The sequence below is a fragment of the Hypanus sabinus genome, chromosome 26, assembly GCF_030144855.1.
Source record: "Hypanus sabinus isolate sHypSab1 chromosome 26, sHypSab1.hap1, whole genome shotgun sequence".
Taxonomy (NCBI): Eukaryota; Metazoa; Chordata; class Chondrichthyes; order Myliobatiformes; family Dasyatidae; genus Hypanus; species Hypanus sabinus.
In genome coordinates, this window is record NC_082731.1 from 46,355,405 (window position 1) to 46,482,668 (window position 127,264).

The following is a 127,264-nucleotide window of genomic DNA, read 5'->3' on the forward strand; positions in this document are numbered from 1 at the left end:
CTCTCCCCTCTTGCCTTACACCTGCCTACGCCTCTAGTTAATCCTCCAACCAAGGCAAAAGACTGTATGCATTCACCTCATCCATGACCCTCATGATTTTGCATCCTCTATAAGATCACCCTTCATCTTCCCAAACCCCAGCGATGGCGCCAGTGAAGACCAAGGGTAACATCCTCCAGATGGTTCACAAAACTACTTCTTTCCCTTCTTTTATGTCCTCTTTATCTTTCAGATGTGGTTCTGCTAGAGCCAGTGATCTACATTTTGGTGGTGTGAGTGAATTTGTGCTTTGCTGACTCCGAAGTCGATTTGAGTGAAGCGTGCATCCCTCAAGGCCGAGAAGCCTGGAGATGGGGCACGAGCCCACGACTGGCACCATTTCTCACTGATACCACCAATTAAAAGCTCCGAGGGAGATCAAAATCATCGAGGCAGGTGAGGAAGGCCGTCTGCCAGCCTCTGGCTTGCTACTCCTGGAGGAAGGTTCCTCTCTCTCCCTCAGTGCTGTCTGATGATTGTGCTGGAGCTCTGGGTCTTGGGCAGGGTTTAATCGATGCGGCTTGTGGCCTGGACTCTGTGGTTCACATTACGATGTGATCCTGGCTTCTGGTTGCTCCTTTTCTGTTGCTATTTTGGACGACTTTGAATACGAACGCTGATCTAAACTGAATTTGCCAGGACCCTTTCAATTTTGTGCTCTATAGTCTGTGCGCTTTGCTCATGTTGTTTAGTTGCTGTTTGCGAGATTTTTGTGTGTGTGGGGGGGGGGGGAGTGGGGTTGATGCTTGTTCTTTGAGTGGGTTCCATGGTTTTTCTGTTTCGTGGATGTCTGTGGGAAGACAAATCTCAGGGTTGTATTCTGTATACATACTTCGATAATAAATGTACTTTGAATCTACTCAACCTCTCTCCTTAACTCAATCTTTTGAACCCCAGCAAAATCCTTATAGATCTCCTCTGCACTCTTTCCAGTGCAAGAACATCTTTCCCAAGGATGAACGAAAGCGAATACAATATTCCACATGTGGTCTTGTACACATCCCAACCTTTATACTCAATGCCTTCTCTGATGAAGGCCAACGCTGAAAGTGTTCACCACTGTGTTTACCGGTGACACCACTTTCAGAGACCCACTTACTTGTAGCCCTCGACCCTCTGCTCCCCAGTTCCATTATTCACTGTGGAACTCTTACCTCAGTTGTCTACCCAAAATGCAAAACCTCCCACTTCATCATCATCATCATCATCATTATGTGCTTTGTCGCAGGACGAGGGTGACCATGGTCTTTGACCATGATTGCTCTTGGCAAATTTTTCTACAGAAGTAGTTTGCCATTGCCTTCTTCTGGGCAGTGTCTTTACAAGACGGGTGACCCCAGCCATTATCAATACTCTTCAGAGATTGTCTGCCTGGCGTCAGTGGTCACATAACCAGGACTTGTGATCAGCACCGGCTGCTCGTACAACCACCCACCACCTGCTCCCATGGCTTCACGTGACCCTGATCGGGGGCTAAGCAGGTGCTTAGGGTGCCCAAGGGTGACCTGCAGGTGAGTGGAGGGAAGGAGCACCTTACACCTCCTTTGGTAGAGACGTATCTCCACCCCACCACCCACCCACCCATGACTTATCTGAATTAAATCCCATTTGCCATTCCACTTACCCCACTGACCAAGATCCCTCCAGAGATCCTGATAACTGTTTCACTGTTTCAATGCTCTTTGCAAACTTACTAACCCTGCCTCATGCGTTCACATCCAAATCATTGATGTAGACGACAAGACCATATGATATAGGAGCAGAAATAGGCCATTTGGCCCATCAAGTCGACTCCACCATTTCATCATGGCTGATCCATTTCCCTCTCAGCCCCAGTCTCCTGCCTAACCCCCACCCCACCCTGTATTCCTCCATGCCGTGACCAATCGAGAACCTATCAACCTCTACCTTACGTATACCCAATGACTTGGCCTAGACAGCTACCTGTGGCAATAACCATATAACATATAACAATCACAGCACAGAAACAGGCCATCTTGGCCCTCCTAGTCCGTGCCGAACCCTTAATCTCACCTAGTCCCACCTACCCACACTCAGCCCATAACCCTCCACTCCTTTCCTGTCCATATACCTATCCAATTTTACCTTAAATGACACAACTGAACTGGCCTCTACTACTTCTACAGGAAGCTCATTCCACACAGCTATCACTGTTTGAGTAAAGAAATACCCCCTCGTGTTTCCCTTAAACTTCTGCCCCCTAACTCTCAAATCATGTCCTCTAGTTTGAATCTCCATGTCCTCTAGTTTGAATCTCCATGTCCTCTAGTTTGAATCTCCAGATTCCACAATGAATGCCACAGATTCACCACTCTCTGGTAAAAAAAAATCCTCCTCATCTCTGTTCTAAATGGACATCCCTCTATTCTGAGAATATGCCCCTGGTCCTAGACTCCCCAACTATGGGAAGCGTCCTCTCCACGTTCACTCTGTCCTTTCAATATTCAATAGGTTTCAATGAGATCCATCCCTCATTCTTCTGAATTCTGGGAGTGCAGGCCCAGAGCCATAGATTGGTCCTTATATGGTAACTCTTTCATCCTCAGAATCATTCTTGTGAATATCCTGGGTACCCACTCCAAAGTCAGCACATTCTTTTTATGATAAGGGGCCCAAAACTGCTCACAATACTCCAAGTGAGGCCTCACCAGTGCTTTATAAAGTCTCAACATTACATCTTGCTTTTATATTCTAGTCCTAGATTAATGGCAGTGGGAATAGCACTGACTCTTGAAGAGTACCACTTGCCATGAGCCTCCAGACTGAATAAACCTTCCACCATTACTCTATGCTTCCTACCATCAATCCAGTTGGTTACATCTCCCCAGTTTCCATAGCGGACTACCATGTGGAATCTTGGGATTGAGAGAGAATAATAAATCAGCCCTGATCAAATGCAGACTCGCTGGGTCAAATGGCCTAAATCTGCTCCTATGATTTAGGGTGTTTTCAAAGGCTTTGCTGAAGTCCATATAGAGTAGGGGTTCCCAAACTTTTTTATGCCATGGACTCCTACCATTAACCGAGGGGTCCGGGGAGCCAGGTCTGAGCTCCTGGGTAGAGTATGTTACAAGCACAACCACACCTGGGGCCCAGGTCTACAGCTCACTGAAAGCGGCCACACAGGGAGACAGGGTGCGATATAGTGTGCTGGGATAGGGACACGGAGTATACAAGTCGAGAAGTCATGTTTGAAGAGCTCGTTTATCATGATCGAGCACAATGAGAAACACAGTGCAACAGTTCACTGGGAAGCAACTCAGTCACAAACCGATGCAGCCCGTGATTGTTACTCACCCCGGTTACATTCAGAGTGACCCACAAACAAATAAGCAAGCCTGAGCTAAACTAAGTGAACTTGAACCTCTCACCATAATTCCTCTGAACCACACACACCATGAACACATTTCAAAACAAGAACAAAGAGTAGTGCTTGCCGCTGGGAATGTCAGGTCGCGCTGTCGACCGCACCCCGGGAGTGCCACAGTACATAACTTTAGTTAGGCCACAGCTGGAGTGCTGTCTGCGACCCTGTTGCAGGAAGTGTGTAGAAGCTTTGGAGAGAGTGCGGAAGAGGATCGCTAGGGTTAGAGAGCAGGAGCTACAAGCAGAGGCTGGACAAGCGTGGGATGGTTTTTCTGGAGCGTCAGGTGCTGAGGAGGGATCTGATAAAAGTTTATAAAGTTCGAGAGGTGTGAGTAGGGTACACGTTCAGGGTAGAAATGCTAAGTACTTGCGAGAGTAGATTTATTCAATCCGGGAAGAGTGAACTTTAAAGGAGATGTGTGGGGAATGTTTTTTATAAGAGAGTGGGCTAGGTGCCTGGTTCTTGCTGCCAGTGGTAAGAAAATACAATAGGGGTGTGAAAGACACAGACAGGAGATGGAGAGATATGATTAATGCTCAGCAAGAAGAGATTGCATTTGCAGCAGACAATATAAGCCAAAGGGCCTATTTCTATTCCAAACATATCCCACACCACCAGGTTCAGGAATACTTCTTCCCCTACAACCATCAGGCTTCTGAACCAGTGTGGATAACTTCACTCACCTCAACACTGAACTGATTCAACACATCAGACTCCTGAACCAGTGTGGATAACTTCACTCAGCACAACACTGAACTGATTCCACACCTCAGGCTTCTGAACCAGTGTGGATAACTTCACTCACCCCAACACTGAACTGATTCAACACATCAGGCTCCGGAACCAGTGTGGATAACTTCACTCACCCCAACACTGAACTGATTCAACACATCAGGCTCCTGAACCAGTGTGGATAACTTCACTCACCCCAACACTGAACTGATTCAACATATCAGGCTCCTGAACCAGTGTGGATAACTTCACTCACCCCAACACTGAACTGATTCAACACATCAGGCTCCTGAACCAGTGTGGATAACTTCACTCACCACAACACTGAACTGATTCCACACATCACACTCCTGAACCAGTGTGGATAACTTCACTCACCCCAACACTGAACTGATTCCAGAACCTACAGACTCACTTTCTGACTCTACAATTCATGTTCTCAGAATTATTTTTAAATTTGTTTTTAAAACTGCATGTTTATTTTTTCTCAACTCAAGCTGGTAAAACCTGAGCTACGGGCAGAGCCAAGCACACTCATTTCTCACTTGCTAGGAACATTCGGTCTATTCTAGTGCTGTCTAGTATTGTGGCTTTCTGGAGATTGACCTGGATATTGCTGTGTAGCCCTAGTTGTTTAATGCTATTGTGTAGTGACTTTGAGATGATTCTAGTTGTAGATGTTACTATTGGGTCAATATATACCTTGTTCATGTGGCAAAGTCTTTCACTTTCCTCTTTTCATTCAGCATATTCCTGGTGTTCTCCTCCTGTATCAGTAGCACCTGAACTTCTTTCTACAAAGTCATGTAATGACCTTAAATCCTTTTCTCACTGACAAAATTCAGAAGATTTGACACGCTGTTAGTGTCTCTGCATCGGGTCAGGTGCCAGTGCCATCTTTTCACTCACTTAGAACTAAATTAGTTAAGATGACACAATTTGAACCTGTAGACCATTTCTGAGGAAATGGTGCTGCAGCTGAAATCCTCCTCTTGTTCCCTTCGCATTTTACCAGCAACCGTTTTTTAAAATGTTTTCAGAAGCACGGTGCCAGACGTCCTGCAAATAGTCATCACTTCTCTTTTATCGGGCTGCTTCCCAAAAGCCCTGAAAACTGCAGTTATTGAGCCTCTTTTAAAAATGAACAATCCTAAGCCTCGACGATTAAAACTACAGGCCTGTATCAAACTGAGACTGCTCTGGTCAGCGTTTTAAATGATATGTACTTAAACTACGATGATAAAATTTCGGTTTTGGTTTTACTTGGAGTTTAGTGCTGCCTTTGACACAGTTGACCATAGGGTACTAGTGGACAAACCGGAAAACTGGGGGGGACTTTCCAGTACTGTCTTAAAGTGGTCTAAATCACACTTACAGTACAGGGACTATCTTACATCGATTGGTAGCAGCATATCTGAATGAACAAAAATGATTAAGCGTAGAAGTTTGAGGGGGGACTTGATAGAGGTATTTAAAATTATGATGGGGATAGATAGAGTTGACATGGATAGGCTGTTTCCATTGAGTGTAGGGGAGATTCAAACAAGAGGACACGAGTTGAGAGTTAGGGGTAACACGAGGGGGAAGTTCTTTACTCAGAGAGTGGTAGCTGTGTGGAACCAGCTTCCAGTAGAAGTGGTAGAGGCAGGTTCGGTATTGTCATTTAAAGTTAAATTGGATAGGTGTATGGACAGGAAAGGAATGAAGGGTTATGGGCTGAGTGCAGGTCGGTGGGACGAGATGAGAGTAAGTGTGGACTAGAAAGGTGGCACGGACTAGAAGGGCCGAGATGGCCTGTTTCCATGCTGTAATTGTTATATAGTTATATGGTTTACAGAGTGCCTCAACAGTGCATACTAGGCCCTCTTCTGTTTACATATACATGCTCCCTCTGGCTCAAACCATGGTGAGCAACAAAATCTCTTACTCTAATTGTGCAGATGACACGGGTTTATATAACAGCATCTTCAAGTGACTGCGGCCCCGTATAATCACTAAAAATCTGTATTGAACAACTGACTGAGTGGGTGAGCCAAAGCTTCCTCCATTTATACAAAGAGAAAACTGAAATAATTGCTTTTGGTGCCAAAAAAGAACATTTAAAAGTCGGTGTTCACTAAGAATCGCTGACGTTACCGACCACAAAGCAAGTCAGAAACCTTGGTGTTGTCATAGACTCCAACTTAGATTTTAACTGCCACATTAACACAATTACAAAGTCAGCCTACCACCACCTTAACAATATAGCAAGAGTTAAAGGGCTGATGTCTCAGAAAGATCTAGAAAAAACTCGTCTGTGCATTTACTTTTCGTAGGCTTGGCTACTGTAATGGCATTTTCACAGGTCTCTGTAAAAAAACGCTCGGAACGCTGCTGCAGGAATCCTCTCTAGGACCAAGACATCACGCCCGTTCTCAAATCACTACACTGGCTTCCTGTCTGTCTATATAACTACCGGTTTATAAAGCACTGAATGGTCAAGGGCCAAAATGCATCTCCCTTCTCTTGCTGCATTATGAACCTTCCCGAGCTCTCAGGTCGTCTGGGGCAAGTCTGCTTACCGTCCCCAGGGTCAAAACTAAACATGGTGAAGCAGCTTTTAGTTACCATGCTCCACATATCTGGAATAACCTTCTAGAGGATCTGAAGTCTGCCCCAACTTTACGTTCTTTTAAATCAAGCCTTAAAATATTTCTTTTCACTGTAGCTTTTAATTAGAATCTCCTGCACTGTAACTTCTATTTATCATTTTGTGAGATTTTATTCTCTTATATATTGTCTGAAATCTGATGTTTGATTTTTATATCTCGTTCTAAGTAAAGCATTGTGTTTGAAAACTGAAGATTTGCTTGCTTGCTTGCTTATTGATTTCTGTAAGTTATGTGTGTTGGAATGAATGTATCGATTAAGTAAGTTGTTCCTGCTTCTTTATCCTGTATTATTATATCTGTGTGGTAAGTATGGATTGTCCTATCAGTCATAACGGATCGGTTGTAATATAATTTGTGGGATTCTAAAGCTGGATCAGGCTTGTTATTACAGTGGTGTCTTTAGTGAGTTTGTATTATAAATCCAGATTTTGCTGAATGATGCTTGCCTTCTGATTATGCCTGTGTACGGAATCAGATTGAGTTAAACTGCTACAGGATCCTGTAATGTGTTGGATTGTTTCCGGTTTCTCTCAGCATTTTCTGCATTTATCTTGAACTTGTCTTTGATTATGCATTTTTGATATTTTTTGTGTGTTAACCATCTGGTCCTGTATTTGCCACAAGCAACCCTTCAGTTTCAAGAAGGACACCTCCAGCTCCGAGCCAGGCGTTCAACTCTTCCTTGTCGACATCTAGTCTGCTCAGACGTCTTCCATGGAAGGTCATGGTCCTCCATTTCTTCAGTAGTGATAATGCCTTCATTTTTCTGGGCTGTGTTCTCAATTAAGGTTAGTTGTGTGTATGTCTTATCTGAATAGCAAGAATATTATTATTATTACTTTCATTGTAATAATTATCAGTTTTTCGATTTGCGCTGTACGTCTTCTTTTGCACTCTGGTTGCTTGTCAGTCTTTGTGTGTGTGTAGTAGTTTTTCATTTACTCTACTGTACTTCTTTGTTCTGCTGTGAATGCCGGCAAGAAAATGAATCTCAGTAAAATGGTGATGTATTTACAGTATTTATTTGTTTACGTGTTTACTTGTTTTACCTACTTATCTCTCTGTCTCCATCTCTGGAGACACTCTGTCTACCGATATCTTCTATAAACCTAACGATTCCCATGGCTATCTTTATTATACCTCTCCCCACCCTGTGTAAAAATACTATTCCCCTTTCTCAGTTCCTTTATCTCTGCTGCACCTGTTACCAGGGCGAGGCTTTCCCTTCCAGGACATTAGAGATGTCCTCCTTCTTCAGAGAACAACGTTTTTTACCTTCCTCCACCATAAATGCTGCCCTCATCTGTACCTTCCCCATCTGCGCTCACCCCATCCTCCCGCTACTTTACCAGTGGCGGAGTTCCCCGCCTACCACCCCAGGAGCCTGCGCATCCAAAGTCAGAGTCGAACTACATTTATTATCAAAGTACGCGTACTGTAAGCAGCCTTCAGGCTCGTCTCCTTACAGGCATCCACGAAGGAAAAAGTCCATCGGAGCCCAATAAAAAGAAGAAGATTGTCACACACCCAATGTGCAAAAGATAAACTACAAGAGGAAGCAAGTAGCATATTATTCTCCACCACTTCTGCCACCTCCAAAAGGATCCTTCCACCAAACCCATCTTTCTCTGCTTTCCACAGGGATCGTTCTCTTTGTGATACCCATCCACCAGTCCGTCCTCATAGATCTGACCCAAGCAAGCAACAGAAATGCTGCATGTGCTTATTTGCCTCCTCCCTTGCCCAAACAGTCCTTCCGGGGAGGCAATACTTCACCTGCCGGTCGGTGACCAGGCAAAAACAACGTGGTTTTGTAGAGGAGCGTGGTAAACCATGTATATAGGTTGTAACTGGGCTATCTGTCTGACCGCTCCTGTGGCTCCTCCCACAGACCCCTGTATAAAGGCAATTGTGTCACTGCTCCTCCCACAGTCCAGAACAGACATACAGCATGGACGTGGATCCATTTTATTGTTAATAAAAGCCTTTCAGTATTTACTCTACTTCCAGTCTTTTGGAGCAATTGATAGTGCATCAAGGAGAATGGCGATTTTTACCTTTTGCAAAAGTTATTGCTGGAAGCACTCAACTGGTTGTACAGCATCTGTGAGGGAGGAAGAGAGAATGGAGGAGAAGAGAGAGAACGAGAGAGAGGGGAGAGAGATAGAAAGAGAGAGAGAGAAGAGGGAGAGGAAGGGGGAGAGAGAAGGAGAGAGAGAACAAGAGAGAGAGGAGAGAGAGAAAGAAGGAGGGGGATAAAGAGTGAGAGAGATATAGAGAGAGAGAACAAGAGATAGAAAAAGAGAAAGAAAGAGGAGGGGAGAGAGGGAGAGAAAGAAAGAGATAAAGCAAAAGAGATACAAATGGATAGTATCAGAGAAAGGCTGTTAATTTCTCTCTCTCAGAATGATCAGTGCAGGTTGGGTTATTAAGGAATGTAGAGCCACAGGGAGTGAGGCAGGATAGTCAAGTGTTTAAGTGGGTTCAAGTGATGTTTTTCTTTATAAACTGATGTTTAAGATATGAGCAGGGAGGTGATGATTGTAGAGAGCTAACTATTGTTCAGGTCACAGGGATACTGATTTGTAACACGCAGCATCCACCCAAACAAAATTTCTTAAGCTTGCCAGGCCAAGGGCTGTCTTCCCCTGGATTAAACCGCTAGCCGAACCAAGAGTTACATTAATAAAGCTGAATACAGAAGAATCGACACCTTTGAACTTGGATGCTGGAGGAAAGTGTTAAGAGTTCGCTGGACAGCAAGAAGATCCAACAAGTCAATTCTTGAAGAAACACAGTCAGACTGCTCATGAGGAGGTTTGATCATGAGACAAAAGCTCAAATTGTGGTATGCCCACAAGGAAATTAATTTCAGGGGTGACGTATATGTATTTTGAACTTCAAACTTTGAAATTCTGAATCCAGGAGTTTACTCCAGGTGCCCTGGTTGAAGACGTGCCAGTTTGTAGGTCAATTGTTCATTGTGAATTTTCTCATGCTCTGGTGATGGTTAAATTGGGGATTGGTGGGCAGTGCAGTCCCAAGGGCTGGAAGAGCCTGTTCTGCACTTTATCTCAATCAATAAATACAATAATCACTTTATCGCACTTCAGTTGCCTTGATGACCTGCTTTTATTTTTGCTGCCTATTTAAGTCCAATCCACCTTCCTGCTTTTACGTTCAAGTTCGATTGTAATTGTCATTCAACCATACATGAATACTCGTGTACACAGGCAAAGGAAACAGCGTTTCTCCGGGACCGAGCTACAAAACAGTCATACACAGCACACAGCACATACAGTACTACACATGTGATTATGTTTGCAGAAAAACATAGTTACAAGAAAAATTGAAAAATGATGTAGCCCAAGCCTCTGAGCGTCATGGCCTGTAGATTGATGGTGTTCTGCAGGAACAGCCCACTTCGCCCGCAGTTCCTCACTGTGTACCCACAATCCAGCTTGTTCTTCCACTGAGCGAACACTAGAGGGCAGCAGCTCCCAACCTAGTGCAGACCCAGGGGCACATAGCCCCCTCAGCAGCACAACAGGTAACATGAATGAGGCCCAGTCTGTGTCACAACCAAAGCCACACTTTCCCTTGCGTTGACTGGGTGAAATGTATTACTTTGGGGTAGAATGTTCAGTTCAGGTGCCATGCTTTTACAAGTATATGACAGGCTGATGTGGAGCTATTTCAGTTGTTATAGAGATTGGTCACAGTCCAGGATATCTTCAAAAGACGATGCTTCAAGAAGGCAGCATCCATGATTAAAAACATTTACCATCAGGCACATGTCTTCTTGTTACTACCGTCTTGGAAAAGTTCCAGGAGACTGAAGACTCAACGTTTTAGGAACAACTTCTTCCCCTCTAATTTCTCTAGGACTACAAATCCTTATGATTCCTTTTTTTTCACAATTACTCTTAGTCTAACTTACAGATTTTTATGTATTTTACTGTACTTGTGCTACCAAATACAAATTTCCCATCATATGTCAATAATAAGAAATCCTCCGCTATGTCTGTAATAGCGGGTATCTCTTCCCGCTATTACAGACATTTACACCACTCGCTGCACCCGCAAAGCTAACAGTATTGTGAAGGATCCTACGCACCCCTCATACAAACTCTTCTCCCTCCTGCCATCTGGCAAAAGGTACCGAAGCATTCGGGCTCTCACGACCAGATTATGTAACAGTTTCTTCCCCGAAGCCATCAGACTCCTCAATACCCAGAGTCTGGACTGGCATCTACATCGTTTATTATCATATTGTAATTTGTCCTCTACTATGCCTATTGTCTTGTTTATTAATTATTGTGCTGCCCTGCACTGTTTTTGTGCACTTAATGCAGTCCTGTAGGCTAGTGCAGTTTTTATGTTGTTTTATGTAGTCTAGCGTAGCCTTATGCTGTCTCACATAGTCTAGTGTAGTTTTGTCTTGTTTCATGTAGCACCAGGGTCCTTAAGGAACGTTGTTTTGCTTTTACTGTTAACTGTACCAACAGTTTATGGTCTAAATGACAATAAACTTGACTTGATATGATTCTGGCAGTACATTTAACTTCCAGTAGATGGCGCCTATTGTCCACAGTTTATCTCCGGACGGTCCCATTTTGGTTTGGATGTTGGGGTCAGTTTGGGAGCAGATTCATTCGCAGTCAGGAATGAAAGTGAGTGTGAACAGAATTGCAGTGTCTAAACTGAAACCTGCCTGGCTAGAGAAGTTGTGTTGCTTTTGTGGCAGGGGCTCACATACACCAGACCAATGCAGGCTTGAGGGCAAAACTTGCAGAAAATGCAACAAAGTAAGACAGATAGAGAGAGCATTGGCCTGAATAGGACAATTCAAACTTTACGATGCTGTAGATATGTATATAGTAGTTATATTGTACAGTATACTGAGCACATAGCAATATGCTACACTCTTAAGTTGAGATGCATTCTCTGTTGAGCTGGAGTTTATAGCTAAGCAGGGAGGAGTGTTGAGTATTCAGTATTTCTCAAATATTGAGTGATACTCTAAATATGTTGTTTGATTCAGCATTCTTGTTAGCTGCAACGTTCTATGTTGCAATTTAAAATAACTCTGGTTAGATCACATCTGGAGGACTGCGGACAGTTCTGGTCGCCGCACAATAGGAAGGATGTTAGAGAGGGTGCAGAAGGGGTTTACCAGGCTGCTCCCCGGTTCAGCGGGAATGTGCTATCACGAGAGGCTGGATAAACTTGGATTGTCTTCTTTGGAACGATGGAGGCTGAAGAGAGATCTGATAGAGGTTTACAAGAGTATGAGAGGCATAGAGAGAGTGGACAGGAAGTGTCTGTTTCCCCAGGGTTGAAATGTCTAATAGCAGAGGACATGTATTGGAGGTGAGAGGGGAGAGGTTCAAGGGAGATGTGAGGGGTAAGTTTTTTACCCAGAGAGTGGGGGTATGGTGGTAGAAGCAAATACATTAGGGGTTTTTAAGAGACGTTTGGATGTAAGGAAGATGGAGGGATAAGGACATGGTGTAGGTAGGAGGGATTAGTGCATGCTTTTTAAAATTTTTTAGCTGGTTCAGTACAACATTGTGGGCTGAATGGCCTGTTCCTGTGCTGTACGCTTCTCTGTTCTTTATTTTACCTCTTGTAGCTTTCTTGGTCTCCAGACCTGAATGTCTCTGATCTGGCTCTCAGCAGGTTGCAGACCTCATGGTTCATCCAGGGCTTCTGACTGGGAGACTCGGAAGGATTTTGTGCTTTTAGGCTTTGCCTGTCTGCAGCTAGGAGAGGGACAGCCAAGTGATCCAATTTTCCAAAATGCAGTCTGGACGAGGAACGATAAACATTCCTGACCGGAGTGTAGCAGTGGTGTTGTGTGCTGGAACCTCTGGTACAACTGGCGATAACTGGGCAGGGATTTCTTCAAACAGGCCCAGTTGAAGCCTCTGACTATAATTTGAATTGCATTGGGATGTTTTGTCGGCTGCAGACATCACAGTGCAGTGTCGCAACTGCTTGATTATAGTCCTCGCTGGTGGTAGATCAGCTGCCATCAGGATCACAGACAAGATCTCCTGAGCCTCTGTAAGTAGAATGGTCCGCATTTGACCGTTAGGTGTTCCAAGTCAAGGGGACACAAATTTGACACACGGTGGTACACCAACGAGAATTAACCACAAGCGCACCTGCTCCTTTTGCCTTACCTGAGTCTGCAGTGCAGCACCTTCTGTGAATGGTGGATCTTTCTGGTCTGAATGCTGCATCCAGAGTATCTGAGATAGCCAAGTTTCGATACAGCATACAACTGAGCACAATAATCTGTTACCAGTTCTATATAAAGGTATGTGAATTGCATACGTTATCACGGCACCACATCACATGTGCGGGCCTCGTTTAAAGTATAAACAGAAATAGGATCCGTTCTTGCTGCTTTCAATTAGTGTAATGTTTTGGAGTTACAAAGCGTAACAGGATGCACTTTGCTCTAACCCAGGCATGGGCAAACTACAGCCCGGGGGCCATATGCGGCCCGTTAAGCTTTTTAATCCGGCCCGCAGAACTTGATGAAATCATATTAATAAACCTTGTTAATGTTTTTTCCCCGCAATTCTGGCGTTTTCCCAATAGATGACGCACTCTATATACATTGACCTTTGTTGAGGTGCAGCGTATTACTCCACATTTGCGCTTTACTCTTTGTTTGGCTCGACCTATTTGTGTGAACAGGCGTTCAGCGTCATGAGCATCAACAAAGCCAGCCACAGATCCAAGTTAACTGACCAACACCTCAGATCCATCCTGAGAATCGCCACAACAAAACTAAATCCAGACTTTGATGCGCTGGCTAAAAAGGGAGACCAACAACACTGTTCCCACTGAAATTAAAAATAAGTTTCCTCGTTGTGTTATGTAAAAAATGCATTTGAAAATATTTTTTTCAATAAGCCTTACATGTTACATGTCATTTCTGTTAAGTGATGGACATGAGTAGTGCGCAGGTGCACGTATGTTCTCAAAATTAAAAATGCGCTCCAGATCAAATAACGCGCCCCGCATACTGGCGTGCTGTCACTGTTCTGTTCTTGTGCTGGTCGTTGTTGAGTTTTGGCACAGGGGACAATTGAATAAGAAGGAGCAGGACAAGTAGACCTGCATCTCCTACCGTTTTTGAAATAAAGACAGTCAGGAGGAGAGTGATGATGATAATATCTTGAAGGATAACAGAATTTTGAGTGCTTTAAAATAATAACTGTTACTATTAAAAAAAGCTGTATTTTATTCATTTAATTTTCAGTGTTTTAAAAGTCATTTCAATAAATAGCTAAATACTATGGGACTTCAAAGACAGATATTTTGTTGTAATGCATTTGTTCATTTTCAATTGAAATTAAAGCACATGTTTTCTACATATCCCATGATATTTTATTTTCTCTTATGAGGTGTATTACTAAAACACTCCGTCCATCTGCTCCTGGTCCGGCCCCCGTCAAATTTTAGAACCCTTTGTGGCCCTCAAGTCAAAAAGTTTGCCCACCCCTGCTCTGACCCCTAGGATCTGAGCACCATCTTTTAGAGATTTCTTGACTTAACCTAAAGTCTCACTGCCTCTTCACCTTCACCAGCTGTTCGAAGACATACAGATTAATCTGTCTTGTTAAAGGTTAATACAACAGCTTGAGAGATTTTGTCTCTGGGACTTCAAGTTGCTGCCCCTGTGAGTCTGTCTCTATAAATCCCTTTGTGTAATAAAACACATTCTATTTATATAACTGATGCACCATCAATAACTCACTCTGAGACGTAAAGGCGAGAGATTGGCTTTTATTGACTGGAAGAAGGAACCAGCAGTGAGTGACCACCATACTACATCCTGGAGACTGAGAGGCCGGGCTCAGGCCTCGATTGCCTTTATACAGGGGTCTGTAGGAGGAGCCACAGGAGCAGTCAGCAGGGGGCATGTCCAGACAGATAAATGTAGTTCACCACAATAACTATCATACTGGAAGAGAGTGGTAGGTAAACTAACAAAGTATTTATTAGGCAAAGGTATTTGCAGGCAGTAAGAGAGAGACTTACCAAGGCATTCATCTGATCCCTTAAACTCCTGATGCGGAGATAAAAACTCTCACGGCAATGACGCATTATCTGTATCAATGTAAATAAATTAAAGTTGTTCCTGTCTTGCCAGCTTTGAATGGGGTGGAACCGGTTTGGAGCAGAAGTGCAGAGAAAAATAGGTTCTCTCTCTTGCTGTGTCTCTAACTCTCTGTTTCTCAGTCTCTCATTCTGTCTCTGTCTCTCCCTCTCTCACTCACACTAACTCACTCTCTCACTTACACTCACTCACTCTCTCGTTCATTCACAAACTCACTCACTCATTCGCCCTCACTCACTCTCACTCACACACACTCACTCTCTCACACACTTACTCTCTCTCACTAGGTTGGTTCAAAGTTGAAAGTTCAAACGAAACTTATCATCAAACTGCCTAAATGTCACCATATACAACACTGAGATTCATTTGCTTGTGTAATGGAGAGAGAAGGTAGTAAGGAAGTATTCCGTAGGTTCCACGCTGGTAAAACGAGATAACAGTTGTCGAAGATTTTATCCATCAGGTCGTACAAAATCCACATATGAATTATCACCAGAAACGACCTGTCACAGGAATATCGTCTTCGAGTGGTTACCACACAACATACCCAGGCAAGGGGTCCCACAGGATATTCCAAAATCCACTCCTATGGATTATACGAATTGACAATCACTTTTCCGTTATGCTCTGCGTGTCGATGATCAACCCACCCTTGTGGGCAAGGAGAGTTGCAAGCCTTGGCTGCCACAAGCTGTAGCTCTCTCTCTCCCTCTCCCTCTCTCCCCCCTCTCTCTCCCACCTCCCACTCTCCCTCTCCCTCTACCTCTCTCCCCCCTCTCTCTCCCACCTCCCACTCTCTCTCTCCCCCTCTCTCTCTTTCGCTCTCTCTCTCTTTCCCCACACCCCCACAATCAGCACAGGTTCAAAACAAGCCCCATACCCTTTGTTGCCCTGGCTAATCAAGAACCTATCTATCTCTCTGCCTTAAATACACCCAATGCCTCCACAGATTTACCACCCTCTGACTAAAGTAATTTCTCTGCGCCTCAGTTCTAAATGGACGTCCTTCAATCCTGAAGTCGGGCCCTCTTGTCCTAGACTCCCCCACCATGGGAAATAACTTTGCCATATCTAGTCTGTTCAAGCCTTTTAACATTTCGAATGTTTCTATAAGATACCCCCTTATTCTCCTGAACTCCAGGGAATTCAGCTCGAGAGCTGCCAGATATTCCTCATACGGTAACACTTTCATTCCTGGAAACATTCTCATGAATCATCTCTGAACCCTCTCCAATGTTACTATATCCTTTCTAAAATAAGGAGCCCAAAACTGTACACAATACTCCAAGTGTGGTCTCACAAGTACCTTATAGAGCCTCAACATCACATCCCTGCTCTTATATTCTATACCTCTGGAAATGAATGCCAACATTGCATTCACCTTCTTCACCACCGAGTTGGTGAGTGGTCGTTGAGTCAACCTGGAGGTTTACCTTTGGGGTCTCCTGCACAAGGGACTCCCAAGTCTCTTTGCATCTCTGCATTTTCAAGTCAATTTGCTTTTTATTGTCATTTTGACCATAAACTGCTGGTACAGTACACAGTAAAGACGAAACAATGTTCCTCCAGGACTAACAACACAAAACTACACTAGACTACAGACCTACACAGGACTACATAAAGTGCCCGAAACAGTGCAGGGCAGTACAATAGTTAATTAATAAATTAATAATTAATAAATAAGACAATAGGCACAGTAGAAGACAAATTACAATATGATAATAAACGATGTAGATGTCAGTCTAGACTCTGGGTATCGAGGAGTCTGATGGCTTCGGGGAAGAAACTGTTGCACAGTCTGGTCGTGAGAGCCCGAATGCTTCGTTACCTTTTGCCAGATGGTCGGAGGGAGAAGGGCTTGTATGAGGGGTGTGTGGGGTCCTTCATAATGCTGTTTGCTTTGCGGATGGAGCGTGCGGTGTAAATGTCTGTAATGGCGGGAAGAGAGACCCTGATGATCTTCTCAGCTGACCTCACTATCTGCTGCAGGGTCTTGCGATCCGAGACGGATTCCCTCCCCATCTAAATAATAGTCTGCCTGTTTATTTCTTGCACCAAAGTGCATGACCATACACTTTCCAACATTGTATATATATCATTTGCCAATTCTTTGCCCATTCCCCTAAACTATCTAAGTCTCTCTGCAGGCTCTCTGTTCCCTCAACACTATCTGCTCCTCCACCTATCTTTGTATCATCAACAAATTTAGCCACAAATCCATTAATACCATAGTCCAAATCATTGGCACACATCGTTAAAAGCAGTGGTCCCAACACCGACCCTGTGGAGCTCCACTGGTAGCCGGCCGCCAGTCAGAATAGGATCCCTATATTCCTAATCTCTGTTTTCTGCTGACCAGCCACATGCTAATAGCTTCCCTGTAATTCCATGGGCTCTTATCTTGCCAAGCAGTCTCAGGTGCAGCACCTTGTCAAAGGCCTTCTGAAAATCCAAGTACGCCACATCTACTGCATCTCCTTTGTCTACCCTGCTTGTAATTTCCTCAAAGAATTGTGGTAGGTTTGTCAGGCAGGATTTTCCCTTCAGGAAACCATGCTGGCTTTGGCCTGTCTTGTCATGTGCCTCCAGCTTCTCCGTAATCTCATCCTTAACAATCAATTCCAACAACTTCCCAACCACTAATGTCAGGCTAACAGATCTATAGTTTCCTTTCTGCTGCCTTCCACCCTTATTAAATAGCGGAGTAACATTTCCAATCTTCCCGTCACCTGGTACAATGCCAGAATCTATTGATTCTTGAAAGATCACTGTTAATGCCTCCACAATCTCTCCAGCTACTTCCTTCAGAACCTGCTAGTGCATTCCATCAGGTCCAGGAGATGTATCCATCTGCAGACCATTAAGCTTCCTGAGCACATTCTCAGTTGTAATTTTCACTGCATAAACTTCACTCCCCTGACACTCTTGAATGTCCGGTGTACTGCAGATGTCTTCCACTGTGAAGGCTGATGCAAAATATGCATTCAGTTCCTCTGCCATCTCTGTGTCTCTCATTACAATATCTCCAGCGTCATTTTCTATTGGTCCTATATCTACCCTCAACTCTCTTTTACTCTTTATATACTTAAAAAAGCTTTTAGTAACTTATTTGATATTAGTTGCCAGCTTATTTTCCTAATTCAACTCTTCCTTCTGCAACTTTTTAAGAGCTTCCCAGTCCTCTATCTTCCCACCAGCTCTGGCTTCTTTTGCTTTTACTTTGGCTCTGACTTCACTTGTCAGCCACCATAGCTCCCTTGTTTCCTTTGAAAATTTCTTCCTATTTGGAATAGATCTGTCTTGCACTTCCCTCATATTTTGCAGAAACTCCAGCCATTGCTGCTCTGCTGTCCTTCCTGCAAATGTCCCTTTCCAGTCAACTTTGGCCAGTTCTCCTCGCAAGCCACTGTGATTTCCTTTATTCCACTGATATACCAACACACTGGATTTTACTTCTTCCCTCTCAAATTTCAATGTGAACTCGATCATATTGTGATCACTGTTCCCTAACGGTTCCTTAACCTTAAGCTCTCTTATCACCCCGGATCATTGCACAACACCCAATCTGGAGTATTGTGTGCAGTTTTGGTCTCCAAATTTGAGGAAGGACATTCTTGATATTGAGGGAGTGCAGCTTCAGTTCACAAGGTTAATTCCCGGAATGGCGGGACTGTCATATGTTGAAAGATTGGAGCGACTGGGCTTGTATACACTGGAATTTAGAAGGATGAGAGGGGATCTGATTGAAACATATAAGATTATTAAGGGATTGGACACACTGGAGGCAGGAAGCATGTTCCCACTGATGGGTGAGTCCAGAACTAGAGGCCACAGTTTAAGAATAAGGGGTAGGCCATTTAGAATAGAGATGCAGAAAAACTTTTTCACCCAAAGAGTGGTGGATACGTGGAATGCTCTGCCCCAGAAGGCAGTGGAGGCCAAGTCTCTGGATGCATTCAAGAGAGAGTTAGATAGAGCTCTTACAGATAGTGGGGTCAAGGGATATGAGGAGAGGGCAGGAACGGGGTACTGATTGTGTATGATCAGCCATGATCACAGTGAATGGCGGTGCTGGCTAGAAGGGCCAAATGGCCTACTCCTGCACCTACTGTCTATTGTCAATCCAGCACAGCTGATCCCCTAGAGGGCTCAACAACAAGCTGTTATAAAAAGCCATCCCTCAGACATTCTACAAATTCTCTCTCTTGAGGTCCAGTACTGGCCTAGTTTTCCCAATCCACTTTCCCGTTAAAATCCCCAACGATCACCATGACATTGCCCTTCTGACACACCTTTTCTATCTCCTGCTGTCATTTATAATCCACATCCCAGCTGCTGTTTGGAGGCCTGTATACAACTGCCATTAGGGTCCTTTTACCCTTGCCATTTCTTATCTCAACCCATAGAGAGTCTACACCTTCCGATCCCATGTCATTCCTTTCTAATGATTTACACAGGGCCACACCACCCCTCTGCCTACTAACCCATCTCTCCAGGACATCGTATGTACTTGGACGTTCAGCTCCATTCAGAGATCTGATGGTGGAGGAGTAGAAGCTGCTCTGAAACACTGAGCGTGTGGCTTCTGCACCCCCTCCCTGATGGCAGCAATGAGGGATGGCCTATCCTGAGTGATGGTGGTCCTTAGTGCTGAACGCTTCTGAGGCATTGCTTCTTCCGGATGTCCTTGGTGGTAGGGAGGCCGGTGCCCATGATGGGACTAACAGTGTTTACAACTTCCTGCAGCTTTTTCCGATCCTTTGCAGTGGCCCCGTCCACACCAGGTGGTGACGCTCTCCATGGTACACCTGTAGAAATTTGTGAGAGGCTTTGGTGACAGACCAGACCTCTGTGTAGCCGCCATTGTGCTTTCTTTGTATCTGCATTGATATGTTGGGCTCAGGGTAAACCCTCAGATGTTGACACTCAAGAACTCGAAATTGCTCACCCTTCCCACTGCTGGTCCCTCTGTTTCCCCTTCCTGAAGGCCACAATCAATTCCTCGCCTTCGAGTGCAAAGATGTTGCTCAACCAGCTGATTTCTCTCACTCCTACATGCCTCATCACCATCTGAAATCCTGCCAACAACACATAAATAAGTAACAACTAATACTGACAATTTAAGGTCTTGAAGGTGAGTCCATAGGTTGTGGAATCAGTCCAGTGTTGACGTGAGTGTAGTTACCCATGCCGGTTAAGGACCCTGATGGTTGAGGGGTAATAACTGTTCCTGAACCCGGTGGTGTGGGTCCTGAGGCTCCTGTACCTCACTCCTGATGGCAGCAGTGAGAAGAGAGCTTGTCCTGGGTGGTGGGGTCCCTGATGATGGGTGCTGCTTTCCTATCTTACTGTCACGAGGCTCTCTGTCTCCTTGTTATGCTCTGACATTGGCATTTGAGATACGTCCCACTAGACTGGTGCCATTTGCAAACTTGTAGGTGGAGTGGGAATGGAACTTGGCCATGCAGCTGTGAGCTACAGGGAGTACAATAAGGAGGCAGACTTGTGGGGCATCAGTGCTGAGGTTTATCATGGATGGTGTTGCTGCCTATCCTTACCGATGGAGGCATCTTTTCACAAAGTCAAGGATCCAATTGCAAAGAGAGACATTGAGTCCCAGGTCAAACAGCCTGGAGTTGAGTTTGCTTGCAATTACAGTATTGAAAGTGGATCCTTACTCAATAAACAACAGCCCGACAGGTATCTCCACTGTCCGGATGTTCAAGTGATGAATGCTGTGTTGTCATTGCCACCACCCGTTATGCCACTGGCAACGTAGGTCTCCATTTCTATCTGTGCGTACGGTCTCACACAGATTAAGAAGGATTCTTCATTACTGTTTCCATAACAATTCTTTTTGACCGGTCAGGGTTGTGAGCTCTGAGCTGAACCCCCGAACCTGGAGGACCAGTGGACCACTCTTAGCCTGGCCTTTACCCTTTGACCTGTTTGTCATGGGTGACCCGACCAAGAGCCAAAGCATAAACCCTGACTCCAGCCAACATCGCTCTCTGGGTCACTGAGGCACAAAAGCCTCCAAACCCTTCAATGAGGTTGTGGTCCTCTTGAGGATTGTTACCATCAGGGAGGAGGGACAGGAGCCTGACGACAGAAACAGCTTCTTCCCCTCGGCCATCTGAACTCTGAACCCATGAACACCATCTCACTACTTTTTAAAGTTGTTTTTTTTTTAATTTTTGCACTACTTATTTAACTGTTTTATATTTTTTTGCTGTAATGGACAGTTTTTTTTCTCTCTACGATCACGTATCGCATTGTTGCTGCAAAGACAGCTCGTTTCAGAGCATACGCACCTGATACGACAGCAGATGCTGAAAGAGATCGCGTCGTCACCGGCAAAGTTGCAGACGGAGTTGGAGCAGAAGTTAAGAACTGCTGCACTTGACCAGCTGCTCCCTGTGATTGCTTTGCAGCGGTGAGAAGCAGTCCAGACAACGCTGGCGGTTCCCTCGACACTTGGCTTATCAGGGTGACCTGGCGGGGAGGGTGCGGTAACCTCGGGCCAAAGGGTGCGAGGAGATACGGCTCTCCAAGTGGGTTTCCACACCACACCCAAGTGCTAGCTGTGAATTCCCTCCCTCAACCTCGCCACCTCCCATCCCTCACGGTTTCACTTGTGCCACAATGCCCGCAGCGCTCCCCGACATTCTGTTACTTACCTTGTTTATCTGCCGCGCTGAGTCCACGGTGCAGTTTTATTGCACAGACTTGTGCAACAGGACAATAAACTCGACCTTGACTTTTGAGTTTGAGATGCACTGAGGGAGTGTCAGAAAGACAGAAGGATTGGATTCCAACCGCTTAGAAAAGTGATCATTGCAGAGGGTGGAATTTTGAGAGAGTGGGATGAGATTTTGGCAGGATTTAAGAACAGCCCGGACTTTGCGTTCAGTCCCTGGAGTGGGACTTGAACCCATAACTGCTGGCTCAGAGCCGCAGAGCGGAGCCAAGCCTGAGAGGGAAATGGCTCGTGAGGGGGGAGCTTGCCCCTCTCTTCACGTTGCAGCCCCTGAATCCACTGGTGCCTGACATGTCCGCCTCACACAACCGGCTGAATGAAAAGGCAGGAGACAACTGTGAATGTGTTTGTTGTTTGGGAGAGGGGCTGGGTCAATGGAACAATGGTCAAGATTGTCAGTGCTGGGACGGCGCTTGAATCAGCTGCTGATCCCCCTCCCTCCCCCGTCCCCGACTGTCCAGGGCCGCCTTGCCATTGGTGCAGGAGGTGCCAATCATAAGGCAGCGCAGGTCAGGTGCTGAGCAGCGGTGCCCAAGCAAGAGCGGGGTGTGCAGGTCAGAGAAGCTGGTGCAAGAATGGGGCTCTACTCATCTCACCTCCACAAGATCGAGAACCTTCCGGAAATCATACAAGAGACAGGCTGTGAGTGCTTGGGGTATCCCAGCTGTAACTGTGGGTGGAATATTGTCTTGTGCGCTGTACGTGTTTTAAAAGGGGAATGTCTTCATTTCCAGCAATTGGTAAGGCACAGAGTCAGTAGAAGTTTAGTTTGTTATAGAGGAAATAATTCTTGGCAAACTGCTGCTTGATTATGTCTCTCTATGCTTCTTCATAATCCGGGGTGCGTTTCTTTGCGCAGAAACTGCTGTTTCAGAAGGCTGGATTTGGCCGGCATCGGGCTAAGGAAGGAGGGTGGAGAGTTGGCATGGGGATGTGGGGACGTTGGCAGCATCTTCTAAGCTGTCCTCTTCTGCTTCACAGCTATGAAAGCACCTTTGAGATATTGTGCATGAGCAAATAAAATGTACGGAGAGAGACCCTGGGAAAGAGCTGCGATGGTGACCTGACAATCCTTTTTGCAGTAACATTTGAGAGATAAATATGCTTAGGGAATTAACTCGGGTATTCTTCAGAACAGCATAGTGAAGTCCTTGGATTGTGGAAAATCAGTAAGTGTCTGGGTTAAAGTTCAAGTTCAACTTCCGTCGTTCAACTGTACACATGTATACCGCTAAACGAAAATTGAGAGGCAGTGTTTATGGGTTCAATATCCATTCAGAAATCTGATGAGAGGGAGAGAGAATCCAGTTTATTATCACTGTTGTGAAATTTGTTTGTTTTGTGGCAGCAGTACAATGCAATACACAAAACACTATAAATTCTGATCAAAAATACACAGAAAACAATAAATACATGTTTCAAAAAGAGAGCAAAAGTAGTGAAGTAGTATATAGGGACCATTCAGAAATCTTGGTGGACAGGAAGCAGCTGTTCCTAAAACGTTGAGTGTGGTCAAGTTCTTGTACCTCCTCTTTGATGGAGGCAATAAGAAGAGAGCATGACCTGGGGATCAGGGTCCTTAATGACGGATGCTGCCTTCCGGAAGTTTCCGGGATGCCGGGGAGGCTGAGCCTGCAACCCTGTGCTGCTACCTTTCAGTGAGATATGCAAGAAGTCTTGGGACACAAATCCCAGGGAGAAAAATGTCCCCTTGACCAACAGGATGTGATTTAAAATAAGATTAGCTTCGTATTATTGTCCTGCGATGTGGCCTGCTACTGCGCCCAGATCTGGTGAGTTTTCTGTATTTCAACAGTGAATGTTCATCAAGGTCCTCGGGACATCCTGAGGTTCTGGGACATCTCACTTGCCATCTAACCTGGTTCCTCAAGACCACCTCTCTGGTCAAGAAAGCACGTCCACTTTCTGAGAGATTGAGACAAGTGATCTCCCCGCAACAATCTAACCGGGAGTGTCCTGACATCCGATACGGGAATTGCAAGGGATCTGACCACAAGTCCCTACAAAGGATTGTGAGGATCACTGGGGTCTCTCTTCCACCCATTAGAGGTAGTTGTCAAGAACACTGCATACACAGGTTCCTTATCTTCGTCAATGATCCCTCCCATCCGTCCAACAATCTCTTTGACCCCCTACCATCAGGCAGAAGGTACTGTAGCACAAGGACAAGGACAGTTAGGATGAGAAACAGCTTCTTCCCCCAGGCTGTGAGACTACCAAACTCCCTGGCTGCACCCAGGTCTCATCACGTATGAAGTGCCAGTAGCATTATACTGTTTACTTTTTTACTTGAGTCGTATATGCACCTTATTATTTGTTAATTTATTGGTGATAATCTCACTTTATGTGTTATGTGTGTGAATTACAGTACTGTGCAAAAGTCTTAGGCACCCTAGATTTTTTATATGGTGTCAAATGGGAATGGCTTCCACAGAGCCCCGATCTCCACATCTCCACATCAGGCTGTCTGGGATTACCTGGACAGCCAAAGTCTGCAGAAGAACCGTGGCAAGTTCTCCAAGATATTTGGAACAACCTACCAGCCAACTTTCTTATAAAACTGCACCACAATGTACCGAAGACGTACAAAAAAGCTGGGTGAACTCAGCAGTGTACCGAAGAGAACTGATGCAGTTTTTAAGGCAATGAATGATCACACCAATATTGATTTGATTTGTTTTTTTTTACTGTTTATGCTCATTATAGTGATTCTTTTTGATATTTAGGAACTTTTCATTCCATTATCTTTGAAAGCATCTTCACTTTACAACTTTTTTTTAACATGTACTTTTGCCCAGTACTGTATACATACCTTTGTCCAGAGGAACATTGTTTTGTTTGGCGGTGTACACCACCGGTATACGGTTGAATGACAACAAACAGACCTTGAACTTAAACTTGAAATATCAGGAGTGAGCTCCCAGGAGCTAAATAAGGACTGATTGGCACAGCAGAATAGGAAGGAGGGATGTTCAGTGGGAAGGGCAGGGACCTGTGGCAATCTGAAATGGATTGATGTAGAGTCAGAAGGCACAGAGCTGTGGAGATCTGGGAAGGAGTGATGAAACGTGGGAAGAACAGAGACCTGTAGAGCTCCAGTTGAATCCAAGTGTAAATGGCCTTTTGTGGATTTGCCGATTAGAAAGAGTGTGGATTCCCCACTATTGGTCCACTGGGGCCAGTAATTGTAAGTTAACAAAATAGAGAGAGTACAGAGAAGATTCATTAGAATGTTACCTGGGTTTCAGCACCTAAGTTATAGAGAAAGGTTGAACAAGTTAGGTCTTTATTCTTTGGAGCGTAGAAGGTTGAGGGGGGACTTGATAGAGGTATTTAAAATAATGAGGGGGATAGATAGAGTTGACGTGAATAGGCTTTTTCCATTGAGAGTAGGGGAGATTCAAACAAGAGGACATGAGCTGAGAGTTAGGGAGCAAAAGTTTAAGGGTAACACCAGGGGGAATTTCTTTACTCAGAGTGGTAGCTGTGTGGAACGAGCTTCCAGTAGAAATGTTAGAGGCAGGTTCGGTATTGTCATTTAAAGTAAAATTGGATAGGTATATGGACAGGAAAGAAACGGAGGGTTATGGGCTGAGTGCAGGTCGGTGGGACTAGGTGAGGGTAAGTGTTCAGCACGGACCAGACTGTTTCCGTGCTGTAATTGTTATGTGGTTATAATGGGAGTGTCTTCCTCTTTTTGGGCCCTTGACTCCCAGTGGAGCACAAGGAATTGATAGTCTCCTGTCTCCATCGTCCAAGGTTAATGATATGGTTGGAGTTCATCAATGTTTCTGTAATCGGGATTGGCCTATACTGCTTCACCAGGCCAGCTTTACCCATTTCCACCTCTCGTGATGGGGACATTGTGTTGGACTTAGGGAGGCCAAGGAAGTGAGTCTATGTATCAGGTTGGGATCTAAAGGGATCGGTGGTTTCTTTGCAAGACTGCGAGTAGCTGGGATATCCCCGTTTAAATGGACAAGACCAGGTTGCTGTTTAGCAGGCGCACACCGATTACCTGAGAAACACACACCAAATGTTGGAGGAACCGAGCAGGTCCAGCAGCATCTGTAGAGGGGGATAAACTACATTTCAGACTAGAATCCTAATGAGAGGTTTCAGCACGAAATGTTACCTGCTTATCCCTCTCCATAGATCCTGCCTCACCAGCATCTTTTGTGTGTCTTGTTCAAGATTTCCAGCATCTGCTCAATCCCGTGTGTTTATGAACCTTCTCTGTTTAGTTTCCAAGTCGCACATCTGCCGTCTGTACGATCGTTTTGAGGCATTGGACCAGAGCAAGAGAGGGAAGCTGAGGTAAGCAGACGTGAAGTGTGGCTACCGAATGTACTGGCAGCGTGCATCCCACCCCCGAAAGAATCATTACCACCTCACCCAGAACTTGGGGAGCTTTTATTGGACCAACTACGGGCAGCACTGTGACTCAATACTGAACCAGCACAGGCAGGGGTTCAAATCTAATCAGATCAGCTGGCTCCTTAAATTCAAACAATGAAATAACACCTTGAAGTAAGAATCTTGTGTCAATAATAGACGGTCATAATGGTGGACAGATACCCTTTGGAAAATGAAATCCAGCGTTCTTTATATAGACCAGTTGAAATGTTTTGTAACTTCAAAACTTAAAGTAATTCAAGGAAGACATGGGAGTCTGAAATACGGGTCTGACTTCATCTTTATTTCAAGCGAGGCGTGATCGTATCACGTAGTATTACGAATGCCATTCATATACTTTTATAGCTAGCTGGTAACAAATTATTTAAACAAACAAGAATGCTTGGACGAAAAACATATATGCATGATTACTCAAATACTATCAAAGTATTAAACATACAACACTCCTCCCTGCTTACCTAAAAGCTCCAACTCAACAGAAGATGCATTTCAACTATATACACTGTATAATACAACTACTGTGCAGACATCCACGGCACAGAAAATCTGAAATTGTCCCATTCAGGCTTAAAGGTTTAATCGCAGTACAGGATTTCTTACTCTTGCGGGATAACGTCTTTCCAGACAAGGGGTGGGGGCACTCTACTGGGCAGGTGAGGCTTGTGGCTGCAAAACAGTCTCGGGTTCTGCAGCCTCCTCCATGGTGGATTTAGGAGCTGACTCTGGGACTGAGGGTTGTGGCTCTGACAGCAGTAGCCACCTACCCCATCCTTGTTAACGTTACGGCTTGTAACTTCTAAACTTTAAGGTAAGTCAAGAAAGACACGGGTGTCTGAAATACGGGTCTGACTTCATGTTTACTTGGTGAGGCTTGCACATATCATGTGGTAGTGTGATGACGTATGTATTTAGCGTATTTATATACAAGAGTACTCAAATACTATTGGAATATTAAATATACGACACTATAGCTTAGCCTATACCCAGATCAGGATAGCTCTCTGATATCTACCCTGTATTTCCTTCCAATCATCTTAAAATGATGCCCCTTCGTATGAGCCATTTCTGTCCAAGGTGAAAGACTCCGGCTGTTGACGTGATCTATGCCTCTTATCATCAGTCCATCCACTTGTGGAGTTATACAACATGGAAATAGTCCATCCATTTATGGAGTTATACAACATGGAAACAGCCTCTTTAGCCCAGCTTTCATAAGTTGTGAGGAAATATGGTTCAGAGAGGAACTCGGAAAGCAGGACAAAGTCCTTCTGTACCTGGCACACCCCACCCTGATGACCTTTGACATGAGATGTCACTAAATGCCTGTGAAACCATAGCGACTGGCAGCAGAAATCAATCAGTAACTGGGCTGCAAGAAGCTGATGATTGTTTTACAGCAGCTCAAGGAGCGGGGAACTCCGAGCTCTCAGCCAGGGTGCTCTGCAGCCTCTGGGAACGGGTCTCACTTGTTGTTGCTAAGGCCTCCTTGCCCCTAAGCTAGGGAGGCAGTTAAAGGCCCACCAGGGGGGTCACATTCAGGCCTGTCCAGATCCATCCATGGAAGATGTCAGCAAAGCTGATGGAAATCAGAGAAACTGCAGATGCTGGAGATCAGAGAGAAAAGAGCACGTTCTACATGCTCTCACTGACTTGGGTACTGTCCGTGGAAGGAGAAACAGGTAACGCTTAAGGTCCAGGACACAGCCAGTTCTGATGAAGGATTCCGTACACCTAAGTTGTAAACCGTCTCCTTACCGCAGATGCTGAAGGTTTCCAGAATGTGCTGCTTTCTTTTACACGGGTATTTCTGGCAGCCTGTTATAATCAAAGTTCAAGCTACATTTATTACTGAAGTATGTATACTTCATACAATCTCGAGATTCGTCTCCTAACAGGCAGCCACAAAACAAAGAAATGCAATAGAACCCATTAAATCCCCAGAGTGCAGAGAAAAAGAAAAGACAAATCATGCAAACAATACAAGTAAGCAAGTAACATTCAGGACTGAAGTTCTCAGTGAGTCACAAAACCAGGCATCACAGCATCCCGTTAGTGGCAGGCTGCAGCCTCAGTTCGATGCAGGGATAAGTAAACTTCCCAGAGTAGTGGGCTGACTGACCCGTCCCTTGCCTCTGGCCCGATCACTGGGTTTTAAAAAATTCCAGATTAATTTAATTACTTGTACTTAAATTCTCCAGCTACCCTGTTGGGATTTGAATTTGGCCTGATCCAGTCCAGTAACTTGCCACCACACTCCGTAACCAATGTAAGAGTACAGGGATTAAAACAGGCCAGAATTCATTCAACGATGCAGAAATACTTCGGATATTTTTGGCAGTGGTAAACCATTGTTGTAAATTGTCTGCCCCACATTGCTAATTAAATTTAAGTCACTAAAATTAAAAAATACTCCTTTATTCCATAAAAACACGCAACCACAAATCTCAATGGATCTGGGGTTGAGAGGGTGAACTGTTTTAAGTTCCTTGGCATAAACATCACCGAGGATCTCATGTGGTCTGTACATACTGGCTGTGTGATGTAAAAAGCACAACAGCATTTCTTTCACCTCAGATGGTTGAAGAAGTTTGATGTGAGCCCCCGAATCCTAAGGACTTTCTACAGGGGCACAATTGAGAGCATCCTGACTGGCTGCATCACTGCCTGGTCTGGGAACCGTACCTCCCTCAATCGCAGGACTCTGCAGAGAGTGGTGCGGACAGCCCAGCATATCTGTCGATGTGAACTTCCTACTAGGTGTGTAAAAAGGGCTCAAATGATCATTGAGGATCTGAGTCACCCCAACCACAATCTGTTCCAGCTGCTACCATCCAGGAAACGGTACCACAGCACAAAAGCCAGGACCAACAGACTCCAGAACAGCCTCTTCCACCAGGCCATCAGACTGATTAATTCACACTGATACAATTGTATTTCTATGTTATATTTACTGTCCTGTTGTATATAATATTTATTACAAATTACTATAAATTGCACACTGCACATTTAGATGGAGACGTGAAGATTTTTACTCCTCACAGATATGAAGGATGTAAGAAATAAAGTCAATTGAATTCACTACATCTGAAAGCATGACTACTTAAATGGTTTACCCAAAGGGCATTCGGGACATTGATTGGAGGAATGTCCGTTTAGTGAAAGTCAGCTTGGGATTGGTTGTCAGCTGACCAATAGTCACGTGGGGGTTAGTTTGCTTGACAGTCAAAAGCCTCTTCTACCATGCCAGTCATCGATTGGCTGTTCGAGGGATGCAGCAGCTCTTTAACACTGTTCCCTCTGTGTCACAACACCGGAGTCCTGTTTCAGGCCCCTTCCCTTGGTCTCTGGGCCCTCGTCTTCACACTGAGGTTCTGCCCAGAACGTATGCTGCAGGCGTGTGCTTTGCCAAGAGTCTGTTTGTTGAATTTTTAGTTTGTAGCTGTGTAACTTGGGTGGGGGTGGGGGAACAACTTAGATGTTTGGTGAAATGTTTTACAATTTGTAAATAAATGATTAATACACTTATTCACAATCAATGTCTTCTGTCTCACTTACCAAACCTGTGAACCTGTTTCCTAGTAAGGCCAATAGGCAGTGGTCTTTTCGGTACAGTTGGGACAGAACTTCCCCCACGGCTAAGCAGCTTGAGCCATACATACAAACTGCTGCAGGGACTCACCTTCGGAGAAACACGATGTTTCGGGCCGAGACTCTACATCAGGACTCCTGATACGTGGCTGTGGATCTACCAGCATCTGTAGAATCCCTCATGTTTATAAGTTTCTGTCTTCCCGAAAGTGGGACAAAGAACAATTTGCATTTGGGGCAACACGGTTAGCGTAACACAATTACAGCGCGAGCTGCCAGATTCCCGTCACTGTCTGAACATTTTCCCCATGACCACATTCACCTCCTGCAGGAGCTCTGGTTTCCTCCCAGTTTCCAAAGATGAATGGTTAGGGTTGCCGAGTTTTGGACATGACGATATTTGCGGGACGCCCCCCAGCACAATCCTCAGACTGCGTTGGTTGTTGGTACAACATTTCTCATTTCACTGTGAGTTTCGGTGAAAGTGTGACAAATGAAGCTGATCTTTACATGAAAAATTATGAAGTGTTGGAGTTGTAACGTGTTTATTTAGGGATACAGGCTCTTCCAGTCCAACAGCCCCGCCCCACCCAATTACACCCATGTGACCAATTAATCTACTTTTCCTCAGTCTTCGGACTGCCGGAGGAAACCCAGGCATTCCACGGGGAGAACGCACTAACTCCTTACAGACGATGGTAGGAATCGAACCCGGTTACTGTCACTGTAATAGCATTAACCACTGCCCTGCCATGCCATCACACACCTGTGAGGTGTTCAGACTGCCAATTTACCCTCTCCCTAAAACTTTGCTGCCCCCGGTTGTGAGCTGGGCTGTCTCTTTTCCTCCAAAGTCCTACCCCTACAGCCACTCTCATCCCAGCTTAGACAGAAGAACTTCAATAGATTGGACCTTTGAACCTAGTTTTCAGTATTGTTTATATAACTTGCACAATTCGTCTTCCGCTGCACATTGGATATCTGTCAGTCTTCGTTATTTATAGTTTTTCACATGATCTATTGTATCTCTTGATTTCCCCATCAATAACTGCAGGAAAGACCGTCTCAGGGTTGTACATACATACATTGATAATAAATTTACTTCGAACTTTGAACATTGTTTGGCACTGCAGTGACCGGTTTAACCACTAGAGGAGCTCCTGTGCTCCCTCCACCTTGCACCCAGGATGTTGCAGGAGGGTCCGACAGCTTTGCATTATTTAATAAAAAGATTTATGATCACGTTCCTATCTTCAATGCACAACCTTTGTGCTCCACACAAGATAGGTGTGAATAGCTTTGGCCGCGGAGACCATTGTTACAAGAAGAACTAAACTCCAGTGGCAGGTGTGGATCCTGACACTGGATGCATGAACTGCGAGGAAGTCCAGAGGAAGGGTCTCGACTCTTTATTCCTCTCCATAGATGCTGCCCGACCTGCTGAGTTCCTCTAACGTGTGCCTTTCAACAATACTTTTATTGGTTATATCCTGCCAATTAACGTAGAAGATAATAGAATCAGAATCCTGTTTATTAGCATTGAAATTTGTTGTTTTGTGGCAACATACAAAATATAGTATAAGTTACAATAATAATTATATATGTAAACATGAGAAGATCCGCAGATAGAAATCCGGATTAACACAGATAAAATGCTGCAGGAACACAGCAGGTCAGGAGCATCTATGGAAATGAATGAACAGTTGACACTTTGGGCTGAAACCTTTCCTCAGTATTGGAAAGGAAGCTAGAAGATGCCAAAATTTAAAAAAAAGCAGGGGAAGAGGGGAAGGGAAGGAGGGTAGTACAGTATAGTTAAATAAATAGCGCAAAAAAAGAGTGAAAATAGGGAGGTAGTATTCAGAAATCGGTGGTGGAGGGGAAGAATCCATTCCTGAAGTGGTAGTGTGTCCCTTCAGGCTCCTGCACCTTCTCCCTGACGGTAGCAATGACAAGAGGGCCAGTCCTGGGTGATGAGGTCTGGGACGATGGGTGTCATCCTTTTGAGGCGTCCTGGCCGCTGGGGTGTCTGGTGCTCAAGACAGAGCTGGCTGAGTTTACGAACTTCTGCAGCTTTTCCGACCCTGCGCAGTGGCCCCTCCGTACCAGATGCTGATAATCGGTGAAAGAAGGTTGTATTTCTTTGTGCCACCTTTCACAGAGCTCTGCTCTATATAATGCCAGGGTCTCTGTGACGCAGCTCTGAGTTGATGGTACCACAGGGTGTCAGAAAGAGCGATGCTGTGGGATCTCCTTCAGCACGGAGAGGGAGTGATGCCAGCTAACACAGCACCAAACCAAAACATTAAATATATTCCTGACTAGAAACTCAATTTGAGACTCTAGGGGACAATGTTGGAGGGAGTGCTACATCAACAGAATTATCAACGGTTCAGGCATTAAATCAGAATGGTATCAATAATAAAGATTCCTCCAGCATTTTGTGTGTATTGCTTGGATTTCCAGCATCTGCAGATTTTCTCTTGTCTGTGATAAAGATTCCAAATCCCTATTTGTAACAGATTAAGGATCTTTCTGTGCCCTGGGCCGCGTTTCGAGCCCAAACGCTAGTTGACGGCTGCACTCTGTGACACCTTTGAGCACAAACCAAGCCCCGTGGCCGAGTACACAGCAAAGGTCTTCACTTGGGAGAAATGAGTAGCTTTGCGGGCTGTGATAAGATGCCACACCAACGCAGATCCTGGTTGTTTCTGCTTTCCAGCCGAGCCGACTTCCAGCGCATCGGAGCGCTCGCGGTGAATCCTCTGGGAGAGCGAATCATCAACGCCTTCTTTGCTGATGGGTGAGTGACCGAGGCTGGGGCTTGTGGGGAAGGGAGATGGCGTTCCCTCTTTGGTTGAGGGGGTGATGAGAGGGAGGGGAGATGGATGAAGGATCCGGGAAGTTACTCTAAAGCTCCATAAAACACTGACCTCATCCCGGTAGTATGGTGTGGCCGACCCCTGGTATCCGGGAGCGTGAGAGGACTAGTCTAATATCACAAACAACCGGTTCAGATCCCTGTGGAACACCACTACCCACAGAGTTCCCATCAGGATAACACCCAGGGACCTCTATCAATTAGACCAGAAGAGCATAAGACACGGAAGTAGAATTAGGCCATTTGACCCACTGAGTCTGCTCCACCATCTCATCATGGCTGATCCATTATCCCTCTCAGTCCCGATCTCCTGCCTTCTTCCTGCATCCTTTCACGCCCTGACTAATCACGAATCTATCAACTTCTGCCTTAAATGTATACAATGACCTGGTTCCACAGCTGCCTGTGGCAACGAATTCCACAGATTCACCACTCTCAGGCTAAAGGAATTCCTCCTCAGCTCTATTCTGAAAGGGGCCCCTCTATTCTGAGGCCATGTCCTCTGGTCTCAGACTCCCCCACCATCGGAAACATCCTCTCCACATCCACTCTAGCTGTGTCCTCTGGTCTCAGACTCCCCCACCATCGGAAACATCCTCTCCACATCCACTCTAGCTGTGTCCTCTGGTCTCAGACTCCCCCACCTTAGGAAACAACCTCTCCACATCCACTCTATCTGTGTCCTCTGGTCCTATACTCCCCACTATAGTAAACAACCTCTCCACATCCACTCTATCTGTGTCCTCTGGTCCTAGACTCCCCCACTATAGGAAACATCCTCTCCACATCCACTCTATCTGTGTCCCCTGGTCCTAGACTCCCCCACTATAGGAAACAACCTCTCCACATCCACTCTATTTGTGTCCTCTGGTCTCAGACTCCCCCACCATAGGAAACAACCTCTCCACATGCACTCTATCTGTGTCCTCTGGTCCTAGACTCCCCCATTATAGGAAACATCCTCTCCACATCCACTCTATCTGTGTCCTCTGGTCCTGGACCCCCACTATAGGAAACAACCTCTCCACATCCACTCTATTTGTATCCTCTGGTCCTAGGCTCCCTCACTATAGGAAACATCCTCTCCACATCCACTCTATCTGTGTCCCCTGGTCTCAGACTCCCCCACCATAGGAAACAACCTCTCCACATCCACTCTAACAAGGCCTTTCACCATTCGTTAGATATCTTTGAGGTCACCCCTCATTCTTCTGAATTCCAATTCTAAATCTCTGTGGACTTTAACCGCCCCAGTTTGGGAAAATGTGTTACTTAATATTTTAAGTCTAGGATAGTCTTAATAGGAAGTCTAGGATCAGAGAACACAGCCTTAGAATAGAGGGGCATCCTTTTAGAATGAGGTGAGGAGGAATGTCTTTAGCCAGAGTGTGTTGAATCTGTGGAACTCTTCACCACAGGCAACAGTTGAGGCCAGTTCTTTGGGTATATTTAAGGCAGAAGTTAATAGATTCTTGACTAGTTAAGTTGTGAAGGGTGTAAGGAGAAGGCAGGAGATTGGGAGAGCAGACTTGCTGGGCTGAATAGCCTAATTCTGCTCCTATATCTGATTGTGTTATAGTCTAATATCTACTCCTTCTGTGCCTCTGTAAAGAAATTTGGCACGCTTCCGCCAACTCTTACCAATTTTCCTCCGCATCGAAAGCATTCTATTTCGATGAAGAACAGCTTATCATGACAAATCCTTTGTTTGTGACTGCAAAGAATTTGTGGACGCAACTCAGCACATCACAGGACCCAGCCCACCCCCGCCATGGACTCTGTCTACACTCCCCACTGCATGGGTAAAGCAGCCTGAATAATCAATGACCCCTCCCACCCCAGACAGTCTCTCTTCTCCCCTCTCCCATTGGGCAGAAGACACAAAAGCCTAAAAGCACGTCCCAAATCAGGATCAGGTTTAATATCACTGGTATATGTTGTGAAATGTGTTGTTTTACTACAGCAGTACTTTGTAATACATGATTAAACATGATAAATGGCAATAAGAAATAGATATATGAAAAAAATAAATAAGTAGTGCAAAAAAGCAAAAAGATAGTGAGCTAGTGCACATGGGTACCAGCAGACTCAATCCCACTGATGTCAGACTCCCAAACGGTCCTCTTGTATGATAAGATAGTCTCTTGGCTTCACAATCTACCTCGTTGCAATCTTGTGCCTTATTGTTAATCTACACTGCACTTTTTCAGTAACTGTTACATGTTATTCTGCATTCTGTTATTGTTTTACCTTGTTCTACCTCAGTGTGTAATGATCGGATCTGTATGAACAGTGCACAAGGCAAGCTTTTTACTGTAGATCTGTACATGTGATAATCATAAACTGATTCCGATTCCGATACCAATGTCCCTCACCCTCCTCTGCTCCAGGGAATACAGTCCCAGCCTTTCGAATCCTTCCCTGTAACGAAATCCAGGGCAACCTCCTGGTGAATCTCCTCCACACACTCCTGATTTCTGTCTGTGTAACAGAATCTGTATTTATGCACATTTTACTCCACATCAGCGTATTAACCACTAACTTTATTTGATAAAATTCTTTACTCTTTCTAACTGTTGAATGTTGTTCTGGTTGCGTGTCCCACCCTGACCAACACACCACAGCAAATTCCTCATACGTGTAAATCTATATGGTGAACAAAGTTGAACCTTGATTTGAAATTCAGTGATTCCATTCAGAAATCAATAGAGGGTGACCTGTTGGACTTTGGAGGTAAAGTTGGTGAATGGGGTGTTGGTTTGCCTTGTTTGGTAATAGCTGGGGAAGCTCTTTTAGAGAGAAGTGCTGTTGCACCATCTCCTCACCTGCTTTTCTGAACTCACCTTCCTCTATTTTCCCAGTAAAGAAACGCTGGACTTCCGTTCATTTGTCCGCATCCTGGCGTGCTTCCGACCCATCGGAAAGGTCAAGTCATCAGATCCTCAGGCCCCTGAACCAATTAACAGCCGAGACAACAAGCTGCGGTGTGAGTATAGCACCTAACGCATCTCGCCAAACCACCAGGGACAAGCCCGGAACTTCTACTGCGGTGGGACGCCAGATTAACTTCAGAACCTCAGTAGAGAGAACAAGGTCCAACTATCATCAGTGTCCTTCCTTCAAACCATAGGGCCATAGGGTCACGATTAGGCTATTCGGCCCATTGAATCTGCTGCACAATTCCATCATGGCTGATTTATTATCCCTCTCAATCCTAGTCTCCTGGCTTCCACTGCCATCAGCAACAATGAATTCACAGATCTTTTTTCTACAGAAGTGGTTTGCCATTGCCTTCTTCTGGGCAGTGTCTTTACAAGACGGGTGATCCCAGCCATTATCAATACTCTTCAGAGATTGTCTGCCTGAGACCACATCTGCTTGAGAGACTTACGAGGGGTGATTGATAAGTTCATGGCCTAAGGTAGAAGGAGTCAATCTTAGAAAACCTAGCACATTTATTTTTCAACATAGTCCCCTCCTACATGTACACACTTAGTCCAGCGGTCGTGGAGCGTACAGATCCTTCTTTGTAGAAGTTGGCATCTTAGACCTCCAGAAGTGGTCCACAGCATGGGGTGATTGATAAGTTTGTGGCCTAAGGTAGAAGGAGGTGAGTTATTAACTTCAAACTTTCTGCATTTTCATGCAGAGTTGAACTGCACGAGCACGTAATGAGAGCTCTATAACTCATCTCCTTCTACCTTAGGCCACAACCCTATTCTACAATTCCACAATCCACTTCGACAAAGAAGGGATCCAAATGCTCCACGACCGCTCAACTAAGTGTGTACATGTAGGAGGGGACTATGTTGAAAAATAAATGTGCTAGGTTTTCTAAAATTGACTCCTTCTACCTTAGGCCATGAAATTATCAATCACTCCTCGTAGTAGATCAAGTAGCAAGTGTAGTGGAGAGGTGGGAAGGGATGAGTTGGCAATGTCTCAGTCAGGACAGAGAGTGGAATGGCCAGTGTAGGAGAAAGGGGCGCTGGTGAGGCAGGACTGAGGGAGGGGGAGGGTTATTAAAGGATGATCAAGTAAGGAAGGGCAAGAGGTGGAGCAGTTTAAATCAAAAGGGTTAGTGACACACAGCTGAGATGATTGAATGCTTTCCTCTTTCATATTCCAGTTGCCTTTGAGCTGTACGACCAGGACAAGGACGGGAAAATCTCGAGAGACGAACTCTACCAGGTAAACGTGGGAGTGAGACAACTGTGACCTCCAACACTACAGAGAACACCCACAGCGTGTTAACAATAAAAAGGCTATTCCAACAATCTCTGTAAAGATTTCAGTGTGTATAGGACAGAAAGAGAGAGAGGAAGGGACAGAGAGACAGAGAGAGAGGGAGAAACAGAGACAGACAACGAGATAGAATGGGAGGGGAGAGAAAGAGAGACAGAGAGGGGGAGAGATAGAGAGACAAGAGGAAGATAGGAAGTGAGAGACAAAGGGGGACAGAGAGAGAGAGAGAGAGAGAGATTGTCATTGTTCATATTGCTCTGTTCACATTGCGGACACATGATGTTGGCGGTGGATACTTGCGGGCTGCCCCCAGCACATCCTTTGGTTGTGTTGGTTGTTAACACACACAACGCATTTCTCTGTATGTTTCGATGTACCTCTGAAAAGTAAAAGTGAACCTAAATCAGAATGGAGTTCCTGGGCCAGGATGAAAGCCGAGTGTCTCTCCTTCCCCCTCAGGTGCTCTTCATGATGATGGAAGCGGAGGTCACTGAGGACCAGCTGGACAGTATCATTGACCGCACCATCCAGGAAGCGGACCATGACGGCGATGACGCCATCTCCTTCGAAGAGTTCAGGAAGGTACTGCCCTCTCTCAGTCTCAGTGTGAAGTCAGGACCTGGGTGGGACTTTCCGTCGGCACAGTGTGGGTGGGAGGGAGGAGCTAGACTTGCGCGACTGGGTTGAGAGATGGTTCAAATCCATCCGCTAATCATGTTCCAGCAATTCCCATAGGATTCAGACGTCACTTTGACGCCCTTCCACCCTTCCAGCTGTTCCACTAGTCCGCAGGAGCTCAGTGCGTGGCCTAGAAGAGGGATCACTACAGTGATGAAGAAAATGGCTCACATTGAGCCCAGGTAACCAACAGGACTCAATAGATTTGAACTGGCCAAGGCCAGGCTGTGTTTGGATTGGCCGAAGTTGGGCTGGTTCAAGATTGGCCCTAGCAAAACCAGGTGTGTCAGGATTGGCTAGGTCTGGGGCCAGGCTGATTGAGGATTCGCCAAGGCTGGGCTTGTTCAGGATAGGCCAAGGCCAGGCCATGTGAGGTTCGGGATTGGTTGGACCTAGATCGAGAGTGAGCTGAGTTCTAAAGAGGAAGTTACTTAAAAATTAGATTTGTCACATGTGCATCAAAACATACTGTGAAATACGTTGTTTGCATTAATAACCAACACAATTCGAGGATGTGCTGGGGAGAGCCCACTAGGGTTACCATTCTCTGGTGCCAAATAGTGTGGCCACAGCTTACTGACCCTAATCTATACACCTTTGAAGTGTGGGAGGAAACCCATGTGGTCACTGGGAGAAGGTATAAACTCCTGACAGAAAACAGCACGAATTCAATTCTGATCCAGCACAGTAAAGTGTAATGTGAATCGCCATGTACGCTACTGTGCCATTCCTACTTTTACCCCGAAGAAGATTTCCTCCACCCTGAGCCATTAATACATGTTTGAGGAGAAGAAACACCGTAGAGTGAATCGGAGTAACGAAGGGGATCTCAGAACGCAAGCCTTTACATTCTGTTGGTCGAGAGCAAGATGTCATAATTTGTCCGAGCATTGGAACATAGGCTCAAAGTAAATTTTATTATCAGAGTACATTACGTCACCTTCAGAGTCATTTTCCTGTGGGCATACTCAACAAATCTATAGAATTGTAACTACAACAGAGTCAACGAAAGACCACCCAACTTGGGCGTTCACCCAGAGTGCAGAAGACAACAAACAGTGCAAATACGAAAAGAAAGAAATAATTATAAACAAATAAACAAACAAACAGCACCAGCAGTTCTCCAAAGGGAAGCTTGCAGAGCATTAAACTTAAATGTCCTTGGTAATGCAGGACAAACTTGAGGATCATAGACCATCGTGGTGTGTGGATTGGACGCTACCACGTAGAGCAGGTCGCACCAGCCAAGTCAGCTGAAGCGCCCTTCCATAGAAATGCCAATTTTTCCCAGTACGTGAATCATGCCCTATCACTATGGGAGCTCTTGGAGCCCCTGTTCACCCAATCAAACTCCACTTCCATCTTCATATACAGATACTCTGAGACCGAGCATCCACAAGATGAGTACAAGATCCCAAAGATTCCTAAGGAAGAACACCAAGTGTCTTGCCCCTTGTCTCCATTTTATATGGGCAGCCCTACATTGCAACCATTTCAGACTAGGACAGGAATGTCACCTCTACTCCATCAGTCCTTCTCTGACCCACACATCTTCACCTCTTTGTTTTAAGCTCTGGTAGTGTGTGTGTGAGCCAGCCCTTCTCAATCGCCTCTAATGCAGCGAGGGTTCATGCCAATAGCACTGAATCCAAGAAAACGGTTGGAGGGAGGGAACCACAGAACTCCAGATGAGGTCACCTCTAAGCTTGTACAGTAATAATTCAGTTATTCCTTAACAGATCTCCTGAATTTGTGCCCTAATTACCCCTGGAGTATAGGAGAAGAGAGAACGATTAGCTTTATTTGTCTCATGCACAGTGAAACATGAAAGCATGCAGTGAAATGTGCCGTTGGCATCAAGCACCATCACAGCCTGAGGGTGTGAAGGGGACAGACCGCCAGTGTCACCATGCAACATAGAATGCCCACAACTTACTAACCATATGACTTTGGGATGTGGGAGGAAACCAGAGCACCTGGAGGAAACCCACATGGCCACTGAAGGTGCAGACTCCTTAAGGACAATAGCAGGAATTGACCCTCCATCAGTGATCATTGGCGCTGTAAAGTGGTGCTAACTGCTATGCTACAATGCTACGTCAGCCATTTTGGTAGGAATGGAGCCATCGGCCATTACGGTTGCAGAATCCAGCTAGACTTCCTTCCTTTTGGAGCTTCACAACCCACGGCTCTACCACTATCTATGAATTTGCTGATGATGCCACTGTTGTTGGCTGGATCACAGATGGTGATGAGTTAGCATGCAAGAGTGAGATAGAACACGTCGCCGAGGGGTGTCATAGCAACCTCAGCTCTGTATCACTAAAAAGCAATGAGTTAACCACTGACCTCAGAGGAAGTTTTCAGCTCACATTCCAGTTCTTATTGATGGGGTCAGAGTAGAGAGTGTTAGCAGCTTCGTATTCCTGGGCAAAGCACAGAGATGTAATCATGAAGGCTTGCCAGTGATCCTAGTTTGATTAAAACTTACAGAGACTTCTACCGTGTTGGAGGTATCTTCCAGTCAGGACATGATGAAGGAAATCCAGAGTCTGGGCTCTCAGTTCAAAGACCAGCAACACTGACATATGACAAAGGACACCTGGGGATCAGATGTCCATGTGAGCAGGGGAGCACGAAGTCTGATGAGCTGGCAAGGTCAGAGTCTGAGGCCTGGAATTTGGGGTCCTGACATCAGCAAGTCCAGGATCAATACCAAAACTGAAGGCTTGGAGGCCTGCCCTGGGAAGACTGTCCATTTGTGTGGGTGGGAGGGAGGGAGGAATGGGATTTGTTCAGCTGTTGTTGTTTCGTTTCTTGTTCTGTTCTGTTTTGTTCCTCCATGCATTGTGGGCATGCTATATTGGCCCCGGAATGTGCAGCAACACTTGCGGGCTGCCCCCAGCACATCCTTGGGTTGTGTTGGTTGTTAACACAAGTGATACATCATTGTTTATTTCCAAGCCATCATTTTCATCATTATGTGCTGTGTTGTATGACATCATCATTATGTGCCTTGTCATATAACATCATCATTATGTGCCATGTTGTATGATGTGGGCGATCATGGTCTTTGACCATGACTGCTCTTGGCAAATTTTTCTACAGAAGTGGTTTGCCATTGCCTTCTGGGCAGTGTCTTTACAAGACGGGTGACCCCAGCCATTATCAATACTCTTCAGAGATTGCCTGGCATCAGTGGTCACATAACCAGGACTTGTGATCTGCACCAGCCATCTGTACGACCATCCACCACCTGCTCCCATGGCTTCACATGACCCTGACTGGGGGGAGGGGATGGTGAATTGCCCAGGCAGGTGCTACACCTTGTCCAAGGGTGACCTGCAGGCTAGTGGAAGGAAGAAGTGCCATACACCTCCTTTGGTAGAGACGTATCTCCACCCGGCAACCCAGGTATATGTGATGAATAAATGAATCTGTTCTGATCTGAATCCAACTTAGTGCTTCACGGTCTGATACATGACCTTCACCAGACTAGTACATTGACTTCAGTTTCGTTCTGAGCAGATGCCATGATGTCTCTCTGTTTCTCCCTCTGTCACAGAGCCTTGAGAATGTTAACCTGGAGCACAAGATGAGCATTCGATTCCTTCAGTGAGATCCAGAGGACTACGGCAAGGAACCCTGGGAGCTCCCTCCGTGATCCGCCCGCTGGGTTTTGGGTCTGGTGACTGGATTGGAAACATAAAGCGTCTGTTCTGTGTGTGATAGGCTGCCTCGTCAAAATTAATATCTGAAGGCTCGTTTCTTCCCCTCATCCCCACCCTTCCTTCATTTCCAGGATTTCTAAGTTCGAAGTAAATTTATTAACAAAGTACATACATGTTACCATATACGACCCTGAGATTTGTTCTTCTTTCGCCTTTTCTGAATTAGCAGTTTGGTCCATTCTGTAAACTGAGAACCCTTCTATCTGATCACTGGCGTGCTGGCAGAAAGCCATGTCCCACTCTGACACTGAGTACAGCAATCTCTCATATCCCTCTCATACAGCCATCTCACCCTCAGCTCCGCAATTTTGTTCTCCAGCGACTGCACATTGGCTGCAAGGTGCTGGGTAGAGGAGGCTTCGTTCCTCTGCATTTCAGCCCGGCTTGAAGTTGTTTGCTGCCCCCTCCCCCCCCATCCACTTCCAGCCATGGCGATGAACCTTCATCTGTTTACAGGGTCCGTTGATAGTGAAATCCGTAGATCATTAAGTAGATTTGAAACTACATGTCGCAGATTGGAGTGAGAGTAATTCAAAAGAGGTATATTTAAAAGTATTGTTCATAGCCTAGTGAACATCGTCATGGTTCATGACCTCAGGACCACTCAGGAGCTGGGAGATTTGGGAAGGTCAATTTGCTGCTCCCTCTGTCCACTGGTATTTGGGGGTCCCACATTTAACCACAATGCTACCGAGGATCTGCTTCTGTGTGTCTACCGAGGACAGAACCTCACGTCAGCAAGGAGGAAGAATCCACGTGTTTGAAAACTCATTGAGTTGGGTCAGCACCAGAGGGTGTCAGAAGTGGGGGGTGGTCTCCTGTAGGATCCTGCACCCAGTGAACCCACCTCCCTACAATGATGGTTATTCAGTGGGTTTATGACATCTAAACCCCAGGGAGGAATTCAGCCCATTGATTCTATACCATCCTAACTAGTCCCACCCTGTGATTGTAGAGTTCTCCTACCTTTTAAGTGTCTGGGTCTCTTCTAATCCCCCAACATTTGCTGTGCTTTGAAGAGAATGTTGGAATTGTATAAGGTGTCAGAGAGGCCTAATTTGGAGTTGTGTGTGCAGTTTTGGTTACCTGACCACAAATGCAAGCAGGCTTTTTCCACTGACACTGGGTGAGACCAGAACTAAAAGTCGTGGGTTAAGAGTGTGTCATGCTTTGTAACTCCAATACGTAAATCTAATTGCAAAAAAAAGATGGGAGCCCTGGAGAATGAGTCTTAGTTTCATATTTTAACTTGAGATGATGTATGACGTGGTGCCAAATAACGTATGCCATTTACATACTTTTACATATAACCCATTATGAATAATTTAAACAATAAAGATTGCTTAATCAAACAATATATCTGCAATTTTACTCCATTTTTACTGAAATAATAAGTACACAACAGGGTGTAAGGTGAAATGTTTAAGGGGACCATGAGGGGGTGGTGAGAGTGTGGGACAAGCTGCCAGTGTAAGTGATGGATGCGGGGTCAATTTCAATATTTAAAAGAAATTCTCTCTCTCTCTCTCTCTCTCTCTCTCTCCCCTCTCCCTCCCCCTGCCCCTGCCCCTCCCCTTTCCCCCTGTCCCTCCATCTCTTTCTCTCCCTCTCCCTGTCCCTCCTTCTCTTTCTGTCTCCCTCGCCCCCTCTCTCCTCGCCCCCTCTCTCTCCGTCTCTCCCTCTCCCTGCCTCTCTCTTTCTCTCTCCCTCGCCTTCTCTCTCTCTCTCTCTCTCTCTCTCTCTCTCTCTCTCTCTCTCTCTCTCTCTCTCTCTCTCTCTCTCTCTCTCTCTCTCTCTCTCTCCACCCCCCAATCACAGGACGATTTACAATAACTAATTACCTACTCACTGGTTTGTCTTTGGACTGTGGGAGGAAACCAGAGCACCCAGAGGAAACCCACAGGGATCACAGTGAGAATGTACAAACTTCTTTCAGAAGGTGCCGGAAATGCACTCTGAATTCTGAAGCCCCAAGCATTGCGCTAACCACTGTGTTACTGTGGCACCCAATCATGGAGTCATAGAAGACAATAGGCCCTTCAGCCCATCTAGTCTGTGCCAAACCTTTGCAACTGCCTAATCTCATTGACATGCACAACTGCATAGCCCGCCATACCCTTCCCATCCTTATCACCTGGGCAAGTATCTGCTGAGAATTTTGTAGTTGGTACAGGCAGCAGAACTCCATCATAGATGGTCCAAGCCCAGGCTGCAAAAGGAGAAGAGATAAAAACAAAGAGCTACAGAAGCTCCAGGGACCTTATCTCTGAGGAGGGGCTGTGCCTGGGGAGCAAAGACTGACTGACCCAGGACAGACGACTCTGGTGAGCTGCCCTCAGGGGCCTATGCCCAAGAAGAAGAAGACAGCAGCCACTGCACACAGTCAGAACGCTCTCCACGGTACATCTGTAGAAGTTTTTGAATGTGTTTGTTGACATGCCAAATCTCTTTAAACTCCTAATGAAGTATAGCCGCTGTCTTACCTTCTTTATGACTGCATCAATATGTTGGGACCAGGTTAGATCCTCAGAGATCTTGACACCCAGGAACTTGAAACTGCTCACTCTCTCCACTTTAAAATAAAATATTTTTTATTAATTTTGAACAAACATAAATGAAACATGAATACAGAGAGTTTGAAAGTACATAATTAATAGGCTAAGTATATATTCATATAGATGATAATCCATATATAATAACCTCCCAAACTCATAGTAATTATGAAAAAAGGGAGTAAGTAAGGAGGAAAAAAATCCCCAAAAAAGAAGAAAAGAAAAAAAAAACCAAACCAACTCGGGCCATTGCATTATGTCAAATATACACAGTAGCGTCAATAACTCCGCACCTCCATCCAAATAATTAAGGATAATAGAAGCAGGGTTTAGGAAAAGTCAGTTTAACTGATATGAAAATGTTGGATAAATGGTCTCCAAGTTTCTTCAAATTTAACTGAAGAATCAAAGACAACACTTCTAACTTTTTCTAAGCTCAAACAAGAGATAGTTTGAGAAAACCACTGAAGTATAGTTGGAGGATTAATTTCTTTCCAGTTCAATAGGATAGATCTTCTAGCCATTAATGTAACAAATGCAATCATCCGTCGAGCTGAGGGGGGATAAACAACTATTATCCACCAGTGGTAAACCAAAAATTGCAGTAATAGGATGCGGTTGCAATTTGATATTCAGAACTGTTGAAATAATACCAAAAATATCTTTCCACTAATTTTGCAAACAGGGGCAAGACCAAAACATGTGGGTCAATGAAGCTACTTCAGAATGACATCTGTCACAGGTTGGATTAACGTGAGAGTAAAATCGAGCAAGTTTATCCTTGGACATGTGAGCCCTATATACAATCTTAAATTGTATTAGGGCATGTTTAGTACAAATTGACGAATTGTAAAATTTTCTCCCACTGCTCAGTGGGTATAAGACAATGAAGTTCTTTTTCCCATTCCTTCTTCATTTTTTCTGATACTTTTGGCTGTATTTTCATGATCATATTATAAATGGTGGCTACTAAACCCTTCTGGCAAGGATTCAGAGCTAAAAAAATTTCCGTAATGTCCATTGGACATAATTTCGGAAAAGACTGTAACATATTATTCAAGAAATTTCTAACTTGCAAATATCTAAAAAAATGAGTTTTAGGTAAATTATATTTATTAGATAGCTGTTCAAAGGACATAAAACTATTATCTATAGATCACAAAAACATGTTATACCTTTTGTTTTCCATAATACAAAGGCTTGATCCATAAAAGACGGTCGAAAAAAAAAGTTAGATATAATAGGGCTTGATAAGATAAACTTATCCAAGCCAAAAAATTTATGAAATTGAAACCATATTTGCAATATATGTTTAACTGTAGGATTAGTTATTTGTTTATTCAATTTAGATAAAGAAAAAGGAAGCAAAGATCCTAAAATTGAAAACAATGAAAAGTCTTGTACAGATTTACATTCCAAATTTACCCATTGTGGGCAAGATGCTGTAATCAATTCTTGTGTCCAAAATATTAAATATCGAATATTGACTGCCCAATAGTAAAATCTCAGGTTTGGCAACGCCAAACCACTCTCCTTCTTAGGCTTCTGTAAATATTTTTTGCTTAGTCTAAGATTTTTATTCTGCCACAGATATGAAGATATTTTAGAATCAATAATATCAAAAAAAGATTTAGGAATAAAAATTGGTAGTGCTTGGAATAAATATAAAATTTTGGGTAACACTATCATCTTAATAGCATTAATTCGACCAACCAATGACAAAGATAATGGGGACCACCTGGTAACAAGTTGCTTAATTTGGTCAATTAAAGGTAAAAAAATTAACTTTAAACAAATCCTTATGTTCCTTGGAATTTTAATACCCAAATAAGTAAAATGATCTGTGACAACTTTAAATGGTAAATGTTTATAAATTGGAACTTGCATATTTAATGGAAATAATTCACTCTTATTAAAATTCAGTTTGTAACCAGAAAAGCTACTAAACTGAGCTAACAAGGACGAAATAGCAGGAATAGATCTCTCAGGGTTAGATATGTATAGTAACAAATCATCAGCATATAATGATAACTTATAAGTCCCTTCCACACGGGTAATACCCAAAATATTAGGTGATTCACGAATGGCGATAGCTAAAGGTTCCAAAACAATGTCAAATAGTAAAGGACTTAAAGGACAGCCTTGCCTTGTACCATGGAATAACTGAAGAAAAGATCTTTGATTACTAGTGAAAACCAAAGCCAAAGGTTTATAATATATTAACTTAATCCATGATATAAATTTCGAACTAAAATTAAAATGCTTCAATGTATTAAATAAATATGGCCATTCAACTCTCTCAAATGCTTTCTTAACATCTAAAGAAATGACATATTCTGGTATTTTGGATGAAAGAGTATAAATAATATTAATCAATTTTCTGATGTTAAAAGATGAATAATGATTTTTAATAAATCCAGTCTGATCTTCAGAGATAATTTGAGGTAATATATTTTCTAATCTAGTGGCCAAAATTTTACTAAAAATCTTAAAGTCCGTATTCAGCAAAGATATAGGCCGCTAGGATGCACATTTAGTGGGGTCTTTATCTTTTTTAAGAATTAAAGAAATAGAGGCATCATAAAAAGATTGTGGCAATTTACCTATGGTTAACGCATCTTTAAAAATTTTACAAAGCCAAGGAGAGAGTATAGAGGAAAAGGATTTAAAAAATTCTGCAGTATAACCATCCGGACCAGGGGCTTTACCTGAATTCATTGAAAAAATAGCCTCTTTTATTTCGGTTTCCGTAATAGGTGCATCTAGAAATACACTATTTTCTGTAGCTAATTTTGGGATATACAATTTTCTTAAAAATTCATCCATTACAGAAGAATCCTCAACAAATTCTGATTGTTATAAAGAATTATAAACATCTTGAAAGGCTTTATTTATCACTTTATGATCAATCGTCAAAGCACCATCTCATTTATGAATCTTAGTAATTTGTCGTTTAACCGAAGCAGTTTTCAATTGATTAGCCAATAATTTGACAGACTTATCTCCATGTACATAAAACTGGGTTCTAGATTTAATTAACTGATTTTCAATCGAAGAGGATAATTACAGACTTCAAACTTCCATTTGAACTCTTTCTTTATAAAGTTCTTTGCTGGGGGTCACTGAATAAATCTTACCAATTGTTTTAATTTTATCAACCAATGTTAATAATTCCGAATTAGTTCATTTCCTAACTCCAGCAGAGTATGAAATACTCTGTCCATGAATAAATGCTTTAAAAGTGTCCCATAATGTTCCACTAGAGATCTCTTCTGTAAAATTTGTTGAGAAAAACAAATCAATTTGTTGTTTAATAAAATTAAGAAAGTCTGGGTCCTGCAATAAAATAGAGTTGAACCTCCAAGATTTAGCATTAGAAGATGAATCCATTGTCTTAATAGATAGCTTCAAAGGTGCATGATCAGAAATGGTAATAGAATCATATTTACAATCAATAACATCTGTAAGTAAAGGGTGATCAATAAAAAAGTAATCAATTCTTGAATAATTATGATAAACATGAGAAAAGTATGAAAACTCTTTGTCATTGGGGTGTAAAAAAATGCCAAATTTTGGAGATTCCAGAATCAACCATAAAGGAATTAATAAGAGAGGCCGATTTATTCGGAAGAGCTTGGGTGGGCTTAGATCTATCCATCGAAGGGTTTAAACAACAGTTAAAATCCCCACCCATTGTCAGCATGTACTGATTCAAATTAGGAAAGGATGTAAATAAACACTTTAAAAATTCAGGACAATCAGTATTCGGAGCATAAACATTAACTAAAACAACTTTTTGATTAAAAAGTGAACCAGTAATAAGCAAAAATCTACCTTGTGGGTCTGAAATTGTTTCATAACACTCTCTCCACTTCTGATGCCTCTCTGAGGATTGGTATGTGTTCCTTCGACTTACCCTTCCTGAAGTCCACAATCAGCTCTTTCGTCTTACTGGCATTGAGTGCCAGGTTGTTGCTGCGGCACCACTCCACTAGTTGGCATATCTCACTCCTGTATGCACTCTTGTCACCACCTGAGATTTTACCAACAATGGCTGTATCATCAGCAAATTTACTGCATCGGCGAGGAGGATGTGTTATCACCAATCCGCACAGACTGTGGTCATCAAGTTGGGAAGTTGAGGACTGAGTTGCAGAGGGAGGTACAGAGGCCCGGGTTCTGCAACTTCTCAATCAAGATTGTGGGAATGATGGTATTAAATGCTGAGCTTTGGTCGATGAACAGCATCCTGACGATGGTGTTTATGTTATCTAGGTGATCTAAAGCCGTGTGAAGAGCCATTGAGATTGCGTCTGCCGTTGACCTATTGTGGTAACAGGCAAATTGCAATAGGTCCAGGTCCTTGCTGAGGCAGGAGTTCCATCTAGTCATGGCCAACCTCTCAAAGCATTTCTTCACTGTAAATGTGAGTGTTACTGGACGATAGTCATTAAGGCAGCTCACATTATTCTTCTTAGGTAAATTGTTGCTTTTTTGAAGTCAGTGAGAGCTTCCGCCCATAGCAATGAGAGGTTGAAAATACTCCATGAATACTCCTGCTAGTTGGTTGGCGCAGGTTTTCAGAGCCTTACTAGGTACTCCATCGGGACCTTCCGCCTTGCAAGGGTTCACTGTCTTTAAAGAACTCAGCAGGCCTGGGTTGTATATGGTACTTTGATAATAAATTGTCTTTGAAATCAGTCTTAGGAGCAGAATTGGGCTATTTGGCCCATCGAATCAGCTCTGCCGACAGCCCCATTCTCCTGCCTTCTGCCTGTCACTTTGACATCATTCACATCTTTAGACCACAAAGGAGTAGAACTAGGCCCTTCGGCCTAGCAAGTCTGCTCCACCACGGTGGATTTATTATTCCTCTCAACCCCACTCTTCTGCCTTCTCCCCATAACACTTGATGCCCTGACTAATCAGGAACCTATCAATCTCCACTCTGTGTACCCAATGACTTGGCCTCCACAGCTGCCTGTGCCAATGAATTCCACAGATTCACCACCCTCTGGCTAAAGAAATTCCTCCAGAAGAAATATTCTCTCTGTTCACATTTGGTCAAAAGCTGCCATGATGTCAAGGGTGGTCACCCTCAGCCCCAGCGCTGAGATTAAGCTTCTGGCTGCATGTTTCGACCAGGGCTGGGATGCTGTCCGTTGCCAAGTTATCCTGGGTCCCCAGCACTTGGAGAACACGTGTGACTGTCGATGGAAATTGGAGCAACAAACGATCTTCTGGAGTAGGGATTTCCAACCTGGGGGTCTGTGGCCCCCTTGCTGAATGATATTGCACCATAGCATAAAAAAAGGTTTGGAACCCCCGTTCCGGAGGAATTCAGACATGGGGTTGAGTGGGATCCGGGATCATCCATGATGCAATGGCGGAAGAGTGGGCTAATTCTGCTCTAGTGTCCTTCGGTCTTATGAACTCACTGAGAAAGGTTATGTGGAGAAGGCAGGAGAATGCGGTTGAGAAGGATAATAAATCAGCCATGATGGAATAGTGGAGCAGACTTGATGGGCTGAATGGCCTAATTCTGCTCTTATGTCTTATAGTCTTATGGTCTTCCACCCCCCCCATACAGATCCAGTACAAACTCCAGGATGCCATCAGCTGATTGACTGTGCTCCACTTCTGTTCTGGTTTCTCACTTAAGTTATTGAAGATGATCATTAGCTTAAAATCACAACATCAAATTCTCCTGCAAACATGTCATCCATTTGTGCAATGTACTGTGTTGGGTAAGTGTTACACATTGGTAGCATGTAAGTCCAATCCTCCCTCTCCCGGTGTAGAGTGTCCTCCTACTTCAAAACATCCACCATTGTTCCTGTACCTAACAGCCCAAGGTAACATGTCTGAACGACTGGCATCCTGTCCCACTCACCTCAATAATAAGCAAATGGTTTGTGTGGCTGGTCAAGGATTACGTCTGCAGCATGCTATCACCCACACTGGACCCCCTACATTTCGCCTACTAACACAACCAATTGATAGATGATGCAACTCTACACACTGTCCTTACACATCTGGAGAAGAGGGTTGCTAACCTGAGAATGCAGTTCAGCATTCAACACAATAATTCCCTCCAGGCTTGACAAGAAGCTCAGAGACCCTGGCCTTGACCCTGTCTTGTGCAGCTGCATACTGGACTTCCTGTCAGATCACCAGCAGGAGGCAAGAATGGGATACCTCATCTCTGCCCCTCAACACAGGTGCCCCTCAGGTCTGTGTACTAAGCCCCGCCTTTTCTTTCTGTATACCCCTGACTGTGTCGCTACCCACAGCTCCAATCAGCTAATTAATTTTGCTGACAAATAATAACGAGGCAGCCTACAGAGAAGAACTCATCACCCTGACACAGTGGTGTCAAGAAAACAACCTCTCCCTCATTGTGACAAAAACAAAGGAGCTGGTTGTGATTACAGGAGGAATGGAGACAAGCTAATCCCTATTGACATCAATGGATCTGGGGTTGAGAGGGTGAACAGCTTTAAGTTCCTTGGCATCTCGAATTTGAAGGTATCTGTAAAAACGTGTTTTTGGGAGTGCAAATTTAGTTGACAATTGGTCAAATGAAGCAAGAGATCCTGAGATAAACAGGTCCGAAAAACACTTAATACCTAGTTCATCCCAGTCTTTAAAGACTTTATCAGTCATGGAAGGGATAAAAAAATAATTAAGGAGAGTGGGAGATGATAATGAAAAATTCGCTAAACCAAAAAATTTTCTAAATTGAGACCAGATCCTTAAACTTTGCTTGACAATTATGTTGTCTGTTGTTTTATTTGCTGAAAAAGAAGAATATGATCCAAGAAGAGAGACAATAGAGGAATTTTTCACAGAATTAACTTCTAAGGAGACCCATGATGGGCAATCTTTACAATAAATATAATAAGATCAGAAAGTGATACTCCTTATATTGGCAGCCCAATAGTAAAACCTAAAATTGGGTAGGGGTAGTCCACCCATCTCTTTATTTCTTTGTAGGTAAACTTTACATAAACGAGCTTGTTTATTATTCCAAATATAAGATGTTAAAATTATATCTAAAGAATCAAAGTAGGTCTTAGGAATAATAATAGTTAAAGCCTGAAAAAGATATAAAAATTTAGGAAGAATCTTCATTTTAATCGAATTAATTCAGCCAATTAGGGATAAAGAAAGAGGGGACCATTTAGAAAGCATCTTTTTCACATAATTCAATAAGGGGTTTAAATTTTCTTTAAATAAATTCTTGAAGTTTTTAGTAATTGTTACACCTAGACATGTAAATTGACTTGTAACAACTTGGAACTGAAATATGGCATTTGATGACATTAGGTCATTTAAAGGAAATAGCTCACTTTTATGTAAGTTCAGCTTATATCCTGAAAAAAAAACTGGGAAATTAAAGAAAGAACCGAAGGTAAAGAAGTTTCAGTGTTAGAGATAAAAAGTAAAATATCATGACTACTTCTCCTATAGGTCCTGATAAAAATTTACTGGACGACCTTTTAAATTTAAAACCTTTTGTTAATGGTTCTACTACCGGTATCTATAACTTGTTGATTGATTCTAGACAAGACTTTTTAGATAAAATAAAAAAAGCTTGGGAGGATGACCTAAATTGTCAGATTTCTGATGAAAGATGGAATAAAATTCTTAAACGGGTTAATTAATCATCTTTCTGTGCTCGTCATTCTTTTCTATAATTTAAAGTGGTTCATAGAACTTACATTTCTAAACAGAAGCTCTCCAGATTTTATCTGAACATTTCTCCACTTTGTAATAAATGCAACTCTGCTGATGCCTCTTTAATTCATATGTTTTGGTTTTGCCCTAAAATTGAAAAGTTTTGGCGGGAAGTATTCCATACCTTCTCACAACTTTTTAGGGTCCAATTTGACCCAAATCCCCTTACTGCCTTGTTTGGTATTATTGCAAATGAAGATATAACTTTAAGTACTCCAAACCTACAGGTTTTAGTTTTTACCTCTCTTTTAGCAAGAAGAGCAATCTTGCTTGAATGGAAGGAGTTTACCCCTCCTACACATCTTCAATGGGTACGTGATATTATGTCTTATTTAAATTTAGAGAAGATCCGCTGCTCAGTCTTAAATTTGAAACAATCTTTTTATGATATCTGGGGACCTTTCCTAAATTACTTTTTGCAATTTATAAAGTTTAACAGTGCACAGACTTTTATGTATATTTCTATCTTCTCTTCTTATGCGAATATGTTTTTTTTTTCTAATTATCTACTATCATCCATCAGCTTTTTTCTTTGGTAGTTGGTAGGGGGTTGACTTTTTTTAATATAAAGAATTTCTTTTATGATGTATGACCAATCTTTAAATTTTTGATTACAGTGATATACCTTTATGCGATGTGCTATAACATTTTGATCAATTTTATTACAATATATTACACACTTTATGTTGAGATGTATCTATGTGTTGCACACTGTAAATCTTGTTTTTTCTTCTGAATAAAAATACTGTAAAAAGAAAGTTCCTCAGCATAAACATCACCGAGGACCTCACGTGGTCTGTACACATCAGCTATGTGGTGAAAAAGGCACAACAGCACCTCTTTCACGTCAGACAGTTGAGGAAGTTTGGTATGGGCCTCCAAATCCTAAAAACTTTCTGGGCACAACCGAGAGCATCCTGACTGGCTGCATCACTGCCTGGTATGGGAACTGTACCTCCCTCAATCGCAGGACTCTGCAGAGAGTGGTGCGGACAGCTCAGTGCATTTGTAGATGTGAACTTCCCATGATTCAGGACATTTACAAGGACAGGTGTGTAAAAAGGGCCCGAAGGATAATTGGGGACCCGAGTCACCCCAACTACAAACTGTTCCAGCTGCTACCATCCGGGAAACGGTACCACAGCATAAAAACCAGGACCAACAGGCTCCGGGACAGCTTCTTCCACCAGGCCATCAGACTGATGAACTCATGCTGATACAATTGTATTTCTATGTTATATTGACTGTTGTACATACTATTTATTATAAATTACTACAAATTGCTCATGGCACATTTAAATGGAGATGTAACGTAAAGATGTTTACTCCTCATGTATATGAAGGCTGTAAGTAATTAAGTCGATTCAGTTCAATTCCTGCAGGTGGTGCTACAGAGCGCATAACAACAAATTGGCCTCAGCGATGCCACCTGCTGGTATATTCTATCACTGCAGCACTTGAGAAGGGATAGAAGTGAATTTAAAAGATAAATTGATAAATCTGTTTACTATTGCCACACGTATAGTGACTCTGATTTGCATTTTATCCATGCAGATCATTTCACTACAACAAACCAGTAGAAGGGAAAGGCAATAGTAAAATGCAGATTGAACTGTCAGGAAAAGGACAGTGTGAACAGACAGATGCAAGGTCCCTAATGGTAGATCAAGAGATTAAGGGTCCATCTTAATGTTCTAGTAAACAAACCCCCCTCCACCCGACACAAGCGCTACCAAACCCTTCCTTTATTCCCAGCTCAGCCCTCTTACTTCTTCTCACCTGCCTGTTACTTACCCCTGGGTCCCCTCCTCCTTCCCTTTCTCCTATGGTCCACTCTCCTCTCCCACCTGATTCCTTCTTTTCTGGCCCTTGACCTTTCCCACCCACCTGGCTTCACCTATCACCTTCCAGCTAGTCTCCTTCCCCTCCACCCACCTTCTTAGTCGTGAGTCTTCCCACTTCCTTCTCAGTCCTGAAGAAGGGTCTCAGCCCAAAACATCATTTCCATAGGTGCTGGCATTCTGGTGTGTGTTGCTCTGGATTTCCAGCATCTGCAGACTTCCTCGTGGTTGATGTTCATCCAATAGACTTGAAACAGCTTGTTCCCCTTCGCCATCAGATTTCTGAATGGACAATGAACCAACCCATGAACAACACCACCTCATTAATTTTGCCACTGCTCTACTCTCTCTACACCCACAGCTAGGCACAGCTCAAACAGCATCTATAAATTCGCCAATGACACGACTACTGTTGGCAGAAGTTGGGATGGCGACGAGAAGGCATACAGGAGCAGGACCGATCAGCTGGTTGAGTGGCATTGCAACAACAACCTTGCTCTCAACAAGGAACTGATTGTGTACTTCAGGAAGGGGAAATCAAGGAAGCACACGTCAGTCCTCATCAAGGGATCAGCAGTGGAAATGAAGAGCAAGTTCCTGGGTGTCAACATCTCCAATGATCAAACCTGGGCCCAATATATTAATGCAGTTACAAAGAAGGCACGGCAGTGGCTCAGTGGTTTGAGGAGAATTGGCATGTCATCGAAGACATTCGCAAATTTCTATAGATGTATGGAAGAAGAGCAGTTGAACCAATAGGATCATCATTTGGCACGGAGGGACCACTGCACCGAGTTGGAAAAAGTGGTAAACTCAACCAGCTCCAGCACGGGCTTTAGCCCCACCAGCATCGAGGACACCTTCAAAATGTGATGCCTCAAAAATGTGGCGTCCATCATTAAAGATGTGCGCTCTTCCCATTGTTACGATCGAGGAGGAGGTACAGGAGCCTGAAGACACACACTCAGGAATAGCTTCTTCCATCAGATTTCTGAATGAACATTGAACCCATAAACACTACCTCACTATTTTTCCTTCTCTTTTTGCACTACTATTTGACTGAATAAAGTAAATATTATATTTATATTACAATATTTATAATACAATATTTCTTATTCTAATTTATAGTTTTTATTATTAAATTGTACTGCTGTCACAATACAGCAAATTTCACAACATCTGCCGATGATATTAAATGGATTCTGATTCTCTTTTTGCACTATTTATTTGATTTATATACTGTGTATGTTTTGATGCGCTCCGCTGGTCAGGGTCAACGGTGGTGTGTCAGCTGCCTATGTGTAACGCAGGCCAGTACACGAGCCTGGGCAGTGTGGTTTGGAGAATAAGCTGTTGCACATGTAACAGGCTCCCCCTCGCCACTCTGTTGATGAACCCAAAGGAACGGCAGAGACCGATACAGTTTAGAACCAGCAGCGTCGCGGGAGTTGCCAGTGTTGAACTCAATAGAGAAATACGTTATGGACTCCAGCTCCAGATGTTACCATCAGGGTTTTACTCCCAAAGCCTTCCCCATGAGCGGGTGTAGCCACACGACAGCACAGGTTTGAGATCAGAGTTCTCCCTCTCCTCGATGAGCTGCCAACCACGGCTGATGAGCCCCGTCTGACTAAAGCGACTGGTTTTAAGGCACCAGTAACCTGCCTTTACCCCTTCTCCTGTCAGTGGAAACAGTTCTGCTGGGCATAGTAGCTAAGCCACATATGAAGGCCAGGAGCTGGATTTGGTTGTCAGAGGCTATTTGAGATGCGCGGCACTGGGGGCCTTTAATAGGTGGTGAGAGCTTGTCCCCATTACCACCCCCGGCTTTAACAACCTGAAGGAAGTCCTGATGGAATATAATGTGGGAGAAATATGAAACTGGTAGAAGAAAGTAAAGGAGCAGCTTAAATAAGGGAAAGAAAGGGAGACCAGAATAAGAGGGTGAGGGAGAGGGGAAGTGGAGTACAAACTGGCAGTTGATAGTTGAGACCAGGTGAGGAGTATTGGTGGGTAGTGAGAAGCTGGGAGAAGGGCTGGAGAAGAAAGAATCTGACAAGAGAGGGATATGGACCATGAGAGAAAGACTTTACGTGTGGATTGTTGTGAGCAGTTTTGGGCTCCATATCTAAGAAAATTATGAGAGGTGCGTATAAAGTAGACAGTTTGTCTTACCCTTGACGTCATACATTCAAGGTGAGAGGTGTCACGGTGGCACAGTGATTAGCACAACGCCTTACGGTAACAGTGCTCCTGGTTCAATTCCCACAGCTGCTTGTAAGGAGTTGGTACGTTCTTCCCGTGACTGTGTGGGTTTCTTCCCACAGTCCAAAGACGTACCGGTCAGTAGGTTAATTGTAAATTGAGGGTTGCTGGGCTGTGCACCTCGAAGAGCCAGAATACCCATATTCCGTGTTGTTTGGAGGGTATACTTCAGGTGCGGTTGATGGGAGTAGGCAGATTAATGGTTCAGCACAGACTAGATGGGCAGAAGGGCCAGTTTCTGTGCCGCAGTGTTCTGTGACTCTATGAATCTACGGGAACCTGTTTCATCCTGTGTTCCGGAAACAATAAAAAACTTACCTCGCTACAACATTCTTCACACTCTTTTTTAGAACATCTCAAGAACTACATCTCAGCTGCTGAAACAGTGATTGTTGTGAAACTGGAAAGCTGGCTGTCAGTACTATACAACAACTGCTCCACGTTGTGAACGACAATGATGCGGTAAGAACCACTTCTGTAAGAAGGAAAAAGATTGAGCCAGGAAACAAATTTCAAGAGTTTCTTTAAGTTCAAGTTCAAGTTTAATTATCATTCAGCCAAATGAAGTAACGTTCCTCTGGGGCCAAGGCGTAGAACACAGAACCAACGACACACAGCATGTGTACAGTAGTTACAGAGCTGAAAAATAACTTAGTCACAGAAACTAAAAAATATAGCCAAGTCCCTGAGTGGCATGGCCCATAGATTGATGATGCACAGGATGTTGTCTTGGCCCAGTCTGTCCTCTGCTGAGTGAATACGAGAGCAGCACAAAAATGAAGACACACCATAAAGATATAATCATGTAGCAAATATTGTGCTTTTATTTAAAAAGAAAAAAACTTAGGAGTCATAAACATTGGGACTATAAAAAGATTCTGGTTAGTTGAGTCATCACTTAATAGGGGCAGTCATTTATTTGGGCCAACACTTAAAGGACAAAACCTAATCAAAAAAATAGACAGGATTCCCTTTGTTTACTTAGGACACTACGCCACTTAATTGGGGCTGGAGACCGCTGCCAAAGAGTTTTAACTAGCATCAGTCACAAGCACGTCATGTGGCTGTTAGATGTGAATGCTTTTTAAATAACATCAGTTGCATATATTTCTGTTCAAAAAGCAGTGATTTTTGTCACTGATGTTGGCGAGAAATAAGCAGCAGGACAATTCAGAACCGTTTTGTTCACCATAGTTTCAAGCATTCAGACTTGAGATGCAAGAAACATCAGGAGTGAAAATGAAATAACTTTACCTCTTCAACAAATTAGGAACTATGAAGAATTTGAAGGTGTTGACAATCATCTTGAATAATGAAAATTTGGAAGATTTGAAGATGCAGCCATTGCATTGTATGAAGGCAGTCCACTATCTACCATCTGCACTAGATATCTGCGCTGATTCTGTTCACTTACAGTCAATCAAAAGAACACGGCAATGTACACAGGATGAATTCTTCTGTTGATAACAGTTAGGAACTAATACACAGTTTTATAGTACTGTAGGAGTATTGATAATGTTCTAATTTTAAACAGTACTTTGTCTTTTAATACCTTTATAAACATTTTTATGAAAATTCATCTAATTGGGCAGCCGCTTAATTGGGCCAAAATGTACTGGTCCCAGTGTGTCCCAATTAAACAGAATCTACACCTGTGGTTGGTCAGTAAGTAGGAAGTTGATATGGACTTTGATAAGGTTCCAGATTATAGGCTGATCTGGAAGGGTAGGTGGCATGGGATGCAGGGACAGTTGGCTGAATGGATGAGGACACACAATCGGCTTGATGGTAGAAAGCCAAGGGTGATGGGCTCAGAATGGAAGACCAATGTACCTCAGGCACTGGTCAATGATTTGGATAAGAATGTACAAGAGCTGATTATCAAGTTTGCAGTCGATACTAAAATCGGTAATACAATGAACAATTTCGAGTATTTGCCAAAGATTGGCAAATGGAGTTTAATACAGATAAGTATTGGGTATTACAGTTTGGAAAGTCAAATCCAGGTCACACTTTCACAGTGAAAAGCAGGACTCTGGGGAGTGTTGTGGGACAGAGAAGCCCTGGAGTACAAACACTCGGGTCACCAAAACGGTAGTCACACATAGACAGGGTGTGAAGAAGAGTTAGTTACTCATAGTGTTCATTATTATGTGCTGTGCTGTATGATGTCATCATCATGTGCCATGTTGTATGACACCATCATTATGTGTTATGTCATATGACATCATCATTATGTGCTGTGTGGTATGACAAGGGCGATCGTGGTCTTCCATCTGTCTGTAGGCCCCCTTCACACTGTCGTTCTTATTCTTTTCTCTTTCCATGACCATGATTGTTCTTGGCAAATTTTTCTACAGAAGTGGTTTCCCATTGCCTTCTTCCGGGCAGTGTCTTTACAAGACGGATGAGCCCAGCCATTATCTTCAGAGATTGTCTGCCTGGTGTCAGTGGTAGCATAACTAGGGAACCAGCATCACCGGCTGTTCATACGACCATCCACCACCTGCTCCCGTGGTTTCGCGTGAACCTGATCGGGGTGGGGAGGGCAGGTGATACACCTCGCCCAAGGGTGACCTGCAGGCTCACGGAGGGAAGGAGCACCTATACCTCCTTTGGTAGAGATAAACCTCCAGCTGCCACCCAGACTCTACCTACCCAGAATGTAAATGCCATGAAAAGCTTTATAGAGCAGAAGCACTGAATAATTCTGTAATGATAAACATAAATTAACTTAAATTACACAAGTTCAAGTTCATCTTTATTGTCACTCAACCACACAAAGTACACAGTAAACAGTGTAACGCTACTGGCTCGTCATACATGACGAGACTGGGTGGTGACAGGGAGTTCATAGTCGCACAGTCTGGGGGGGGGGGGGGGGTGGGGGAGAAGCTGTTTCCTGTCCTAATACTACAGTACCTTCCCTTGATAGTTGTTGTCCTTCATCTCCGTGCCCTGTGGCTATCTGGCCAATTTTTAAGCATTTTTTTCTGTTTATTATGAGGCCCAGTTGCTAGCTCAACACTCTGCCCAGCACGGAAGAAAGCGTGCAAGGAGCTGGCCGGATTCGAACCCAGGACCACTCGCCTCAAAGCCCGGTGCTAATGCCACTCACTGCACCACTGGCCAGCAGCCTGATGGTAGGGTCAAAGAGATTGTTGGATGGATGGGAGGGGTCATTGACAATGCTCCTGATACATTTCTCGGACAGGTGGAAGAGAGACCCCAATGGTTGTGCTAAGATGCCATGTAATTCCTGTAAATACGGGTACATATAACAATATACACTGTTCCAAAATAAATTTTAAATATACCAACATTGGTGCACGTTGAAGGAGAGGGAAAAGGAATACAGACCGAGGTGCTGTTTGGGATTTTCCAGCAGTTCGAGAACCTACTGCTGGTGGGAAGAAACAGTGCTTCAACCTTGAAGTGTGGGATTTCGGGCCTCGTACTTCCTGCCTTAGGGAGGCATGGAAAAGAAGGCATGGCCTGGGTGGTAGGGGTCCCTGTTGGATGTCACTGTTCTCGGTCCATCAGCTCTTGTAGATGTCCCTGACAGTGGGGGGAGCTGTACCCATGATGTCTACTATCCTCTGCAGTCTCTGGCATTCCTGTGCATACCAGGCTGTGACACAACCAGTAGAAGTTTGTGCGAGTCTTCAGTGACGTGCTGAATCTCCTCAAGAATCTAAGAAAGCCGAGACACAGGCATGCCTTTTTGATGGCAATTGCAACACTTACTGAAGGGTAAGTAGTTGGGAAACTTCTTCCCTTGTATTACATAATTAATAACATCAGTTCTGCAAAATATGAGCAATTCCTTTTGGCTTTACCATGCCCATTGTTACTTTTTAAATGTTATTTTGTTTAGGGATTCAGCATGGTGCCAGTCTGCCTGGCCTGCTGAGCCTGTGCCAACCAGTCACACCGTGCAAGGATGTAACCAGATCATGCATGGTCTATTATGAACAGTTTCTGGGCCCCTAATCTAAGAAAGGGTTGTGCTGGCATTGGTCCAGAAGAGGTTCACGAGAATGGTACCGGGAATGAACAAGTTAACGTATGCAACACACACAAAACGCTGGATGAACTCAGCAGGCCAGGCAGCACCTATGGAAATGAGAATAGTCAACGCTTCAGGCTGAGACCCTTCACCAGGGAGTCCTGATGAAGGGTCTCAGCCTGAAACATCAACTGTACTCTTTTCCACAGCTGCTGCCTGGCCTGCTGAGTTCTTCCAGCGTTTTGAGTGTGTCGCTTGGATTTCCAGCACCTGGAGATTCTCTCTTGTTTGAGGTTAACATATGAGGAGTATTTGATGGCTCTGGGCCTGTACTCACTGGAATTTAGAAGAATTAGGGGGGATCTCATTGAAACCTATTGAAATTTCGAAGGCCTAGGTCGAGTGGATGTGGAGATGATGCTTCCTATAGTAGGGAAGTCTAGGATCAGAATGCACAGCCTCAGAATACAAGGACTTCCCTTTAAAATAAAAATGAGGAGGAGTTCCTTTATCCAAAAGGTGGTGAATCTGTGGAATTCATCACCACAAACGGTTGTGGAGGGCAAGTTACTGGGTATATTTAAAGCAGAGGTTGATGGGATTTTGATTAGTAAGTGTATCAAAGGTTACTGGGCAGGAGAATGGGGTTGAGAGGGATAGTAAATCAGTGGAACAAACTTGATAGCCTAAATGGCCTAATTCTGTTCCCATACACAGTTACACTAACCACTGAGCACCATTACACTGTGCCACCAGTACACTAACTGCTATACACGGTTACAGTAACCACTATACACAGTTACGCTAACTGCTATTCCACCATTACACTAACCGCTATGCCGTTACACTAACCAGTATACACCGTTACACAAACCACTAAACACAGTTACACTAATCACTATGCCACTGTGCCGCCCCTCATCAATGTTTTTGCCTTCTGCAAGCCAGCTCTCTCCTCTTTCAGTCTGAAAATCCAAACCAAATTCAGCAAATGCTGGAAACACTCAAAATGTCGGGCAATATCTGAGGAGGGAGCAACACCAAAGCATTTCAGATTGGAGATCCTTTGTCAGTTCCTCTGATCAATTGTACTTCCAGAATCCTCAGAACCTCAAATCCAGATGAAGGGTCTCGATCCATAGCCTTGACTGTTCATTTCTCTCCTTGGAGAAGAGAAATTCTACAGATGCTGCAAATCCACAGCAACACACTGGGATGCTGGAGGAACTCAGCAGGCTGGGCAGCGACTGTGGAAATGAACTAACAGTTGACGTTTCAGGGCGAGATCCTTCATCAGGACTGCAAAGGAACGGGGGGAAGACGCCAGAATAAAAAGGTGGTGGGGTGGGGAAGGAAGGTAGCAGGAAGGTGACAGGTGAAGCCAGGCGGGTGGGAAAGGTAACGGGCTGGAGAGGAAGGAATCTGATGGGAGAGGAGAGTGAGCCATAAGAGGAGGAGAGGAGGAAGGAGGAGGGGACCCAGGGGAAAGGAATAGGCAGGTGAGAAGGGGTAAATGTTCAGTGTGAGGAATACAAGAAGAGGGGAGGGGGAGGGAAAAAAAATCACCAGAAGGAGATATTAATATTCGTGCCATCGGGTTGGAAGCTATCCAGACGGAATACAAGGTGTTGTTCCTCCACCCTGAGAGTGGCCCCATCATGGAACAAGAGGAGGCCATGGGCCGACACGTTGGAGCCAGAATGGGAATCAGAATTAAAATGTTTGGCCACCAGGAAGTTCTGCTCTTGGCAGGTGGCCCCCAGTTTACGGCCGTTCTCGCTGAGGAGGCCGGATCAGGAGCTCCAGATCCAGAGGTGAAGTGTTGCCTCACACAGAAGGACTGTGTGTCCCCTGAATGGAGGTGAGGCAGGAGGTGCATGGGCAGGTGTAGCACTAAGGGCTCCTGCAGGGAGAAAAGTGCTAGAGGGGGATCAGTGGCGACAGACGAATGGACGAGGGAATTGTGGAAGGAGCAGAGAAGGGTCCCTCTATAGATGCTGCCTGACACACACCGAATTACTCCAGCTTTCTGCGCATTGTTCCTGCAAAACCTAAGGGTAAATGCGAAGCCTGTGAGGATCAGCAAAGTGGATCCTGCTAGTATGTGCAACCTGATCCCACCAACGCTCTTGGGAAGCCTGTGGTTTTCTTACCTCTGAACGTATCCTAGTCTGAAAGAGAGAAGATCTTAAACGGTCAGCTGTCAGGTTCCTGTTTAATATCTTCTAGTGGAGGTAAGGCATATTCTCAGAATTTCAAACAGTGCCCCTTGGCACAATGGAACCGGTTTAATGCTTTAGAGGTCAGAGGCCAAAGGATTCCACTCTGAGCTGAAACCTGACTGATCTGCACCCTGCCGTCAGAAGTTAGAAGACTTCAGTTAAGTAGCGTTCGTGTTGTTGGTGTAACATGAGGAGACAGATTTATGTCTGTCAGCTTCTTAATACCAACAAAGTCCACATCACGAGGTACAACAGTAATGCAGTTAACGTAATGAGTTTAACACAACAGTCACATGTGGCAGCGTAGAATAGAATCACTGAGTCCTACAGCACAGGACAGGCTCCATGGCTGAGTACACTTATCCCATTTATCATGGGCAGCCACAGTATCATTTCCCCCTTCCCATTATCAGTGTGAATATGAATATCCAAAATAAAACCAAAAATCGTTGGAATTCCCAGCAGGTCAGACAGCAGCTGCGGAGAGAGAAACGGTGTCAACATTGCGAGTTGACCACCCTTGCTCAGAACGTTTCAGTGTCCAACCTGAGTCCTCGCCCCTGTTTCCCAAACTACAATGGGGGCGCCGCAGTATCAGGATGTCAGAGTTCAGAGTTCAAACCCAGTGTCCTCCGTAAGGAGTTTGTACTTTCACCCTGTGGGATGAGTGGGTTTGCTCCGGGTGCTTCCGACATCCTCCCACATTCCAAAGACATACCAGCTGGTGGGTTAATTGATCTTTGTAAATTGTCCCGTGATTAGGCTGAGTGGTGTATCTCAGTGGGTCAGAAGGACCTATTCTGCACTCTATTTCTAAATAACTAAACAAACAAACAACTCATACTGCCTGACCTGCTGAGTGCTTTCAGCATTCTCTGGAAATGGCGATTGCTAAGGAAGCTCTCTCATCTCTGAGTCAGGAAGTGGTGGGGGGTGGGGTCAACTTCTGCTTCATAGACATGAGTTTATGATGCAGCAGACGCTCCGGTGGGTGCAGAGCAGCACTGAGGCCATGCTCCTCTGCTGCTGATACCTCTTCCTGAAGAAGGAAGAGATCCTTTCTGGCAGGAAGAGTCAGCAGAGAGTAAATAATAACCCAGCTTCGCCAAGCACCATCCACCAGGGTCTCCCAGTGGCCACTCATTTCAATTCTACTTCCCACTCACATTCCGACACGTCTACTGACATCCCCTACTGCCACGATGAGGCCAAAGTCAGGTTAGAGGAACAACAACTTCTATTCTGTCTGGATAGTCTCCCAGCTGATGGCATGAACATTGATTTCTTCAACTTCTAGTAATTGTTCCCTACTCTTCCCCATTCCCTTTTCCCTCTCTCACCTTACCTCCCTCTAGTACTCCTCCCGTTCCCTTTCTTCCAGGGCCTTCTGTCCTCTCCTATCAGATTCACCCTTCTCCAGTCCTGTATCTCTTTCACCAATCAGCTTCCCAGCTCCTTACTTCACCCCCTCCCACACTCCCGGTTTCACCTCTCACTTGTGCTTCTTCCTCCACTCCCCCCACCTTCTTACGCTAACTTCTCACCTCCTTTTTTCCAGTCCCGATGAAGGGTCTTGGACCGAGTTCCTCCAGCACTTCGTGTGTATTGTGCAATTGCGCAACAGTTTCTTCCCCCAAGCCATCAGACTCCTCAATACCTAGAGTCTAGGCTGACATCTAAATCATTTATTATTATATTGAAATTTGTCCTCTACTGTGCCTATTGTGTTGTTTATGAATTAAAGATTAATTAATTAATTATTGTACTGTTTTGTGCACTTTACACAGTCCTGTGCAGATCTGTAGTCTAGTGTAGCCTTGTGCTGTCTCAGATAGTCTAGTGTAGTTTTGTGTTGTTTCATGTAGCACCAGGGTCCTGGAGGAACGTTGTTTCGTTTTTACTGTGTACTGTACCAGCAGTTTATGGTCGAAATGACAATAAAAAGCGACTTGACTTGATTTGCATTATTTTGATTTCCAGCATCTGCAAATTTCCTCTTGTTTGTGAATAACTGATTCCCCAGCTTCATTTTGCAGATAACTTGAACTTCGCTCAGTACCCTGGCTTACGATTGTTCCTACGCCACTAGTGTGGCAGCGTGGTAACGTAGCGGTTAGCTTCTCCGAGGCTCGCCTGCTCGTCGTAGTAGGGAGGCTTGTGACCTCCTAAGATCCTGAGGGCGAAGCCGTTGGCTGTTTAGCAGTAAGGTCAACGGGGAGGCTTGAGTCAAAGAGCGATCCTACAGAAATCAGTGGAGCTAACAGAAGCCATTGGCGCATCACGACGGCAGTGAAGGCAGAGAAATGCTCTGCCACTGGACCCTGACCTCAAACTAACGAGGATCATGTGATGGCTGCTTGTGCATCAACCCCTCCATGTTCAACAAATTCACACACAGGTGTTTTCCTCTAGGGGAGTAACCTCGTACTCGACTCGAGTGATTGCACACACGATCACATACCAACCTCAGAACGAGTCAACTCAGACACACACACAAGCACTAAAACACACACACACACACTCACTAACACACTCATACGCAGACACACATGCACTAACGCACTCATACACACACACACTCACTCCTCCAACCTCAGAACAAGCCACCTCCAGATGTCCAACCTTCGGAAGATTTGCAGACTCATGGACTTGCTACTTATGGGGGCTTTTTGTGTCTGACTGTGTTAATAGTGGCTATAGCTCATGACATATGATCTGAAGGACATGGCTATTGGGAAAAGGAGCAGACCATTCTGGCCATTCGACCACCTCCAATGCACTGAATTCGTGGCTGAGGTGCATCAGTCTTGGTTCCCCTTGCACTACCCCATTCTATCATTCTAATGTCTTCATCTCCACAAAGCCAATCTCAATTTTGAATGAAATCAACAACTGAGTCTCTACAGCCTTCAAGGCTGAAGCAGTCAAAAGATTCACCAGCTTCGGAGAGAAGAAATAAGAATGAAATCAGGTTTAATATGTCATGAAGTTTGCTGTCTTTGCAGCAGCAGTACATTGCACCACATAATAATAGAGAAGAAACTGTGTATTACAAAGGTTCAAAGGTACATTTAATTTCGAAGTATGTAATATACAACCTGAAATTTGTCCTTGTCCCAGGTAATCATGAAACAAAGAAACCCCCAAAAATTATAGAATCATCAAAGCCCAAAGCCCCTCCCTTCACATAAGCAGCAGCAAAGACATCAACATCTCCCCTCCCACAACAGCAGAGGCACCAGCCTCCCCCACCCCATCATGCACACAACGGCAAAAGCCACAGGGAGAGCTTGATCTGTCGAACTGGAGTCCACAGAGCAGCTCAGAGGGGCTCTCTGTCCCAGCAAATTAAAATAAACATAAAAGGGTAGTGAGGTAGTATTCATGGGTTTAATGTCCATTCAGGAATCTAACGGTGGAGGGGAAGAAGCTGTTCTTGAATCACTGAGTGTGTGTCTTCACACTTCTGTACCTCCTCCCGGATGGTAGCGATGAGAAGAGGACATGTCCTGGGTGATGGGGTCCTTAATGATAGATGCCACCTTTTACTCCTTGAGGATGTCCTGGATGCTGGAGAGGCTGGTGCCCGTGATGGAGCTGGTCGAGTTTCAATCCTGTGCAGCCCCCCACCCGCCACCCCATATCAGATAGTGATTCCACTAGTTGGAATGGCAAATCTGTTGAAATGGTACGTCTGTACATCAGCTAGGGTACATCTGTAGAAATTTGTTAGTCTTTGGTGATGTAGCAAATCTCCTCAAACTGTAATTCATCTTAATTCTAAAGGGCCTACCAACTTCATGTGCTATAAACTTGCTGGCCAACTTCTTGTGTGGGGCCTCAACGAATACTGTCCGATAACCTGAGTAACCACATTCTTTAGTGTTGCTTGCTGTTGCATCCTCAAAGAACCATAGAATAAACAAACTTAAGCAAACCCTGAGCAACACACAAAAATGCTGGAGTAACTCAGCAGGTCAGGCAGCTTCTAGATTCATGATGAAGGGTTGTGGTGAACTACATATACCTGCTCCTGTGGCTCCTCCCACGGACCCCGGCATAAAGGCGATTGGAGACTGAGCCCGACCTCAGTCTCCAGGCTGTAGTATGGTGGTCAATTTCTGCTTGTTCTTTCTTCCAGCCAATAAAAGCCGATATCTCGCCTCATGTCTCGGAGAATTATTGATGGTGCATCAAGGGTCTCAGCCAAAAATGAAACTGTCTATTTTTTCCCATAGGTGTTAAGCTAACCGGTCTTCAGTTGCCAGTTTTCTCTCTCCCACCTTTCCCCAACAAAGGGGTCTCAGTCGCCATCATTCAATGCATGAAAGCAATTCAGAACCTTTAGGGTGTCTGAAGTTGATGATCAATATATCCACTATCTCTTGTGTGAATTCCTTCAAATCTCTGGAGTTTCAAAGTTCAAAGTTTAAGGCAAATTTATTATCAAATACATAAAACCATAAGACACAGAAGCAGAATTAGGCCATTTAGTCCATCAAGTCTGCTCCATAATCCCATTATCCCTTGCCATATCCTTTGGTGCCCTGACTGATCAGGAAAAGATTAACTTCCACCTTAAATATACCCACAGAGTTGGCCTTTACCAAAGTCTGTGGCAGAGCATTCCAGATTTACTACTCACTGGCTAAAAATATTCCTCCTTACGTCTGTTCTGAAGAGTCGTCCCTCAATTTTGAGGCTGTGCCCTCTAGTTCTGGATATCCCCACCAAGGGAAACATCCTCTCCACATCCATCCTATCTAGTCCTTTCAGCATTCGATAGGTGTCAATAAGATCGTCCCGCATTCTTCTAAATTCCAGTCAGTACAGACCCAAAGCTGCCAAACGCTACTCATATGTTAACCCCTTCATTCCCAGAATTAGCCTTGTGAACCTCCTCTAGACTCTCTCCAATGCTAACACATACTTTCTGAGATAGGAAGCCCAATGCTGTTGACAATACTCCAAGTGCATCCTGACTAGCATCTTATAAAGGCTCAGCATCATCTCCTTGCTTTTATATGTTATTCCCCTTGAAATTAATGCCAACATTGCATTTGCCTTCTTTACCACAGACTCGATCTGTGAATTAACCTTCTGGGAGTCTTGCATGAGGACTCCTAAGTCCCTCTACACCTCTGATATTTGAAGCTCCTCCCCATTTAGGTAATAGTCTGCACTATTGTTCCCTTTATCAAAATGCATAAACATACATTTCTCAATGTTGTATTTCAATCTGCCACTTTTTTGCCCATTCTTCTAATTTGTCCAAGACCTGCTGCAATCACATTGCTGCCTCAGCACCAGCTACCTCTCCATCTAAATTCGTATCATCCGCAAACTGGCACAAAACCATGAATTCCATTATCTAAATCATTGACAAACAACGTGAGAAGTAGTCTCCAAGTACCTCGAAACCTCATCCTTTATGATAGACGTTCCCAACCACTGAGGTTAGGCTAACTGGCCTTTAATTTCCTTTCTTTTGCTTTCCTCCCTCTTTAAAGGGTGAAGTGACATTTGAAATGTTCCAGTCCTCTGGGACTATGCCAGAATCAAGTGATTCTTTCCATTATCTCTTCAGCAACCTCTCTCAGGACTCTGGGATGTAGTCCATCTGGCCAGTGACTTATCCACCTTAAGACCTTTGAGTTTATCTAGCACTTTTTTCCTTTGTAGTAGCAATGGCTCTCACTCCTGCTCCCTGACACTCACGGACCTCTGGCACAATGTTAGTGTCTTCCACAGCGAAGACAGGTGCAAAGTACCCATTAAGTTCATCTGCCATTTCTTTGTCCTCCATTACTACCTCACCAGCACCATTTACCAGTAGTCCAGTATCAACTCTCACCTCCCTTATACTCTTTCTATAACTGAAAAAACTTCTAGCATCCTGCATTATATCATTGGCTAGTCTGCCCTCATATTTCATCTTTTCTTACATACGATATATATTACCATATACTGCCCTGAGATGCATTTTCTTGCAAGCACTTACAGGGAAAAAGAAATACAGCAGAATTTGATGAAAAAACATAGATGAATAGACAAGTACTGACAATGTGCAAAAGAAGACAAACTGCAAATAAAAATGATATTGAGAACGCGAGTTGTAAACGGTCCTTGAAAGTGAGTCAGTAGGTTGCAGAATCAGTTCAGTGTGGTGGCGAGTGAAGTTATCCACGTTGTTTCGAGAGCCTGATGGTTGAAGGGTAATAACTGAATCTGTTCCTCCTGCCTGATGGTGTTAGTGAGAAGAGAGCCTGATGGTTGAAGGGTAATAACTGAATCTGTTCCTCCTGCCTGATGGTGTTAGTGAGAAGAGAGCCTGTCCTGGAAGCTGAGGGTGCTCGATGATGGCTGCTGCTTTCTTGTGTCAGCACTCATTGTGCTCAATGGTGAGCATTTTTCCTGGGCTAGACCTGGCTGTATCCACCACTTTCTGAAGCCCTTTCCGTTACTGGGCTTTGGTGTTTCCATACCAGGGCATGACGCTACCAGTCCATCTAGAGAAGATTGTCAAAGCTTTTGGTGACATGTTGAATCTATGCAAACTTCTAAGAAAGCAGAGGTGCTACCACGTGTGAGATGATGTGTGTGAGTCTGGTTTAAGATGGTGCTGGTGAAACACGACAACGCCATACTGGCAGCAAACAAAACTACTATAATTATCACTCTTTTTTGGACAATGATCTCTGCAATCAATAGCCTGTAACTTTGCTTTCAGCGTTGAGCTTTTGAACCACCTGTACGACCTTGCAGGTACAGGACGGTCGCAGTGTGGTGTGTACGGGCCGAATTGAGGCGTAAGGGCCCCGGCCTGGCACCAAATAATGAGCTAACCTTTGGCGATTTAAGTGATGAGACAAATTGGAAAGGTCCGGTTGTCGGAGCCGAAGGTGAGGGATGGGCCATTGTCTGGCACGCTGCTCAGTGAGGTTTTATTCATTTCTGCGCTGAACTGTGGCCTGCAACTAACGGGATCCTGGTCCAACTGGCTCTGGACTCACATCTGTGAACTTTAGTTTAGATTAAGGACAGCTGGAAGACTATGATCACCCATGTCATATGACACGGCACATAATGATTCAAAGATACAAAATTTGAAACCAGAAGCACATCAAAACTTGAGCTACAGCATCCAATCCATGATGGTGGTGATGGCAATTCCCTTCTGTCCCTCACACTCATCAGATCCTTGGTTCTTCAGAATAACTGGAAGGATCTTTGAAGAAGTCATAAGGTATGTGTTTAATTTTTGTTCCATTTTTATAATATCTGGACTTTAACAATGTGCCGGGAGAACTCTGCAGGTCAAACAGCATCTATGGGAGGAAAGCAATTGTCGACATTTCGGGTTGAGACCCTACATCTGTTTGGTCCTGTTTGTTTTTTGCTCAGGGTTCCACATCTTCAGCTTTTTGTATCTCTGTCTCACGTTTAATCCTGTTGTTGCTGTCTGTGATGAGCCCACATTAGCCTTTGATAGTCTTATATTCCGACTGGCATTTCCACACATATTTAAAAGTTTTCTCTCAAATTCCACTCAATCTTTTGGTCCTTCCTTGCTGAATTCTGAAATGTTTCCAATCTTCAGGGATTAATTCTATTTCTGGCAACTATAAAGTATTTTCCTTTGATTTAATATAATCTTTAATTTCTCCTGCCTGTCCCCCCGTAGTTTCAACTGAGCAGTATTCCATTGACTTTAAGATATTTTAAACACTCATGCAAACACAAACATGTTTTATTTAAAGATTAAAATATTACTCACATACAAATTAAATACAGTAAAATGTGGTGTTTGAATCGAGAGAGAGAGAGAGAGAGAGAGAGAGAGAGTAAATGAGAGTGAGTGAGTGAGAGAGAGAGTAAGAGAGTGAGTGAGAGAGAGAGAGAGAGAGAGAGAGAGAGAGAGAGAGAGAGAGAGAGAGAGAGAGAGAGAGAGAGAGAGAGGGAGAGAGAGTAAGTGAGTGAGTCCAGGAGGATCCAAGAAGATAAAAGGAGAACAAAGATGTAAAACATTGTTAACTCTGATAAGAAGAAATGAACTTGTCTCTTATTTCCAAGGCCCTCTGTTAGTCGGGGTCAGCCGTGGATGTTGTGTCCTAGCTGTCTATGTGATACACAAGCCTGGTCAGTACAATATGGAGAGCAAGCTGTTGCTCACGCAGCAGGCTCCCCTCTCCTCGCATCGGATGAATCCAAAGGAATGGGTGAGACTGATACACACTGGCACCAGCAGTGTCGCAGGAGTTGCCAGTCAGTGTTGAACTCCAGCTCCGGATTTTTCTAGCGGGCTTTATACCAGAGTGGGGATAGCCGCAAGGCAGCAGAAGTTTGAGATCAGAGTTCTCTTTCTTTAACCATGGCTGACGAGCCCCGTCTGCCTGAAGCGACTGGTCTTGAGGCACCAGTAACCTGCCTTTGCCCCTTCTCTTGTCAGTAGCTAAGCCACACAGTAAAGTCAGGAGCTGGACTTGTTGTCAGAGGCTATTTGAGATGCATACCATTGGGATAACTTAATATGTAGTGCAAGCTTATCCCCACTAACACCCCCGAATCTAACAACCTTAAGGAACCTTGTCTATTTTGGAATGTAATAACGTGAATGAAAGCACAACAATGTGTGATACAAAACATGCAAATTACATGAGCAACTGTAATAAGATCCTATTTGAATGAGAATGATTGTCACTGTGCTTCATCAAGATTTAAAGGGACAATGTACTGTTGTCCTTTCAATAAACATATCATCTTTCATTCCAACTTCATCTCCTGGTCCTTCAGACTCCACATGCTGCCTCTTCTTCCTGACCTGTCTCTCTGTTTGACAGACAGACAGACAGACAGACAGACAGACAGACATACTTTATTGATCCCAAGGGGAAATTGGGTTTCATTACAGCCACACCAACCAAGAATAGTGAAGAAATATAGCAATATAAACCCATAAATAATTAAATAATAATAAGTAAATAATGCCAAGTGGAAATAAATCCAGGACCAGCCTATTGGCTCAGGGTGTCTGACACTCCGAGGGAGGAGTTGTAAAGTTTGATGGCCACAGGCAGGAATGACTTCCTATGACGCTCATTGTTACATCTTGGTGGAATGAGTCTCTGGCTGAATGTACTCCTGTGCCTAACCAATACATTATGGAGTGGATGGGAGACATTGTCCAAGATGGCATGCAACTTGGACAGCATCCTCTTTTCAGACACCACTGTCAGAGAGTCCAGTTCCACACCCATAACATCACTGGCCTTACGAATGAGTTTGTTGATTCTGTTGGTGTCTGCTACCCTCAGCCTGCTGCCCCAGCACACAACAGCAAACATGATAGCACTGGCCACCACAGACTCGTAGAACATCCTCAGCATCGTCTGGCAGATGTTAAAGAACCTCAGTCTCCTCAGGAAATAGAGATGGCTCTGACCCTTCTTGTAGACAGCCTCAGTGTTCTTTGACCAGTCCAATTTATTGTCAATTTGTATCCCCAGGTATTTGTAATCCTCCACCATGTCCACACTGACCCCTTGGATGGAAACAGGGGTCACCGGTGCCTTAGCCCTCCTCAGCTCCTTAGTCTTTTTCACATTAAGCTGCAGATGATTCTGCTCGCACCATGTGACAAAGTTTCCCACCGTAGCCCTGTACTCAGCCTCATCTCCCTTGCTGATGCATCCAACTATGGCAGAGTCATCAGAAAACTTCTGAAGATGGCAAGATTCTGTGTTGTAGTTGAAGTCCGAGGTGTAGATGGTGAAGAGAAAGGGAGACAGGACAGTCCCCTGTGGAGCCCCAGTGCTGCTGACCACTCTGTCTGACACACAGTGTTGCAAGCGCACGTACTGTGGTCTGCCACACTAGTTTAAATTTAAAGCAAATTGCTGGAGGAACTCAGCAGGCCACACAGCATCCAGGCAAAAGAGTAAACAGTCTACGTTTCGATCATTGAGTGTGTGTCTTCAGGCCTCTGTGCCTTCTTCCTGCTGTAGCAATGAGAGCAAGGCATGGCCTGGGTGATGGCGGTCCTTAAAGATGATCCTCAGTACATCTGAAGCTATGTTTAACTTTGCAGTTTGGTCCAGTCAGGCATTAGAGATGGAATATCACAAAGAACATTAAAGGTGCATCCTTATCCTTATCCTGAAAGAAAAAAACCCACACGAGTAAAAATGGCTGTGCTCTTTACAAAGGGTGGTGCTTTCATAGTGAAGGAACTAGTTGAGACAGGGCACATAAAATATTGATGACATGGAGATAATAGAAAAATTGGTTGAAGAAATTTAATATTTGATATTTCATTATTCCTTATTTCTTTACAATACACACTCAGTGGCCACTTTATTAGGTACCTCCTGTGTGCGGCCATTGATTGTTTGCTCGTGGTTTTCTGTTGCTGTTGCCAAACCACCTGAACATCCAATGTGTTGTGCATTCAGAGATGCTCTTCTGCACACCACTGTTGTAACACGTGGTTGTCTGAGTTTTTGTTGCCTTCCGGTTCGTTGGAACCAGTCTGACCTCTCTCATTAACAAGGCTTTTTCACCCACAGAACTGCCTCGTTGTGTTTTTTTTTGTTTTTTTTTGCAGTATTCTGGAGAATGTTGTGTGTGAAAATTCCCAGTTTCTGATCAGCAGATGGTTAGCCCGTCTAGCACCAACAAACATTCCACAGTTAAAGTCACCGAGCTCACATCTCTTCCCCATTCTGGTCTGAACAAACAACTGAACCTCTTGACCATGTCTGCATGCTCTTATGCATTGAGTTGCTGCCACATGATTGGCTGATGAGATATTTGCTCTAATTGTACAGGTCTACCTAATAAAGTGGCCATTGAGTGGGTGACAGGGCAGAGATTCGTCTGCACCAGAGGAGGTGTGAGGTGCTCCTTCCCTCCGCTAGCCTGCAGGTCACCCTTGGGCGAGGTGTAGCACCTGCTTAGCAGAACCAACCCCCCCACCCGCCCCCCCGATTAGGGTCATGTGAAGCCATGGGAGCAGGTGGTGGATGGCCGTACGAGCAGCCGGTGCAGATCACAAGTCCTGGTTATGTGACCACTGACGCCAGGCAAATGGTCTCTGAAGAGATTGACAGTGGGGCTCAGCCCAAGCTTGGAGGTAATGGTTCCTCTGTGTCTTCCTCGTACTAGATGAATTTATATATTTATTTCATTTATTTGGAGATACAGTGAGGAATATGCCTTCCCAGCTCAGAAAGCAGTGCCACTCAGCAGCCCACCTTTTTAACACTAGCCCGTGAAAGGGCAGAGTGACAAATGAGGAAGTGTTGTGAAAGGCTAGAATGAGAAGTGAGCTGATATCATCAATCAGGAAACGGCTGCTGGAATTTCTGGGACAGGTACTGAGGAATATCTTGTTGTTTTATATTTGTAATTAATTTATACCTGTTTTCACTTTGACATGAAAGAGCTTTTTCCTGTTGATCAGTGTCAAAAAAGCCAAATTAAATCCATTGCGATTGAATGTTGTAAAACAATAAAACATGAAAACTTCTGGGGGGGCGGGGGGGTGAGATGAATATTTCTGCTAGGCACTGTAATAGCATCAAGCTAACCGCTATGTTACTGTGGCCCAATTTTGAGGGAAGTACGTGAGGAGATTGTGGGGGTTCTTGCCTGACCATAATCTGTGAATGTTCTTTAGACTGTAGCGGAGGAAATGGAACAGCAAGTACTATCTGTTTGAAAAAAGGAAGGATATATTCAGAAACCATAGACCAATCAGTTTAATCTTGGAGGTAGGAGAGCTTTTGAAAAAATTGATTTGGGACAGGATCAGTACTTACTTGACAGGAAATGAATTCAGATTTAGTGAATGTACATTTGAAACGTACAGTAACATATGTCATTTGCATTAACAACATGCTGGGGGCTGTCTATAAGTGTTGCCACACCCTCATGTGACAACATAACTTGCCCAGAATACTCAGCAGAACAAGCTATAACGTACATCCCTGGGTCCCCTTCTCCTCCCACTCTCCTCTCTTATCAGATTCCTCCCTCTCCAGCCCTTTATCGTTCCCACCCACCAGGCTTCACTTTCAGGCTTGTCACAAACAAGCGAAACATCTACAGATGCTGGAAATCCGAGCAACACACAGAAAATGCTGGAGGAAGGGTCTCAGCCTGAAATGTTGACGGTACTTTTTCCACGGATGCTGCCAGGCCTGCTGAGTTATTCCAGAATTTTGTGTGTGCTGCACTTCCAGGCTTGTCCTCCTTCCCTTCCCACCACCTGTTTATTCTGGCATCTTCCCCCTTCCTTTCCAGTCCTGCAAAAGGTCTCCATCCAAAAAGTCTACTGTTCAACTATTTGCATAGATGCTGCCTGACCCACTGCATTCCTCCAGTATTTTGAATGAAACAAGGATTTTTTTTTCCCAATGTAGTGTGTAGCTGGAATTTGGAATGCCAATAATGCGGTGGGGACATACTACATTGTGGCCCTCCAGGGGAATTGTTACTGTAATTCCAAGTAAATTAATCTCCAAAGTCAAAGCCAAATTTGTTATCAAAGGATATATATGTAACCATATACTACCTTGAGATTTACTTTCCAGCAGGCATTTACAGAAAAATAAGGATCACAATACTTGTGACAATAATAAACTAACTTACCAATTTAAATATATGGCAAGGCCACAGTAAAGCTGGTGGAACTAATAAGATGTTTCAAATGAAAGCCAGTACAGAAGTAATGGACTGAATGGCTTAGTTCTGTGCTGTAACTGTCCTACACTTTTATAATTCTTCTGAAATTAACACCTATCACCTGCTTCCCCCCACCTCACCTTTTTGTTATTCTGACATCTTCCCCCTTCCTTTCCAGTCCTGATGAAGGGTCTCAGCCCAAAACATAGACTTGTTGTTCACCTCCATGGATGCTGCCTGACCTGCTGAGTCCCTCCAGCACTTTGTGTGTGGTATTTAAGGAAAGCAAGTTTAGCTTTGCGCAAAATATTGCGCCATGGTAGGGAACATGCAGTGCTTAACCATTAGCACCAACTACATGCCCCTTCAAGATTCAAATTCCAATCCATTCAATGCAAATCCCAAGCAGTGTGCATGCCCCTTTAAGACAGATAGCACGTGACTCTGCTTGCCCTCGTGATCCCCCCTTGCCACGTTCAAGCATGATGTCAGCGCCCTCCTAGCCCACCCCCTCAACCAAACCTGCTGCAGCGCTTGGCCCGCCCTGCGCCTCGCTCCAATTGGTCCGAGGTGCGCAGTGGCGGAAAGCTGTTGGCCAGTGGCGCCGTCCGTCAAGCCGGGTAGGTGGGTAGGTGAAGACAAACTTGAGCCGAGCAGCTGAGCGATCAGCTGGCGAGGAGCCGCCATCTTCGATAAATGAGAGGCGATCGCAGCCGACGCTACATCCACAGCCCTCGGAGGAAGCCTTGAACCCCTCTCTTTTACCCCCCGTGAAATGTCAGCCATGAACCCCGAGTAGTAAGTAACCGGGGGAGGGTGGGGAGCAGGTGACCGGGCTGATGTCTCCCTCGGCCCGGAGTGGCTCCTTTCATAAACTTGCAATTGGAAGCAGTGTCTTAACATAAATCGTTCTGGAAGGAAAACGGTACACCGTAACTATTTAAAGTTTGCGGAGGTTAGGGGTTTATTCTTTAAGAAGTTGTATCTGTATTGGTGAAGGTAACGCCAGCTTCCATTCCGGGCTGCTGCACCTTATGTTTTAGTTATAAGCTTTGCCCTGTCAACCTGGGGCTGAGCTGTATCTGGTTTCCGCTCTGATGCAAGCAGGGGGATGGGATTTGGTTTTAATTGTACCGCCTTACACCAATCCATGGGTGTCTGTGCACGGCTTCGTTGTGCTGCTCCCCCAAAATGGGCTTGTCCGTTCCACTGTTAATCGGATGGTTTAATGTCACCTCCCGGAATTGTTGTTCAGCCTGTATTGATTAATTGTGTAAATGACCCGGTGATACAAAAAGGCTCACCAGTCAGACCAGAGGCTGTGATCTGTTAATTTAACCCCACCCAATTTATCAGGTTAGCAAGTTATCAGGTGAAGGTATCTTGATGTCTTCTATTAAGTACACGGAGAGGCTTCAGCTTTTGTTTTCCGTTTTGTATTTTATTATTATGAAAACTACTTCTTCAGGAATTTGGTTAGCCTTCTACATGCTTTCACATTGTGGGGGAGGATTGTGATAAATGTTCTTGATATGAAATATTGATGTTTACCTTGCAAGTTGTAACCTGACCTACTGAGTTCCTCCAGGATTTTGTGTGTTGTTCCAGCATCTGTCAGTCCTGAAGAAGGGTCTTGGACTGAAATTATCTATTTCCATTGATGCTGCCTGACCCCTCCAGCATTTTTGTGTGTGTTGCAGTTTCTTACAGATACTCTGTTTGGTTCCTCTAATGTATTTAAGCCTATTAGAACATTGAAATGTATAACACAGGAGCAGACCCTTTGGCCCACAGTCTTATGCTGAACCAGTTAGAAAGCAAATTGAACACTATCTCTCCTCCCTACGTGATGTCCAAATCCCTCCATCTTACTTGCATCCATGTGCCTGTCTATAGAATGTAGAGTTACACTTGATAACTGCTGAAGAGTCCAGGCCTAAAATGTTCCTTCACTTCCGTAGATGTTGCTGGACCCACGGAGTTCATCCAGGGTTTTGTGTGTGTTGCTCTGGATTTCCAGTATCTGCAGAATCTCTTGTGTTTATATATTTGAACCCTCTTGTGTACATTGAGCATATTTTTAAGTTTACATTTGTAATAGTTTGGTTGCCCACAACCTATGTTTTTAAAATGGCATTTATTGTAGGAGCAAACACGCGGAAATCTGCAGATGCTGGAAATTCAAACAATACACACAAAATGCTGGTAGAACACAGCAGGCTAGGCAGCATCAGGCTAGGCCCATTTATTGTAGGATGTGCTTTCCCTTGTGGATATGAAAATGTTTGATGCAACATTGTTTTGTGTATAGGATAATTGTAGAGGTTATGTTGATTTGAATAGAGTACAGAAAACAATTCTGTACCAGGAAGTATTGTTTGATATAATTTCCTTTCTACAAGCTCCTGTGGGCATTGGTGTAAGCTCAGGGGTTCCCAGTCTTTATGCCATGGACCAATAACATTAAGTGAGGACCCTACATTGGGAACCTTTGGTGTAGGTCATCTGGATATTTCCAGTTATTCTGCTGGTTTAATTATCGATTTCCAACAGAATTCCCCTTTGTTGTACCAGGTTTAAGTTTTTGTTTGGGGGGGGGGAGAGATGGGGATGTTAGGGATATAGTATTTGACATTTCTTGGGCTTTCTGGTATAAATAAACACCAAATCAGACTTGTACAGCAGCTCCTCAGTAGAGTTAGTGTCATGACAATTGCTCCTTATCAAAGTTGTGTACTTTCAGGTGAGCCTTTTATCTATGTGGGAGTGTTGCCATCAGTGATTTAAATATGTTAATGAAGTGGAGTAGCCAACAGGTTTATCTGCTTAAGTGCTTTTTACATACAAGCCGTTTTTTTTGAAATTGTGATCAGATTTTTCTGGTTTTAAAATTGTGTTGCTGGTTTTCTGGTGTATTATATTTTGGGATTATGTTCCTGCATGGAGAACTGGAAAATGTGTATTTTGCACCTCTCTCATACTCCATGCCTTGTTAACAAGGAATACAATGGAGAGTTCCATTATGGCTGAAGATGAAAATTCTTAATATTGCTTAACTAGGAGCCAATGTAAGTCTGCCTTGGTGCAAGCTTGATCATGGCCCCCACAATTTCTAATCAAGTTCCATGTTGGACTGTGGAATGCTCCAAAACAGTTCGGTCTAGGTGTATAGAGGCGACACAGTAGTGTAGTGGTTAGCACATTGCTTTACACAGCAGCAATCACCAGTCCATGTTCAATTCCTGCCGCGGTCTGCGAGCAGTCTCCTTGTGACTATCGGTTTCTCCAACGTTCCAAAAACGTATGGGTTAAGGTTAGTCAGTTATCAGCAAGCTATGTTAGCACTGGATGCATGATGACGCTTGCAGCACATCCTTGCTCATTTGACACAAATAATTTCAATGTATGTCTTGATGTACATGTGACAAAGCTAATATTTGATTGTTATGGATGAAGGTATTGGCAACAGGTGTGTTGAAGCAGATCTGGAGTTGTGTTGTAGGGGTGGAAATGTGATGGAAATTCATTTTGGAGTCTATCAGGGTTATTCTTGTACATGGAAGCAATGCGGTGGAGGTTTGCTAGGTGATTCCTTGGTTGATGAACTTCGAAGAATGAGAGATTTTATTAAAGATCTGAGTCCTGATGAAGGATTTCAGCCCAAAATGTCAACTAAGTACTCTTTTCCATAAATGCTACCCGGCCTGCTGAGTTCCTCTAGCACTGTGTGGTGATCTTATTAATGAATGTTTTGTGTGATTTGGATGGTAGGTACTGATTTTCCCTAATGGTGTCTCCAGAACTAGAGGACCCAGTTTCAGAAGGGTTGCTAAGAAGATGTGAAGCTCTTGGGGTTGTTACTGCTTGGAGTTCTCTACCTGAGCTTTCAAGTTGGATACTGACAGATACTTGGATTAAATGGCGATGAGGAATGTGCAGAACAGTGGCTTATTGAGGTTGAGATTACAGCTGATCCAGTTGTATTGAATGGCGTAACGATTTGATGGGCAGATTTGGCACTCTTGTGAGCTTGCAAATCCTGATGGCCAGGAAGTAGGCATTCTACAATTGATATGTTCAGGGATGAGATAACATCTCAAAATATCAAACTGACAACAGTAAGAGTCTTGTTGAATAAGCTAAATGATAGGTGTGGGAGAGAAGCAATGTGCACCTGTATTGGATGTGTTCATTTCACCTACCAATGAATGTTTTACTTTCCAGTTTGTTACTGTGAAATTAGCACAAAGGTTTAATAAATGGTGTATTTGTGGCCTTAATCTAACATGCAAGCTGTCAGCGGAGAGCAAGGTTTGTAACTGTTTTTACTGCTGAAAACCTGAGCCATATTAACAGCTTTAACTTTGGAAAAACTGAAGTGAAATTGAAGTTTGAAATGGAGAATTCTGAAAATGCTCATGATGGGGATTTTCACTATAAACACTCGCGTTGTGCAGATCAGCTGTGTTGGCACAGACACTAAGAACAGGAGCTGAGAATAGTTAAAACCATTTCTGACAGTAGTAGGCTGTTGAAACTTACCTGGAAGCCACTTGCTTCGCATTCTTTGTGTAATGCTAACTAATGAGCACTTTCACAGTAACTCAGCACTTAAATATTTTGTCTCCCTATTGTGCTGGTGGTAATGTAGTTTAGAACTGCAGCCAGGGAGATGGAGTCTTTTTTTTAGGGTGGTGTAAAGGGGTCTTGGGTTAAAAATGATGCTGGTGGATGAAGACACAACCTTTGGGTGTCAAAAGTTGCTTCCAGCCTCAATGGCTCTTGTAGTAAAATGGCACCTCACAGATCTGTATTTTGACACTAAGCCACAGGTTGTGCCAGTTCTGGAGATGGTTGGAGAATGGTTGTGCAAAGAGGTGACAGAAAACACTGAGAAAACTGAAATGAGTTCTGGAAATACTTGGTACATCAAATGGCAACTAAGAAGAACAGTTATACCACAGGGCGGCACAGAAGTGTAGTGGTGAACACAACGCTTTACAGTACAGGTGACCTGGGTTCAATTCCTGCCACTGCCTGTAAAGAGCTTTTGAGTTCTCCCTGTGACCAGGTGGGTTTCCTCTAGGTGCTCCTGTTTCCTCCCATGGATCAGTGATCTTCTGGTTAGTAGGTCAATTGGTCAATGTAAATTATCCTGTGATTAGGCTACAATTAAATTAGGGGATTGCTGGGCATTGTGGTTCGATGGGCCTGTTTTGCTGTGTATCTCAATAAATAAATTCTATGGTTATTTCTGACAAGCTGATTATCTGAGGTTTAGAATTTTTGATTGCTGAAGCTTTCCTAAAGATGTCCCTTCAAATTGAACAGGGATTTACCAGAGATGTATAGGGTTCACAGTGGGAGAAGGGTGAAGAATAAAACAAATAATTGGAAGCTCAAGGATGCTTTGTACACTAGTATTTTGTGAAGTGGTCACCTTATCTGTATTTAGTCTGGAGGGGATCACAATGAGTACTGAATCCAGACAATACCGGGCTCCACCCAATCTCAGACATGCCCTCTCACTGTATCAACCCCTTCTGGCATAATCCCTGAGGTTTGGCTTTCCAACTCTGTTCACTGACCCAAAGATCACTGTTTTCTCCATCGTTCTCTTGAGAGTGTACGTTTTGAATTTCCAGAAACTGCATTTTTCTAACTAGAGGTATTAGTGAAGGTAATTAGCTTGACTATTGAATGAAAGATGTTAATAATGGAGCAATTGCCAATTTGATGTGGAAGAGTCTAAGCACGTAGTGATTAGGAATGAAGTGAGTGCATGAAGTAGAAAAGCGTGGTGCAACTTGAGATCCTTAGACTGTGTATTACTCTTACGACCTGGCCTATCTCACTCTTAATATCTGCTGCCAATAGATTGAAAAGGGGAGATGAGATGAAGGAATTTTCTTTTGGCTAGAAGTGTAAAATTTGCTGCATAGCTGAAGGTTACAGCAGTAAAGTAAATCATAAACATAGGACAGTGTGCAGATGCTGGAAATCCACAACGCAGATTGCTGGAGGAACTCAGCAGGTCAGGCAGATCCATGGAAGTGAACAAGTAGTCGCTGTTTTGGGCTGAGGCTCTTCAGGACTGAAAAGGTAGGAAGATGCTTGAGCAAAAAGTTGAGGGGAGGGGAAGGTGGATAGGTGAAGCCAAGTGGGTGGGAAAAGTAAAAGACTGGACAAGGAATCTGATGGGAGAGGAGAATGGACCATAGGAGAAAGTGGCCTAAGTGTAACAGCTGCCCATTCATCTACATTCAGGGCTCCAAACAGTCCTTCCAGGTTTGGCAATACTTTGAAAATCTGTTGAGGTTCTCTATAATGTCCAGTGCTCCTGATGCAGCCTCCTCTACGTTGGTGAGATCTGTTGTAAATTGGAGGGCCACTTTGTTGTGCACCACCTCCATTTGCCAAAAGTGGGGCTTCTCAGTGGCCTTTTTAATTCCCATTCCTCTTCCACCATGTTGGTCTCCTCTTGAGCCAAGGTGAAGCTCCCCTCAGGACGGAGGAGCATCATCTCGTATTCCATCTGGATAGCCTCCAGTCTGATGGTATGAATATTAATTTCTCTTTCTGGTTTATATAATTTAAAAAAAATCCCTCCCCTCTTCTCACCACTCTGGCATTTTACCTCTTCTCACCTGCCTATCCTTTCCCCTGGGTTGTCGTTACCCCCTTTTTTTTTCTCTTGAGTTCCACTCTCCTATCATATTCTTCCTTCTCTAGCCTTTAACCTTTCCCATCCACATCGCCTTCTAGCTAGCCTCCTTCCTCCCTTCCCTCCCTCTACCTTTTTCTTCTGGCATCTTCATCCTTCCTTTTCATTCCTGAAAAAGGGTCTTGGTCCAAAATGTCAACTGTTAAATCATTTCCATAGATGCTGCCTGACCTGCTGAGTTCATCAGCTTTTTATGAAAGTAAATCCATAGTTTCAGCAACTGAACCAGATTAACTAGGCTTGAACTCTACTAAGCAACATTACTGTCTGAGATTTGCCTCTTACTTTTAGTATTGAGTAAAGTGGTTTTTGTGAAGGTATGTTTGAAAACTCAACTAGAGAACAGTTGTCATACTTTACTATTTTCCTTTATGCCCAAAATGGGGTTAAGATTACATTTTGATCAGTTTGCAGCACCAGGTAAAGTTCATTAGAAAAGAATGGAATTTTCTAAGTACATTTTGTAGTAGTTAATTTTGAATATACCAATGCTGGTTTAGATTAGCTTTTACCTAAATCAGCACGTCAACACTGAGTAGATAGTAATTTTGGCATGATTTTTTTGTATCTGTGCTCAGGTGGGACAAGAGCAGAGGAGGGAATACCTTGGTTGTTGCCCAGATATTTGCATTGTCATTTTTGGCAGAAACGGTCGTTCAACTTTGGTTCAAATTCCAGATGTAACAGGATGTAAGGGTTGGATGTTGTAACTCGGTTTTAACTTTGCTAAATAATTGTACCGGTTTAAAGACCATTCGAGTTGCATTCTTGGACCGTGAAGCACTTTGCAGGTGATGCACAGTTGAAAGTAAAATAAAACTGCTAGCTAGAGCAGGGTTCCCAACGTAGGGCCCACAGACCCATCGGTTCATGGTAGGGGTCCATGGCATAAAGATCGGGAACCTCTGTGCTAGAGAATTCTGATAGGGTAGGCAACATCTGTGGAGGCAGAGGGGCAATTATTTTTTTTGGGGTTGATGCAGGGTCTTGACCCAAAACTCCAGCTATCCTTTAACCTCCACAGATGCTGCCTAACTTACTGAGCTCCTGCAGTGTCGTCTCTATATTGCAGGGTTGAGTGTACAGCTGAGATAGTGTGAACCAATACACATCCTGATGAAAGATCTTGGCCCAAAATGTCAACTGTTTATTTCTTGCTGAGTTCCTTCAAATTGGCTTGATACCCTTTTTTGAAACTTCAGCACTTGTATTGCAGTACATTTCACAATTTGTGTGATCTGAAAATCAAAGCTGAAGCAAGTTCAGGGACGCAATTGTATGACTGAGGAAGCTAGCAATAGTTAAAGCCTTCAGTGCTCTTTTAGGAAGGAAGTCCATGTGACTTGGAGGAAGGGCTGATCTTTCAAGTTAAATGCTGATGGGAGTGAGGGTTGTAGGCAGTGAGCAGATTGAGTAGTATCTAGAATATTTGCAGCATTGCCTTTTGTGGTTTTTATGATTAGAATTTTGATTTTTCTGGAGGCTGGTTTATGTAAATATAGAATAGAAAGACTTGTAGTGATCCTGTTCTGTAAACTTTGGTCAGAGCTTGATTGCCTGGAATAGCCTCATTATACCTGTTAGTACTGAGCATGTGCAAGGCAATCTCCAAGTTTAACCATTTTCAATACACAATGGTATTCCAATCAACCTCCTGGGGCCACCATCAACTGAAATCAAACTGTACCAACCATCCGGAGGGACCATCCTACACAATCAGGAAAGCTCACCAAAGGCACTATCTGAGGAGGCTGAAGAGAGCTGGATCTGTACTCGTGTCCTTCTATAGATGTGCATTAGAGAGTGTCCTGACATGCTGCATCATTGCAAACTATGGAAAGTGCAATGCAGTGAACAGGAAATTTCTGCATCGGCTAGTCAAACTGATGCCCTGGATAGTGAGTGACTTTCAGTGATGACTGCTACTGCCTTAAGACACCACTTCTGGAAGATTTCCTCTGGTGGGAAGGATTGTACCTGTGTTGCTAGCTGGGTCTGCAACCTAGCAGCCTCTTGCGATCTTGTGCATTGAAGCCTTCATACCATGCTATGACACAATCAGTTAGTATGTTCCCCACTGTATATAGAAATGTCAGTCATTTACATTGGAAATCCTCAAACTCCTAACGGTGATCTATTAGCATGCCTTGATTATATCAATAGGCTGGGCACAGGATGCAACCTCAGATGTTGACACCCAGGAACTTGAAGCTTGCTCACTCTTTCCACTGCTGGCTTCTGAATGAAGATTGTGTGCTCTCCCAATTTCCCCTTCCTGAAGGCTGCAATCTCATCTTGCTGACATGCAGTGCTATTTGCATTGTCACTCAGCCAGCCGAACTTACTCCTGTACTTTTGTTGCTGTGAGATTTTACCAGCAACTGTGTTTACATGAACTTAGATGGTGTTTGACCAGTGTAGAGAGTACAGCAGTAGGTTAAACACTGCATTCAAGCTGAAGCTGTTTAATGCATGAAGAAAAAGTTATAGCTGAAGCAATGTGTAACAGGACACAAGCCCCACATACCTTTTTTTTTGAACCAGTTATTTTGTCTGTGATTGGGGTTCTACAGAAGCTTTAATCTTCCTGTATATTAAATTTTTGGTTCAACAGGGAGTTGTCCTCTCAGCAATATGGGCTTCCAGACTAGTGAAACTAAAGCTGCTTACCCACAGAAGCACATTCTAACTTGATTAGTTTTCAGAGTTTTGACCTCCTGTACTAGTAGAGATCCCCGAAGCAGATGTGAAGGGCTTGTTTTTTTTCTCTCTGTAGGAGGCAGAGCTCCTGCTTTCTTGTATTATTGGAAGCTTGATGCAAATTAATGCAAGAAGTAATCTACTTTTAAGTGATTTTGAAAGCAAAGCCTTTCAAGTGTATGGAACAAAGTTCTATGTGAGCTTGACTATCTTTGCAGGAGCTGCAGATTATGGTTCAGTGATGATCTCATCTAATGATTATCACAGCCCAGATATTAAATAGTAAATGTCCAACTGAACAATCTAAAGTGTACAACAGTTGAACACTCTGTACCGCAAGTTCAAATCATTTGGGTAATATTTCAGCTGAAAATTGGATTTTAAAAAAATCAAATCTTCTTGAAAGGTGGAGGGGTTTGGGACAAATCCTAGAGCTTGAGGCTTAGTAGGAGCCATCATATTTTTACTGTCAGAACTCTTCAAACCCCTGCCATCCACAATACCAGTGCTACTTATTGTACTCCATTGATTGCAGATGCTGTTGTAATGTTGGCACTAATCTCCAAATCAAGCCTCTGTGGCAATTGACTTATGGATGACTGTGCATTTTGTAAATGTGCAATACTGTGGACATTTCATAGATGGAAGTCAGAGATGGCATGTCAGGTCAGGTGGAGGATGTGATTTTATTTTTAACTTTGTAGTTCCAGATCCAAGTATCTTTGAATTTGAAAGCCAAGGTGATCCAAAGTGGTGGCTCAATTGTAATATTAGGTACTGGAACTCCCAATAAATGGACTAGAGTTCAGTAGTTACATTTGCACAGAATGGGAAACTACAAAATAAAAAAGTATGTTAAACATTTTGTCAATTCTAGAATGCTTGGGACTTATTGTAGGTACCTTTGTTTAGGTGTGATGGTAAATGGAGTTAAAATTGTTCACGGCTAGCAATTGATAACTGTTGGGAGGAATTAAATAACCCAGCATTGTAATGGGAAGACCTGTGGGAGTCTGTTTAGCTGGAGGTGGATGAGTAGGATCTAGACATCAAATTCTCTTTTAATTGAATTGACTTTATTTCTTGCATCCTTCACATGAGTAAAAAATGTTTGCATTGGGTCTCCATCTAAATGTGCAATTTATAGTATTTTGATACAGGCAGTCCCCAGGTTACAAATGAGTTCCATTCCTGAGTCCGTCTAAGTTGGATTTGTACGTAAGTTGGAAGAGTACATCGGGTATTATTTAGCATCAGTTAGTCAAACATTTGTCTTGGTATATAGTATATGTATACCAAGTGGAACAGCTTGTGCTTGAGCCAACCAGGAACGAGGCTATTTTGGACTTGGTGATGTGTAATGAACAGGAATTGATAAGTGATCTTGAAGTAAAGGAGCCATTAGGAAGTAGTGATCATAACATGATAAGTTTTTATCTACAATTTGAGAGGGATAAGGGCAGATCAGAGGTGTCAGTGTTGCAATTAAATAAAGGAGACTACGGAGCCATGAGGGAAGAGCTGGCCAAAGTTAAATGGGTGGATGCCCTGGCAGGAAAGGCAGTGGATCAGCAGTGGCAGATATTCTTGGGGATAATACAAAAGATGCAAAAGCAGTTCATTCCAATGAGAAGGAAGGATTCAAAGAGGGGGAAGGGGCCACAGTGGTTGACAAAGGAAGTCGGAGATTGTATAGCATTAAAGAAAAAGAAGTATGACAGGGCTAAGATGAGTGGGAATACAGATGATTGGGAAAGTTTTAAGGAACAGCAGATCTTAACTAAAAAAGCAATATGGAGAGAAAAAATCAGGTATGAGCTCAGTCTAGCCAGGAATATAAAAGGGGATAGCAAAAGGTTTTTTAGCTATGTGAAGAGAAAGAAAATAGTTAAGAACAATGTTGGCCCCTTGAAGAATGAATTGAGAGAAATTGTTATGGGAAACAGGGAAATGGCAACAGAATTTAATGCGTACTTTAGATCTGTCTTCACCAGGGAGGACACAAGCAATCTCCCAGATGTATGGATGGGCCAGGGTGATAAGATATCAGAGGAATTGAGACAGATTGACATTAGGAAAGAAACTGTGATGAGTAGACTGGTAGGACTGAAGGCTAATAAATCCCCGGGTCCAGATGGTCTGCATCCGAGGGTTCTAAAAGAGGTGGCTCAGGAAATTGCGGATTCATTGGTAATCATTTTCCAATGTTCCTTAGATTCAGGATCAGTTCCTGAAGATTGGAAAGTGGCTAATGTTATCCCACTTTTCAAGAAGGGAGGGAAGGAGAAAACGGAGAACTATTGCCCTGTTAGCCTAACGTCAGTCGTGGGGAAGGTGCTTGAGTCCATTATTAAGGACGAAATAGTGGCATATCTTGATGGCAGTAATAGGATTAGGCCAAGCCAGCATGGATTTACCAAGGGCAAATCATGTTGACTAATCTGTTGGAGTTTTTTGAGGGTGTAACAAGGATGTTAGACGAGGGTAAGCCAGTGGATGTTGTGGTCCTAGATTTTCAGAAGCCATTCGATAAGGTGCCACATAGGAGATTGGTGAGTAAAATCAGAGCTCATGGCATTGGGGGCAGGGTTTCAGCATGGATAGAAAACTGGTTGGCAGATAGAAAGCAAAGGGTAGCAGTGAATGGGTGTTTCTCGGACTGGCTGGAGGTGACTAGTGGGGTACCACAGGGCTCTGTATTGGGACCACAGCTCTTTACGATTTATGTCAACGATTTAGATGAGGGCATTGAAAACTATATCAGCAAGTTTGCTGACGATACTAAACTGGGTGGCAGTGTGACATGCGAAGAGGACGTTAGGAGAATACAGGGAGACTTGGATAGGCTGGGTGAGTGGGCAGATACTTGGCAGATGTCATTCAATGTGAATAAATGTGAAGTTACCCACTTTGGAAGCAGGAACAAGAGGGCAGAGTATTGTCTGAATGGTGTAGAGTTAGGTAAGGGAGAAATGCAAAGAGACCTAGGAGTCCTAGTTCATCAGTCAATGAAGGTGAATGAGCAAGTGCAACAGGCAGTGAAGAGGGCAAATGGAATGTTGGCCTTTATTACAAGGGGAATTGAGTACAAGAGCAAGGATGTCCTTTTGCATTTGTACAGGGCCCTGGTGAGACCACACCTGGAATATTGTGTACAGTTTTGGTCTCCAGGTTTAAGGAAGGACATTCTGGCAATTGAGGAAGTGCAGCGTAGATTCACTAGGTTGATTCCTGGGATGGCAGGGCTGTCTTACGCAGAGAGATTGGAGAGATTGGGCTTGTACACGCTGGAATTGAGGAGATTGAGAGGGGATCTGATTGAAACGTTTAAGATAATTAAAGGATTTGATAGGATTGAGGCAGGAAATACGTTCCAGATGTTGGGAGAGTCCAGTATCAGAGGGCATGGATTGAGAATAAGAGGTCAGTTATTTAAAACAGAGTTGAGGAAAAACTTCTTCTCCCAGAGAGTTGTGGAGGTGTGGAATGCACTGCCTCAGAAGACGGTGGAGGCCAATTCTCTGGATGCTTTCAAGAAGGAGCTAGATAGATATCTGATGGATAGGGGAATCAAGGGATATGGGGACAAGGCAGGGACTGGGTATTGATAGTGAATGATCAGCCATGATCTCAGAATGGCGGTGCAGACTCAAGGGGCCGAATGGTCTACTTCTGCACCTATTGTCTATATTGTACCTTTCTATGCATATAAAACTTAAGAAACGGATGTATTTCAGTAATTAAGCCACTGCGTTGCTTAGTAATAATTGTAGTTTTCATCGTGGCAGGGTCTTTCAGATGCTTCATTATTCTCACTTTATCCTTTAAAATTGTTCTGATCGTTGACCCACTGTAGCCTAATGCTTTTCCAATGGCATTTCACCTCTTTCCAATCACTTTATTATTTCCACTTTATTTTCAATTGTGATCGTTTTCTGTTAACGGAACAGAAACATTGCGGGCAGCAGGTCCCGAGCTCCGCTGGGTCCTAAAGTCCACCACACTGAGATGGGTTAAATGGGACAAGTGGGGTGTTGCTGACTGGAAAGTGGGGGATCAGGGTGAATCTTGCTAAGAAAAATTTAAGCCAAATGCAAAGTTACACACTCAACCCAGTGTCAATAGCAACAACTTAAAATGGCGGATGGCATTCTCCTTCCTCAGTTCGTAAGTGTGAGTTGTTTGTAAGTTGGACATTCGTAACTTGGGGACTGCCTGTAGTATATACAACAGGATAGTCAATATACAGTTGAGCCAGCATGTATTAATCAGTGTGGCCTGATGGATGAAGCTGTCCTGGAGCCTGTTGGGTCCGGGCTTTTATGCCGAGGTACCGCTTCCTGGATGGTGGCAGCTGGAACTGTTAGTGGTTGGGGTGATTCAGGTCCCCAGTGATCCTTCAGGCACTTTTTACACACTGTCTTTGTAAATATCCTGAATAGTGGGAAGTTCACATATACAGATGTGCTGGGCTGTCCACACCACTCTCTGCAGAGCCCTGTGATTAAGCTTGATTACCATCAAGTTGAAGCACCAAGATACAACCCATTCCACCAGCAGCTATTCATGTCCATCTGTGAACTTAGTCCAAAGTCAGGACTCAAATTGATGCTGAACTTGTCCTTTGTGCCTTGAGCTTTCTGGAACATGGCAAATTGGAAACAAAGATGAACTGAATTACTAGCTGAGTGTTCCATTTAAGCACTTATTGTAAATCAGGGGTTCCCAACTTTTTAATGGCATGGACCAATACCATTAACTAATGGGTACATGGACCCCAGGTTGGGAACCCCTATTCTAAATGATCAACCTTTATGTGAAAATAACTGAAGCCAGTATATAACTCTCCTGATCGTGCATCTTGGCTGGACCTCTGGGTTGAAGGTCAAGGACTGAGGGGCTTCAAACCTCTATCAGAAACCCGTATACAGTCTCTTGTTCTGTTATAGTATGGTGATTACTTTCCCTTGCCTACAGCTATTCCTTTTTGATGTTTAAGCATAATTTCATTTCCCTACTGTCTTTGTAGGCCTTCTAATCAGCTGCAATCTTTGCTATGTTTGGGCTTGTCTTTATGGAAGGTCAATTGCCCAAAGAGTTGTGATTGAATATATGTACTCAATAACTCCTGTGAGGTGCTAAATTTGTACAGGGGCAAATAGTGCAGTAAGGAATCTGTTTTTAATGAACAGAAATTTGAAATCCTGTGTTACTGGCAATTGGTTATTCTGACCTTCAGGAATTAATAATGGCCCTTTGTATGGATTGGCATCCTTACTGACCTCTATCACAATCTAAGTTGCTGATGTGCTTCAGTGTTTTATAATTTGATTTGCTGTAATTTGAAGTGAGCTGATTATACAGTATAGACACGTGTTCTTACTATGTGTAAGTCTAGTGTTTAAATCAAAGGACATAATTGAGTTCCAAGCTATTTCTCAAAGTTTGCAAGTTATCCTGGGCATCTTTTCAAATGGCAACAAGAAGAACAGTGTGAAAAGCTGCCGTAAGACTATCTCTTGATTTAATAATGCCAATGTACTTTTGCCTGATGGGCTTTCATTAATATGACACCTAAATATGTCATTATGTGCAGCAATCTTTGCTGTAAATAAATAAAAACTCTTTTTACAATGTTGGAAATGCATGAGACGAGCAATATAGAGAAACTAGTGGTCCCAGGACCTCCTCACAGGCTGAGATTGGAGTTATAAAATGAGCTTGCAATAGTCAGGCAGGAACAATTAATGGCAATAAAGCTATTGGTTTGGTAAAAGCCAGTGAACAGGTGATGGATCTGGAGGTTGTACACATAGGAATATTCTGCTATTTTGGATATGTTTTAAGATGAGCTTTCTGCAAAGCTAGCTTGAAATGTGCTTGGCATCCATTTGGAATGGTAGTCCATGGGTTGTTTGAATAGGATGGAGAAGGAGATGGCCATCTTTACACTAAAATAACTTCCTAACCTGTAGTGTATTAAATTGTTGAATAGCAGTTTCATTTAGTGTAAAGAGTGAACTTTTTTGTATGGTTTAGACCCTTGTCCAAACTATGTACAACAGTGCTTTACTCAGTGCAATGTTTTGTGCAAGGTCTAAAGTTCAAATAAATGTTATTAAAGTACATGTGTGTCACAATATGATACCCTTTCTTAATTTTCTTAACAGGCATTTAAATCAATGAGAAAAATGACTCAAGGTGGACAAATAATCAATGTACAAAAGTGAAAATTAAAAATAGTAATAAGTAATCAATATTGAGAGTTGTAGATTCTGTGAAGCCTCTACAGTGTTTTTTTGCTTGATGTCATCCACTGCAGCCAAGGAAGACCCCAGTTTGTGATGCTTGTTCATACCACTGGACCTGTACTTCTGAGGTTGAGAGGGTGGAACTGCCCCAGTGCAATGGCTCTTTCATTTTAAAAACACCCGCATAGGTGTCATTGTTCATCATGTCCGACAATTACCAATACTGACTTGATGACTAAAAGCATCCTTGCGGTACACCTGACTAAAGGCATTGTGAAAGACTGGGAGGTGACTCTAAACTTCATGTTCCCCTTAAAGTGCATCCTTCTTTAAAGTACAATTGATTAGATTCTGATAGAATTGAATGGTTGACTGGGAAGGTGCTTGCAGTGTTGGAAGTAAGTTTCAAAGTGTAGCTGTGGCAATCCTTTGGCAAGAAACTACATGTACTTCTGATTTGTGGAGTTCTGAAACATTATGCAGGATGGAGCTTCTAAGACTATCTTTTGAAATGTCAATCAGTAAAGCAACTGCTCTTTCTAGTCTACACCCTGATTTAGAGTAGTGGTGATCAAACTTTTAACACCATTCTAGACCTTAATTGCTGTTTATCACCATATCATTGGGACTTAATACTGAACTTGGAGACGATCTACAACTCCAAATGCCTATGGTGATGTCAGTGGTGTGCTTTTAATATCGTTATACACCCATCCCACCCTGGACACTCAGTTCAATCTCCTGACATCTGTTTGGGATCTCAAACATCTTGGCCAACACAGTAAGGCTGAAAAACAGCTTTAAGGGCTGTTGTGCAGATGAAGGTCATCTTGCTTCCTCACCTCAGCTTGCCAATATCCTTTGTTATGGACCATCATAGTCACTCATTGCTTGCAAATATGGAGATGATTTTTTAATTAAGCTGTACCACATGCATTGTAATGTGTTTGCACAGCCTGGGGTAGCTCTGCAATCTCATTGTCCTGAGCAGTGACAAAGTTCTATGCTATTCCAGTGGATGAGATGCTGGGATTGGTTAGTGAACACGTGACATTGAGGTTATCTTCAGTCATTGTAGCTAGAATACAAAGAGGTTGACAGTTCGTTGGTTGAGACATGACCACTTTCTTTTTTTGCTGTGTTATCCTGCATTTGGCTGCAAGTGTTTTGGGTTATCCTGAGGTATGAAAAGATCTGAAGTAATAGTGAAGTTTAGAATTTCTCAGAACAAGTCAAGTCAATTTGAGGTTGATAGCTTGTGAAGGCAGTGGTTTAAATATAGAAATGTCTGTCAGCTGTAGGGAGAATGGGCAAACTGGTTTAAAATAACCATTGCAGTGTTTGCTGGTAATCTGTTCCTGTCCACATGTCTTTCTATTCACTAAACTATTACAATTGCATTTGCAAGGCAGTTTTTAACAATTTGTTACTTCAAACATGCCCAGCAGTTGAGTAAGGTGAATTATATGGCAGCACCTTGAACTACTGTGGCCGTGTCAACTACATTTCTGATATCACTAAGAACTTTGGCTCCGTTGACTCACATCTTGAACAGAGTTGTACTTTGGTATGGACAGCCTTTGGTTTGCTCTTTGTCATGCCTTAATAGAAAGATATATATGCTTTCTACTTGCCATTTTTCAAAAACAGGCACTTCTGTTGTCAGCTTGTTTTACAGAAAGCTGTGTAGATATTCTACTTCAGGACAATGTGTCTAGATTGCTGTAAATTATACTATCTTTTAGACACAGTTTATAATAGGCTAAAACTGGCAAGCTTCATTTTTAAATTCTAAATTTGGCTGGGGTTGGACTGATCATGTCAAAACTTGATAACATTTCAGAATTCCATTTGGTAATATTTGCAATTACACTTTCTGCAAAACTCTGCCATTGTGTTTGGTTAAATGATGTTTTGTCAGAAATGTCTCGTCTTTTCCGTAATTCCCTTCTGAGATACTTGGGACTCACTCAGCCATTCTAATCGGTGAGTAAGTTCTTGGTCTGAGTCCAGGAGAGGATCTGGGTGTGGATATTTGCTTTGGCATACTATTTGTGGATATACATTTATGTAGTTAAACTAATCCCATTACAGAAAATGGTGTTTGTAAACCAGGTACCAGGTTTAAATCTGGAATGGAGGAAGTACTTGCTGTCTTCCAGCACATTAAACTTTTGTAAAAGGACATTGATCACTGCAATTAAGGTACATGTTAACTCCTAGTAAAAGTATTGCCTCTTGAAATGTGTTCTAACTTGTTCATGGGTATTATCTAATGTCCTGGGGTGTTGTATATTGGATATTTTTATCACTCTGTACTTCTAGTACTAATTACTACTTTGATTCACAGTGACTACTTGTTCAAACTGCTTCTGATTGGTGACTCTGGAGTTGGGAAATCTTGTCTACTGCTCCGGTTTGCTGTAAGTCCACTTATTTTAGCACCGAGCCTTGCCTTGAATGTAAACAATGGCCATTTTAAATATAGCTGTGTCTGTGCTGAATATTGATTTTTTTGTTATTTTGTCCCCACCACAATCTTCCTATGAATATGGTTTGGGTTAATTGGACTGGTTTAATTGTGTTGTAAGTTTTAGACCGTAAGACATGAGAGCAGAATTGGGCATGGCTGATCAATTTCCCTTTCAACCACGTTCTGCTGCCCTCTCCCCATAAACTTTCACATCCTGACTAATCAAGAACCTGTCGACCTCTGCCTTGCATGCACCCAGTTTTGATATTAAAAAGCCAAGAAATTGCAAAAATTCTGCTTGAATTCTGCTGTCTACTGAATTTTCTGCCCAGTCTCATTGTTTTCCTATGCCTTGTTATCACTTGCAAGAATCATCGTATAAACCACAGGCTGTGATGAGTGTGAGTTGGCAGCCGAAGAGGCTGGCATTAATTCTAGCGGAATGCAGTTCTGTAAGGAATATGGTAACCGTACTAAGAGAAATTTAAGAATGAAGTTGTTAAAGCTTTGGTAGTCATTCAGTGCTTTAACATGTTGAATCTCTAGGTTCTCCATGCCATAGGTTCCCAGTCTTCATGCCATGGACCCCTAACAGTAACCAAGGGGTCCATGGACCCCAAATTGGGAACCATGCTTTAGAAGTATACAGCAGCAAAGTGCCTTCCAAGCTGTCCACTATCTGTCCCTCATGTACCACCTGTACATCCCACAATGCCATCCAAATCACCTGGAACTACTAAACTGAATGAGCCTGTTGACCCTGAGCAACATTTGGCTAAGTTTGCATTGGAAGCTGCATGAGTAGGATTGAGCAAACCTAGTTTGTGCTGCATTCTGATATTTAAATCCAAGGCTCTTTTGGAAGTCAGGGAAAAGGCACAAAATTTGTTGTTGCTCAGTTTTATCAAGTGTTGATGGAGCAAAGAGGAACAGGAGCAGAAATTAGTAGCAGAAGGCTTAAAGAAAAGGGACTTAGATGCTGGGAAGATTAAAATGGCACTGCTTTGTTTATTTTGTTCCCACATAAGTAAAAATTCAATTCAAATTTGTGAATAGGAGTCTACTAATGAGAAAGCACTTATTCAATAATACATAACAAAATAGTTTCCAGAGTTTTCCATAATTGCACTTTGTATATTCACTAGAGCAGGGGTTCCCACCCTTATTGTCCGGACCCCCACCATTAACAACAAAGTTCATGGATACCAGATTGGGAACTCCTGCTCTAGAGGGATGTGTGTAGGCCTTCATTAGACTCGATAAACCATGGATTTGTGCCTTGGAAAGTTTCCAGGGCACAAGCCTGGGCAAGGTTTTTTATGGAAGACTGGCAGCTTCCCAAGCTGCAAGTCTCCCCTCTCTACGCCACTGATGTTGTCCAAGGGAAGGGCATTAGGACAGTGTGACACCCGTGTCGTCGCAGAGCGATGTGGTTAAGTGCCTTGCTCAAAGACACGCACGCAGCCTCAGCCAAGACTTGAACTAGTGACCTTCAGATCACTAGATGAATGCCTTGACCACGTGCCAACACATCTAGAGGAATATTAAACTTGTGTGTGTATATATTTATATACACACATGCCACCCCCCCCCCTCCCCAAACTAGGAATCTTAATGAACAGTTACTTGTATATAAACAATCATATAAAATGCAAATATAATTGTTAAACTGCAAAGAAAATAATCTAAGAATTAAATAGTGGGATCCAACATGAGTCTTGTAAGGGCTTAGTGGTAGAATATATCAAAAGGCATGGATTGCCATAAGTAGATGTGATAAGGTTATCTTGGTTACAATTTCAGGGAGCAGTCGTGTTTATATACTAAGTTTTCAGACCCAATTGATTAAAATCCTTGGCAACCAGAATGGAAGATAAATGGAGTTGCCAAAAATTTGAGGATCTTTTTGAGAATGAAGACGGAGTAAATGATGTTAAGGATAGTAGCATTACTGCTTCCAGCCGAATCACTACACTAAATCTAAAGTTCTGAAATCTTGTTCTAAACAAGTTTGTGGAGTTGATCACATGTTTGTCTCTAAATGGCAGGATATCAAGTAGCAATAAATTGGATAAATTTCAGTGTGCATTCCTCCAACTTGGGATGTATATTTGATTACTGACTTCTGACATCTGTACACTAAATTGAAGGATATAAAAGTCTGAAATACTGGTAATTCACTTGTGATCTACTTTTCCTGCACTTAGAATCGCACTTGGGTTGATTTTTTCTTTGTTTTTGCAGTAGAGTGCGGACATAATACGCATTTTACAAAATAAATCTTAAAAAGGGGCATTGTTGTGTTCTGTACACGTACTGTGGGTTACTCATAAAGACACATATTCTGGAAGAACATAACCAGAACTTTTATTTAACAGCAATCACGTTTAACATACAAGCTTCTCGATCATTCTGTCAGTTCTTTTTTATTAATTTTTGAGTCTTTACAATGCAACAAAACAAAAAAAATACAAGAGGTGGGAAAAAAAATGCAAAACATATCAAAATACAATTCATAACAATTAAGCAAAGCACCCATAGTAGAATCGTATAAAGTTAGTTACCACCCCACCCTCCCACTACCCAACTCCAAGCCAGCCTTACGATATATAAAAAAAGTTAATCAGAAGTATATCACCACAGAGCTGTATTTATAAAAAGAAGGTATATTGCCTACTACCTAAACTATAATATGTTTACACATCCAAAAAAAACCTATAAATCTTAACTAAGAAGCTGGAAGTAAGGAATTTAAATGCAAAAGAACAAAAGGGAGGGATGCACCCTTAATCTAAACAAGAATTATGAAATATTCAAGAAAAGGTCCCTACACCTTTTGGTGAATTAAGAAGTGAATAATAAATCTTTTCAAGGTCTGACATAATATCTCTTAGCCATTGAGCATGAGTGGGTGGGGCAGCGTATCTCTACCTAAGAAGGACTGCATTCTGGCCAAAAGAGGCGAAAGACAATGTACGACGCTTAGTCAGAGTTAAATGCATGTCAGCTTCTCCCGAAGTACCGAAAAGAACAATCAGAGGGTTAGGTTCCAAATAGCAATTAAGTACGTGAGATAAAGTTTAAAAAAAATCTCTCCAGAATTTCTCCAAGCTAGGACAAGCCCAATACATATGAATAAAAGAGGCCTCACCCCCTTTGCACTTATAACAGGGACTAATATCAGGATAGAACTGCGACTATTTAGTTTTAGACATATGAGCCCTGTGTACCACCTTGAACTGTAAAAGGCAGTGGGGAGCACATAGTGAAATTGAATTAACTGTCTTGGGAATTGAATCCCAAACCTCATCGGACAAAGAAAAACTTAAATCATGCTCCCAGGCAGTTTTAATTTTATCGAAGGGGGCCCGCTTCAACATGTTAACATATCTCGAATAGTAGAAATTAAACATTTACCCAATGGATTTATACGAAGAAACAAGTCCACAGCATTCTTAATGGGTACCTCATGAAAGTTTGGTATTAAAGGGTTGATAAAATGTCTAATTTGGAGATATATCTAAAGAAATGAGTGTTAGATAGGCCAAACTTTAGACAATTGTTCAAAAGTTGCAAAGTGCTTATCTATGGAAAGATCTTCAAAACACCTAATGCCCTTTCTGTGCCAATCTAGAAATGTTAAATCCTGCATAGAAGGCTGAAAAAGATGATTATGTAGAACAGGTCTAGAGAAAGAAAAACCGTGAAGCCCATTATGAACTGAGCCAATACTCTGATATGTGTGTCTGATAACCGGATTAACAATTTGATTTAGGCAAATGGTAAGGAAGTGCGGAGACAGAGAGATCCTTTAATAATGAAGTTCAACTCCATTGCCACCCATATTAGCCAGTCAGACTGATTATAAAAGAAAGACCAAAAGATAAGAGAATGTATGTTGGCTGCCCAGTAATATAAATGAAAATTGGGCAAGGCCATACCACCTACCCTTAAGTTTTTCTGTCAGTTCTGCGAATTGTTCCGAACTCTGTCATGTGACACATGATATCTCCATCTTCCTTGAGGAAAACCAATGAGCAACATTAACCATAACAAATGGATAATTTAACATGTCTCTATTAGTCTCTCTGGGGTTTACGCAAACTAGTAAACCTTCTAAGTGGTTGACACAGTTCTTGTGTTGTTTTTTCATAATTTATTTTTTTATTGAAGTTCATCATCAAACATTTCCATAAGATGTATTTCAGACATTGTACATATATCATAATCATGTATATCACAAATCTCCACAAAGTATTTATCTGAGATACACACTTATAGAAAAGAATGGAAAGAAAAAAAACAAGCAAAAGAACTATGTACAAGTAGGGAGTGAAGTTTGTTTTTATAACAGATTCATTGATTTGTGAGAATAAAGTCAGGCCTATGAGGCATTATTTAGTTAAACCATTTTTCCCAGTATGAATCAAGTTGTTCCAAATTGGATAAAGTTCTCTTACATTTGATTGGATTGTTACGTACCCTTGTCACGTGACTGGGATTGAAGCTATACTGGACTTGAGGTAATGGTCTTGTGATGGTGGAGTGACGTCATTTTCCCGCCAGTAGAGGTCATGTGACAGGTTTTTTTTTACAGGGTATAAAAAGGAGGACCCCTCCCTGTGAGGAGGGGCAGTTCGTGGTTGGATTTGCCATGTTGACTTTATGCCACTGCGTGATTTAATGTTATGACACAGTTTAGTTGAAAGATGAAGTTTTATCTAATGCCTAAAGTTTAAAAGGTCATTGCCAGCAGTTTCTTTATAATACTGCTAGTTGAGAATCAGTGGAGAGTGAAGATTGGAGTTCGGGAGTTAAAAGATCGAGAGAAATCGATTTCGACGGTGAAACAGGTTCGACCTTGTTTGATCCTCATTCGGAAGGAATTCATTGACTGTTCTCATGTTAATCCCTGTGAAATAGCAGAAAGGATTGGGAACAGTTCTGTAAAGGAAAGGTCAGTGCCTTTAAGCCGTTCCATTTGTCAATCTACGTAAATTCTTCGTGGGAAAAATTTGATTTGGGAACCGAAGCAACAAGACGTGAAAGAGAATTTAAATCGTCTTAAAGTCTCTCCCTTAAATGGACTGTGAGCATTTTGAACTTTTGCAATACTACTTTGAAGAACTGTTTAAGCTGCCACACAGCAGATGATATCTGATTACTTGAGTGGTTTGTTTACTTTTGAGGGGGTTGTTTTCAGTTTTTAATAAATGTGTTATTTGTTATAAAACCCCCTGCCTAACTTATATATTTATTGTTGCTTGAATCCATAACATAAATATGGGGCTGCGTCCGGATTGGATCATTTGAGTTTAAATGCTTGTTAAATTTTGAATCCGTGTTTTGAAAAGGGGAATACTTGATTCTTTTGTTTGATTGGCTTGTGAGTGGTATTCGGCAACAATGAATATTGATGAGTTTCTGGCTTCGCCAGTCGCGAGTTGTTAGCGAAGGCAAAAAAAACTGAGGTGTCTGAGATAGCTAGTAGATTGCAACAAAGGTATTTTGAAGACTACATCAAAGGCTGTAATACAGAGAAAAATCGCGTCACTATATGGATTCGGGTGTTTTTGATTAATCGATTTTAGAGTCACTTCCAATAAGTAATCTGGAGATGCAGTTGCAAATCGAACAGATGAAGTTGGAACAAAGTAAAGCAGAATTGGAGTGTTGTAGGTTAGAAGCTGATCAGAAAAAAAGGGATTTTGAATATGCAATGACGGAATTAAGGTTTGGGAATCAGTCTTCTGGTGCTAGTCAAGAAATTAAATTGGTCCCACCATTTAGTGAAACAGAAGTGGAAAGATATTTCCAACATTTTGAAACAATTGCTCAGATTTCAGAGTGGCCGAAAGATAAATGGTCAGTGTTGTTACAGAGTGTAATTAAAGGTAAAGCACAACGTTTCTACAGCTTTAACTGCTGCGCAAGCACTTGATTATGATATTGTGAAAATGCATATTTTAAAAGCATATGAATCAGTCCCAGAAGTGTATAGAGAAAGATTCAGAAGTTTGAAGAAGTCTGTGGAAAAAACTTACGGGGAATTTGCCTACGATAAAGCTGTGTGGTTTGAGAGATGGGTTTCTTCTAAAAATGTAAATGGGGACTATGATACATTGAAAGAGCTGATTTTAATGGAGGAATTTAAAAGAAGCATCCCTGTTGAAGTAAGGACCTACTTAAATGAGAGGGATACTGATAAATTGCAGGACTGTGCTAGATTAGCTGACGAGTATGTTTTAATCCATAAGAATAAATTTCCTCGGGGCAGAATTTTTAAGAGGAAAAATAACATGGAGACTCAAGATAAATCAGAAATTAAATCAGAAGTTAATGAGAAAGGTAAGGAGGAAGGAAAACCTGTGAAGGAAAGACAGTTTGGTCTTATTTGTAACTATTGTAGGAAGCCTGGCCATGCAATAGCTAACTGTTTCAGATTGAGAAAGAAAGAGAAGGAAGCAGTTCCAGATGCTTGTGTGCAACATACTGAAGCACCTGTAAAATTACAGGGTTCGATAAACACAAATGAGGTTTTGTTAGAGTCTGACCAAGTTAAAAAGGGATATGATCATTTTATAACTGAAGGGTTTGTATCCTTTAAAGAAGGATCTACTCTGGTGCCAATAAGAATCCTTAGGGATACCGGAGCTTCTCAATCACTGATGTTAGACAGAGTATTGAAGTTTAATGAAGAGTCTGATGCTGGTGAGGTAAATTATATAAGAGGTGTTGGGAGTGATTTTATGTCTGTACATTTACATAAAGTAAATTTAAAGTCGGGGTTAGTTACAGGATTTGTTAAAGTAGGATTACAGCATAGCTTACCTGTGAAGGGTATTTCTTTATTGTTAGGTAATGACTTGGCAGGTGGACAAGTTTTTCCTGAATTGCATTTGACAATGGAATCAGAGGAACCAGAGATGAATTCTAACACAGATTCTTCCTGTGTTGTGACTAGAGCTATGGCTAAAAAGATTGATGCACAGAATAAGGTTGTTACTCATGACTGTTCAACTCAGGATTTGAGTTTTGAGGATGTGTCAGAGACTTTCTTACCTTCGTTGTTTGAACAAGATTCTTGGAGTAAGTCTGACTATGAAGATTTATCTGTCTCGGAAGGAGATGATGGCAGAGCAGAATAGGGACCCTGAGATTACAAAATTAAGAGAACGAGCTCTACTAGATAGTGAAATTGAGAAGGTGCCAGTAGGATATTACTTGGAAAAAGGAGTGTTAATGAGGAAGTGGAGATCACCTGTGATTTCTGCAAGTGAGGAATGGAATATTGTTTACCAGGTAGTTGTCCCTAAAGTATATCAAAATTAGATTTTGACTTTAGCTCATAGTGTACCTTTAGGTGGACATCAAGGGGTAAGGAAAACTGTGGACAAGATTTTAAAACATTTTTACTGGCCCGGTTTAAGAAAAGATGTGGCGATGTTTTGTAAAACATGCCATACTTGTCAAATAGTGGGTAAACCAAATCAAGTTACACCAGTAGCTCCATTACAACCTATTCCAGCATTTGGTGAACCGCTTTCTAAAGTTATTGTAGATTGTGTTGGTCCATTACCGAAGACAAAAACTGGTTATCAGTACTTGTTGACTATCATGTGTACTTCGTCTAGGTTTCCAGAGGCAGTACCACTTAGGAATATAAAAGCTAAAACTGTGACAAAGGCCCTTATAAAATTCTTTACTTATTTTGGATTACCTAAGGAAATACAAACTGATCAAGGCAGTAATTTTATGTCTGGATTGTTTCAACAGATAGTTTATAAATTGGGAGCTAAGCAAATCACTTCGTCTGCATACCATCCAGAGAGTTAAGGTGCCGTGGAGAGGTTTCATTCTACCCTCAAGAATATGATTAGGACATATTGTGTGGAAAATGAAAGTGATTGGGATGAGGGTATAAACTTTTATTTGTAGTAAGGGAATTGGTACAAGAATCTTTAGGTTTCAGTCCGTTTGAACTTGTATTTGGGCATAGAGTTAGAGGACCTTTAGCTTTATTAAAAGAAGAGTGGATTAGTAAGGAAATACACACTAATTTGTTGGACTATGTTTTGAAATTTAAGGACAGGTTACATAAAGCTTGTGGCTTAGCCAAGGACAATTTAAAATTGGCTCAGGAGAAAATGAAAACTTGGTATGATAAAGAAGCTAGGATGAGGATGTTTAAGCCTAGAGATAAGGTGTTGGTTCTTTTCCCAGTGCAAACGAATCCTTTACAAGCTAGATTTCATGGTCCTTATGAAATTGTGTCTAAAATCAATTATGTGGATTACGTGATTTAAAAACTCCAGATCGTAGAAGGTCAACACAACTTTGCCATATAAATATGATTAAACCAAATTTTGAGAAACAATCTGATACTGTGACTGTTGTGGTCAGTGAGAATGAGTTTGATTTAACGAGGAACATGATAGATGATTCATCTGAATTTCATTCTAAATCCAACATTGTTTCTGTATGGTTACCAAATTCAACCATTCTGGAAAATATTGATGAGAAACTAATACATTTACAGCTAGAGCAGAAACAGCAGATGAAGGAATTAATTTTTAAATATAAGGATTTGTTTCCAGATGTTCCGAGAAGGACTACTATAGCTTCACATGATGCAGATGTTGGAGATGTCAAACCTATCAAACAACACCCATATAGGATGAACATAGAAAAATGTGAACTTGCTGAGATAGAAATTAAATATATGTTAGAGAATAATATCATTAGGCATTCTAACTTGAATTGGAGTTCACCCTGTGTTATGGTGCCAAAACCAGATGGTAGTATTAGGTTTTGTACGGACTATAGGAAGGTGAATGCTGTAACGAAAACAGATGCATATCCAATTCCTAGAGTAGATGATTGTGTAGATAAAGTTGGAAAAGCAAAGTTCCTTACAAAGATTGATTTATTGAAAGGGTATTGGTGTGTTCCATTAACAGACAGAGGTAGAGAGATTTCTGCATTTGTAACTCCTTCTAGGTTATATGAATATAATGTTCTTCCATTTGGGATGAAGAATGCCCCAGGTACTTTCCAGAGGATGATTAAATCTGTGATTCAGGGATTGAAAGATACTGATGCTTATATTGATGATTTAGTGACAGGAAATGATACTTGGGAAACACACATTATTGCGGTGGAGAAATTGTTTGAAAGGCTTTCAAAAGCTAACATATTAATTTAGCTAAGTGAATTTGGACATGCCACTGTGACTTACCTTGGTTATGTTGTGGGTCAAGGTAAGGTAGCTCCTGTTCAGGCAATTTTAGAGATTCCCACTCCAACAGGGAAAAAAACTCTCAGAAGATTCTTGGGAATGGTAGGATATTATTGAAAATTTTGTAAGAATTTTGCTAATGTTGCCCTTCCATTCACTAACCTTTTGCAGAAGAATGTGAAGTTTGTGTGGACAGTGCCTTGTCAAGAAGCATTTGAGAAATTAAAAACAATGATATGTCAACAACCTGTGCTCAAGGCACCTGACTTTGAAAAACCTTTTTCATTTGCTGTAGATGCTAGTGATGAGGCTGCAGGAGCAGTATTAATGCAAAGGAATGAGGGTGATGAGGTTGATCATCCAGTAGCTTACTTTTCTAAGAAATTTAATAATCATCAGAGAAACTATTCAACAATAGAGAAAGAATTGTTATCTCTTGTTTTAGCTTTAGAATATTTTGAGGTATATGTTGGTACAACTCAAAAACCACATTGTTTATACTGATCATAATCCGTTAGTTTTCCTGAGTAAGATGAAAAACAACAACAGAAGGTTATTAAATTGGCGTTTACAAGAGTACAATATTGAGATAACTCATATTAAAGGTAAAGATAATGTGGTTGCTGATTGTCTATCTCGATGTTGAATGTACAATGTGATTTTTTATGGAGTGTTTTTTTTAACAATTGTAACACCTACTGTATTGTAAGATGTTATATGATACTGTATTGTATATTATGTATGTTGTAAATTTGTTTTTCTTGTAAATAATTGTTAATTTTTGTTCTTGTCAGACCAAAAATTTTTTGTTTGGAGGGAGGTGTTACATACTCTTGTCACGTGACTGGGGTTGAAGGTATACTGGACTTGAGGTAATGGTCTTGTGATGGTGGAGTGACGTCATTTTCCTGCCAGTAGAGGTCATGTGACAGGTTTTTTTTTTACAGGGTATAAAAGGAGGACCCCTCCCAGTGAGGAGGGGCAGTTCGTGGCTGGATTTGCCATGTTGACTTTATGCCACTGCGTGATTTAATGTTATGACGCAGTTTAGTTGAAAGATGAAGTTTTATCTAATGCCTAAAGTTTAAAAGGTCATTGCCAGCAGTTTCTTTATAATACTGCTAGTTGAGAATCAGTGGAGAGTGAAGATTGGAGTTCGGGAGTTAAAAGATCGAGAGAAATCGATTTCGACGGTGAAACAGGTTCGACCTTGTTTGATCCTCATTCGGAAGGAATTCATTGACTGTTCTCATGTTAATCCCTGTGAAATAGCAGAAAGGATTGGGAACAGTTCTGTAAAGGAAAGGTCAGTGCCTTTAAGCCGTTCCATTTGTCAATCTACGTAAATTCTTCATGGGAAAAGTTCGATTTGGGAACCGAAGCAACGCGACATGAAAGAGAATTTAAATCGTCTTAAAAAAGTCTCTCCCTTAAATGGACTGTGAGCAATTTGAACTTTTGCAATACTACTTTGAAGAACTCCCTCTCTCTCTTTCCCAAGATAGGTATATCACCATGTACTTTTGCTTCCGTTTAGCTTCTCAACATTTTTAAAATTAGCCAAACCTTATGGCTCTTCTGAAGCAGGTGAGGACTGTCTTTGGGGAAACTCCCAGTCTCTCCCTGGTATATTTCTCTCTGCCTCCTCCCGTCTCCTGCCTTCTCGATTCTCGCACTATTTCCCAAGCGGAGCCGGGTAATTCCTCAGTCAGGCTTTCCCTCGTTTTGGTCATGCTGACGGGCAACCCTCTGGCCTTCATGTCTGTAGTCGCCTCTTCCACTGTCTGGTACAACCGCGTCCCATTGTCATAAAACACTTTAACTTTAGCAGGGTACGGAATTTGAAATCTAATCTCTTTTAGCTTTACTTCAGAGTATTCTTTGAGTTTCTGCAGGACTGTGGGGGGGTAATCTTGGTAGAAATATATTAATTTATCATCGAAAAACAATCTCTTCATACCCCAGGCCCTTCATAGAATCTCCGCTTTGGTTCTGTACCGAAGGAATTTAATTATTATTGAGCGTGGCTTTCTATCCCGGGTGGGTTTCGGGAGGAGTGTGCGGGGGGGCTCTTTCGACTTCCGGTTCCATAGCTGAGGGAAAATTCAGTGCATCCCACAGTAACTTTCCGACAAACTCCGTCATAGACGTGCCTCCGCTCCTTCGGGAACGTTGTAGATTCTGATATTTTTCCGCCATGATCTTCCTTCCAGGTCAAGCAGTTTACATTCTTGGTGATGTGATATTTTTATTGTCTTACTCAGTATCCATTCCATGTTTTGAACGTGATCTTCCACCTTCTCAATTTGAGTCCCTGCCACCACTATTTTTTGATTGACGCTGGCGTGCTCTAACTTAATATCACGGAGCTGCTGCTTTATTTCTTTCTGGACCTCCATTATTTTCCGGATTTCGAAGATACTCGTCGCTTCGCCTGAACGAGGCCCAGTGGCCGCCTCGCTAGCACGCGGTCAGGTAGGAGAGTGTTGCTTTTTTAATTTCCATTCCTTTTCCCTATTCTTGCCCCTCTTTTCAATTCAAATATTTTTCAAAAAATATTATATTTGATGGGATAACAGGGCTTACTACACGTTTTTCCGGAGGAGCTAGTGACTTAAGCTGTCATTCTCGACGATGACATCACCGGAACCTCGTTGTTATTTTCATGTTTTGTCTGGTCTGCATCAGTTAACTGAAACTCCGAAGTTGGTTTTCTTGAGGTCTTTGAGAAGAAATCGCAATTCATTCATTAACTCTGTCATTTTTTTAATGCTGAGTCTTCATCATTTCAATAAAATTTCTCAGTTCTTTCACTTGTGCTTTCACTTCATTTGGATCCTGATTCTTGTCACACTTTGACTTCAGATCTGTATTGTACTGTACTGGCAAGTTTAGTTTTGGTGGCAATGCTGGTAACAAAGGATGGGTTTTCTTTATGGCTTGTTTTACTTTTGCTGTGCTGGAGTCAAATGCTGTTCTCACTCTCTTTTTAATCAAGTCACTGTATTCTGACTCTGTGCCGCTGTCCAGGACTATGCCTCTTTTTACCAAATTTGGTCTCTCATAAGCAAATAAACTCAATATTATCTGTACACTCTTAAGCACGACCACAAATGAAAGTGTGTGCACCATATTTTTGTGATACTTTTGCCACACCATGTTCTTTTAACTGGAATGTCTGCACCTGAATACCTAGTCACTTTTGTATTTGTCTGATGTAACTTAGGTCTTGGTTTTAATGCATTAAACTCAGATTCTGCAAGAACATTTACTTGTGCTCCAGTATCCAATTTAAACAGAATGTTGTTTTGATTCACTTGCTATGGCATGGTCCAGTCATTCTTTATTTTCACAAAACACATCACTATAAAACTCCTCACGTTCATTTTCAAGCACTGCATTTACATGTTTTATTTCCTTTCCACTTCTGCAACAGCGTGAAAAATGATTAACCTTATCGCAGTTGTTGCACATTTTCCAATATGCTGGACACAGTTTAGGTCGGTGCTGCCACCCACAGCGATCACAAAGTTTTTTTTTCTTTTAGGTGACATTTTACTCTCTGGTTTCATTGTTGCTTCATTATTTTTTTCTAATATGTTGATGCTTTACTGCGTCTACACTGCCGTTCTTGATTAAGAAGCTCTTCAGCCTGCGACATCAAGGTCTCTGATGCTTTGCAGAGTTCCACAGCTTTTTCCAAATTCAAATCTTGTTCTAGCAGTCTTTGTCTCAGACCATTATCCAGAAAGCCACGGACAATTTTGTCTTTAATGAGAGTCTGTAAGCTCTGCAAACTTGCATTTTTTTTTACTGTGGTTTCTCAACTCTGTAACAATTTGATCAATCATTTGTCCAGCTTTCTGCTTGCAGGTGAAGAATTTGACCAGTTCATATGTCACATTGTGCTTCGGTATACAAAACGCTTCAAACTTGTTGAGGGCCTTATAATGGAAGCTACTTTTCTGAGGCACTGCTCCTTGAAGATGTCTTGGATACCACAAAGGCTAGTACCCAAGATGGAGCTGATTAATTGTAGAACTTTCTGTAACTTTCAGTCCTATGCAGTAGCCTTCTCTCACAAACCTGCTCCTCTTCTCTCCCCCCCACCACCCCCAACAGCCACATACCAGATAGTCATGCAGCCAGTCAGACTGCTCTCCACCGTGCATCTATAGAAGTTTTCCTTTGTTTCAGGTGACAAACCAAATCTCTGAAAACTCAAAGAAATATAGCGGCTGTCTTGCCTTTATAGCTGCATCACTATTGGGACCAGGTTAGATTCTCAGATCCTTGACGTTGCTCACTCTCTCCACTTCTTATCCCTCTAAGGATTGGTTCCTTGTCTCACCCTTCCTGAAGTCTACAATAAGCTCTATTGGCTTATTGATGTTGAGTGCAGGGTGGTTGTTGCAACACCACTCAACTAGCATTTGTATCCTCATTTCCATTGAGATTCTTCCAACAATTGTGTCAACAGCAAATTTATAGATGGCATTTGAGCTATACCTAGCCACAGTCATGGGTATAGAGAATAGAGCAGTGGACGAAGCACACACCCGCAGTGTGCCAGCGTTAATCATCTGCAAGGAGATATTACCAATCCGCACAAATTGTGGTCTTCCGGTTAGGAAGTCGAGAATCCATTTGCAGAGGGAGGTACAGAGGCCCAGGTTCTGTAACTTATTGATTAAGACTGTGGGAATGGTGATAAATCTGAGCTATAGTCAATGAGCAGCATCCTGACATGGGTTCTTGGACCATTTAGAAATCCAATGGAGGGGAAGATGCCATTCCTAAATTGTGTGGATCTCCAGGATCTGCTACCCCACTGACAATAATAACAGGAGGGCATATCCTAGATGGTGAGGGTCTTAATGATGGATATTGCTTCCTGATGCCCTTGATAGGAGGAGAATTATGCCTGTGATGGAGCTGTCAGAATCTGACTCTCTGCAGCATCTTGTAATCCTGTGCATTGGAGCCTCCACATCAGTGATGCAACCAGCCTGAATGTTCTCCACTATATGTTAGAAATTTGCAAGCCTTTGACACAAGTGTTGAGCCCAAGATAGATTGTTTGAGATGGATCAGATGGTAGAACATTTGGAAATGTGTTTGTAAAACATTATATTCTACAGCTTTGATTCTGTAACTGCTTGATGATCTATCTGCGTCAAACTCATTGCCAACTGCTTTGGCCACAAGTTGTAATGAGCCCTTTAGCCAAAGTCCCTCCTTCCAGAAATTCCCATCTGCTTTGAGCTTGGACTTTGCCCAACTTCAGTGGCAGTAATATAAAACATCCTGGGATATTGCAATGGCTCTGACCTACTGAAAGTTCAATCTGGTGTTTACTGAGCTTTGAGTATTGTCTCGTAATGCACATTCTTGGAAGGTGAAACTTCTAAACACTCACAAATGTCAAACAAGGCTTGTATTGTGACTATAGCAAGTAAACTAATCCTGTTAGTTATTAAACATTGTCATAGTTGCCATTGATCACATGCTGGTTATTCCTATGCTGTACCAAATTTATTTCTGAACAGCCCCTTCTGAGCAGTGCTGCCCCAGCCCAGCTATCCCCAATTCAACCCTAACTTAATTATAGGACAATTTACAATAACCAATTAGCATAACTGTACATATTTGGACTGTGGGAGGAAACCACATTCCTCAGGGAGGACATACAGATTACATCAGAATTGATCTCTGAACTCTACCCCAAGCTGTAATAGTGTCGTGCTAACTACTACACAACCATGGCACCCAATTCTCAAAGCCTCTTGAAGATTAAAAATCCAAAAACACTTAAACCTTCCACAGCATTAAAAATAGCCAGCATGACTTCACTGAGTCAGTCTAATATTAAATTCATTTAAGTACTTGTCATTGTGCTTTGTGCCTCACTAGGGACAAAGTGTCTACTCCAAAACTCCAAAAATTCTGTTCTTGGTGCATTCAACTTGGGTTTCCAGAATTTTCCCTGTAGTTTAGTGGCTTTTAATTTGTGGGAAGTGGTTATTGCATCAATCATATTTTTGTCCATTTGTATGTTATAAACCATGACAGTCAATATCTTGCCCCATCAAATCCTTCATTAGAAGGAATGCACTGGTGTCCAGAATGTTCGCACTAATTACTCATCTTGTCTCATTGCAGGATGACACATACACAGAAAGCTACATCAGTACCATTGGTGTTGACTTCAAAATCCGAACCATAGAATTAGAGGGAAAAACTATTAAACTACAAATTGTAAGTACATGTTTTGATCTAAATTCTTCTAAAATCACCTGGCCTAAATTATTGACTCTTGGTTTTGATCTTTTACAATTCAAAAATGGTTGACAAACTTTACCAATTTAACGACTGCAAAGTTTTGCTTGAACTTCGAATCCTCAAATCTTCAGAGAGCCTAAATAGACAAGATTTCATAAGCTCGTGTCTTGGTAGTGTAGTGATTTTGGATTGAGATACATAATAGCTGAGACCCACTGCAGTTGGGTGTTAACTATGACTATCCTGTATACTAATTAGCACTTGCTGAGGAGTGAAGTTGTGCTTTGACCAGTGTACATGCAGAATGAGATGGTCTTTGAAAGTATTCTTTCCACTGACAATTGAAGGTCTTGAATTGCAGGAGTTGCTACTTGAATTTGTGCAGAGAAAAGGGATGGAAATTTAAATGAGCAAAATTGATGTGGTAAGGGGCAGCCCATTTTGTACTAAGCAGCTTTAACTGTATTAATGCAATTCACATTTAAAATGCAGAACAAATATTCTCCAGGTTCTGACAGTATGTGCTTGTGTTCACATTGGTACTTGTAATCCAGTCCAGGGATAGATGGTTGAAGTTCCCACAATTTGTGCATGGGGAGGAAATGAGAAGTGGCATCATCTGAGAAGAGGCCTTGCAGGGATTAAGGGTGTGGATGGTGAAGAACAATAGACAATAGGTGCAGAAGTAGACCATTCGGCCCTTCGAACCTGCACTGCCATTTTGAGATCATGGCTGATCAACTACTATCAATACCCGGTTCCTGCCTTGTCCCCATATCCCTTGATTCCCCTATCCATAAGATACCTATCTAGCTCCTTCTTGAAAGCATCCAGAGAATTGGCCTCCACTACCTTCCGAGGCAGTGCATTCCAGAGCCCCACAACTCTCTGGGAGAAGAAGTTTCTCCTTAACTTTGTCCTAAGTGACCTACCCCTTATTCTCAAACCATGCCCTCTAGTACGGGACTCTCCCAGCATCTGGAACATATTTCCTGCCTCCATCTTGTCCAATCCCTTAATGATCTTGTATGTTTCAATCAGATCCCCTCTCAATCTCCTTAATTCCAGCGTGTACAAGCCCAGTCAGTCTAACCTCTCTGCGTAAGACAGTCCAGACATCCCAGGAATTAACCTTGTGAATCTACGCTGCACTTCCTCTACAGCCAGGATGTCCTTCCTTAACCCTGGAGAACAAAACTGTACGCAATACTCCAGGTGTGGTCTCACCAGGGCTCTGTACAAATGCAAGAGGATTTCCTTGCTCTTGTACTCAATTCCCTTTGTAATAAAGGCCAACATTCCATTAGCCTTCTTCACTGCCTGCTGCACTTGCTCATTCACCTTCAGTGACTGATGAACAAGGACTCCTAGATCTCTTTGTATTTCTCCCTTACCTAACTCTACATCGTTCAGATAATAATCTGCCTTCCTGTTCTTACTCCCAAAGTGGATAACCTCACACTTATTCACATTAAACGTCATCTGCCAGGTATCTGCCCACTCACCCAGCCTATCCAAGTCACCCTGAATTCTCGTAACATCCTCATCACATGTCACACTGCCACCCAGCTTAGTATCATCAGCAAACTTGCTGATGTTATTCTCAATGCCTTCATCCAAATCGTTGATGTAAATTGTAAACAGCTGTGGTCCCAATACCGAGCCCTGTGGCACCCCACTAGTCACCACCTGCCGTTCTGAGAAACACCCATTCACCGCTACCCTTTGCTTTCTATCTGCCAACCAGTTTTCTATCCATGTCAATGTCTCCCCCCCCCCCCCCCCCGATGCCCTGAGCTTTGATTTTACCCACCAATCTCCTATGTGGGACCTTATCAAATGCCTTCTGAAAATCGAGGTACACTACATCCACTGGATCTCCCCCGTCTAACTTCCTGGTTACATCCACGAAAAACTCCAATAGATTAGTCAAGCATGATTTACCCTTGGTAAATCCATGCTGGCTCAGCCCAATCCTATCACTGCTAACTGAACTGGATATGCCACTATTTCATCCATAATGGACTCTAGCATCTTCCCCACCACTGATGTCAGGCTGACAGGTCGATAGTTCTTTGTTTTCTCCCTCCCTCCTTTCTTAAAAAGTGGGATAACATTAGCCATTCTCCAATCCTCAGGAACTGATCCTGAATCTAAGGAACATTGGACAATGATTACCAATGCATCTGCAATTTCCAGGGCCACCTCCTTTAGTACCCTAGGATGCAGACCATCTGGACCTGGGGATTTGTCAGCCTTCAGTCCCATCAGTTTTCTCATCACTGTTTCCTTCCTAATGTAAATCTGTTTCATTTCCTCTGTTACCCTATGTCCTTGGCCCATCCATACATCTGGGAGATTGCTTGTGTCTTTAGTGAAAACAGATCTAAAGTACTCATTAAATTCTTCTGCCATTTCTCTGTTTTCCATAACAATTTCACCTAATTCATTCTTCAAGGGCCCAACATTGTTCTTAACTATCTTCTTTCTCTTCACATACCAAAAAAAAAGCTTTTGCTATCTTCCTTTATATTCCTAGCTAGCTTGCGTTTGTACCTCATTTTTTCTCCCCGTATTGTCTTTTTAGTTAAGTTCTGTTGTTCCTTAAAAACTTCCCAATCATCTGTCCTCCCACTCGCCTTAGCTCTGTCATACTTTCTTTTTTTTAATGCTATGCAATCTCTGACTTCCTTTGTCAACCACTGTGGCCCCTTTCCCCCCTTTGAATCCTTCCTTCTCTGGGGGATGAACTGATTTTGCACCTTGTGCATTATTCCCAAGAATACCTGCCATTGCTGTTCCACTGTCTTTTCTGCTAGGCTATCCGTCCAGTCAACTTTGGCCAGCTCCTCCCTCATGGCTCCATTGTTCCCCTGTTCATCTGCAACACTGACACCTCCGAGCTGCCCTTGTCCTTCTCAAATTGCAAATAAAAGCTTATCATATTGTGATCACTACCTCCTAATAGCTCCCTTACTGCAAGATCGCTTATCAAATCCTGTTCATTACATAACACTAAATCCAGAATAGTCTTGTCCCTGGTCGGCTCTCGTACAAGCTGTTCCAAGAATGCATCCCATAGGCACTCTACAAACTCCCTATCCTGGGGTCCAGCACCAACCTGATTCTCCCAGTTCACCTGCATGTTGAAATCCCCCATAACTACTGCGACATTACCTTTGCCACATGCCAATGTTAACTCCCTATTTAACCTGCACCCAATATCCATGCTACTGTTTGGTGGCCTGTCAACAACACCCATTTGGGTCCTTACAAGTGACAAAGTATTATACTGAAGGATTTTCCTAATTTGAATTCAGACCTGAGGTTTATTTGCTTTTAGGATGGTTCATCTCTGTTTGAAGTTGTCCTGTTTGTTGCTATAATAAAACAGAGTTGAGTTGGGATGCTATACTCACTGTACTTGTCATTCAATCTTACTTCAGTGGGACACAGCAGGACAGGAGCGATTCAGAACCATCACTTCCAGTTACTACAGAGGAGCACATGGTATTATTATAGTGTATGATGTTACAGATCAGGTAAGATGTGCCACGAAATATGAAGATCTTGTGATATACTAGCTAATCTTTCAATAAGAAAACATCTTTGTATTCAAGTTTGTTTTTCGTGATGAAGGCAGTTTTCTGAAATGACACAGGAAGACATGATGAATCTGAAGCAGGAAAAATTATAGTAATCAAAATGCTGAAACTCCAAATGGCTGATGGTGCCTTTGGAGAGAAAGGTCATAACTGGGTCAAAGCCTTTTCAGAACTTGAGCTCAAAGTTACTGGCTCATATCTGTTGTTCTCTGCACTTTGTTCTATATTTGTCTGGTCTTAGACTTTTTTTAAACAGAAGAAGCCCGATGTGCTTCTTGGTTCAACTGTGTGGGAAATTGGTCTGGGACTTTATACCAAATGTAGTTAATATGGACTTGTATGAACTGTGGGCAGGGTAACAAATGCACATGAAGAACTATATGAATACCAAATGTCTTGACCCATTAGGTCACTTGTTTCTGTTGTGAACGCACAAGCAGTCCACAGAAGTACAAAACTAAATTTATTTGGAGATAATGCGTGAAATAGGCCCTTTGCGCCACTAGCAACCCCCAATTTAATCCTAGTCTAATCACGGGACATCTTACAATGACCAATTAACCGATCAACCAGCATGACTTTGGACTGTGGGAGGAAACCAAAGCACCCGGAGGAAATCCACACATTCCACAGGGAGGACATGCAAACTCACGTACGGTCTTGGAAATTAACTCCAAACTCCAATGCCCCAAGCTGTAATAATGTCATGCTATCTCAACTGTAAAGTGCTAGATTTGCTGTTCTATAAGATGGCAGAGGTTAATGCAGCTTGCTTATTGCTTTAAGACAAAGGAGATGATGGACTTTAGAAATACTAAGCCTGCACTGCTCTCTGTTGCCATTGATGGTGAGAGCGTGGATGTGATCAGGATTATGAGTACAGGGATGACAGACAAGTAGGGGATCAATGCAGGCTGTGTACAAGGGCCAGAATTGACTGTACTTCCTGAGGAGACTGAGGTTCTTTGGAGTATGCAGGCCCCTCTGTCACATGTTCTACTAGTCTGTTGCCAGTACAATATTCTATGCAGGGCTGTGCTGGAGCAGTGGGATCAACACAAGTGATACCAACAGGCTCAATAAACTGATTAGAAAGGCTGTCTGTTATAAGTCAAACTGGACACATTGGAGGCTGTGATAGAACAAAGGACTCCACGAAAAATCCTGGCAACTCAGGACAATGTTTCTCACCCTCAGCATGCCACCTTGGCTGAACAGAGGAGCACTTTTAAAGTAGACTGACCCCTGCACTGCTCAAGAGTGCTATATGAGGTCATTAGGCTCGGAGTTAACCTACAGCTGGGAAAGTGATGACTCCCCAACCCATTAGACTATTTGATGTAAATCTTTTGTTCATTCTTTCTTTTCTAATATTTGTATTTCTGTGCACTTGTAATACTAGTGTACATTAATTTCCTTTCAGATCAATAAATTATCCATCTATCTTCCTCGTGATGCTGGTCATATTCTTATCCCTCTCTTGGCCAGTTAGCTTGAATGCTGCAAGGGTTCCTGTCTTGTTTTTAAAAATGCAGCATTTTTGTCATAAATATTCTGCACTATTGTTCCTTCTCCAGTTAAAGACCTGGTCAGAAAGCAGTCTTTCCATATACCTTCTACCATCAAAGAATCTAAAATAAGTATTTAAATTGGTCACAGTAGCATGACACTGTTCATGGCGTCGGAGTTCAATTCCAATGTCAACTGTAGGTGGTCTGTGTAGGCTTTTTGAGTGCTCTGATTTCCTTTCACAGTTCAAAGACATGCTGGTTAATAGGTCTTTGTAGATTGTCCTGTGATTAGGCTAGGGTTAAGTGAGATGCTAGGCACACTCATCTCTAAATAGACAGGTTGGGGAAACACTTGGGTTGCTTCCATGTGTAGAAAGACTCCAGTACTTGGAGCCCAGGGTGAGGGTGCTCCCATGCTGGGGCCCAGGTGGACCATTCCAATGCTTTGGCATCTGGGTGCTAATTTGTATCCTACTGTGCTGGAGCCCTGGATGAATGCACTGTGTAACACTGTTTGCTGTAAGAATATCATTCAGTGACTTAGAAATTCTGCTAGTCCTGCACTACAAAGTGCCGGGTTGATGGAGTTTTGCTGTGCACAAACATCTGTGACTTTACTATGGATTCCATGTTGAATTATTGCCAGTGTAATGTGAATATAAATTCTTAGCATCTTAATTGACTGTAATGTGCAGAGGTTACCAAATGATAACTCCAATGATCCAGGAAATTTAACCTTGCGTTTGGGATGTGCTATTATGACGCACTAACACCTGTCTTCCACACCTGCAGGATTCCTTCAATAATGTTAAACAGTGGCTGGAAGAAATAGCTCGCTATGCTAGTGAAAATGTGAACAAATTACTAGTGGGTAATAAATGTGACTTGACCAGTAAGAAGGTGGTGGATTATACCACAGCTAAGGTATGTAAATTCTTTTAGAAAGTAATTTCATCAGCTGACGTAATACACTGAAATTTTCCAAGCAGTTCAGTCATTTTAATTGAACTGTGGTCTCATTTTTGGTGGCATCTTGGAAATGTCTGTAATCCTAGATAATATTTGACTATACTATGCAATGAATTTTCTGTTGATTAACCAGATTTTTCACCCACCTATGCTCTAAGGGGAAAGGTGGAAGAGTTGAAGGTGAGATTAGGCTCCAGAAGTATGATCCTGGTCCTCTCAGTGTCTGTTGGCCAAGTTTGTGGTGTCTGCTCTGCATGACAAGATGCAGGCTGTTGCTTAAATTCAGAGAAGTTCTGCAGCTTGAACCTGCTTCTCATATATTGTAACTTGGCGTACTGTGGAGACCATTCTAACTGGGAGCATCAGTCTGGTAGGGTGCAGCTGTTGCACGGGATCAAAGTGGGCTGCAGAGAGTTGTAAACTCAGCCAGCTCCATCATGGGCACCAGCCTCTGTATTATCCAGGACCTCTTCATGGAGAGATGCCCCAAAAAGGACCCCCAACACCCAGGACATGCCCTCTTATTGTTACCATCAGGAAAGAGGTACGTACAGGAGTTTGAAGAGACACTCTCAGCGATTCAGGAACAGGTTCTTCCCCTCTGCCATCTGATTTCTGAATGTATGTTGAACCCATGAGCACTACCTCATTTTTTATATCTACTTTTGCACTTGTTTAATTGAATTAATGTGCTTATTGTAATTCAGCTTTTCCTATTATGTATTGCATTATACTGCTACCGCAAAGATGACAAATTGCACAACATAGGGCAATGATATTATAGCTGATTCTCATTAAATTGGGATGCAAAGTGGTAGTGTCCAGGGGAATCTGTGCCTTTCTAGTTTAACTAGTTTGTACACAATTCACTGCTTATTTCAAAAAATTCCTTGCTGAAAATCCCACTGGGGTGCAGCACTGGAGTATTACACTATTCATGCAGTAACAGATCTTAACTGCAAAAAGAAGCCCTGCTTCACCCCTGCTTTGAGAAACTCGAGGGTCCTGTGTTGACAAACTAGTAAGCATTCAAGTCTCCCATCAGTAAAAGGCTGTTCCTGCAGAATTCAATAAGATGGATTTTGAGTAATAAATGGTTATGGCATGAGAGGTGTAAGCCAAGTCAGTTGGCATATATAAAATTCTCAGGAAAACAGCCATTAGTATCCATTCCAGGGAGGTGTGTAGCTAGGATTCAAAGGAAATGAGTGGGCTGAGTGATGCTAAAGCTGTGAGAGAGATAAATTCACTGCATGGTTTTCTCTAACTCATGTTCTGACTTCAGTTCAATTGGAAACTGCCAGCAAGATATTAGATGTTAATATAATTGTTTTTAGCAAAGCATTTGTCACTAATACTGAAATCACAAAAAAACAAATCCAAGAATTCTGAAACTCATCTTGTAAATGTTCTAAAGTGCAGAGGCCGTAAATCACTTAAACTGGTGTGAAATCTAGGGGTCAAAACCAGGTGTAACATCACAGATGTATGTTGTGAAATTTGTTTTATAGCAGCTTTATACTGCCTAATAAATACTATAAATTACAATTTAGGATTGATTTAAATCTTACATCCTCCCCACAATGATAGAGTGAAAAACCTTTGACTCCAACAATGTACAGACATGTGAAGTTGTAAGTCTAATGGCTTGTAGAAAGAAGCCTGTCCTAGTAGTATGTTGGCCTTGGCTTTAATGCTAAAGTACTGTTTGCCAGATGGAAGCAGCTGAAATAGCTTATGGTTGGATACTAGTGTCCCTGATGATCTTCCAGGCCTTCTTCCTGCACCTGCTGGTATAACCCTCCTCAATGGAGGGAGATTCACGTCCACACCACTGTCTGTACCACTCTCTGCAGTGCCCAGTGATCAAGGTTGGTGTAGTTCCCATATAGTGGTGATACAGCTAGTCAGGATGCTCTCAATGGTGCCCCTGTAGAAGGCCTTGAGGATTTGGATGCTCATGCCAAACTACTTCAGTCGCTTGAGGTAGGAGAGATGTTGTTCTTTTTTTGTCACAAATGCATATTAAAAGAAAAACTGGTAGTACAAAAAGAGCAGTCTGGTCAGTTATGTTGTTCCTAGAGTATTCAAATAGGTCTTGCTCTACTAATTAAAAGTGAAATATTTCTGTATCTGGAGTTTAAAATTATACAAGGGAAAATACAATTTCTCCAGTAGAAAATAAACTGCCTAACAATTGTCTGTAGGACTTGGCAGTCTGAATATGCTGGCATCAGACCCAGGAAGGATGTTTGAAAAAGAACAGCAAGCATAATCAGTTCTTGCTATGGTGAAACACACTTTAAATGTAGTGTTTAAAACCAATGGAGTGCATCTAGATTTCAAAGTTCAAAGTTTTTTTTTCTTGTGGGCATACACAATAAATCAATAACTGCACAGAATCAATTGGTGTTTTCATACAGTCAATATACACTCCACTGCAATCTATAGAAGTTTAAGGTTTAGGTGTCATGCTGAATCTTTGCAAACTCCTTAGGAAGTAGAGGTGTTGTCTTGCTTTCTTTGTAATTGCACTTGCATGCTGGGCCCAGGACAGGTCCTCTGAGAAGATGAGGAATTATTTAAAGTTGCTTACCCTCTGATTTTCTTCCCCCCCCCCCCCCCCCCCCAATCTGCTGAGGGCTGGCACTGGACCTCGGTTTTCCTTCTCCCGAAGTCAATAATCAGCTGCTTGGTCTTCTTGACACTGAGTAAGAGGTTGTTATGGCACCATTGGGCCAGATTTTCAGTCTCAGTATGTTGACTTGTTAGATTGCATTGGTTTGACATAACTGAACATACAAATTTAAACTTACCCAGAGCCAGAAATGCAGCCACCCAATCAAGTTATGAACTTATGTGGCTTTTTGATTGTTTGGAATACGTAAAGGTGATAAACTTATCTCTTTTTCCTTTTTAAAGGAGTATGCTGACTCACTTCAAATTCCATTTTTGGAAACCAGTGCAAAAAATGCCACCAATGTTGAACAGGCATTTGTGACGATGGCCGCTGAGATCAAGAATCGGATGGGCACTGGTCCTACACACAATGATGAGAAATCCAATATCCGAATCCAGAGCACTCCCTTGAAGCAAGGCAGTGGAGGAGGTGGCTGCTGCTAAGGGCAGGGAAGCAGAGACAGATCCATTCCTGTTGCACCGTATATTACAAACAACAGCATTCGTCTCCTGAGCAGTAATGGTTTTAACGTAATTGCCCATTGATTTGTGCCCATTCTTGGCAGATCCTTTCCGCCCAAATGGACATTAGACCAATCGGAAACTCCAGGAAAATTTTGTCTTACTTGTCTTGAAAGTTCTTGTCTGTTTTGAAACACTTGGATTGTAAGATTTTGTAGCATTGTTTCTTTCTCCCTTTCCACAAGGTTTTTGTTGCACTGGGGTCGAGACTAACTAGACATCTGACAGCCAGATTTGAGGTTTCGTCATACTCCACCTTTTAGTGCAAAGTTGAGGAATGGAGTGAAGGAAAGTAAAATAAACAAATTTTTTACCTGGGAATAAGCCCTTTGCATGTCAATATAATTGCAATGGGAACTATAAAAGATGGCAGATGTGCAGGATTGACTCATTTGCAGCAAAGTGACTTCCATATTGAATCGCTATCTTCCAGTACTTTAAATCGTTTTCAGTAGTTTCTGTCTCTATTTTAACTGTTGAATCTACTTCTGGAAGCATTACATCACCTTTCTATCACTGCTCACATTAAGGCAAGCCAGGCAGACTGGCTGTGATCAAATGTAAGGTTGGTTCTTTTACTAATTAACTTCTATTTGTTCACGTCAGCATGGATATTCAGTGTATTGATGTTTAGCCTGCCCACTTACATTGCTAATTTGATCATTTAACATGTGACATTACTCCTATCCCACAATGTGAAATAATTCACTTGCACATTGAATGTCCAAGTTGTGTTTAAGCTAACCAGAATGGTGTAATGCTGACTGGACCAAGTACAATTAGCCAGTTTGGGGTGGGGGGGGGGGGGGGAATACATAATGCACAACAGGAAAATGGTTATGTAGCTTGCCCAGATTGGTTTCATGTTCACAGTGGTGGTGGGGGGGGGAAACGGAACATAGGAGGAGAAAATGGGAGGGGATAGTCAACTTTGTGAAGATGAGAGTGATTTGAAAGGCTGTGGGGGAAGCTTTGACCTTAGGCTGTTCAATCTAAAAGGCCCTAGATTTTTATCTTTGGGCCTTGATCCAAGTGGCCAGACTTGCTGCACCTGTCCTCCAGCTTCCATTTGTGCTAGTGATCTGGATTGGCATTAACAGTTCTAATTGGATTTGGTCCATCATGGTGGTCTGTTGTAAAATATTGACAAAGGCTGACTTTTGTCAGTGCTGGAACAATCCAACTGACTTCTGATCGCTGCTTTCTGCTGGAGCCCCTACATCTGGCACCACATTTCTAGTCCAGAGATAAATAGAGGCAAAGCTAGTTTGCCACCGAGATATTGTGATTTCTTTATGGTGCAGCATGTTCTGGTACAAATTGTCTCAATGCAAAACAACAGTTCACCTGTACCACAGATGTGTTCTTGAGCATAACATCCCTCCAGATCTACATATTCAATTTCAATGGGTATGACTGTTAAGCAGTCTTTCCTATGACATTGCCTCTGGTTTTTAAATAAGCAAAACTGAACCAAATATTTAGTTATAAGCATTAGCACATCTTGAAGTGGATGTCTGGTATGTTGAGCTGTAATCTTTGTTCAAGCCTGTACTTTACTCATGATTCTGGAATATCTTTAGTTGAAATTCATGCACAGCAATGCCACTTTGTTCTGTAGTTTGCAAATAGGGCTTTAAATTGCTTGTGTAACAAACCACAGAGCAGTGTTTGGCCCGTAAGTCGTTAAGTCTGCTATTTATAATTTTTGGTTAAAGGCTAAACATTTATTTTCCAGATCCTGATGTGCCTTCTGAATTGCTGTTCTGGATTTGCATTACTCATCATGTTTCAATTAAATTTCATCCTCCAATTCACATTTCAGATTGTGGCAACAAGCTGCCATTTGAGTTGGTGCATGTATGCTGGCTGAGGTCTGATGTTTTACTTTGCATGGGATCTATTTTCTTTTGATATTTGATACCTTCCAGCTGTACCTGAACTTCCTCACTATTCTAGTAGCACTGGACTGCATTTCTCTCTGGTTTGCAAATGCACCCATTGAATGTAATTATACCCAGGATTTCTGGGGCCTTTTTGGTCTGTGACTGTTCCGAGGGGACAATTAGTGTATGTACTAAGACTGAGTCTTGTGCATATATTAACATGCAAAACTGGGCTTGGCCATAGCCCTGACAACTTTGTTTAATTTCACTATTGCACTCCATTATGATCTATGGCCATCTCGAAACTTTGAAACAATTTCACACATGCAACTGGTCTTGATTGACTATTTATGAATAAGTTTATTAGCATTTTAAAGTTTTTAACTACAGTTCCAGGTTGTGATTTTTTTTTTAAACTGTGGTTTGTCACGGCCCCTCATATTTCAGTAAGCCTAAGGCCAGGTGTATGTTTAACTTGGTGGTGTTAAACTCCATTTGTGTATGTATCTAAATGGACCACACTTAAATGCTGTTTTGATCACATGGCAAAACTTGTTAGCTGAAACAAATGGTTCCTGTGTCTTGTTTGCTTTTTGACCCTTGCTTTCCTTCTGTTTTAAAAAAAAAATAATATATACTCACTGCATTTGGCATTAAATGGATCACAAAGATAATACAGTAGGCAATGTTTTATTGAGCAGATAATGTGATTGGTTGATTGACACCAATTTCCTGCCATTCTGCACTAGAATACCACTATTTGTTCTGTGTATTCCAGTCTCGTGTGGACTCCAGTGTTGGGAATGATACCATAAACTATTCAGTTCTTGGCTGACTGATGCTAGAAGTCCTAGTATTAAACTCTGTCCAATCTCCTTCATCCAGCATGTACAAGCATCTAAGCCCTCGTAATGTGCCTGTTTCCCCTCTCAACTGCAAAGGTTTCTAAGGAGCAGTAATCTTATCTGGAGCTTTCTGTTTTAATTCCTTGCTTTGAAGCCCATCAATATTGATATCTAAAGTACCTTGAGCATTGTTATCTAAGTGAATGCTGAACATTTGGGGAAAGGAATGTCATTTATGGACTCATCAAGTTGCTTTGACCAGGTGTAGCTTTAAAATTAAACATCCCAGAGATGTGCACTGAATTAAATGTCAAATGCTGCAGCTAAGATTTAAAGGTGGATCTAATGTCATGGCTCTTGTACCAGCCATGGCTGGGAGATAGTTGAATTGTTGTAGCCATGTATCAACCACCAAGTTACCAAATTGTACTTCCTGGTTAGAATTCTAATGGTTGACTAATGATGGGCTTCATTGGTTTTGGTATTGCACACCAGGTTAATAGTTTGCCACTGGGCTTTACCAGAATCTGATGTTCCTTGCATCCTACTGCAAGTTAAAATTCTTAAATTAGATGTACATTGGACCATGTACCTGTGGACTTCTTTCTCCACTTTAAGTTAATCTGTGTTGTCTGTGGCTATCCTTTGCATAATCTGTGAAAATGACTTGTCCTCAAACTTTGATGATGGAGACCACCTTTCTTGGATTTCTTGTTGATGCGGCTGTCTGTGGAGATTGAAATAAAAGTCTACTTCTCTCTTGCTGTCTGTTCATTTTTTCAATCCAGAAACCTGATGCCATTTTCCCAATGCCGTAAATGCTGAATACTTTCCATTGTATGTGGAACAAGCCAGGATTGTACTGCCCTTGTTATTTAATTAAAATGCCAAGAGAACTTTTTAATGTTGCAGTAGTGCATTGGGTAGTTTAATATTGCTGATTTGAACAATGCACAGTAGAGCTCAGGGCATTAAAAACCTGTTTTAACAAAACCAAAAATTCCAAGTAAATTTAAAGTAAGTATGCTGAGATTCATTTTCTTACAGGCATACTGTAATAGAATCAATGAAAGACTGTACTTGTCCTCATCACAGCCTGTTGGGTGAAGTTATCCCCTCTGGGGCAGGAGCCTAATGGTTGAGGGGTAACGTGTTCCTGAACCTGGTGATGGGGGTCCTGAGTCTCCTATACCACCTTCTTGAGGGCAGCAGCCAGAAGAGAGCATAACCTGGATGCTGGGGGTCCCTGATCATTGATGCTGCTTTCCTGCAATACTGTTCCATATAGATGTGCTCAATGGTGAAGGCTTTGCCCACGATGGACTGGGCAGTATCCACTAGTAGAATTTTTCATTCTAGAGCACTGGTGTTTCCATATGAGGCTGTAAAGTGGCCAGTCAATATACCCTCCATCAATTTAGTGTTAAGCTGGCCATTAGTGGCATCAGCACCAGGCTTCAAGGTAAATGGTCCCAAGTTTGAATCCAGCCAGTTCTTTATATGCTTTCCATCAGCATGGGTTTAAATGTCGAACTAGCTCAAGAAGATTTGTGTTTATCATCTCAATGAGCATCCTATCTGCAATAATTCTGCTGTTGTATCATTACATTCTGCAAAAGTTCATTGAGTACTGATAATACTGGAAGTTGTGCATTGTGGTTTCATATGAGGTTCATTAAGTATTGGTGCTGTAATTGAAGCAATCTTCTGGAAGAATCTGAATATCTTCATTCCACAAATTTCAACCAGTGCAAATGCTAACAATTTGAGGATTCTGAAGCTGGAGAGAACAGAAGTAGAACCCTTAACTGCAGCAGGTTAAAAGGAGTGATTCCAGGACATTAAGAAATGGAACTGGTATGCAAAAGGAGAAAGGAATTAGATTAAATCTGGCATGAAATAAATAGGGACTCTAACTTACCCAGCATCTTGTTCTCCAGTGACTGCATATTTGCTAACAAAATTGAGGACCTGAATGCTATGAGAGGGAAATGAGAGATTGTTGTATTCTATGTGCCATGTCTCCAGACATACTAGATAAGGCAATCATGAAAGTTCTCAATTCAAAAGATAGACAAACGGTTTAGGAAAGATGAAAGTTGAAGATGTATGGTTCATAATAAACATGGCTGTTTTGTCAAGACTCTTCCCCTTGAACATCTAACAATATCAGATACTATCTATCCTATTTACCTAGCAAGCTCTCCATAATCCTGACCACAGTTTATAATCGTGCTTGACCTGCTGCGTAATATCAACTCCAACCAAGACAAATCATAGTTAGGGACTTTAACTCAGCTTGGTGGAAGAAAACTCTTGCGATCAGCATAGAAACTGTAGCACTAGAGGTCCCAATTCACTACACTGCTGTTATACACTTTCAGGAAAAAGATTGTGAATCCTTTGAAGTTACCTGGCTTTCTTCATTAGTTACTCATAATGTGTTCTGATCTTCATTGTATCTGTTTATTATTATGACTTAAAATCAGCCTAAATACACACAACTGTACTGTTCACATTTTTGTTTAATTATTCAGTCCAGACTGGGGAAAAAATATTTAATAACTAGTATAACCTGTAGCAGAGCTTGAATACTATCACCTATTATAAAATTAAATCAAGCAATATCAATGAGCCTTCTGTGCTCCCATAGCCCCTGAGGCTTTGAGGCCAACATGTGATAAGCCTCCAGGAGGCTTGAACCCATGAAAAGCATCCTGCTCAGATGGAGTACGTGGCCCAGTGCTAAAGACCTGTGCCGATAACTGGCTGGAGTGTTCATTAAGAGGTTTAGCATCTTGCTTCAGTGCTGAAGTTCCCACCTGCTTGAAGCAAACTAAATGTAAATAATACCCAAGAAGAATGTAGTAAACTGCCATGAAGACTATCACCCAGTACCACTATAATGAGTGGTTGGTGGTGAAACATACCAACTCCTGCCTGAGGAGCAACTTGGATCTACTCTAACACACAAAATGCTGGTGGAACACAGCAGGTCAGGCAGCATCTATAGGGAGAAGCACTGTTGACATTTCGGGCCGAGACCCTTCGTCCTGACAGTGCTTCTCCTTATTTTGTGTGTTGTTTGAATTTCCAGCATCTGCAGATTTCCTCATGTTGGGGCTACTCTAGCATGCATACAGGTCCACAGCAAATCCCATTGCATTGGGTCTTCACTCAACATAGAAAACCTACAGCACAATACTGGCCCTTTGGCCCACAAAGCTGTGTCAAACATGTCCTTACCTTAGAAATTACTGAGGCTTACCCATAGCCCTCTATTTTTCTAAGCTCCATGTACATATCCAGGAGACTATTAAAAGACCCTATCGTGGCCGCCGCTGGCAGCCCATTCCATGCACTCACTACTCTGTGTTTTTAAAAAAACTTAACCCTGACACCTCCTCTGTATCTACTTCCATGCACCTTAAAACTAGGCCCTCTCATCCTGAGTCACTCCAAGGAGAAAAGGCTGTGTTCACTCAACCTATTCTAAGTCATGCTCCACAATCCAGGCATTATCCTTGTAAATCTTCTCTGCAAGCTTTCTATGGTTTTCACATCCTTCCTATAGTGAGGTGACCAGAATTGAACAAAGTACTCCAAGTGGGGTATAGATGCAACATTACCTCTCGGCTCTTAAACTCAATCCCATGATTAAAGGCCAATGCATCGTATGCCTGCTTAATGACAGTCAATCTGTGCAACAGCTTTGAGCGTCCTATGGACTCGGACCCCAAGATCCCTCTGATCCTCCACACTGCCAAGAGTCTTGCCATTAATACTATATTCTGCCATCATATTTGATCTACCGAAATGAACCACCTCACACTTATCTGGGTTGAATATCTGCCACTCAGCCTAGTTCTGCATACTATCAATGTCCCGCTGGAACTTCTGACAGCCCTCCACACTATCCATAACACTGTCCAACCTTTCTGTCTGTCATCAGCAAATAGAAACTTAGAAAACCTACAGCACAATACAGGCCCTTCGGCCCACAAAGTTGTACTGAATACGTCCCTCAGAAATTACTAGGCTTACCTCTAGCCCTCTATTTTACTAAGCTCCATGTACCCATCTAAAAGCCTCTTAAAAGACCCTATCATATCCGCCTCCACTACCGTTGCCAGCAGCCCATTCCACACACTCTCCACTCAGAGTAAAAAAAAACTTACCCCTGACATCTCCTCTGTACCTACTCCCCAGAACCTTAAACCTGTGTCCTCTTGTGGCAACCATTTCAGCCCTGGGAGAAAGCCTCTGACTATCCACACGATCAATGCCTCTCATCATCTTTTACACCTCTATCAGGTCACCTCTCATCCTTCGCTCCAAGGAGAAAAGGCCAAGTTCACTCAACCTATTCGCATAAGGCATGCTCCCCAATCCAGGCAAATTTACCAACCCGTCCCTCCACTTCCTCATCCAGGTCATTTATAAAAATCACAAAGAGTAGAGGTCCCAAGAATAGATCCCTGAGGCACACCACTGGTCACCGACCTCCATCCAGAATATGACCTGTCTACAACCACTACTTGCCTTCTGTGGGTAAGCCAGTTCTGGATACACAACAGTGAAGATATATACATCAGGATGGCCTTTATTGAATTCCAAGCTGTAGTCAAAGCTAATTAATAAGCTTCAAGACCTTGCGCAATTAGATCCTGGATTTCCTCACTTGCAGACCCCAGACAGTTTGGATTGGCAACACATCCTCCACAATCTCCATCAACGCAGATACCACGAGACTCTATGCTTTGCCCCCGCCTGCTCTACTCACTTTACACTTACAACTGTGTGGACAAGCAAGTCTTTAATATTATATTGAAGTTTGCTGACATCACCATGAAAGGCCAAATCAGAGACGGTGATGAATCAGCATCGAGGATAGAGATTGAAAATCTGTGAGTGATGCCACAACAACCTCTCACTCAATGTCCCAAGGAGCTGATTATTGACTTCAGGAGAAGGAAACGGGAGGTGCATAAGCCATTGCTCATCAGGGGAAAAGAGGTGGAGAGAGTTGTCAACTTTAAATTCCTTGCTGTGTTATTTCTAAGAATTTGTCCTGGGTCCAGCCACCTAAGTGCAATTAAGAAAGCACTGCACAGCTTCTACTTAAAAGTTTGCAATGATTTGGCATGACATCTGAAACTTTGACAAACTTCTACAGATGTCTGGTGGAGAGAATATTGACTGGCTGCAATATAGACTGGCATGTAAACATCTATGCCCTTGAACAGAAAAACTTGCAAAAAAAGTAGTGGATACAGCCCAGTCCATCATGGGTACAGCCCTTCCCCACCATTGAGCACATCTATATCTCAGGAAAGCAGCATCCATCATCAGTGTCCCCCACCACTCAGGCTATGCTCTCTTCTCACTAATGCCATCAAGAAGAAAGTACAGGGGTCATAGGGTTCACATCACCAAGTTCAGGAACAGTTACTGCCCCTCAGCCAGCAGGCTCTTGAACCGAGGGGACAACTTCACTTGCTCATACTCTTAAAAACTTCGAAGTTGAAAATGAATCTCAGGGTTGTATACGTATTTGTATAATCAATTTACTACAACTTTGGTGCAGAAAGTTACTTTAGGTCCATACACTAACCTGCCTTGCACAAGCTGGGTAATCTTCACCACTTTCATCAAATGCCTCATTAATGTCTCAGCTGTGCCTCAGTCAGAGTGGAGTCTATGATGGCTTATCAAACAAATATAAGGCATAATATCATTTGAAAAGCTCTGGCATAGGTGAGGCAGGAGAATTGTAATACATAAAATGCTGGAAATGAGTGAACGGTTGATGCTTTGGGCCAAGCCCCTTCTTCAAGACTTGAAAGGAAGGGGGAAGATACCAGAGTAAACTGGTGGGCAGAGGGGAAGGAGGATTACTTGGAAAGTGCTAGAAGCCATAAGATATAGGAGCAGAATTAGGCCATTCGGCCCATCACATCTGCTCTGCCATTCAATTGTGGCTGATCCAATTCTTCCAGTCATCCCAACTCCCATGCCTTCTCCTCAAACCCTTTGATACCCCGGCTAATCAAGAATCTATCTATCTCTGCTTTAAATGCACCCAATGACTTGGTCTCCACAGCTGCTCATGGCAACAAATTCTAGATTTACCACCGTCTGACTGAAGTAATTTCTCCGCAGGTACACGGGAAGGTCAAAGGGCTGGTGAAGAAAGAATTTGATGGGAGAGTGAGCCAGGGGAAAAAGGGATGAGAAAGGGCACTGGGGGAAGGTGAGACAGGTGAAGAGAGGTCAGTTTTCCTTCTCCTAGATCAGCTGTCAACCATAACTGACGAGCCCCATCTGCCCAAAGCAACTAGTTTAAAATGCCAGTACCCACCTTTGTTCCTTCTCCTGTCAATAGAAATGGTTCTGCTGGACATAGTAGCTAAGCCAAACGTGAAGGCCAGGAGTTGGAGGGTTGTCAGAAGCTGTTTGAGACAGACGCCATTGGGAGTGGAAGCTTATATCCACTACTACACTGCCACCCACCCCCAGCTATACCAACCTTAATAATGCCTATATAAGCTCCTTATTATTCTATTCTTTACCCATTTGTCTATACCAAAGTGTAAAGTGTTCCTTCCTTCCACTAGCCTGTAGATTTAGCACCTGCTTAGCTACCTGATCAGGGTCATGTGAAGCTGGTGAATATCACAAGTCCTGGTTACTTGTCTACTGACACCAGGCAATCTCTGAATCTCTGGGGTCACCCGTCTTGTAAAGGCACTGCCCAGAAGGCAATGGCAAAGCTCTTCCGTAGAAAAGTGAATGGAGGAATGGATTGGACAAGTGCTTTTTACTGAGTGGCAAGAAACCAAGTTTAACTTCTAGAATTCCAGCGTAGCCTTTTTGAGAGGCTGTTTCTGAAGAGTAGATAAACTGTATTTGAGTTGTGATGGATTTGTGCACATCTCCCCTTCCACCAGGTAAGGAAGAGAGAGCTGGAGAATGATAAGTAGTGAAGCTGACATG

At 42.8% G+C, this 127,264-nt stretch overlaps 2 protein-coding genes across 2 annotated transcripts; both read left to right on the forward strand.

The window, feature by feature from the left end:
- Nucleotides 1-22,214: 22,214 nt before the first annotated feature.
- On the forward strand, nucleotides 22,215-42,627 carry chp2 (calcineurin-like EF-hand protein 2). The gene is made up of 7 exons (XM_059951015.1): nucleotides 22,215-22,352; nucleotides 25,976-26,048; nucleotides 32,458-32,538; nucleotides 35,478-35,602; nucleotides 36,746-36,807; nucleotides 37,321-37,443; nucleotides 41,105-42,627. The coding sequence occupies exons 1-7, from the start codon at nucleotides 22,286-22,288 to the stop codon at nucleotides 41,156-41,158; spliced, it is 585 nt and encodes a 194-aa protein (XP_059806998.1). The 5' UTR covers nucleotides 22,215-22,285; the 3' UTR covers nucleotides 41,159-42,627.
- A 32,584-nt stretch (nucleotides 42,628-75,211) lies between these two features.
- LOC132381530 (ras-related protein ORAB-1-like) lies at nucleotides 75,212-121,026 on the forward strand. The gene is made up of 6 exons (XM_059951016.1): nucleotides 75,212-75,381; nucleotides 92,609-92,681; nucleotides 108,132-108,227; nucleotides 111,698-111,793; nucleotides 114,160-114,291; nucleotides 117,259-121,026. Exons 1-6 carry the CDS (start codon nucleotides 75,359-75,361, stop codon nucleotides 117,457-117,459), a joined length of 621 nt encoding a protein of 206 aa, XP_059806999.1. The 5' UTR covers nucleotides 75,212-75,358; the 3' UTR covers nucleotides 117,460-121,026.
- Nucleotides 121,027-127,264: the final 6,238 nt, after the last annotated feature.

Excerpts from the sequence above, each read along its gene's own strand:
- chp2 (XM_059951015.1), top strand. The coding sequence starts at position 22,286 with ATGGGGCTCTACTCATCTCACCTCCACAAGATCGAGAACCTTCCGGAA. Across the intron at positions 26,049-32,457 it reads AGCAAGAGAGGGAAGCTGAG|CCGAGCCGACTTCCAGCGCA; the intron begins GTAAGCAGACGT and ends TCTGCTTTCCAG. Across the intron at positions 32,539-35,477 it reads AACGCCTTCTTTGCTGATGG|TAAAGAAACGCTGGACTTCC; the intron begins GTGAGTGACCGA and ends CTATTTTCCCAG.
- LOC132381530 (XM_059951016.1), top strand. The coding sequence starts at position 75,359 with ATGTCAGCCATGAACCCCGAGTA. Across the intron at positions 75,382-92,608 it reads TCAGCCATGAACCCCGAGTA|TGACTACTTGTTCAAACTGC; the intron begins GTAAGTAACCGG and ends TTTGATTCACAG. Across the intron at positions 92,682-108,131 it reads GTCTACTGCTCCGGTTTGCT|GATGACACATACACAGAAAG; the intron begins GTAAGTCCACTT and ends GTCTCATTGCAG.